At 36.7% G+C, this 144,179-nt stretch overlaps 4 protein-coding genes across 4 annotated transcripts in view; all 4 read right to left on the bottom strand.

Annotated features, from left to right (window-relative positions):
• The window catches only part of EPYC (epiphycan), a gene marked incomplete at both ends in the record, with an annotated part of 22,597 nt that extends 10,843 nt beyond the window's left edge, over positions 1-11,754 (bottom strand). The window contains one exon of the mRNA XM_080613743.1: positions 11,587-11,754. Within this exon, the coding sequence (XP_080469869.1) occupies positions 11,587-11,754 (168 nt within the window). The remainder of the gene's footprint in view (positions 1-11,586) is intronic.
• A 24,037-nt stretch (positions 11,755-35,791) lies between these two features.
• On the bottom strand, positions 35,792-41,581 carry KERA (keratocan; the record flags this gene model as incomplete). Its single annotated transcript, XM_080626422.1, has 2 exons — positions 35,792-35,964; positions 40,696-41,581. The coding sequence occupies 2 exons, from the start codon at positions 41,579-41,581 to the stop codon at positions 35,792-35,794; spliced, it is 1,059 nt and encodes a 352-aa protein (XP_080482548.1).
• Positions 41,582-56,145: 14,564 nt separating this feature from the next.
• LUM (lumican) lies at positions 56,146-62,414 on the bottom strand (the record flags this gene model as incomplete). Its single annotated transcript, XM_080632642.1, has 2 exons — positions 56,146-56,300; positions 61,538-62,414. The coding sequence occupies 2 exons, from the start codon at positions 62,412-62,414 to the stop codon at positions 56,146-56,148; spliced, it is 1,032 nt and encodes a 343-aa protein (XP_080488768.1).
• Positions 62,415-84,850: 22,436 nt separating this feature from the next.
• On the bottom strand, positions 84,851-120,913 carry DCN (decorin; the record flags this gene model as incomplete). Its single annotated transcript, XM_080628810.1, has 7 exons — positions 84,851-85,423; positions 86,513-86,651; positions 90,531-90,624; positions 91,817-91,930; positions 92,119-92,332; positions 103,739-103,851; positions 120,709-120,913. 7 exons carry the CDS (start codon positions 120,911-120,913, stop codon positions 85,229-85,231), a joined length of 1,074 nt encoding a protein of 357 aa, XP_080484936.1. The 3' UTR covers positions 84,851-85,228.
• Positions 120,914-144,179: the final 23,266 nt, after the last annotated feature.

The following is a 144,179-nucleotide window of genomic DNA, read 5'->3' as shown; positions in this document are numbered from 1 at the left end:
ATCTGCAGCACTGAAAGTGGGACAGCTTAACCAGGAATGGACTTGGGGACAAATAAAAAAAATACTTTGGGAACAAAGGAAATGGGACAGATGTTCTCCAAATGGAGGAAACCTAGAGGGGGAGATGCATTCCAAACTTCTGTTGACCCAGGGCAGTACTGCACTAAAGTGTTTGCACATTCTGTCTACTTCTTCACCAGTTCTGTGAAATCAACTAAGATTCCCTGTCCCAAATTTTGGGACAAAATGCAGAGATTTTGAGACATATTACCAGCTTTGTATGCATCTTTTCGTGGCAGTTCTAATGAAAATAATATTCTGGAGAAAAGCATTTTCAAGACACAATTTTTGTAAACAGGCGTCAGACCTAAGATAAAGTTCCTTCCCTGTCATGGGAGTTGGGTCATCTACACTGACTGCCAATTATTTGAATATTTGAGGGCATACTTCATGGAACTTAACTACCTTGGGATTTGTGATTTGCTTTATGTTATCTTGGATGTTTTTAGTTGATTAATCACTGTAGCTGCTGGGTACCAAAGAAGTAGCATTGACTTCTAGTAATTCTGTTTCTAGACTGTTATCTCTTTCTTATTGCAGGATGTTATCTCATTTTGGAGATGCACAACTGAAAGTCTCCCCATAGTTTCCTTGTCAAGGTGCTAAATCTGGGTTCTAGAGAAACTGTTCCAGTTAGCATTATCAATGCCAACTCTTGCACCAGTTATGACTGTCATAAAAGATACAAATTATTACAGTGAATTTATGATGTTGCCATTTTTACCCTGGTAATGGAGTAGGAGTTCAGATACATGTGTACTACATACCAGACCCAGAGAATGAGCAGTATTTTTTTCCTCTACATAGGTACATATGGAACCAGTAACCTAAAAGTAAAAGTCTGTTTTCCATTATTGGTGATCTGATCCATGCGGCTTTCTATCTTTTGTGTATTTGATAAATCATGCAAGATTGTAACAAAACAAAGATGTTGGACTGTACTGTACAAACATCTTCCAGATGTTTGTTAATTTTTGTTAATTTTTGGCAACTTGGACTTTACTGAGAAATAGAAATAAAAATGATTCTATATCACTTAATGGTAATATTCTTCATAGGGTTTTGGAGGTTTTGGGGCTGGGGTTGTATTTCTTTTGCTACTCTAAGTAATATTCTTTATGAAAAATCAAAACCCAGGAAGAATATTGTAGAGAAATACAATAAAGCTTGGGGGTTTTGCCAACAGTTGCAAGTCTTCAAATTTCAACTACCCTGCTGAGCCAAATTTAATGCATGGCATATGAAAACATTGATAGGGGATCACATCACCTACCTTTAAGAATCTAACTCTGTGGTTTATAGTTACCCTCCTCTGTCTCTGAAATAAATCAAAAGATTTAGAGGATACCAGTGCTGAATATTAGCCACAGAGTATGTCAAAAGAGATTGATATCTTTCTTAAGATTGCATGAAGCATCTCTTTCTTTCACTTCCTGATATTTATCCCATGTGACTACATTTACAAATGAAAATGCTTAATGTGGGTGGCAAATTTAGAGGCACTTTTAGATCAAGAAGCTGCAAAAGTCAACAGTACAGAAACCTGAACATATCAAATACCAATAAAATACAATTGGTAAAAGTCAACTTGTAACTTCATTCATCTGTAGGCTAGGCATTTAGTCTATGCTAGCATCCTTTCACAGTCAGCAGAGTATAAGACAAAACTTCTGAAAAGCAGCTCCAGCCACTGACCACAGATGCTTCTTTTAGGATGGGCTTTTCAGGTATCTATCTCTCACAATTGGCTAAAAAGAAGGTGACACAGACGAAAAGGTTTTTAAGATTGGAAATGGCTCAGGAGGCTGAACTGTGTGTATGGGGAAAAACAAGTAAGATGAAAGAATATCTGTTGACTAGGAGTCAGTAGGGGTGGAATAGAATAGAAATGTAGGCAAACGTAACCTATGTGAGGATTATTGACCCACATAATCTAGACAAAGTAGTAAAATACAGAAAATAAACAGATTTAAAGAGGAAAACAGCAAGGCTGGAAGTTGTCACTTGCTACATTTCTCTTTTAATGTGGTGTAATTCCAGGGATAAATGTTTTGCCTATTGTTTTATGTTTACATCTTTTAGGATCAATGTTGATGTATTACATGTAGTAAGTTTAAATCCACAGGAGAATCTGAACTGTGTCCTGTTTCATTTCTTCTTTTACTGCAAAAAATATACTTAAAAACACAAATGACACTTCAGAACTTAACAAGAGACTTGCTAAGTCTCTTGTTGCACACTTGAAGGGATGGTTGTACCACACTGACCCATCAAAAGGAACTAGTTTTTCCCACAACAGTTCTGAAGTTACCAAAGGCTTACAAGAAAATGTCTAATTATGGTAGAGGTTTTCGGTTTGTTTTCCTTTCCAAAAGTGGCTCATAGTTGTTTCTTCTTGAATTTGCATTTAAGGTCTTCTTTTGTCCTATTGCTCTATCTTAAAAATAAATAGATCTGTGAAACATTGCACGTTAATGCAAGAAACACTTAAACTGCAATGATGCAGCTCAGATAAATTGTCCTTTTCTTGTAGAGAGCTACATAAATAAGTTGTGTATTAAAAAATTAGTGTAATAAAGTCAGTCAGATATTGTGGAATGGGAAGATGTTATTTGTTTACAAAATCCCTAAATAAAGTAATTTTACCTACTCACACTCATTCTTTCAGATTTTAATCACTTGTACATTTACAGCCACATATTCCTACATACCTAAATGTGTATGCCTTACTGCTCTGGCCAGGATCACCTGTGTTCAACACAGAAGGCAAGGGATAGAAGCTGCTGATTCCTTTTAGTGCCTCTGGGATTATTCTTGACAGGCATTGAAAACTAACCTTTGGACAATTTTTTATCTCTTTTAAGATTTGCTAGCTGTCATGGGGTAGTTGTCTTCCTCAAACTCTTGGATACTCCAGTATCCGTTGATCTTAAGACAGGTTGCTGCCCATTGCCTCTTTTCCTCATTGGGAACGTGATTTCATGATGGCTCACATGGAAAGGAATGGCATATATTGTATTCTGCAACTGTATTTCCTGTCCGCTGGGGGTGAGATGAAGGGTTTTTACCAAGAAGTCATCTGTGTTGCAATGTTATCAGGGTGCAGGACCTTTGTTTTTTGGCATAAACAACACATTCTTCAGTTTTGCTGCAGGGAACAGTGTCCTGGAAGTGGTACAGTTGAATACAGTGTCCTTCGTATCAATGCAGATCACTATTTAACACTTTAAGCCTTCTAATTTATTTTGTTGTTTTTGCTGGGTTTAACACAAGCACACACATACACACATGCATTTCCATTCATACTTCAGTCAGACCAGCCTTAATATTTAACTTACAAAACTCCAGAGTTGTAACCCAGCTCTCTAGAAATTAATTTCTGTGGCTTCAGCCTTGGAAAATACAGGTAGACTCTCAGTTTCTTTTGATTAGTCTTAGACAGAGAAGCAGTCCTTTTAGCACCTTGAACACAGAGTATCCTAAAACTTCTTGTCTCAAAGGCAAGTGTATATATTTCATGTCTGATTTTACCTGAGTAAAAATTTAATGCTACACAACATTGCTAAAAAGATTTTACTGACTAATTCTGTTGTCTGAGAACGAAGAAATTTGATATAAACTGAGCTAATTTGTATTTTCTTGAGTACAAATGTAGTCAAAGTCTCCTTCCAGAACTGTATTTGAAATTACAGATTTTGTTTCTAACATTCTGCTTTGAGGGCAATGCTATATCTAAGCCTACAAACAGCAGGCACTTTTCTTTGAAACAGTGTTAAAGTTTTGCCAGACATAAAATTTCAAAGAGAGATATGTCCATTTTTGAAATTGCACTACTATAAAGCACAAAAGAACTGAAAATTACTCCTATATATTTAATGAAGATTTCCACAGGAGCTGCCACTAATCCAAGCCACATACACAGCCAAAGTTGAACATCACTCAGAGACCAAAGCATCTACCAGAAACACTGCCAACCCTCAGACTTGTGGTAAGGAGCTGTCTCAGATCAATTTGCAAAGCTCACTGTAAAGGAGGGTTCAGGGTCTCAAGCATATTTCCTCTTGCAGTCCAGGCAGACCAGGCACTGCTGGAGCTAACCATACTTTTGCTTAGCTCATCAGTCTGGCTTTTCCTAAATGCACTGTGATTGTTTTATTTTAAATTTAAATCCAAATTAAAACCAATCAGTATTAGAAACATGAACAAAAAAACCCAGATTCACTCCCCTTAACTTCATACATCGAATTTAAGCTTAGTCTCATTGCGTTCCTGGTGCAGACAGTGGAGGAAGAATCACCTCCTGAGGGAGGTTCAGCACACCTATGTTGTGAATTAACTCCCTAAGGTGCCCGTCCATCTTCTTTTGGCTGTAAAAGAGACAATAAAGCAACTATATTTTCTACCACACATCAAGGCCAAAGTGTGGTGTTAGATCTGCTCTTCCTTCAAATTTCTACAGCTTATAGTTCAAAGACGTTTTGACTGATTTGATCCAAACCAGTATGCACACATAGCCTGCAGTGATACAGACATAGTGCTCACAAGCCGCTGTATCTCCAGACCTAGAGAAGTTTCTCATAGTTTGTCTTCACAGTGTGGACTGTCATGCTATATAGAAACATCCTGTCAGTGTAAGATCGGTTAATAATTATATAGTGACAGGTCAAGAACATGAATATGGTACAAGGAAGAAAGAGCTGAGGACAGGGGCATAGGCGTGAAATATTTCCTGCCACTGGAAGGGACATTCTGCATCATAATAAGCATTGCTACACAACTCTGAATATCAAAGAAGGAATTATAATAACAGAGCGCTTTTTTCTGCATATTAATTTTCTGTACTGCATAGTTTTTCTTGAACTTGTGGTCTGAAATCTATATTCAGGATTGATAGCTGCAGTTATCACATCCAAAGCTAGTATTTCCCTTTCTATTAATAAGACTTAGGTCAGGAGTGGAAATTGAAAAGCAAAAATTGAAATTGGCTCAAGCTTAGGTCTCCCATAAAGAAAGTCAGAGCCAAAATCATTCTTGAGAAATAACATTTAAAGTAAATTTTCAAACCCCAGATTTCTGTGATGTCACAATAATGATTGTGCTGCTATGAAATACATACAATTACTACAGCGGTACTATTTCTATACTATATTTTCTTTAAACAAAACAAAAAAACCGGGTACAGTCATTAAATAAAACAGCTATGCTGATACTGGTGGACAGCCCACTAAGTCTTTAAGCATCTAACAAGATATTAGGTTGCATCAAGGACTTTAGGGAAAGAAATTCAGTGAAGTTTTACTCAGCTAACTCATGTGTCTGATACATATTTTGCAGCTAAGGGTTCAGGCAGAAATTTCATTAGAGCTTTACAGTTTTGCATGCTCTTAAGATGTCTCTTGATTTCACTGTCTCACACTTAAGACTATTTGTGTAGGGAATGAGGCACTTCTGCACTTCAGTAATTCAAAGAACCCATCTACTAAATTTGCACAAGTTTTTTACTCCAGCTCAGATGAAAACAAAGGTGCTGTCTCTCCATTCATCCAAGGAAGAGAGCTGAGACATAAGTTGCTAGCCTGAGTAGACTGGCATTCCAAATCCTCCTGTTCCAGAAGACATCCTAATCACCAAATGGGGGCCAGAGGACAGTTTGGATGAGCTGTTGAAACAATAACAATACAAAAAGGCAGAACTCATGGCAGGAAAAGGAGAACAAACCAAAGGAAGCATGATTATTGAGCCTAATATGAAAGACCTCAGAATTTTTCAAAGGATTATTAATTAGATAATCACTAAACATGAACAAAGATAGAGCAGACTTGGAGCAGAACCCCTTCTGAGCTGTGCATCAAACCACACTGGATTCTGTTTTGATTGGCTCTAAAATTATTCTTATCTTAAATGATTTCTAAATGGGATAGAAATGCACGTTATTTAACTTGGCAGTGTTCAGGGGAAAAAAAACCCATATAGCCATGGGTACCATTTAAGAAATGGGAGTAATTTTCTAAAATATCTGTGTCCTTATTTCAGGCCCCATGTCGATAGTGATGGTGCACATTACTTCCTTCCGGCAGAAGTCACAAAACTTGAATTTGGGGGAGCCCAGGAGAAGGGAATGTTAAGTGACCAGGGAAATCAAGGGAGCAAGCATCTACTGTAAACGTTCTATATAATCTCACTATGGAGTTTCAGTTGTCACCTCTCTCACAGGAATTTCATATATTGTGATATGACACATTTCGCAAAGCCATTGTATATCTACCTTAAAGTCTCTTATTTAATCAAATACCTGCCACAAAGATTAAAAAAGGAGTGTAAGCCTCTCAACACTGTAAAATGTCAAGAGGGTGTTCTTTCACAATAAGACCCATATTTATACGTGTTATAGCAATAGCAGAGATGCTTTGTGTATATGCGCACATACATATAAGTGGAGGTGTGTGTATGACTCAAGTTCTGAGCTTTGCGCAGGCACCTGAATATTTTATCAGTTTAATTCAAATTCAGCAAGATAATGCAGAGTCAATATTAGGTTTTCACAATGCTTGTTTCTGATCATTTTGTGTACCTACTTTCTAGCTCATTTCTGTGTGCACAGACCAAGATCAACCTGTATGCAAGTCCCTTTTTTTTGCTACTTATTCAGTGCTAGGATAGCTGCTTTGCTTCTCAACCTCACTGATACCCTATTTTATTGATGAAAATATTTTTCTGATGCCCTTATATTTTCACTTCTTTTTCTAACTTAGCTTTTCCTATCTAAAGAAAAATGGACTGGTTATGCTTAACATGTACATTAATCAAAAGTTTCAACATGATTTTATTAGACATTAGTAGCTGATACATAGAGGGTATCTTTTGACAATCTGTTTTTCTCACACAATATCAAAGAAAAATTTCAACTTCAAGGAGTGAAAAACTGAGATTTCTTTTTTACTAGCAAGAAACTTACACAAGAATGCTTTTGACAGTCTGCCTTCATTGTATCCATTTTAAAAAAGGAAATCTATTTTTGTGTATGTTTGCAGAAGAGCTGGGACAATGAAGACCCAGTCTTGACTGGGGCCTCTGATCTCTATCATGATATAAATATTCATTGAAAATAATAATGAAACTTACTATGAAGAAAAGGAGCAATACAGCCGCTCATGTTTATACTGTTGGAACTGCCAGTTTCAGAATATAAAACCAACACAAAGCTTGTGCACTATCTTACAGTGACATTCGTCTGAAGTGCCTTTCTCCTTTAGGACTTTGGAATTTTTTTCCTTGGTCATAAGCTTTTCTTTTTTACATTGACTTTTTTAACCATTATCTGGCAGAGCTGATACCGTTCTCTCTAAAGTCTCAATACACATTTTATTTCCAACTGATATATTATTTAAGGTTTTTTGAAGTAACGATTTCTTATGGGATGCAAAGCTTCAGCTACCTATTCCATGTATCACTAGCCTGGGAACTTGAAAACCACAGATTTTATAGCCCATGACCTATCTAATGCATGACAATGCAGAGCTTTGATTAAGGGTTCAATACCATTCTCCTAAGTAATTCATAGCTACAAGTATTTTCCCCATGCAAAATACTGGCATTAAAAATGTATGTATATTGAATACAGTGAAAAGAATGCAAGAAATGAAACAGATCTGTTGATATGACATGGTTTAATGGTGGACTTGACAGTGTCAAGTCAAGACACTTAATGTTTGGACTCGACAATCTTAAAGGTCTTTTCCAACTTAAATGATTCTGTGTTAGCTAGCTATGTATGCTAGATAACCTCTGATTCCTCTTCTTAAGTAGCTTTTCCAAACCTCAAAGTTATTCTAAAATCTGTGAGAAAATTATGCAAATTTCAAGTGGAAAATTATCAACAGCTGTTATCTAGATAAAATGTTCTTAGAAAAATGTTTGCAAGGCAATGAAGTGAGTATGTATATACACGCATACACTTCATTTTTTGCATACGTGCTTCACAAGGGAAAATACTTCCAGAGTATGAGAAGTAGAAAAGAAGTCATGAACTTGGCTTCAATCACTCTTAATTAACTTTATTAAGCTGAAATTTTAGTGCCAAGCCTGAGACAGGTGGCTAGGGTCCATCTAAAGTTATTTGAGAAAGCTAGGTGCATTGGGTCTGTCTGGGAACGAGTTAACTTTCCCCATAGTAGCCGTTTTAGTGCTGTACTTTGCAAGTGTGGCTAGAAGGGTGTTGATAACACACCAGTGTTTTGGTGATTACTAAGCAGATGTCACACAGCATCAAGTGTGTCTCTTCAACACCCCTACCCACCCTAAGACTTATAGGCTGGGTGTTGGCGAGAAGTTGGGAGGGTACATAGCTGGGACAACTGACCCAAACTGACCAAACGGATACTCTGTACCATGTAGCATCATAATCAGCAATAAAAAACAAGAGAAAGGAGATGGGGAGTGGGGGTGGTCTTTTTTATTAAGGCGTTTGTCTTCTGAAGAGACAGCTACATGCACTGGGGCCATACTTCCCAGAAAGTGTTTGGATATCACCTGTTGATGGGAAGTAGAGACAAAAATCTTTTTGCTTTGCTTTGCTTTGCTTCTGCAAGCAACCTTTGCCTTTCTTCATTAAACTACCTTTTTATGTCAACTTATGAGTTTTTAATCTTAACTTCTTCCCCTATCCCTCTGATAAGGCAACATGACAAGCTCTTTCAGCCAGCCAAGGTCAGTGCACCACAAAAATAGCCCAAGAGTATGATTCATACTTGTCTTTGGAGGATGATCTTGGGATGCAGCATCTCATTTTAGCCAGATAGAATGAATGGAAGGAATCCCTCAACAATTACCCCTCATTTTGGTGGTTACACATCGAATGAATGACTACAGTACACGACAGGTAACATTCTGGAAAGGATACACTGCAATAGGCACTTCTGAGGAATTTCTTAAGATGCACAGGTGCCTGCGTAACATCCATTGAAATCAACAGGAGCAGCACACAGAATGCATCTGACATCCTAGAACCATTCAGTCTCCTGGACCTGCTGAAGATCAGGTGGATGCAGAACCTTGGAAAGGTTTCATTTCTTAGATGAGTCTATAAATGTGTTAAACAGAATGATTTCTTTTGCACATAGTTGAATTTTAAAATCTTAAAATGAAGACAGCAACAACAGAAAATGTTATTTTGTTTTTTTTTTTCTCCACTGTTTCAGAAGATTAAAAACATGAGTCAGAGATTTCTAAAAGGAAATACAGGCCTTAAATCAGGGCCTAAAGAGTTACTGTAAACAGGCTAGATTGAATGAAGGCCTGATGTTTGGGTCTCTGTGGTATTGCTCATCATTTAAGCTATGCATAATAAAAACTAGCCTTCGACCTTGAATAAATAGTGGGTTTTACACATAGAGCCACTTGTGTAGTTCACATCTTTATGATAACAGGATTGTAGGGAGGAAAGTCATAACTACGATCCAGAAATCAAATGCATTCCATTTAAAACTTGAATGACATCAATAATATTCAGTGCCTAAAAGACAACATGCAAGACTGAAATGCATAGCTATAAAGCCTGCTTGATTTCTACAGCACTGACCACTCTGAGCTCTCCTGGGTTTAGGGGAATCATGAATGCTTAGGATTGTTTTGGGTGACACATGATAAGTAGAAAAGGATTTTGGCTTAGCATCTAGGAATGAAAAGGCTCACACAGGGAGGTCCATCCATATGCAAAGCAACATTCATTCCAAGTGCTGTGATGGATGACCTTCTTTTGAATTTTAAGAAGGCTTCCTGAAGAGCTAAGTAATGTGCCATAATCCTGCTCCAGAAAAGAAATTTACAAGACAAAATGAAAAGACTTTTTGGATTCTGCCGAGTCCATGCTTCCCTAAAGAAAGAAACCTGTGATAGGACCTGTTGTACTTTTTTGTTGTTGTTGGGTGCAATATTGGTCATCTTGAATTTCCTTTCAGATGGAAAAAAATCACAGGAGCCCTGCCTTGTCTCTGTTCTTCACTCAGACTTGGAAAGGGACCACCCTATGCTTTAGTGTCTTAGGACCTCAGAGAAAGAGGACAGCACAGGAGGGTCCCACCTACCGTTCAATGCATTCCTAAGAAATCTATTGTTAGAATAAGAAAATCTCTGTGTTGAGGCATATACAAAATAGCCTCACCCATTTCTGGGAAGGAAGCCATTTTTTGTAGGACTGAGTAAGGCTTCATTTTTAAGAGCAAAAGAGCAAAGAAAGACAGAAACTGTAACATATTAGTCAGTGTGAAATAGAAAGAATACAAGTATCCAAACACTAGAAGTGTGGTGATATTAGCTGGGAAGAAAGCTCTAGCTTATGGGTATGTAAAGAGCTTTGATTCTGCATGACACAGGGGATCAGGCTAAAGTCAAAGTAATTTCTTTAAAGCAAATTTCTTTCAAGCAAATTTATTTTCAGTCCTTAGATGAGAAAAATTGTTTTGTACACATTGTAAGGTTCTGATCTTAGTGAAAACTTTGAGATTACTTTTATAATAGAAAAAAAAAAAATTCTTAATTTGTCTTTGTCCTTTGATTTCAAGGCTGCTACCCAATTTTGATCTCATCTTGATGAAAGACTAGATCCTGTCCCTCCTGCTGCAGTCATGAATCACTCAAAGGAACATGTTAACATGAATAATGTACTGCTATGTGAAAAAGTACTAAAATATTATGTGTAATAGCAAACCCCAAAATTATTATTTAAATGTTGTATTTTGCACTCAACTTCTATCCCACTCAATCTTGAATCATACAGTGTATATATCACATTCAGGAAAGTTGTGCCCATGCCTAGACAGCAGAGTGAGATTAAAATTAATGTAGCCTTTTAACAAATGTGAAGAAATACAGAAATACAGGGGGAGAAGGAAGCATGTAAGTCAACATACTCATAATATAACAGAATTTCAACAAGACTTTTTCAGTAACCTTTAAGTGCTTTCCCTTTCTTTTTTACTTCATTTTGCCCACTTCTCTAATAGAAATATAAACCACTAATATTTATAGCCTTGAAGAAATACAAGAAATACTTGCATTGAACATTACTACAAGAAATTACCTATTACTAGAAGAAATAACCCCAGGAAACAGCATTTTACAACCTCATTTAGTGGGGAATCCTGGATGGCCTATCTCAGCTGTGTTTGTGTCTGATCCAGACAGATAACTCTCAAGGACAATCTCCAACATATTTTGTGGCAACGCAAGGAAACCTGAAGGAAGCATGGTACATTTCACCTGCTCTCAATGATTACCACCAAAAAAAAACCAAACAAAAAAAACCAAAGAAGAAACAATCAGAAAATCTTTTGGCCACATTTGTAGATTAGGGAAAATGTGAATGAACTATGGTGTTTTATTAGCACAGAAAATTGTTGATCAACCTAAGGCAATAGCAACCACATACGTAGATATGTCTGACAACTGTTTTCATAGCCAAGAAAAAAACATCAGTAACCACTGCATTTGTGCATTTTGGAAAGGTAGAATAAGTGAAATTCTGGTTACCTCCAATTGGTCAGACTGCTCATTTTCATCATAGACAAATGGATGAGGCAGCTCTCCAAGCGGTATGTCATAAAACTCGGAGTCATAAATTATGTTATCAGTTATAGGTGCAGCTACAACAGACTCAAAGATAAAAAATCCCAGAAAAATATTTAGAAAGATCTGCATTCTGCTTTCTTTTCTGAAAAAGAAGAAAATGGACAACTTGTGGGTAATCTGGTATTTGCAAAGAATCTATGAACATTTAATCTCACAAATACATTACTTCTATGTGTGAAACTATTACTGATATATAACTCATTTATTCATGATGACTCAATGGTTTATTCTGTTCCTGGACCTAAGAATTTCTACAGGCTGCTTTGGCCATACTAACAAGAAAGATCTATTGAGTTTTATTGGTATAAACTGGCCTCAACGAGAAAGTATCTGAAAACGTGAAAGGAAGATACATGCTAATCTTTTTTCCTTTTCATCTAACTTCACTTATTTCCACTACATCATTGAAAAGAGCTTTTGCGAAACTAGCCAAAAGCTAAATTATTACATTATTTGTCTATCACAAAAAATAATCTTTTGAAATGTACAAAGATGTAATTTCACCTTCTGCTCCACCACAAAACCCAAAAACATTGGAAAACATTAGGACCTCTGGGGTTTTTGCTGCCTCTGGATAGGCATAATCAGAGTACATTTCACCTAGCAGATTTTTTGCCAAAATATAATTTTAATTGGTTGAATGGTGTGGCATATGTGGACCATGACTTCTACAAATGTCTATGGAGCAAAATACAAATGAATCTGTGTCCTCCATAGCCCAGTAAGTGGCAGTACTCTGCACTCCTTCATTACTCAATCAACACCATTTTTAAAGTAGTGAGAAATGGTAGCATAGCAGAGTCACCTGTTCTCCTTCGAGAATAGAATTATAAAATCGAATTTTCACCCATCTAGATGTTCTGTTTTAGCAAAATAGTAGAAAAGTCATGCTAAGCTTGAATATAAGTTTTTATGTGTTCCCTATTTTTTGTAAGTGATTCACTATTATCCTACAAGATGTCTGACACAAGGTTTTATTCAGCATTCTTTGCTTACACCTTGATTCAGATAAAGCACTCACTAAATTCACCAATAACACAGGCAGTAATGAGCAGTGTATAAGTCCAATAAATTGTACTTCTGATGTGATGCCATATTACACATACTCAAATATTTGGTTTTTAAACTGTATTTATTTAAAATAGGTTTAGTATAAGAAATGTATGTGATATTTTTTAATGTGTATGCTAAGGAACAAGCTGAATTTTAGCTTCATGAAAGAAGGTCTTCATGAAGCTGGTTTAGGCATGAGGATATGAAACTCCTCTGCAGATGGTCAGCAACACAAGGCGTTCATTTTTCCCCCATTTGCTTTATTTAGAAAAACTTCAGCTGCTGCTGAGAGAAGTTAGAGTCACTTGGGCTTGTGTTTGAGAAGACTTAGTTGAATTGCACCTTTCAGTATTATTTTCTAATATGACTAAAGACATTCTACTTTGCTACCAAAAAATGAAATAAAATAAAGTAACATAAAAATGAAAAAAAAAAAAAACCAACACCCAAAAAACCCAAAACAAGTGTTATATTTTCTCCTGCCTATTTTTGACAGGACTGTTTCTGGTCTTGCTTTTCTTTTGCGTCTTATTTATCCCAAATGATTCGTCTTTAGAAGATGTTACCTATTAACCCAAAATGTAATACTAACATGTCTGGTGTAATTTTTCCTCTGAATAAACAACTCCTAAATAATAAGAAAAAAAAAATTTATGATTCAAAATTGGTCTTGTTACACCTTGTCTAGAAACAAAAGGTTTTTAAAGGATATAAAGCTTAATAAGTATTCAATTTTGTATATATAGAGAGAAAACCAGCAAATATAATGATAATCTTGGTTAAAAAAAAATAAAATTACCTATGACTATAGTGTCTGCACCAACTTGCAGAGTCTGCACGTCTCTATTTCCCTTATGTGTAATACATTGGAACACACTGTAATGATATTGGCATCTGCAGTACTTGTAAGATCAAATATTTTGATAAAGATTATTTACTCCTCTCACAGGAAGGAACTAAGACATATCCAGGGAAAAATAAACATTATCCTCAGTCTGCAGCCAGTGAATCAGTATTATGCATGATAAAATGAAACAACTAGTATAAAAATATTTCCAGAGTTAAAAATCAAATTAACTGTTCTAAGAGAAAGTACCAAAACTTACCTTTAGCTTCCAATCTCTCAGATAGGATAGAGTTACTCAGAATGCAGAGCCAGTGGTATTAGACCCTGACCAATGGCAGTAGCATTCTGGGACTGTGGGAGGTGGTACAGCTTCTACCCTCAATTGGAGACCTCAGCCCAGGGAGTTTCTCGTTCTTGAAACACCTTTATATTTGATTTTGCTGAATTGAATTTTAACAAGGTCAAACAAAGGTTGGTTGTAAGCAAATGGCATTTATTTCATGTCACAGCTTCCTACCTCTTCCCCTAAAATTTCTCACTGCTCTTACAGATAGCAATAACATTCTCAGTTACATTCTGTAAAAAATCTTTTGGGTGTCTTGATAATTTACAAATTCATATTTTCCAGCTCCCAAAATCAAGTCTTAAGGAAATTAGATTTCAAATGAATATTTTTTCCTGTATGTAATATTTCTATTTTGGGGCTCATCGTATGTGCTAATGCTTAATGAGTTTCCATCTGCTGTGGGTATTATCTGGTGTGTACTTTTTTTTTCTTTACTTTTCTGCTTGTACTTATGAGGCAATACTATAGGATATACTCTTTCCAGTATGTTTTCCTTCTGAAGAGGAAGCACCACTTCTTTAGTAGATATGAGCTGCTTTAATATTCTGCAAATGATATACATGCACTGTAATATCATGTGCTTTATTACATCAGAAACAGGTTTTACAATGCTAACAGAAGTCAAGCTTTTTTCTTTATTAATGGTATTTTCTTTACTATCAGTTCCTACTTCATTCAGTGCTTACTTCTATGTTACCAATGTTTTATACAAAATATAACCATTGTTCTAAACTTTTTCATCATTCCTCCAACTCTTCAAAAGAAACATACCTCCTAATACTGTCAATGTCCTATATTAACTGTTAGGAAAAAGCAGAACCCATTCCTTATCTATGGAGAAATATAAAATTCATGTAGAAGAGTCCAATGTGCCTAGCAAAACTGATTCCCTTTGATTTATATAATTTCCTCATCAAAATTTTTCCAGTAAGAAGACCATTGTAGAAGGCAAAATTTGTATTAAGTACTGAAAGCATGTTAAGAATTTTAAGCCATCTCTCAATAATTTGAATGTCCAACATCAAACTTCAAGTGCTAGCTTATGGAATCCACTACATTTGAATGTGTTTGGCAGAAAGTTATGTCAAACAGTAGAAGCGCAACAGTTCTGTTAGCAGATAGGTAGAGTCTGATATTCCTGGACATATCAAATGAAACTAGGTGTCATGCTATTTTGACATTGAGCCAAATCTGCAGTGCCTTACAGTGCTGTGACTGCTCCTGGACTACAGACTTCTTTCTAAGAAAGGTTCAGCATGATTTGCTTCTATTAAAGTGGAGGTCTTGCATCATTATATCAGATATTTCTAATTTCCTTATTCACAGTTCCTTCCCATCATAAAAACAGCTTCTTCTATGAAGAATCAAGGCAAAAAGTACAATGGGAATACCACAGTACTGTGTCTTGTTGCTATTCTTTCACTTCAGGTCAGCGGCTTTGGTCTGAGTTTACTGCTTAAGTTAGTGACCTATTTGCTTTCAATGTGCTTCCCGGCAACAAAAAAAATAGCTGCATCTTCTGAAGCAAAATGCATCATTTCACCTTATTACTGTTACTGGTAAATTTTATGCTGCTCCACCTGTTGAAGTAATTAGCATTATTTGAAATTTAATTATTTTATTTGCTGCTATGCTTGGTTATTTAAGATTTATTATACTGAATCCTCAGTCCCAATATGTCTCTCTATATTCTCTCTAAGACATATTCTCTCTAGATAGATCCAGTATTCATTTATTTCACATGTACGAAAGAACTCAAAATTGTATTCTTTATTGAAGGAAAATTTTTGATCTACAAAAAATTCTTTGTATCTACACTGATGTTTTTTCTTCACTATTACACAACTAAGTTGATGTAGGCATACTGTGACCTAGGACCTGAAACTATTCTATCTTTTGGTCTGTGGGTTTGCTTTTCTTGTTTTATTAAGATCAGTGAAGTTCAAAGCACTTTGGATCTGTGTCTTAATCTTGATTTTAGTAGCTTACTGTATTTTTGTCAGAGTTTCATATGTTTCACTAGTCTTTTTTTCCAGAAACACTAAGCAAGTAAAATTAATTGAAGGCAAATATTAGTTTGTAAACATTAAAATCATCCTATTTTTTTATTAGAGCTGTGGAAACTTATCTGAAAAAAGATATATTTTATACAAAGCATTCTACAAGTTTAGGAGCATGACGTTTCATATGGTACATAGGTTTTGCCAAGAAGGGTTAAACAAAGAAAATGGTTTTGTTTGTCTCAATTTATGCTTTAAAAAGTCAAAACTTGGAGATTGAGTGGTATATCCGTAGGGGTCATGCCCTAGTTGATGTTGAAATTAATTTTTGGCATTTTGATTGAGCTTGGATAAAGTCCTGATGCTAGCAATTTAGCATGCTAGCTAGAAATCCAAGAGACTCAACATTTAAGCAGTTTGAGAATATTATGTCATTAAAAGCAAAAGAAAAGAAAGACTAGATATAGCCTTGTGGTGTTGTTGAGAAAAAAGACAAGCATTTAAAAAAGCTCACAGAAAATCTGCACTTGAGCTAGGGGACTGATTCAGATCACTGCCTTGTGCTTTCTGAATCCTGTTATCACAGAAGATAACGAAATTCCCGAGTCTGATTAAAAGACTGCTAGGGAGTGAGGTTTTCATGTCCTCTAATTAGTCCCGTCACTGACACTTGTTTTTTTTCCAGATCCTCTGGCCGTGCAGTTACTGCCTCGAAAACTTCCTCAGTTGTCTCTAAATCTTGCTGTCTGACTTACTAAACTAGAGCTTGATTAAAAGCTCACTAAAGTTAATGGAGAGTTCCATCACATTCAGTGGTTTTTGGAACATGACTTCAGCTGGAAGCATATCCAGCTGTGGTCATTGCCTAACACATTCCTAGCTAAAATGCGTTCCCATTGTATAATTGCTGGCAATGCCAAACAAATTAATTATTCCCTTGTTCTTGAGAAGCCTTTGTTTCCATTTCAGTTCTCCCGGTTCTTGGAGGTGCAATGACTCCTAACTGTGTTCTTGAACTCAGTGCCAAAACTTCAGGGTTGTCCTATTCTTGTTTTTCCAAACCTTGATTATAAAGCACTGAGCCTTTGATTCAGACTGTCAGCATCCTTTTGATATAAATATAATTTCTCTTTTCTTTGTTTTCTTTTGGGCCTCACAGATTTACCCCCAGGAACTTGTGATAAGAAAGAACGTGAGGCAAAAATACTAGTTTTGCCATTAAATGAAAAATCCTGTCTGTCCCTCAGAAAGAGTTTGTGTATGGTGTAAAGTTTCCTAATTGGCACCTTCTTGGACTGCCAGCCTGAACAGAATTACAGGTCTTTAGTCATCTGCATCAGCTCTGGAAAGACCTAGTGCTTTTTAACAAGAAGGGCTAGATAATATCCAGCTTTGGAAGGAGTGACAGGGGAGTCCCAAAATGAGTCATTCATTTGGTTGCTTTTACGTGGCACCTGGCTAAAAGATGCTCCTGGCCTGAAACTATAAAGTGAGAGCAATAAATGAAGATGCTGATGTATTTTTATATAAAACATTAGTAGCAGAATGAAAGATCACCTTCTCCTGGGCAGAGAACCAGCCTACATAAGTGAGAGGAAATGCATAGCAGTTGCAATACTGGTGACAGTAAATGCAGCTGCTTGGGCTACGTAGTCTCTTAAAAAGATACATTAGGTTTCCTACAACTCGTTTTTAGATTCTGCGACCAGAAGTGCATCCACCAGATGAACAAAATGTGGTCACTCACATTATGTGACAGGGGACCATTGCTGAAGATCTTTAAGTATTAATTTCTCAAGATATGTTGTGTCTCACGACCAAAATGCAGGTAACAGTAACAATCTAATGCTAATGTTATCATTAGATTTTTAACATTACTGTTAGTATGAGAAAGTGAATGTGAAGTGCTTAAAAAAGAAGGCAGGAAAAAATAGGTTGAATTGGTATATTGTATGTAAACTAAAGACTATAGGAGAGGTTCAGCAAACAGGGGCAAAAGCCATCTATTCTGAATAAAGTTGTTATGAGAATGTCATCTCAGAGACCACAAAGTAGACATAACCCATTCTACAGACATTCTGAACTATTTGGAAAAACACCTATTATTGTGAATTTATACAATTTTATTTTACAACTTAAAACTATGATTTTTCAAGCAATATACTTTAACCTGCATATATACCCAGCCTAACCCAACTGGATGAGTTTTAGTTTTCTAAATGAAAGTAGCATTTAGCACTCCAACCTATGTCCACTGAATGTTCATGAAGAACTTTACCTAGGTTCGTAGCAAAGAGCTTTCCCTTTTTGCACCTGGATCCATCTTCTTGGACATGCTACTTCCCTCAGACCTTTAATAATGGAACATTCCAACATTTTCAGAAGTGTTGTATACCGTACCAGAGTTGCTTTATGTCCAAAAAAATATTTACCTCAGCTTGTTCTTGTGATGTTACTATTTACAGAATCATTACTTATTATTTATTTTCCAATTTTAAATATGCAGTCAGAATTACATTGAACAAAGAGAGACCATAATGTAAAATCCTGGAATAATTGTGTTAGCTACAATCAATTTCAGAGCTAAAATACAGGCCAGTATTTAATTTTTTCTTCTGAGATTCTGAACACCCTAACTCTGTTTGTTTGTTTGTTTGTTCTAAAGGCACAGCAAGATGATGGAGAGGTAGGAAGCTGCTTTGATACAGCCTTTGGCTGTCTCAGTATCATTTTCATTTCATGAATTGCTGGATTGTGGAACCTATTTCACCCTAGGATCCTGGGAAAAGGAGCTCATCATATGAACCTCACTGGGACTAAGGAACAAAGGCCAGAGAACAGAAAAACAAATATCTTAGAGAAAAGGAAAAAGGAAGGAAATCATGTGTCCACAAAACGGATTAGCATTTCCATTTTGCTCATCAAAGTTAAACAAAACACAAAAGAAGGATTTAGAGTGTTCCAACTGTTCAAGTCACTATAAACAGGAGGAAAAAGAGAGTGAAACAGAAAATGTGAGATAGCTACAATTGTTTTTACTAATAAAGTCTTGTTTAGGCTTAGTTATTTCTGCATAAACAATGAATGCAAGGAAGAGAAAAAGCTTTTTTGGTGAGTCACAGAAATAACTAAAAAAATCAATCACATATGAATCAGTTCGAGAGCCTTATTTCACACTTCAGTTTGCCTGATTTTCAGTTCTGCATGATGAATTCTTTCAATTCACATACCTTTAAAAACTGTTATTCTTTTGCTTTTAAAGTTACTTTTATTGTCACCTCTTACTCCTATGGTTGATTAGGCAGATTAAAATGTCAAATCTTGTAGTATAAGACTTTTTTCCTGTTATTCAAATATCAATTTTTGTACTGCCTGTCCAGCTGTCTTTTTTTTTTTTTGGTTTGGTTTGGTTGGTTTGTTTAATCGTCCAGAAAAAAATAACTTGTGTATGTAAAATTTGTCAGACGTATGCTGAATCTGGTTAATATTGATTGCTAACAGTTAAATCTCAGAATATTTTCATGCTGTCTGGTCCACCAAACTATGATACTTTTCTAAATGTGCACCCAGGATATTGTTTTCTTGCATACGTAAACCCCATATCTATTTAGACTCTTAGTCACCATTGCATTCCAAACACTTTGAATTTCTCAGTTGTTAAGAATAAAGTATTAACAGGGACAATGTACATTTACAATAAAATCAAACAACAAATCCATAGATACAGCAACATGAATAGATGGCTCCAACTTTTGTTTTGGAAAGGATGATTTAGAACCTGTAATGTCTACTTTGCTTCTGAAATTATTAAACTTTATTACAAACTATGAGCATGATCCAAAAGCTATTACTTTTAATCATCTTTAGCCAGGTTTGTTGGCATGACTGTCCTGTGAAATTCAAAGATTCTCCTTAAATACCCTTTGAATTTTACATCCGTAACATTTGTTTGTATAATCAGCCTACAAGTAAAATCCATCACAGCCTGCTCCTCACTCTTTCTGTATGTTATAAATTTTCAAGCAGGTGAAAAGCTTGTGAGTTTATTACTATATATTATATACAAATAAATAAGTTAGTAAAGCACTTAGAAAAATAGAGAGCTCTGACTATCCAAACTCTGATAAAACAGGTCTGAAACAGCCTTTATAATAAATTATATTACTTTCACTTCTTTTTATTTGATTCAAAAGTTTTAAGAGAATATGTTTTTCTCAGGATATTTAGTAATTTTGGCTTGGACACAACTGGCAGATAATACTGAAATATAATCTACATAGAGGTAGGTCCTTAAGATAATATTTTTTCTTGTTCCATGTAAATGGGTATAAGAGAGATGGAGAGATGTATTTTCTGAAGATTTTTCTGGAGAATAATGGGTCAGTTTTTTTCTACTTTGTTTCTAATCCTTTCATACTTTTGAAATTAATTGAATGACAACAAATGTGCATTTTGTGTTTCATTGGTCTATCAGCTAAGTTCGCACACACATATATATGCAGGTTATGCTGCTTGTTAATGAAGGCAGTATCAGGAATTCCCACTGAAGCCAAAAACAGGACTGAGAGCCTCAGACTCCCGTACTTGAGTTATATTCTACTCACAATAGACAGACTGCCATTTTTCTAAAACCAAATTTACAGTTTGCTGTTTAAGAGGTATAATTTGCATCAGTTTTGGGGAGTTGGGAAAGAAATTTCTGTTCTTTCTTTAATCACAGTTGACCATAAGATAGCACTGCTGAGTATGCAAGCATGTGGCATTGCGGAATGTTTTTTATTAACATCCAGAGCTATTGTCTGCTGTCCCAGTCCAGGCTGCGGACTGGTGGTGCTAGACCCTTTCAGGAAAATACAGTTCCTGGACCCAGAGATAGAAAAATTCAGCTTGTATTTTGCTTAATTAAACAAATACAGGTCAGAGCTGGGTTATCATATTCGTTGCTAAAAGATGTATGATTTGTTTGGGATGGAAAAATAAACCAGAAACAAGGTTCAATAAGACAAGGATTTGGAATTCACAAAACCACAGGCTTTGTATTGTATATTGTATGTTGACATACTCGTATTTTCAAAAGAAATTGTGAAGACCATTACACCATACTTATTTCATTAATAGAGACTGTAAAAGATTTTATGTAGCATAATGAGTTTATAATTATATTAATTAGTACCTATGCTTCCAAAATATTCAAAAAATGCTTGTAAAGAGGATAACATAATTGTTTACATTTGAATGCCATCATGTAATCCTATAGTTGCAACATAAAAATTACCTCTGCCTTCACTGAATTTGTTGTAAAATGATTCAATATTAATTGCTTGTAATCTTAAATTTTACAACATCAGTTCAACTCATTAGCAAGTAATTCTCACCTACAGTGATCCACATAAATTATAATTACTGAAACCTGTAGAACATAATCTGGGAACTATTAGTGCAGTGTATAAACCACTGATTATTATACTTCGCTCAGACACCAGTGTGTCAGATATACAGTTGGCATTCATGTTATCATATGGTCAGTTGCATCCTTCAATGTCAGTTATGCACTGTCTCCTTTTGATTGTCACTTTCTAACAGTACCCATGTTGATGTCTGTGATGGCACTGATCTCAAGGAAAGCTCTACTGACATTAACCTACATTGCTCTGGTCTGGTATTTAGGAAATATATTCATTCTCTTAATCTATTGTGGAATCAAGGATTGAATATAAAAGTGTCTTCTTCCTCTGGAAGAATGAAAAAAGCTGGAAACATGCTCATTATGAAGCTGGTATGCGAACAACAAAATAACTTTCGTTTTTCTTCAACTATTTTTATAGATGTTTTCAAACAAAGCCAACAAAAAAAATTGTCTTTCATCTTAAAAGTTATTTTAAATTCTAATAAAAATCATTTTTATCCCATTGTAAAAGCCAGGAACAAAGTGTGTATATTATTGAAATGTATTTATAAAATATGAAAATTGTAAATCTAAGTTTAAGGTTCTTAGAATGCAGGTCTGCAAAGCAGATTATTTTTCTAATTAATTTAAGTATGTACACTGTAAGTTGTAGCTGCATATGATAGTTGAAAGTGATTGCAGCAAAACAGATCTGTCACTAAATCCAGGGTTGAGCCGAACTTCAACAGGATTGCTATTGCCAGTCCAGCTGACTGTCTACACTTTGTTCTCTAACCATTACTTTAATAACATGGAAATGATCTTTTGAAATTGCATATGTTTTCATAGAGTTTTTTTTTCCCCTCCCCCTCATTACAGTCTCCAAGTTTTATTTTCTGTTAACCACCAGTTTTTAATTTTGAAATATTTTATATTATAAAAAAAAAGGAAAAAGAAAAGGCCATCATTCAGGCTTGCTCCACAGTTGCAGGAATAGTACCAGCAGTTTTAGACAAACTGTAGAGAAGAGGAGCAGCTTCACCACCACGTCCCACAGAATGACTTGTGGCATCGGAGATGGAGCAAGGGGGAAGGGAAAAGATGTATCATCTTTAGTAACCCTCCTTACTACTCCTCCTAGCAAAAGACAGAATCCACAGATTAGTTCATGTGATAGAAATACTATTGTCTGCTGCACAGGTACATGCAGGTAGCCTGAGTGATACAATGGCTGTGTGCACATCAGCACTAGGTCATCTGATGGGTGAATGACCAGGCTAAAACCAAAGATGTATTTCTCAGTATAGCTTCTGTAAAAGTATGAGTCCTGTTAAATGATCCAACCCAGACTATAATACAGCTTTTCAGGCTCTCTCATCTTTTGGACTCATGCTTCCAGTTTGTCAGCAGTCACCAGGCTTCCACTGGCATAGCTGAGAGGCACAGGAGGAACTGTGGCACTCAGTAGTGAATGTGGGAGGTGGACTATGTGGTTGGGGAGCATGGGGCAGAGCTCTGAGCCAGTCACACATAGTGAGACAGACATAGCTGGTCTGTGCAATGGCTAACCACAGCCTGACTCCAGGACCTCTGGCACTGTAAATGAGAGAAACAACACCCTTCAGCCAATATTTCTGTTTATTTGATTTTAATTTCTGCTTTAAACTGTTTCTTTTCTGAGTAGACTTGGGAACATGTCTTTTGAGACACTATTGCACAAAGAATGTGAGGCTCTAGATTTTTCTCATAGGCTTTAAGAAAGAATATTAATTTTCTTTAGCTGTTAGAATTACCATAGTGTTTTATCTATGATCTATAAAATGCTGTGGCTGTAAAGAAGAATGAAATACAACATTAGCCAGAACTCAATTTCTACAATTTAAATATTTGGAAAACATCTTTTAAAAAATATGAACATATACGAAATATCAACCCAGTTCAGCAAAAGTGCAGATTACTATTAGCATGACAGTAAAGGGGTTGAATGACTCTCCATAGGTTGAAGAGCAACACGTAAATTTCTCTACCATTTTACAAGTCAGACATTGGTTAGATTTATAAAGGCAAGTACCCAAGAAAAATACATAAATTGATACTTCGTGATTATTTGTGGTTGAACTGAAATACTAAGACATTGTTCTTCAGTTTCTGTTTGAAATATATGTGGTATTTCCCAAAAGTGTTTTTTCTAATTTATGCACACACGCATACACAAGACACACAGACAGATCCTGATAGATCACAGGATCTCAAGGCATTGCAATCAAATGGCCTTAAAAAGTCTGATTTGCAGGACTGTCTTTTGGGGGGGTTTGCTTGGTTTTTTTTCATTGCCTTCACAATGTGTTATTGATTCTCACTGATTAAAATTAAACTACAATCAGCATTAGCTCAGCTCACCATCTGCAACAAGTTACCATGTGGTCTCTGCTCTGTGAGCTCTGTCATCTCTGTATTGCCTTTAACAGAAACAGGATCAGAGTTAGCTGATGAAAGGCCTTTTATCTAGCACAGCAAATAGAGCTAAAATACAGCTAAAATTCTTTGTCGAGTGAAATTTCACTGGTGTATATTGTCCAAAGGAGACAAACCAAACCTTAAGCATTGGCTCTAAGCAGCTGTTGGGAAAATACTCAAGGACTGGATATGACATAAAAGGGAAAAGGAAAGTGTTAAGGGTCAAAGTAACTGCACATGTAGTCTGTCTCAGTGCTCTTTCAAGATTCCTAATGTCTTGTTTTCACACAAATTTGTGCCAATGAACATTTTCAGCTTATACAAGTCTCTTGAAATCAGGAAAGTCAGAATAATGCAGATTCATACAGCTTTAGACTGAGGGAATTACTCCAGCTCTGGTACAGAGGAAAATTCTCCATCCAATCATAAGGGAAACAGTGTTAAGTTTCATCGTACTAATGGTGCTTTCTGTTTCTGTCCTTTGATGAGCAATGTGGTAATTATAGTGCTGTTTGCCAGGATGCCCACAGTTATTTTGCTGATTCCTTCTGATAGTTGGTCCACTGCAAGTAACTAGAAAAAAAGAAAATCTGCTGCCACCATGGCAAAAGGGCCTGCATCAGCCACATATAAATTGAGGTGGGAACTCAAAAGTTTTCTAACTGTAAGAGAAATAGATTCTGGAGCAACTGACAAAAGCCATGCATAGGAATGATATTTCAGGCATAGGAAACAGTATAGTATGTAGTGACAAAATTCAGACAACAGCAGGAAAAAGGAGGGTTCAAAAGAAGAGGTGAGGAGAAATTAATAACAGCAAGACACATAATTAACACTGTGGAGAAATACAGAAGAAAAGGAGCCGGCTCCATGTTTTTTCCATTCTAAATTCTAGCTTCTATAACATAGCCTACAGCAGGAGATTGGGGAATCCTCTTCACAGAGGTTAAAGATCAAGTAGTGTGAATAAATTGACCAGTCTAAGGAAAATGAGCAATAGGAGATCAGCAAGGCATGGAAGAGAATAAGGTTAGAGCTAAGATCTACTGAAGAATGACCTGAGGACACCTAGGAATGGATGTTGCTTCGAAAACCATAAATAAAGCGCTGAACCACCAGTTGCTCACATGACCATTTTCTGGAAAGAGAACAGAAATTTCAGCTTCTCTCTTTTATGCAGACATGGAAGCGTGCATCTCATTTGTAATCTAGTATTTTGATGATTATGTCTTCTACTCAGTAAGGTCTGAGGGACACAGCCTCATCTGGTGACAATGACCAGATTTTCGTGTTTATGAAAGTTGAGCCCTGAACATTTTATGGTGGTTTAATGATGGGTAATACACAAACAAAGCTAAATATAAATTAACAATAGTGCAGTGTGACTTGTAAAACTCCATTACTGAACTAAAGCCATATCTGAGATAAATCATTTGGAGCCCATGGTGAGCTTAGTCTGCCGGAGAAAGTTTTTGCTTTCATTTACACCTCTGAAGCACCATTAACAAAGACTGATTCTTGCCCACATGCTACTTTAAACAGAATTCGAGGGCAGTAAAAAGGCCAGACATTTCTATCATTAAAAAGAATCCTACTGAGGCGACTGGTCTGTTTTGGTTGCTACTGTATAGTGCCAGTGACTGTCACCATATCAGCTGCTAGAGAGAAAAGTTAGTTCCTGTAGGATTTTCTGTGATAGAGTTTGAAATAGTTTCATTTAAATAACTCTGGGTACTATGTCTGCAACTTTAGACTGTTGAATAAAGATAATAAAAGGGAGCAGAGGAGAACTCCATAATATATTGTCTGAGAAGAAGAATAACCAAAAGCAACAAAAACCTTCCCTTTGGCAGTTATTTTTTTCCCTTTTACTCCATGAAACATGAGAACTTTTATTATATTAAACTGCTTTCTTGCGATTTTTTCCTTTAGGCTTGCCAATGAGAGACGATGATTTAATTCTTTCCAGATAGTCTGTTGATTTAATATAATTTCTTTCATGTGGAACAGAACTGGATAAATGGGCACAGGTCCTAGAATATCTATTCTCTTTCACGAATCCTTAAGGGTACACTTCATGGAATCACGATATATTTTTGTCATTCAATTCTTGCTGTAATTACATAGTGTTTGATTATAAGGCTGCGTCCTGCATGCTTGTCCTGGCTTTTTTCTTTGTTTTAATGGACTTAGACATATGCTTGAAAATACTATTTAAAACAAACATATTTGAATAACAACCCCCCTTGCCCAGGTTCTCTAGACACAGCTGTTACTATTGCAAACATAGAAGCTTTCATGTCTTATTCTCATTTAATTTCTCTTGGATTATTTCCCGAATAGCTTGAAGCATTGATTATGGTTAAAAGTTCATTTTTCTCTAGCTGAAACCAGTTATCATGAAAGTCTTAATTTCATAATATCTTTTATTCATTCTAGTGCCCCTTCCTCTATCCAGTGTCTTATGCGTACACAATGTGTTTCTTTTGTGTGCTACACATGCATTGAATTGGAAAACAACACACTGAAACAAGAGTACACGTCACTCCATCATGTGCTACTGACATAAAGAACAACCCAACCACTGTGGGATTCTGACAAGATGGTGTGTAGATATGGAGAGGGAATGCATGATCCATAACAACTTTTCTTTTCTTAACTAGATTATGTATTGAAATAAAAATATCATGTCAAGGTTGAGCCAAAAAAGCAATACAGTGGGTAAAGGGATTTGATGCAAGAGCTATCAAGTCCTTTCTCAGCTTTCTCTCCTACTTTTCACTGAAATTCGTCTCTCAAACTCTTTTTGTGCTGTTCTAGATACTGTTAAGGTAGAAAGGGACTTAGGGAAATTCACACAGTTTTCCTTTTACCCCTTTCTTTTCCCTTCATTTTTTAATAGGAACACATAAGGTCTCCCTCAGTATCTGGGTATGACTCCTTTGCTGACTTCATAGTCCAGAGTGAAGGAACAGCTAAATTTTGTTGCTAATGCAGCCATGGCCATATCAAAACAGTGCTGTTGTTTTCACTGTAGCTTTGTTAACAGGAATCTATCTGGGGCCAAAGTAACCTAATCTATCTATGTAGTAAGTGATTCATTCTTAGATTACTTTCATAAAGAAAAAAAGTACAAATAAAAAAAAATACCTGAGAAAAGTTTATCTGGAAAGTTGACCTGTTCTCTAGTGAAAACATTCCTGTGAGTTGGCTTTCTGATGTTCTGCAATCTGAATTTAAATTTGAATTTGGTCTATAATGTCAAGATTAAGTATTCAGTTCTGCATGTGTCATGAATAAGCTGAATTTACAAAGCCATTTATGAGACTGAAGATGTCGAAGATTTCATAGTTAACTAGTATTGTGATTGTACTTAAAACTTCTTTAAATGTTTCTATAACCATCCAATGTTGACTTTTCTTCTTCTGCATGGGCACCCTTTTATCTGGAATTCATATTAAATGAGGGCTTTTTCGTTGCATGATGTTGAGTGGAGGCTGGTAAGAAGCAAAACTTTGCTTTTGAGCTTGTAGTACTTCTGAGCCATGATTCAGCGCCTGAAAGTATTAAAACACCCATAGCACTTCTGAAAACACAACAAGTTAGCATGCCACTGAAAATTAATGGACCATGAATCTTCTATCAGCCAGTACGAAACATCAGCAGGTAAAACTAAACACAGGGAGAAGCACGTGCTTTACAGGATAAAGGTTAAGCCTGAGAACACTGCAGAGTTGATTTGCCAGCTGACATTGCATCTTCATGTGGTTTCCAACAAATCTTTAAATAAATCCATGGTTGTGGCATATTACCATATTCCTTCTGGAATTCCTTCTAAAAGGCAACTCCACATCAGCATGAAACAGTGCACAGAATATAGCAATGCATGATCTGAAGAAAGCTCATGGGTGTTATTTTAACATCGGCACAGTTTCTTTGTGCTTGGACAGGACTCAAATGTTGGATTATATATTAATCACAGCACTTTAGACAGCATCACAAATATTAAACACTATTAGTTGTTGCCAGTTCCCAAAAGAAGTAACACTAGACTAGACTGAGGCATTGTAAGTCTCAGGTTTTAGGGAAAAAGCACAGCTCTGCTATAAGAGGAATTGTCAACCAGTAGTTTCCAAGCTTCTAGGCTCTCAGTTTTTCTCCCAAAAAACATCTGAACTCTTTATGTCTCCTTTCCTCTCCTTTTACTCTCACGTAAAGGGGTGCTGAAAAAGACATCACCCTATATCCCAAATATCTTATTTTCCCTCCCTAGTCTTCTTTTTCACTTCTCATATCTTCTCTCTTGAAGTACTTGATTTCCTTTGTCTCCTTCCTTGTCAAATTGTGGTTATATTGGTGACATAGTAAATGACAAATACATTTGTTTAACTACTTGGCCAGATGTTTGCAGCAACAAAAGCCTTTTCATGTATCTGGAAGTCCTGCCTAAAACTGATACCAACAATGGCTGGAGGTCTAGCAAGGATTTTTGAGAACTCTAAGAATTCTCCCTAAACAGGCAGGTTTTTGCCACAACTACAATACTGTAAAGAGGCGCTTTTTTTTTTTTTTTTTTTTTTTTAAGTCAGAAAGACCATCAGTGTGGCAAAAACTAATATACCTTTCTAAGTAAAGAATACCATTCACACTTTGGCTGTAATGTAATAACTGATTTCCCATTTGTTCATATGGCCTGACTTTATCACATCACTTCCCTTTCCACAATGTTTGTATTTGCTCACAGATAACAAGTGATAACATAACTCCATGATCTTCTGATGCAGGTGGGGAAACAGCACCTAATCCTCGTCAAGGGCTGTGTAAGTTAGCTAACTTGCAGTGCTTTCAGCTTTTTTTTCAGCTGTAGAAAGCACAGAGCTTCAGCATGTTCCACTCATCTTTAGACAGCTAAGAGGCTTTGGTCTGAGTGCTTACTCTCATGAAAGAACAGAAGTTTTTTTCCCAGCAAGCAAGTAGATTGCAGTCACCAGCTCAGGCAGTTTCCAGTTTTTTAGGCATTTTTCTGAATTTGAAAACAGTATTAAAATTAAAATATGTGTCTGTACATACACACAGAGAAAGGACAAATTAGAAATTTAAAGTGTTTTCATTTCAATGGGATGTAAATATTCATCTGAAATGTGTTTTTAGCCAGTCAGTGTGAAAAGGTTTATCTAAAACATTTCAATTTGTTTGCTAATGATAAGATGCTTTTCAAAGTTTATTTTTGTTTAAATAAGAGGCAGGAATCCATTTGGGACTGTTATGGAAATGGTTTCTGAAAAGATGAAAAGTTAATGAAAATTCTAGGGGTATTTGACATACTCTCCCTGAAAACAATGACATAATAGCTTTCAAAGGTGATGTGGGGTTTTGAGGTTTTTGGTTTGGTTGGTTGGTTGGTTTGTTCTTTTTAAACAAAGGATAAGTTTACATAAGCATCACTTATAGCTTCTGGGCTGTTCCTGCACAGTTATATTTAAACAGTTTCTGGAGTCTTGGGAGAGCTGGCTGATGACAGTTTAGACCTGATCACAATGGCCAGTATGGAAAAAAAATTACTGTCACAAACCCATTCGTGCTACCAATAAACTCTTTACCCCAAGAAGGTAAACGAGAAGGGACAAATAGTTGTGCATTATCAGAAAGCTCTGCAAATCTCAAGTAAGTCAATGAAAACAAAAGATCCAGTTTTGGGGAAGGGGAAAATCCATTTCTACATTCACAGGTTTTCACTGTTTCTTCTTTCTGAAGAAACAGTCTTCCTGGTTTTACGCCTTAGCAGTGAACTGTCCAAGCTTCATGCATAGGTTTCCAAAGATCTCTCTCCCATCTGCACCCATGAGTTAAGCTAGCATGATTCAAGGCAGCTGCAACAGATCATTACATGCACTCAGTGACAAATGGCGCTGAACCAGGTGAAGGTGGTGTAGTGACGACAAAATTCTGTTCCTCAGCTCAAGTCACTGATTATAGAGAATTTCAGCTTTGGGTTTTTTTTAAAAAAAGTAAAATTTTTAGTCCTTAAAATCCAAAAGTAAATTAAGAATCCTTTATTTTTAGGTTGCCTTCCCCTTTTATTTAGATGCCCGAATCTAAAAGGCTTGGCGCATGCCTCCAACACAATGGCTGACATAAAAATTTCCTCAGCCAACTCAAGATCCTTCATTCCTTTGCCCCTCATTCATCCTCCAGACTTCCTTGTGGGAATAGAAGTTCAGGAAGTGCGAGGTGTCTTTTTTCCAGGTAGCTCACGGACATTCAGATCAGTCTGTGTGGGTGGCTGTTGTAAAAAAAAAGAACAGAGGAAAAAAGGAAAGCATAGAAATCTTGGCTCAAGAACAGAAAACTGGCTTTTCTCTTTGTTTATTTGATCATCAGGACAATACAAAAATATTTATGTCTATTTGACTAAGAATTAAATATTTTCATCTTATTGAAATGGAAAAGAAACCTCACACCGTGTTTATATATTGTATTTTAAATTGAATGTTGAAGAACTCCTATCAAACCAAAACAAACATATAAATGACTAGCTTTTTAAAATACCCATAACATCTTGACCTTCTGAGAAAATCCTCATCAACAGCTTTCATTTTCCCATTTGTCCAGTAATTCAGAGACAGGAAATCTGGGGGCTCTGTGCCTGCTCATTCTGCTGCTAAGCAGTGTTGGGAAGGCTTGCTATCAGTCTTCTAATTTGAAACAGTTCCTGTTGTTAAAAGAAACAAATATTAGGATTCAAAAACAGAGTGGACCTTCAGTCTGGTACTCAAAACAGCCTCCTCAGAGGAAAAAAAATCTACTCTTCAATTCACTGCTTCTGATTCAGACAAGGATTTGAGCCTAGATCCTACAATACCATGAAGGCTATTCTCACTGCCAGGATAGAGAATCAGTGATTATTTGAAGTCCTGAAACAAAGCAGGGAATCATAAGGAGATTACCTTCCTTGAAATACTCTTCGTAGGAGTAGTAATATGATTTCAGACAAATTCAGGGATTTCATTTCCTGGAGAAAGATATATCATGCTACATGGATGTCTTAGCAACAGGCTTCTTAAATAATGACATGAGCAATGATTTGTTGTTTGGTTTTGAGGGTTTTTGTGTGTTTTTTTTTTTTAATTTCCCATGTCTGAAAGTGTTTGCACATTTTTTTTCTGAATTCACTGATCATAAAAACTGTGGTAGAGCATTTTAATGAATAAATGATTTCTTGAAGAAGCCTAACTTCACTGAGAGCTGCTAATTCCACATGTAACTTTCATTACTCCAGCCCTTAATTAGGAACAGCTTTTGTTTGTGGAAGATGTGGTTCCAGTTTCTTCACTAATTTTCCTACAGAAAATACTGGGGACAGGAGAGGAAACCTGGGAAAAGAAGTTTCCAGGGATAGCTCATCTACACAGCAGCATTAGCTTGGGTCCGCATACGTGTACAGGAGGAGGTGTGAATGCTATGAGCAAAGGGGTGTGCTGTTCAGCTACGGTAGTTAGGATGGAGCTTGTCCTGGAAAAAAACAGATGCAAGTGAACTGCATTTGAAATTGAGGACATCAGAACAGCCATTAGTGCAGCTTGCATAAACATGCTGAAGCTGAAAAACACTGAAGAAACAAAACTAATTCAAGCTGAGAGGCAGATAAGTTGGTCAAATGCGTATACTGCAGAAACCAAGACAAAAATATTAAGAAGCTGGCAACTGTGCAAGGAGTGTAAGAAATAATTGTATTGGGAAAGGTTTCAAATTCATTACAGTATAGGGTGGTTTGAACCAGCACTGAGAGAGCAAGCACAGGACTCAGAAGCAATATTGCCTATACTAATGGGGAAAAAAGTAAATTAGCTAAGGCAGAACATGATACAGATGCTGCATATTGCTTCATATACTTGACCTGAAGTGGTTAGTACTGTTCGTATCATTCCACACAATTTGATGCATTGTGGAGCTACCTTTTCTATTTAAATGGGTAAGCAATTCTGGAGGAAAAAGATGCAATTAGGAGACTTGCAGGCAGCAGGAGAATGTTTATGTGCTGACTTCAACAATGCCAGAGATTCTCTGCCACAAACAGCAGAAGTGGGATATTAGCTGTTCAGCAACCAAGACAGCAGTTTAAGTGTTACAGTAGTGTGATTACAGATAGCTAATGAAACTAGCTGCCATATTATATCAGCAAAGAGTTTTTCTAGGCAAGAAAAGTGATAGCAAGCATTCGTGGCAAACACTGGGAACCATTTGGGTGCAACAAGGCACAAGATATGTGTTGGAGTTAGCAATTACAATCATGCAAATTTGCTTTCTAGTTATCTTATAAATTTTTACCTCTTTGTGTTTCTCCCTTCAAGTGTCAAACAAGCTGCTGATGTAGATGTCCCTGGCATCTACAGATGGTTGTTGTGGTGGTGTTTTTCATTAAAAATGTTGAAGAAGAAGGTGGTAGCAAACTGTTTGCAATATTAAGAAACAGAAAATGCCAGAGTATGGAACAGGGAGATCCAGGAATATGGCTGAATTTTTAATTCTGCTGGCAGCATCTCTAAAGGACTTTTCTTTCTGTAGATCCAGCTGCATTATAAAACCACACAGTCTTTTGATAGATAAACATCAAGCAATCAAACTGGCAGACATGTCAGATATGTCTGGGTCTTTCTCAGTTCTTGAGCCTCTCACTTTAATGCTTTTCTTTACAGAGCAACTGTCTATACCCTCGGCTGAGGTGATAGTACGTCTGTGTTAACGACCATGATTTCAATATTAACTCACACATAATACACATTTCTGGCAAGCACTAGGTGTTCATGGTTTGGTTAGCGATTGACCACAACTGCAGTGTGCTTAAGGTGACCCGCTTTGTTCTCAGCTGCTCATACTTGTAAATGTCTTTGTTTCTGTACATTTAAAACTGTTTGTGATGTGCTGTGACAATTAAATGAAACAAATGTCTGCTTTATGAAAGCAGCTGTGGGTTCTGACGTGACAGATGAGAAGCCTGTTACTTCCTCCTTGCAATAGAAGAGATTGCAATTTTTTCTGAACTAGGAAATTTTTGGTGGAGAGTGTTAGACCAACCTTGCATTGCGAAGAGTTAACATCAGACTTTCATGCACAGTGATGCTTTTTACATTGTTTTAGGGGCCTTCTTCACAGGGAAAAGACATTGTGTTTTACATTTTCTTCAATAGTTCTCTGGCTTAATGAATGGATTGAATGAGGTGTGGCTGAAAGCCTACACTGTTTAGTTCCACACGGTAATGCAATTTAGACCTGCTATTGTACACTAATGAGAAATTTCACCAACTTTCCCAGAAATTTTAAAAATATTAAGACTGTTGCAAATAGACACATGCATGCAGTAAAGCAGCTTAAACCCCAACCAGGGTTCATTTATCTTGTGAAGGCTATTGCAGTAACTTATCTCTTTTTCATTCTACCTTATGCTGATTCTGGGAGAGGCAATCAAGATGGAGCAAAGTGCCTAAATGAGGATACTTAGGATTTTCTCTTTGTTAAACAGTTACTAGATGTGTAGTCACAGCAGGTTGCGTTCCAAGTATAGAAAACAGGGCACCTGGCAACAGTAAATAACTTCAAAAACTTCAGCCCAATAGAAGTTTGTCCAAGGATGTATCATGAATTTTTGTCTTCACAGATTAACTGGGATTTGACAGGGACAAGTCTTAAGCATCGACCTGCATGTGTCCAAAGATTGTTCCACAAGATAGTAGTGACCTTTGAAGAACTAATTTATGAGACTTTCCACCCTACAGTGGATTGGAAAAATCCATTACTATAAGGTCAGCTGGTGGAAAATAACTGTTAAAAGTGATTTCATCAGATTATATGCCCCTAATTTCATCATATAATGCCCCTACCCAGAAAATTGAGTACATTGATGCTCCAATGTTCATATAATTTTCATATCATCGCTTTTCATCTCTTGGGGGAAGGGTTTTCTGTTTTCATATGTATATAATGTCTAAAAGGGTCATAATTTTTGGCTGGAATGTCAAGACACTTTGCTGTACAGTTAGAACGGCAATTAATGTTAATAATATGCATATATGCCTGTAAATATTCACTTTGTAGTATGTATGTTCATTCTTTTTTAAAAGTAGAAATTGATTTCCAAATACAAGCACGATTATTGTTATAATTTAATTAGTAACATTGTCAGGTTTTTGGAGGTTTTTTTGTCAAAAAAAAATTAATTACTGTGGTATTATTGAGTGAAGAATATAGGTAAACACACATACATATTGTAGAGACTTTTAAAATCTATATTTTTTCATATAGGGTGAACACAGAGGTACAGAAAATACTTTGCTAGAAAGGCAGGAGTTTCGCAGCAATCACATAAAAAGAACTGCAAAAATAAATGTTTTTGTGACAGGACTTCTGAGTGGGTTATTTCTATGCTGGATTTCTATATTGGATTATTTCTACAAGTGCGCTGGAACAGAATAAGGCCTGATTTTTCAGGTAAAAGAGATTGAATATTACAAATTAAAGTTCTCAACACTTTTAAAAATCTATGTTTAAGAAAATGTTTCATCTTCAAAGAAAAATTTTACCACATGCATAGTCTATAAATGCTTTCTACTGAGGCCAGTCTTATAATGTCAGAAATAGATACAAGCTATCAAAGAGCAACTAATTGCTTCTATCTATAACTAAGAGAAGACTAAAATAATATGACTGATGGATAGTACTGGTTATCAGAAATAAAAATGTCATACTTTCCCAGTGAATAGTTGACTCTAATATTCAAGTTCTACTCTGAAATACCAATATTATTTTATAAAAATAGGAAAAAAAAAAAACAAACCAAAAAAAAGTAAAAACAAACCCCCCCCAAAAAAAGAGTTTTCATAAAAAGATGCCTGCTGATATTGCCCTTGTTAGTGAATTGTGAATGTGTTGTATTCTAAATACCTGGAGTTTTCTAAAATGCAGTGTTATTACTTGCATTTGTATGAGTCAACAGATAGCTAAATACTGCCCTGAGTTCTTTGAATTTGGTTAAACTGATACAATTCCTTTGCAGATATTTGACTAGTTCGGTAAATAATCGGGAGGAGATGCACCTCTTATTTTTTTTATTTTCTCTTTATGACCATTATATTAAGTAGCCATTCCAATTTTTGTAAAGTACTTAGTCTGCAAAATATGTAATCATTACTGTTCTTGGTTTTTTACCTATGGAAACTAAAATAAACCAGATATTCAATGACTTTCACAAAGCTATAGGAAGAAATTATGCCAAAACTAGAAATTAAATACTGAAGAATGAAACAGCAGAAAATTGCCACTTTGATAAACCAAGATTTTATCTCATGTTCCCTTGTCCCTGGATTTGAGTTTTGATAAGTGTATTCTAATTCTGAAATCATACACTGAATGAATCCATACAACAATATATATATTCAGTATATTGCCATGGACTCAGCCTCATATACTTATGCCTTAAAAGTATCAGTCTTCATAAGATGACAACAATTTATGAGTTATTTACATATTAAGGGGTTGTTCTCCATTAGTCACTATCTTAAAAAAGACGGTGGCAATTCTGATAAGTAGTAGTCATGCAACTCATGATTTTCTAGCATATGTATTTAGCCAAGTACACTCAAATTCATTGTGTTAGTTACTATGTAAGAAAATGAGGAAATAGAATTTGTCTGTAGCAATGATATAAACAGGATAGTGTAACATTTGACAAAAAAGATGGAGTAGACCAGAATTTGCTTTGGAAAATCTGGGGTCTTACACAGATGACTTTCAATATATTTGCATTAGGAATTCTTAGGTAAAGCGTTAAGCACATGTTTCATGTACATCCAAAATCTCTTCTGAAAGAAGAACTATCTTTCCAGTTGTAGAAAAAGTGGGAGCAAGGAAAAAAGTTAAAGTCAAAATAAAGCTGTTATTTCTTGATGAGTTAGAACAAGTTTAATTCCAGCAAAACTTGTATCTTAGCACTCTTACAGTACAAGAGTGACACTGTGATATCTTTATATGACAACAGCTTGAAGTAGTCGGAAGCATATCATGACATCCAGTGGGATTGGAGGTTGAATTTCATTACCATCCAGGCGAAGGTATCGGAGGCGAGGGATGTTGCCATAAAAACCATGGTCTTCTGCTATGGCAATTGAGACTGGGCATATTTGAGTACCATTGACACCTGAAAATGTAGATCAACATGTTAGGTAATTTTCATGGGAAAGGCTCATGATGATAAAGTTCGTTAAGAAAACAAATAAAACAGGCTTCCAATGATATTTGTAAGGGAGACAATTTCTCCTATCAGAGTTGGAATATACTGAATCAACAACAAATTGCTTTTTTGATCAAGCAAGAGAGCATCTTATCATAATGCAATCTAGATCATTGAATCACAATATTTAACATACTGCGATTGCGAATGAAGGCCACTGGATGTATAGTTTTTCCTTGGAGAGAAAAGAGACTAATTTAGACAACTACTGGGCAACTATTCATTGAGAAATAGCTCTCTGCTCTCAGAAAGAGCAAAACAAGATTAATGCTGAGGGATTTTGAACATCTTACTGCAATTACAATACATTAATTTTAGCAGATAATATTCTCCACTGAATATCTTGCATTCAAAATAATAGCAATATTGAATCAGAGGAGCTTTTCATATACTGTCTGAAACTTTTAACATCTGTACTTTCTTGTTCTCTCAAATTCTTCAGTACAGTTGATTTTAATTGTGAGAATATAATTAGTGCAGTGAGATATTTTTTCTTCCTAATCTGAAAGCCAACAAGTCCTTAAAATACTTTATAAATAACACATAGCTTGCTACAATTCAGATAAAATTTGAAACTATGGCTTAAATTGTTGCCCATTTTATAAGAGTTGAATAGATTGGGTTCTTTACATGGTGTCCTCTAAGTTACTTCTGCACTGTCAATTGCCTAAAATTCTTCTCATATTTTGTCTTAGTGAGACTGCCGCTACCCTATTTCAGCCTTAAAATGACCTTGTTCTAGAAAACACTAGAGTGGTGCTTTATTATAAAAGATGTCAGATTCCCTTGACAAAATTATGGCATTTAATGATTAGTCTGACTGCCTGAGGATCTTATTGGGCCCAGATCACCTGCAAAAAGTGGTTGCATGAAGAATGTGTGTGTAACAGATTTTTTTGAGCACAGTTTTGGTGGGGGTTTTTTTCAGCCTATAAATAAGAAAAGAAAATCTTTTTACAAAAACTTTTCTCCCCATATATTTAGAAATGATAATATGCATACAGTTTTTGATTACAATACCACAAATTGGTTAACTGTTAATAAAAAATAAATAAATAAAAAATGCCATGGTTTTAGGTTTTGTTTGATTGGTTTCATTTGGGTTTGATTGAGTTGTTTTGGTTTTTTTTCAAAATTAAAAAAACATCATATTTGGAAAAACTGACAAGATGCTTGAAACATCTTGGAAATGGACTTTATCTTTGCAATGGAAACTAGATAAATACATCCAGTTGGCCAAAGCCTAAAACATTTATCATATCCGTGATATCAAAATGTCTTTGTCTATGTTGTGAAACTTGTTTAGTGTTTGTAAAGCATTTGATATTCTTGGAAGAAACAAACTATAACTTATTTTTATGTGTGAAGCAGGAAGCTGGAGAGTGAGGTTTTGTTATTAAAGCAGTTATTAAAATATTATAAGTGACTCAATATCTGCCTTTTCAGGTCAGTATTACTGTCCTTAGGGGACAAGATGTGTTCTAAAGCTCTGTGTTCTCTGACCAAAAAGCTATCCCACTGCACTAGTTTTCACTGGGTTAATTACTCCAATCTTAAAGTGAGGAAGCAGTTGTCTAACCATAGGCCACCTATGAAGAAGTTACTTCCTGATGATGTGTGGTATGAAGCACTTTGGGTTTTTATTCTCTTTCCATGAACAGTGAATCCTACCCAAACTACCAGATGAGTGAAAGCTTCCCGCTCTGCTCTTCCCTTGCTATCCTGTTCATAAGTATCCTGCTGAATTTTGCTTAAGCAGGAGGTGCAGGGCAACCTATCTACATGTTTACAATTCACCTTACCTAGACTGATCAATGTAGAGGATAAATGTCAGCATAAGTAAACCATTTAGACTCTTTTTATAAACTCTGGAGAGAGATGAACACTTCCAAATGGTGATTCACACCTCCTTAAGATGGGTTGATTTTCCCTCTAGAATTATGTATGCCTTTCCATTAATTGAGTAGATAGTCTGTATCACTAACCCAAACTAGATGCAAAAATCTAGGATCATTAATTCAAATAAGATTAATTCCACCTGTTGTCAACACTATTGTTAAATGGTGTAATAGTTAAAACTCAGACTTGAGTTGCTGTAGGGGAAAACTGCAGAAGAGGTTCTCATTAATGGCTAACAGCATGTCTGCTGCAGAACCACAGAAGATATTGTTTCTTTTCCAGTAAAAGTCATAATTTAGAAACATTCAGAAAGTAAGTTCGTCACGAAGGTAGATGCATTCTGACATATGAGCGTGAGGGTATTTCTGTTCTATTCTTGCAACATCTAGTTGAACTTACTGTAGACCAGCTCAAATAGTTGGACTCCTCTTCTCCTTGTCACACAATATTTGAGTGCAGCAGCCACAGATCAGTCAAGAAAACTTTACATTTCTAGGCTCTTCTAGCAAAGAAGCTAGTACCGTCCAATAGCGCAGAGGTCTGACAGTAAGTCAGGATCTGTAACTTCAGCCATTTCTTTTCAATATCCTATAATGGATTCTGACACACTGGCACTGCTACTCAGCCCAAGGACTTTTCCCTTTCTCTAGAATAGTATAGTATTAGCTCAGAGGGCATACCCCAAACTCTGGTGTTCCTCTAGGGGAAGTTATTGTTCACTTCCTTTTACCACTCCTTTGATAGCACTGTAATACCACTGCTTACCTTTGCTCACTCTCCACATTGTTTCATGCCTTCTCCTCTTTTTGTTTCCTCTAACACTCCCTTTTTCATCATTTGACATCTCCCTATAGCCTCACCTATGCATCTCATAAATAAACAGGTAGGGTGAATTGTAAACATGTAGATGGATTGCTCTCATCCTCCTGCTTAAGAAAATATGTTTTAAAAAAGAAAATTAAATGGTGAGTTGTAGCCATAAATAATTTCAATTTCGTGTTGATTTTGCTTCCAAATTTTAAGTTTGCTTTTTTTTTTTAACTCTGCACATTGAGACCCTTAGGGTAGAGACCACAGGAGAAATCCGGTTCCACTTAGACCAGTGATGAGGCTATCACTGGTTTCACTGGGCTTCAGGATATTACCTTATATTTTTATAAATTTTCTCTGGAGGAATAAGGCTTTGGACTTATGTGAAGAACTGATTTTAAAGCAGGTAAATACAGTTAACATAGAACTTTTCATGTCCTAGAGCTTGCAGTGCTAGCAGTGTAACTGTGAACTGCCAAGAGAAAATAAAGGAGTAATTGGCAGATGTGCAGGGGTATCTGACAATTAATATTATAAAAAGGACTGCACACATAAAAGTAAACTCTTATGAGGACTCCTTTGTAGAGAAACCCAACCCAGGATTTTACAGTTATTTTTCTCAAACTGTTTACTTTGGTTATCTTAAAGTATGACTGATCATCAGCTTCCGGGGTTTAAGAAGAGAAAACCAATCTGCATAATTAATGCCACATCTTATTACTCTTGCCTGATGGAATTACATTCCTTGTTTGCAATCTTGAAGGCCCTTTGAAATATTGTCTATTAGAGCAGTGTCTCATGGAGATGGTGTCATTATCACTTACCTCTTGAACAAATATGTTTTGTGGTAAAACATACCTTACATAATATCTACATTTCATTTAAGGTGTCAGGTTGCCTTTTTAAATGTTTCTGTATTACTTTATATATAGTTAATAACAATAAAAACTTTTTTTTTTTTAATTAAAAGCAGTGTTGTGCTTAAGTTACTGATTAATTTTGAAAAGTGTTAAAGTCATTAAGGGATATGAGGCTTGTGGAAAACTACCCTGATTTATGCTCGTGGATAACCATGTGTCATTGGAAGACAGCACCTGAGTTTGCATATACTTCAGAGGCTGATTTTCATGGTTTTAACCTTTTTTAAACTTATTTAGTAAAGGAAGACAATTTGGCAGCTCTTTAAATACTACCTAGACACAAAACACTTCTTAAACTGAACAGGCTACATTTTTCATGAAAAATAAATCCAGCATTCTATGCACAGTAAGCAAAATATGAGGAAGATATTCAAGCCTAAAATATTCAATAGCCACATTCGAATTATTCATATTTAAAATAGATTTTGTTGACTACTGACAATATTGTGTTCTCTCTAAGGCTGCATCACATTAAGCTCCCTACTACTTTAGGTGGACAGAGAGATACTCAAAACTGAGCATACAGCAGTTCTGTAAGTTTAATGGAGTCCCAAAGGTGCTCAGGAACTTTGAAAATCTAAGAGTCAATACAGATGTGGATTGAATATCCTCATTTGTTGCACCCACTTTTTAGTTGTTTTTTCTTGTTTATTTGTTCCTAGTTCTTCTGTGCATAATTAATTTGTTTCTACAAAATGGTTACTGGCATGTGTACAGTGAAATGTGAATGGACAAATTTTCCTTAATCCCCACGTTTCTGATCTGCTTGCAAAGTAGTTTATCTGTATGCATATGAATATTTTTTACATACGGTATTACTTCCATGCACGTATTTGTTGTCTTATTTTAGACCCAACTTGAAAACTGGCCTGTGTGAGGTCCTCTTTCTTTTCTTCCTATAATCTGCAGCACATTTTAACTTTTTATTTCAAAGAGCATTTTTTTTGGTTATATAAACATTTTAAAATAACTGTCTGGGTAGGATCCCACATTGACAATACACACTTACTTTTGATTCTGTTGTGATCAAGGTGAAGGTGCTCTAGATGAGCATTGATTGGTGGAATTTTAGTGAGCTGGTTGTGAGACAGCTGTAGATCTAGGATAGATGAAACATTAAACCCATTTGGGGGAATACCATCATCAGATAATTTATTGTAGTTCAGCCTGAGGAAAGTCACTTTGGGTATTGCACTGAAGTAGTTTTCTGGTATCATTTCAATGGAGTTGTTGTCCAAAAACAACTGCAGTGTGTTAGCTGGGATGCTTAAAGGCATTTTCTTGAGTGAGTTTTTTGCTATGTTGAGTTGCATGAGATTGTTGAGTCCTTGGAATGTGTTGCTTTGAAGAGCGCTGTCCAACAAACTGTTTTGGTGCAGATCTAACATAGTAAGGTTTTCCAAGTTGCTGAAGGCTCCTTCTGGGATTCTGGAGATTCTGTTTCTAGCCAGTCTTAGCTGTTCTAGGCCCACTGGTAATGGGGCAGGCACCTCTTCCAATTCGTTATCTTCAAGGAATAAGTAAAGTAGCCTTTTCAGCTTGCTCAGTACACCACTCTCAATTCCACTGTTGGTGATCTTATTCTTGTTCAGATTTATCCATCTCAGATAAGTGGCATTCACAAAAGACTTCTCTGAAATTGTTTCAATTAGATTGTTTTGAAGATAGAGGTACCAAATTCTTGCTGGGATTGGAGGTATTTCTTTAAGTCCTTTGTTATCACAATACAATGCATTGGGGAAACTAGGAGGACAAAAGCACTCTCGTGGACATTCAGAAGTGTAGTGAGACCAGTGCTCAGGGTCCAGCTCATCATAAACTTGTCTCACAGTTCGAGTCCACACAGAATTGAATAAGAATAAGATCAAAAGGCTTGTACAGACTTTTAGAGTCATTATTTGCCTTGGAAGGGAAAAAAACACAATTAGCCAACTCTCAACAGAACTCTCCAACAGCACACTAGATTAGATTAACAAACCAGTATTAAATAGAAAAGAGGACTTTGTAAATGGCCAAATTCTGTCCTCTGGGATATTACTTATGGTATCCTAACGAAAAAACCTGATCAGGAATATAAGAGAAATACAAATTTCAGTGAAACATGCTGAAGAACTTTTTCCTGATTCAACTTAGACTCCACATTGGCTACCAGTTTAACTGATGTTCATACGAATGTCATTTCAAAGAACATGAAAGCAAGGATCATTTTGCTGACATTAAATCAGCGTTTCTTATAAATTTGTTTTTCCTGTATACAGCTATACATTACTTTAAATAATGTACCATCTTCAGTAAAGTTATCAATACCATGATGATATAAATACTGTTATACTCAGTGTTTCTACTTTTAAAATTAATCATACACTCTTTTCTGTTTTTCCTTTCAAATACTAATATCATCTGGATCAGATTTTCCAGGGTCGTTTCTCATCACAGAGAAGTGAAAGATCAAAGAATGTTTTAACAGCTGTTTGTTGGACATGTTCTTAAAAAGCTTAGAGGGAACATGTTTGAGTAATCCGTTCTCCTCCTGCATTCACTCTCATATCCAAAGTTACGAATTTCTTTCTCTAAAGCAAACAGCCAAAACAAATGCCTGATCTAAATGACAAAAAAAGTAAGTCCTAACTAAATTATATCATATGCACTCATGCATCTTGTATCTCTTTTACTTACTTACTTTTTTGCTTTGCTTAGCTTGTCCCATGCTTAAAAGGTGAACAGAATAATCAATGACAATTTACTCCAGAAAGAAATATTTGTGCAGCGCAACACCAGTGCTTCACAAACTGTGCTAACTTGCTTGCTTCCTAATGAAGATTAGCAAGCATTTTGCAATGCAGAGGCAAGAGACTGATAGCTGAAATTTCTGGTCAAAATTAGGAGTTTAGTTTGGGGGAAAAAAAAATAAAAAATTAAAAGGGTTAATGAACCAGTAAGGTTAAAAGCTCATTTAAGTTGATGCATATATGTACTAATTTTATAGTTTTCAACATTGTTATTAGCAGTAACAAGTGCAATATCCTACAGATTTCTAGCCTCAGAAATTGCTATCTGGAAACATTCCAAAAAAGTACAAATAAAATATTTCTAAAGAATAACATCTCCAATTTACACAGTGAAATGGCACCTTCTCTCTATGTAAATATTCATAACTTTAATAGCATTTTAAAAAAGGAATATAAAGTAATTTACCTTGTTAGTCAAGTTCCTGGAGCTATCTGAAGCCAGTTAGAAATCATTGTAAATTCGCAGCTTTTTGGCTGCTAACCACTATGTTAGCTTCCTGTCCTCCTAAGTATTAATAGCATATAAAACTTGACGCACATGCTAGTATTCCCAGATGTATTACCATATACACCTTATTAGCTATTGTTTCTAATTTGACATTGCCTCAGAGTCTGGGCTTACCTCAGCTTTCTTAGATCTTCTTTTCTTTCTATTGGTCACTGTTGTTAGACTGTAATAGCTTGAGTCAGGCTACAAGCCGTGTTCTATGAATACAGCCTAATATATATGCATCGGTGGCTACAGCTTTTAACCCCTAAAATAACTAAGGCACCTCAGCACCTAGGCAGGAAAAGACAGGAAATCCTGACTTAAATAATAAGCAGCAACAGAGCTGAAGACATCTGTTTTTTACAGTTTAGCTGATGGGATGAACTAGTCTAGATGAAACAGGTAACACAAAATGTACCTTTATTCAAAACTTTTGTCAGAAGATACTTTACATGCAAAGCTCACTTACATCATAATTCATTCTCATAATATCTGAACTGGCCACAGAGAATTAAAAACAGTGCCATCTGTTTCTACAGAAATATTTTATTTGATTTTTATCAAATGCAGATGCTGCCATGCCTTTTAAAGACAATTCTTGATTAGGAGTAGGAGATAGCAAAAGCATTTGCTAAGAATTTTTTAATAACCTATTTTCATTAAAAAATTAAACCATATGTTTTCCTTTTTCTTGAGAGAGATTTACATAAATTTCTACAAAGTTCTCATACTCTCCAGTGCCTCCTGCAGTAAGGTTTGGTTTTAATCACCAAGGCACAAATTAATGAAATTGGCTTATCATTGATCTAAAGTAAACCCTTTCCAGCCAACTTGCTATTCAAGGAAAAGACACATATTTCTCATGTTAAGTACTTTGGAGGATTTTTGTTTTCTTTTTTAGTCCAAACTTAAAGCTACAACTTAATATCAGGAAAACTAGCCATGTTCAAAGCCAGAACAATGGCATAAGTGTTTTAAGGAAAAAAACTAATGAAGATATTGAAAACATAAAATATATCTTGGCACTTTTTATGAGTTTATATTAGTTTTAAAACTAAATTATATAATTATTTTAATTCAGTTTCTTCTAACTTATTTTAGGAATAAAAATCTCTATCCACATATTTTGTAATGCTTAATACTTTGTTTCCTAAACTAAACATATCTCAGAAGAATTTTACAAATAAATAAAAGGATAAGTAATCAAAAGAAGGAAAGCAACCTTAAGTACACAGGCAGCTTTCACTGACTTCAGCAAGTCTAATGTTAAAGAAGTCATAATTTTTTTTTTCATAAATGTATGTTTGTAATACTTTGGTTTTTGTTTAGGAAATATATAGTACCAGTAATTTTTAAGTGTGTGCTTAAAAACCCCAGTGCTTAAGTGTTTCATTCTGCTAGAACTACAGACTCTTCAACATCTCTTAGAGATTATTAGAGCTGTTGTATAAGCCAGGTTTAAAACTCTTTCCTTCATGAATACTAAACTGAATACTCAAAAAAGTTTAAATTAGATGAAATTAATTTATATCTAAAAATAAAGGCACTAGGTTTAAACAGAAATACTAATTATAAGCATAAAAATTAGATGTGATGTATCAACCTTTTCATTGTGAGTGTGACTTTAAACACCTAGGGCTTAAAACCTTTTCTTTGACCTCCCACAGAAGACGTTGTACCACACATCAATGATGAGGAGGCTTTTCAGCTGGAGTCTACAGAAGAGAGGTGGGAAGAGACAGAGGCACCCCTGTATGAAGGTTAAAATACTTGTGTTGTAAGCAATTTAAGGAGGCTTCACCATGAAAAGTACATCTATGACTCTTGTAAAAGCCAGGCAGTGCAACGTAAAACTGTTTTGCATCTATGCTAAATTTTCAACATGTGTAGAAAGAATATGGAAGCACTCAGGACTGTTTACCATTAAAGAATGAGCCGAGACATTCACAGATGTTACACTGAAGGATTTAAAATGGCGAGTCCCGGTGGTAGATATGTTGTGACACACTTAAATGCAAGTTGCCAGATGTTGCACATTTAACAAAAAAAAGAAAGATTGATTTATCTTATGCTTCATGGAGGTCTGAATTTACCCTTTAACCTTTTAATCATGTTCAGATGTTCATTATATTAACACAGAAGTCACCTTGTGTTAGGCAGTGGGACATTTGTATGTATTACTCTTCAGCAAGAGAGGCACACCACAGTCTATCCTTTGTGGATTTAGAGGACAGGTATCCATATCAAGCACATAACCTGCCATCCCATTCAAAGAAGCAGTTCTTAACTAGGAAAAGAAAACAACAAAAACATTTGCTAAGACTTTCTCAATAATGTGAGTTTTGATTTCTTCTGATGCAAACAAAGACCAGAAAAAAATGACAAGAAATGTCTTCAAAATCAGGAAAAAACAATGCAATTACTCTAATATGTATTCTTATGTGCACTCAAAAATTTTGCAAAGATATCTGCAAGAACAAGTGGTTGCTTGGGTGCCCAAGTAGACTTTACAGAAAGGTTTGTTTTCCATGAAACCTTCAATATTACACACATATAGTCAGTCATGCATTTGTTTTGTTCAGTCCTCCATGATCTGGCATACTATTTATTATTTAAAGAGTGCAATATATGGTGATAAAGTTTTACAGGCTAATAAAAGACCACAGCCAGGATTTAAAAAAAATTACTAATGGTTTGGGAGGTTTTTGTTTTGAGTATCCAACCTGAGACACTTGCCAGGGCTTTATTTCTTTTAATTATTTCAGTAAGAGAGGACTAGGAATTTTGTAGTAATGAGGTAATTTTAAGCTTGTGAAGCTGAGCAGTCAAAGGCAAATATCATTGAAACATAAACTGCTCCTGAGACCACGAGCAATCTCCCAAAAAGTAACAGTATGTCAAGTATTTGCATAACAATAAAAGGAAGTAGAAAAATTATTGCAGTAAAAATACTGTGAAAGCCCCCTGTCTGAATTTGGGAGACCTTTTAAAAGATATTGTTGGGAGTAGTCTAGTTTGAGGAAGATATCTCAAGCTGTTACAGGACTTTTGCTCCATATGTCTGCTGGCAATCCACATTGTTAATGAGTGTAATAAAAGAATCTGTATTAGAAAAAAAATATCAAAAAGTGAGGAGCACCAAGAACCACAGAGGGTCATAACATCTCCTTGAGCAGACTGATGTTCATGCTTGAAATTAGAACAGCCCATAAGCTTAAGAAAGACTAGAAAGGCTAAAGAGATAGACTTAGAAAGACTCATTGGGAGAAGATGTGGACAACTGGAAGTGCTATAGCAGCTCTTGTTCTCTTTCAGCATTGAAGTTGCTGACGCTGGAAAAATGCACTGTTTTCTTTCAGTAATGGCTGCCATATGTCTCAGATTTAACACAAGGCAAGGTCTGTTAACCATCAAGCACGTGTATAGTTCATCACCAGCAAACCCAGGAGTATACTACAAGCAGAACTAATTCACTGGCCCTGTGGATTGCTCCATTTAACAAAGGCTGCAGCCCAGTGTGCCCAATTACTGTGCTACTTTAGTGAAATGCTAGGTGTCTTGATCCAAAGGACAATCAGTTTATCTAAAACATGCACTTAAATCCCTTTCATGGTGACTGGAGAAAAGGTAACATTTTGATGCTTCAAAACCTGAAGAAGAGAGTAAGTCCAGTTTATGTACCTAAGCCTAATCATATACTCTACTGGTACCTCCAGACAGCCATGCAGACCATTTAAGGCAGGTGTTAATATTTACTCAGGGTTCAGTGTGCCCCTTTCAATTCTGACTGTCATGCAGGAGTGATATCTCTCTCTGTTTTGCATTGCTGCATGAAATAGAGAGGGAAAATGTTCTGAGTTTTACTCAGAATCAGAAAAACAAGCCTTCTATTTACAAACAGGTCTCTGGTCACCAAACAGCGATATATCCAAATGACTAATATCTGCTACTGCTTTTTAAAAAGATACCACAAAAGTTGAGCAAGTCCAAAGAGTCTAAAATAAAACAGATGAGCTTTAGATCCCTTCAGGCAAGCTTAAAGGACAATACAGACAGATCAAAAGGGCCAACACAGATGTTCCAGATTCTTCCCTTATGGATGGATCTTAGTCTACATCATTCCTGGTGAAAAACAAAACAGACTTAGGAGCAGGAACTCTGAACTTCTCCTAAAAGCCTAGAATTGCCTGCCTAGACCACTCAGCAGGAGAAATTGCATCTCTTACTTAAATAGCTGCACACGCAGGTGGCTAAAGTGTAATGAATTTACCTGGGGAGCTTTCAGGTAAGACCAGGAGATATTGTTTAAAGAAACCCTGGAAAATAGTTGGGCTGGTTTAATTTGTGAAATGTAAATGTCATCTGAGCTCATTTTTCTATAGGATTTAGGATGATGAGACTCTATTCTAAAAGTCCAGAAACAAGATCCTGTCAGTTTGCTTTCTGCACACCGTCACTCCCTTGTAAAAATCACAGTGAGAACAGAATAGCTCATCTTGAAGAGATCCTTGCAGACCAAAACATTTCAGAACAGAATAACTATGGAAAAGGGCTCAGAATTTATGGGGGATATACTGATCTCCTGAATATGCTTCATTAAGGAATCTTTTGGCTGTCTTTTTCATTTCTCTCTCTATTTTGAGCTCATTACCAGTGTGACACCATAAAGGTTCCACAGCACAGTTCCAAGATCTTGTATTTATCTTGGCTAGCTAGGTTTAGTATACCCATTATTTAAATGTGTCTGACTATCTCTTCCCTGAATTTGTTTTCATGCTTTCAACAATTTCAGCACTGAAAAAAATTTGTACTACACAGGGACCTCAATTTTAAAATGCTACATGCATAACCAAACATATTTTAAATTAAATAGCTGACACTCATTTATTAATTACACACATACATTGTATTTATCAAACAAACACATACATTAGGTTCTTGCTCCTGATATTTAGATGACTAATATTTTTCAGGCAACTAATTGTAAGTTAGAATATGAATTAATCATCTGATGCCCATTCTGTAAACACATAGCTTTGAAAAGTAAAAAGTCGTGGTTTAAATATTCTAAGATAGCATACAGATACTGAAAACAGGCTGTGAAGTGTTAGTGTTACTTTTGTTCCCTTATTTTAGTTCTGTTGTTAAAGTCCAAAAATATTTTAATTCTGCTGTATTTTAGATTCCCACAATAGGATGATAAATTCAGAGAAGCTTAGACCTGTAGAAAGATCTGTCCTCTAAATACAAAACAAGGGTTTCATAAAAAAGTATTCCCACAACCTAATTAAAAAGAATATTTTAGTCTCCCTATAATAAGCTCTGCTATAGTGATTCTGCCAAATTAGAAATTCAAGGTTCAGGTGATTTTTTACTATTTAAAAAGAAAAGCCAAATAGCATATATAAACCCAGCGCATATTTTATTTTCCATTAATTGTAGCGGGTTTAGTCTAATTTTTAATGCAGATACTCCTGGAATATACTGAAATTAAACATTAGAATATGTGATTTTGTTTTCTTAAATTGTCATGTTGGTCATAATTTTTGAGAGTTCTCATTTCTCAAAGCACTCAAGTTTTCTTCCAGAGTCCTGACTTGAAGCTAGAATCTCACTGACCATGAATACTCCAGTCACTAATTATCCTTTCAGATGGAACATATTGAAACTATACTACAGATGAAAGTCCTCAATACCCAGCACTTTGGTGCTAACTGACACCACCTTTTTCTTCGAGGAAGCTCTGGAACCCAGCTCCAGGGAGAATTCATGCATCTATCCCTTTCCAGTTACCGTGCAGCCCTCCAGAAGCCCTAAGCAGATAAGGCTGTGCTTCAGTGTTGCCTAAGCTTAACTTAAAGGATTCCCTGCTTATCGTGGTGGCTGTTGTGAATCCCAGAGATGAATGTCCCGCTCCTTTCTACATTCTGTTTATAATATGCACCTCATTTCGGGGCTGTGGTTTTCATTAGCAACAACATACCTGTCATTCTTTTGAATCTAGGGTGGGAATAAAAACACTTCAGGGAATTACTTTTCTTACCCAAACTTCTAATTTTTACACATGGTATCACAAGTTCTTCTTGAAAACTATGTGATCTTGCACATAATTTTGACACCTTATTAATTTCACGGGGGTTTTTTTGGTTGTTGGTTTTTTGGTTTGTTTTTTTTTGGTTGGTTTTTTTTTTTTTTTTTTGGCAGCAGAATGGTTGTAATAGTGAATTCCAAACGTGAAATTCAGGAAACATTTGTTTATCTGGCTTGGAAACCAGACTACAGAGTGAGATGGATGAACACAATGAGATACTGGAGAGTTGATAGAGCTGATTGAGTAGGAAAGATAACAGGAGCCACAACTTCTGTACCAGCATGGAACTCCTGACATGGAAGCTCTCCAGGCCGATGATATACTAATATCTTTCTCTGCTGAGTGCTGGTACATCAACCCTAGCAAGGAGTCCATCTAACTATTAAGAAAATGCATATTACCTGCCTTGCAGGCAGCTCAGCTATGCCCAGAGGTGGACCCAGCAAGCAGCTCCTCAACAGATATGAGATGTGTGAGGTTTTGTGTTATAGATGAAGGAGAGAAGAATAGAAGACTTAACCCTGTAAATTCTGGAATATTAAGCAGCTAGTTATGTCTTCTGGAGAAGAAATGTGCTACAATTCACATTAGTATCCCAGACTTAGTTTGCTTTCTGTCACCAACATTCACACCTCTCCCTTAGGGAATAAAAAAACCTCCACACTTGCAGGCCATGATTCTGAGAAAATATTTGGATAATTTTTCCCACCTGAGACGCTATAGTAAGGATCTCTCTGCAACTATAAAAGCATGGGCTATATGCTAATCAGAATAACCTTATAGTGGTTTCACTGTTACAGCCAGATCTGACAGAAGGTATAGGCAGCACTCATTAACCATTTTAAACAATGTGGGATTCCTTTCATGAATATTTAAAATATTTTTAAGGATCTTAAACAATGGATTTAGACACTATTGTTCAAAATGTCACTAAAGATTGCTTTCCTGGAGGAATTAAAAACTCCTCTGTGATCCTTTATATCTTTTGAGGTGGGTTTGATTTTCTCTCTTTTACCAGAAGAGTAGCACTTTTTCCAAAATTCCTTTGGTTCAGAATTTGGGTGCATTTGACCAAATCCTTCTGCTTCCACACTATCATCTGAACTATAAATAAAATTTCTTCCTTAATGTATTTACCTCATTTCTTCACAGGCTTTTAATTAAGACTTTATTTTCTGTTTTTCTTTAACAATTTCAGAATTAAAAGGTATGCTGTACCACAGAGGTACTCCGTAAGGGGGATTATAGTTAAATAATAATTATTCAGGTCATCAAGGCTTGTTATAAATGCTGTGTTTTCTGATCTGCAGATTAAGATTTCAAATTCTGAAAAGAAAGGTAACATCCACAAAGAATCATAGTTTATAATACCAAAGAGCATACATAGCTTCTCAGATATGCTGCTGCCAACTGAAATCCCAAGCTCCTGATTATAAGTCTATACTTTCATACACATTGTTGGAGGGATATAGGGCTGACAAAAAATAAAACAAAACAAAACAAACACAACATCTAGAATCTTAAGGGTCCACAAGAACTATCAAACTGATGACAACTCAAACTATCCAAACTGAAATCTTTAGGGCAAAGCGTTTATGTGATTCAGTGAGCACAGCCTTGAGCAATTCAACCTTACCTCTGTACTCATTTGAGACCTTCAGGCAGGTTACCTTTCAGAGAGGTTTGGTGGGATCCTTCTGATTTCAGCATGTGAAGATAGGTATCACAGTATCACAGTATGTTAGAGATTGGAAGGGACCTCAAAAGATCATCTAGTCCAATCCCCCTGCCAATTATTTCCTATCCAGCCCACAAGCACAATTTTACCTCAGATGCTGCATAGTACAGAGATTTAAACTGCTTCAGCCTCTTCTTTTAAAGCTGTTTTGCTTTGCGTAAAGAAGCAATCATTTGCCTAGAAGCTTGAACCTGACATTCCTACATTCAAGGTGAATGTGTCGGGAAGCACAGAATCAATACTACTTTTCTTTCTCTGTGCTAGCTGATGTTGAACTCTTCACACTAAATAGAAAAGATTTAAGAGCTATTATCCATGAAAGCTATGTAGCCTACTGATTAAGGTTTTTTTTTACAAATTGAATCTTTTATCCACATCTGAATCTGCAAAAGCTTCAGGACCAAAATGTCCTCCATGAGCACTCTGCCTACTGCGATAGACTGTTTCCCCTATTTTGTGCAAACATATTACCATATTTGTCTTGTGCTGTCCCACATGGGGCAGTTAGATGGGATGGATCTCCGATTTCACTCAGTAGCTCTCGCATTTCAAAATGGGAGCAGATTTGCACAAACCAGCTGCAGACATGTGGGCATTGAAGGAAAGTTTCCGCAGTTTTTACCTATGGAATCTATATCCAAATATTAGCTAAGTTATGATTTTGTGAGTATCATGGGAGTCTGAATTATAGACTGGAACCTGAAACAATAATTTTTACACATGAATTTACTTCAAAATTCTTTAGCTGTAGAACTGGTTATTAAAATTGATATTGTCCCCCACTGGTTACTAGTATTTTTAGAACCACAGGTTCACAGAAATCATAAATAAGTTTGAAGGAACACCTGGAGGTCATTTAGTTCAACCTTCTCCTAAGAATATGGTTAACTTCAAAGCCAGCTTAGTTCCTCAGGGCACTGGCATTGCAAGTTCTGAAAATTTCCAACGATGAAGTCCATAGGGTAATCTGCTTCAGTGCTTTACATGCTCATTGTGAAAAATTACTTTGTATGTCCAGCCTGAATTTCTCTTTTTACAACTTTTCCTTTGCCTTCTTGTCCTTTCATTGTGCACCCCTGAATCTAGCTCCTTTTTCTATAGTGTTCTTTTAGGCAGTAGAAGCCTGCAACAAATCATGGCACTGAGGCATATAGTATATTCAGAAAGGCTAAGACAAGTGATTTGGCATAGCCTGGAAAACAGAAGGCTGAGGAATGTTCTCGTTAGAACTCTTTCTAAAGCCAGGAAGGCCAATGGCATCCTGGGGTGTATTAGAAGGGGGGTGGTCAGTAGGTCGAGAGAGGTCCTCCTTCCTCTCTACTCTGCCCTGGTGAGACCGCATCTGGAATATTGTGTCCAGTTCTGGGCCCCTCAGTTCAAGAAGGACAGGGACCTGCTGGAGAGAGTCCAGCGCAGGGCGACTAAGATGATTAAGGGAGTGGAGCATCTCCCTTATGAGGAAAGGCTGCGGGAGCTGGGTCTCTATAGTTTGGAAAAGAGGAGACTGCGGGGTGACCTCATGAATGTTTATAAATATATAAAGGGTGAGTGTCATGAGGATGGAGCCAGGCTCTTCTCAATGGCTAACAATGATAAGACAAGGGGTAATGGGTATAAACTGGAACACAAGAGGTTCCACTTAAACTTGAGAAGAAACTTCTTCTCAGTGAGGGTGACGGAACACTGGAACAGGCTGCCCAGGGAGGTTGTGGAGTCTCCTTCTCTGGAGACATTCAAAACTCGCCTGGACGCCTTCCTGTGTAACCGCATCTAGGTGTTCCTGCTCCGGCAGGGGGATTGGACTAGATGATCTTTTGAGGTCCCTTCCAATTCCTAATGTCCTGTGATTCTGTGATTCTGTGAAAACTCCTTGCAGCCTTTCATCTTAGTGGCTCTCCACTGCACCTGATTTTGGTTTCTAACTTCACTTTCTCCACTGTCTTTGGTCTATGCACATTGCAGCTGTATGTATAACAATTCAGTCTGCCTTTCTTAATGATTTTTTATCTTCTTGTTCCAGGGTTTGGGTTTTTTTTTTTTTGCTGGTTTATGCTAAGCAACTACTATTTATCACCTTTCAGTAAAACTGAAGATTTGCAAGTAGCAATGGGACCCTGTCAGGTTCCTTGCAGTAGGAGGACAGCTGTGATCAACCACTGCTCACTCCTTTGTTGATGCATTGGACTATTCTGGACTTTATAAAGCAGTAGAGGACATACAGGATATTTACTTCCAGTGTATGTCCAGAAATTCACATGAGTTCCTGTTTGTTCCTTCTAGCGAAAGTCTGTAATTTAATCTAATAAGAATAATGTCCTTTAAAGCAGACAAAACTTGTTTATATGAAAGGTGACTCTTTGTGAATGGCTGTGGAACATGCTTGCAGACCAGTTCCTGAAATTTCATAGAAATTTTTTTGTCTGTTGAATCTGTACATTGTTGTAATACTGCTTTTCGTGACATTAGTAGCAAACTTTCCTTTTAATGTCTACTTTCAAACTCAAGTCTTTCCAAAAGATCTTGATTTTTGTCAACTCCTCCAGATGAGATTTCACATGAACGTGTCATGGCAAATTTACCCATTTTGACCTGAAAGGAGGACGGACATATATTGTAAAGAGGTTGCACAGCTGTACTGTAGACTGCACATTATGTAGCCCTAAACAGAGTTTCATTCAGGCTAATTTACCCTTTCAGCTCTCTCCATACTACTGCAGCTGTGTTATTATCTGTTCATATCTGCCTATGTTTAAGCAATGTGTTTGCACCCATACACGTAAGTATTTTATAATATGGTCAGATTAGGTGGGAGCAGGCATGTATCCATCATGTTTTTCAGTATCCAGAATATTGAGGGCTTTCCAACCAAGTTCAATCACCTTCCTTTCCATGAAGAGCAGAAATTGGAAGCTGCAGCGACTGAATTTCCAAGAGTCAAGCTCTGTTAAATATTCCCAAACACCTGCCTTTCTGCCTAGTGCCTAGAAAACAATTCACGTAGCTTTCATAAACTGAGAAAAAAGATGCATGCATATCGCTGCCTATTTGTTTTGTAAGATATGTAGAGACTGGGAACTTAGACTTTATAGGGGTTTACACCAATTCATTACTGCAGAAGTAGAAACCTGTGTTTCTGTGGCTCGCAATACGAAAGCACAGTTACAGTGTCCCAGTTTTTTAGCAGAAGGACCTCACACTTTTTTCACAGATAGTGTGAAGAGCAAGCTGTGCAACGTTGTCTCTCCCCAGCTAACAGGGAATTTCTGAACTACAGGAAAGAGGTGTTCAGGGTGAAAATTGCATTGCCAAACTTTCTTTTAGCTGTCCAAGTGCTCATCGTAAGGTGCAAGTTTCCCAGTTTCAGAGAGAGATTATTGGTACTTTTTGATATTCTGACAGAGGGCTTATTTCTACTGTGTCTCTTGAGCAGAACTTCAAAATGCCTTGTGAATATCTGTGGCTGTTTTATTTGCAACATACAGGTATGTAGAAAATGCCCTCATCAGCAAGTTTTAGTCTATCCTGAGGTGGACTGTTCTCATTTTCACTGTTCATGTTGTTTTATTTTGCATAAAGACAACTGGTTTGCTGAAACAAGCTGCAGAGAATACATCTGTGCCCTGTTTGCTAGATCACAGTTGTGTGGTGGCACAATTCAGTATCAGTTTGTTTCCCATATCTTTTTATGTTCTTTAGGTTGGTTTTTTGTTGTTTTTGTTGTGTTTTTGTTTTTTGTTTTTTTGTTTCTTTCTTTTTTTTTTTTTTTGCACATGCTTTTTTCTTCTTCTCCTATAATACAATGCCTAAAATATTACTCCATAATGATTCCCACCCTGATGTGTTCAGGAAGCCCCAGCTTTAGACTTTATTCTTCTATAAAAATTCTGGCTTACTTACAAAGGTTACTTTCAGTGGTTTCTGTATCTGGATAATAAAAGAAATAACACTTATGAATTCCAAAATAACAAAAAATAAGAGGGAAATATTTCTATTGTCTCTTACATCTCTCCTTTTCAGTCCCAGGTTTTTCTGTGAACTGTGTATTGATTCTAAACATCTGGAATCAGCAATGTGCCAACTAAATGTTTTGGTGTGGGGTTTTGCTTTTTTATTCAGAGGTGTTTCTGGTTTTGCAATAAGAACTAGCAGAGTTTCTGTTTGAGGGTTTAATAGTCTAGTACTTGAAAGGAAAATAGTACCTGTGGGATGATCTGTGTTTGCAAGCAAACCATGTATGTCTCTCAGTTACTAGCACATTTATTTTACTCTGTGTTCCCGGATGCTGACAATATTTGGATTATCCATTCCCAGATAGAATATACTACCATCTCTCTATCATGAGTAGCTAGGGTTGCATTTTACTCATTGCTTGTAGCTTCTGGAGACTTCATTGTCCTTTTGGCAATACTGAGAAATTAATTTGCACTATTTCATAGTGTTGTGACTTCCATACTGCAAACTCTATAAAGCATCGACTAAAAGGCTGACACAAGTGCAGTAGAGTATGTTACATTAAACAATTACAAATATTTTGAAACTTGAAAGTAGAGAAAACATTTTATTTAACCTTGCAATAAGTTTTAATAATAATAGAATAGCTTAGTTTATCTTGTCTTAACCTGAATTTGCTATGTTTTCTTTTCTACAGTCTGGTTAAAAGTAGCATGCAAATAATTGAATAAAAATAGTTGTATATATGAATTATTTCAACATAACAATTGTACCAGCAATGGACAAAAATCTTACCATGAAAGTTTAAATGAAAGTATGACAAAAAAGAAGACTAAAAAAATTTTTAGCCTGAAAAATGTTTCCCTGTTATCTTTCACATATTCCATTAAGTTAATATTCATGGCCTCTGAAAGCATATTTTCACAAATTGTTCTTAGATTGTTAACTAATTTTTTTTCCTTTGTGATTTATAGCAATATGAAAAAGTGTGAATAATTAAGAAAGTTGGAGAAGAATCTTGCATTTACACAGGCTAGCCCATACAGCTCAGCACTCTGATTAAACTCATCTTATTCCATGTAAGCCTGATACCAGCTGGCATATGTTGCATGCATGAACATCAATTTCTATGAAGCTGAATGCTTGCCATCAGCTTGCCTATCCAGATGGAGGCACATTTTGCACCACATTTCGTTATTCTTGTGCTTCCTAAATACAACCGTTTGTAAAAATATGCACACATTTCCAAGGTTGCCAAGTGCATGCTAAATATTAACAAACAGCATGGATAATATGCAGATTGACACTTTTTTTAAGGCATATCCTAATTTTAAAGAGATATCATGATGTAATTCCTGTAGCTACTCCCCCAATAAGGGATCTGGATGCTCCGAGCTATCTCACTCCAGTGATATCTCAGCAGCCACCCGAAGGCAGTTGTACATCTCTTGTGGCAGGTCAGCCCGACTGATATTGTTTCCATCCAAGCGCAAATGTGTGATCCTGGAATAGGTCGTTGGCCCAACAACCTTACAGAAGCTGCTTAATGGGAACTCTGAAACAAAAGGGACATGAATAAGAGAAAGCATTAATAATTAGGATAAATAGGGCAAACCCATTATTTTTCTACTTTTTTATATTATTTGGGAAATGTGACCTTAATTTATTAAAATATTTTTCAATATTTTGTATGTCCATTGGTGTAATTCTCCATGAGTTTACTGGAACTCGAGGGCCTTCTGTTAGGAGAGGTTCTTTCCATTAGTTGTGAGAGGTCAGAATTTCAAGAATGAGTTTTTCAAGTTCTGTGCTCCCAGTACCCATTTGATTTTTAAGACTTCAGAGTTTATATGGAAGTCTGACCTGACATTTAGAGAAAACAGAGACAACAATCTCCAGTAAAACTGGAGATGCAGAGGGAGGAATCTACTGTGGAAGGGTACATTAAAATGGAAGGGTAAAATATTGAGGAAAGAAAAAGGTTTCTGGAGAAATTGAAACCATGATATAGCCTTTTACTTAAGAACGGGTTGTTTAATGGGTGTTTTTGTTAAATATTATTTTGGATGTGTCATTTCAATTTACTACTTTTGAAATGAAATTTGAGGCTGGGGTTGGGGAAGAGTTTTCTATTTCAATTGTACAGTTGAAGCTTTCCAGAACATCAGGATTGGAAATTGAGTATAAATGTAAAAAATATTTATCAAAGTATTTATATTTATCATAATTTATATGTAGTGATATATGTAGCAACTATTCAGTTGAATTATTATTTTATTCACACAGCAACAAGCCAGTCTTGAATGTAAAACTGTCTTATATCTTATGAGCAGTATTAACTGTAAACTAGACACTACGTGAAGTAGAGAAGTTCTGTACTCAGTTTACATAAACACACATAATATACGTATTATACACCTATATCATGCAGAGATCTATCCTCAAGAGAGAAAGTATGTGAATAAACTTGATGTTCCCTACATACCACACTGTGTAATTCTGCAAAAATAATCCTTCATTGTCACCTGTGCTTCCCTTGAGTCAGAGAGGATTAGTCTATTGAAAAGCTCCATCACTGGTAAAAAAGCAGTGTGAGAGACTTGTTCTTCTTCAGGACATTGATATCCATTGAATTCACATCATCGAAAATATTTTACAGGGACTCCTTTAATGAACCCATTCACCAGTATGCAGCCAAATTTCATATCTTCAGTTGCTTTTATGTTGCAAATTACTAGTCTTCATAGATTGAGAAACCAAGGTGGTGTTCTCAAAATTGAATGCCATTTTAACTACCAATCATAGGTCATTCATGGAGTTTTGAAAGCACCACCTTGTATATCTTTTCTATGTAACTATTTAATGTGTCTAAGAAAATGTGATGACCTGCATCATATTGTAGTATTAAAGGAAGTGGAGGAAGTATCTTTATATTTCCACTTTAATTGGATACTTTCAGGCATTATGATAATCTGCTATCATTAATGAAATATGGCTTGTGAAAACAGTAAAAATTTATGCCCATCTGTACAGGCAGCTTTATAAAGTATGAGAGCTCAGGTAATTTTTTGGACAGTGAGATATGATATTGAAGAATGGGTAAAGATTGTATCTTTCACAAAGTAAGTTGTTTTGAGTAGGGATTAAGGAATATGTATTTCAAATGTTAGACCTTGATCACCAATTTGATTAAAGCAAATCAGAACAATTTCCTAGGGTTTGTATATTGCACAGCCTTCTTTTGGAAAGGTGAGAGATAAAATGCATACTTAATAGCACATTTATTGTGCAGTCCATATTACAATCATTTTAAGACTGCAGACCAATTCTGATACTCTTCAGATTCAGAATGTATCAGCTGAAGTGAACTGATGATTCCTGTGAGTTAGGATCACATAATCTGAGAAATGTTTACAGGGTTAGATCTGTGTGGAATTTTGTTAAGTGAAAACATAAGTTTCTGAGACTTTGAACTCACTTGTTTGGCTTACTGGCTATACCATTAACTATTTAGATCGAGTTTTCTGCAGATAGTTGGGTGTAATTTATAGAGATTAAAATAAACACAAATTCTAATATAGATTTTTTCTTCCCATTTTTCTTGTAATTCAACAGCTACCTTGTAAGTAAATTTTCATTAAAATTAGGCATTTAAAAACTTTTTTTTTTTTACCATATTGGTACTTCTCAGCAAAAATGCTAGCATTAGGTTGCAAAGCAAGTTATGCTTATAGAAGTTGGGTAGATGTTTAACTACTCAAAGGATGTAAACTTTGTGCATGTAAACCACAGAATTTTTCTGTGTTCCCAAAATACTAATCTGTGCTGATTACTTTTTGAAACTGAAACCACTTTGGAAGTGAATACGGATCTAGTCCTCACAGAAGTCAAAAGAACTCTATCATAGACTTCAGAGGGATTTGGCCCCAGTATTTCATGCGTGCTGTTTTCATTTGGGTATTAAATTTTTACATAGCTCACATAATTTTCAGTTGTTAGAAGCGTATTAAAAATTTTTGTTTTCTAATTTCAGTTTCTACTTGCAGAAAATAAGTGGATCTGGTAAATGTACTTAATGTACTGTTACTTACATGGTCTGTGTGGAAGCTGCAGTCTGTGAGACTACAGCACGGTTGCATAAAATATGTCAGTAGTTTACTTCCTCCTTTATTACACTTACTAATGTTGCAGGCGTTAAAATCTCTTCCTGATTTTCTAATATTCAAGTTCAGAGGCAGTGTAACTGGAATTTTCCCACTAGTGTAGCATTCATATTTTCCCAGCACAGAATTCCTGCATGAACTAGACACTGAGGATAATAAGGATTGAATGAAAACTGGATTTTTCATCTGAACAATTACTTTCTCACTGAAAGTGTCTGTTGCCATAAGAAATTCAAATATTCTAATAAGCTACCTGAATATTTGAAATATCTGGTGTGTGTGTGGGTGGAAACAGGAAAAGACATCTCTCCTCTCCTCTCCTCTCCTCTCCTCTCCTCTCCTCTCCTCTCCTCTCCTCTCCTCTCCTCTCCTCTCTTCCATGACTATAGAGCAAAATGGGAGCATAGAAACACATATCTCAGACAGAATTAAATTTTTACTATATGCTTATGTGAGAGTCTACCCCTTTTACACCAGCAGTGTAAGTAGCCTTTAGCTGAGAGGAAGATTAATTGTGCAAAGTTTCCTAGTTCAGGTGTGCAATATAGTGGGCAATCCTAATGGGATCTGAAGTCCCATAGTCATCTTTGCTGTTTTGTGGTTCCACAGTAAACGTACATTAGTCATTTTTGCACAGGCCATTATAAAAATATCCTTTTTGGGCTGGTGGAATGAGCCAGATGAAAAACCACAAAGAACCTCCATAACTAACTCTGGTTTAGAATAAGTATGATTTATGGTATAGGTACTGATCCAGGCAATGGACTGGAGTAGAATACGTGGCCTCTTAACTGTTCTGCGGAACATTTTCACATTCCCCCTTGTTATCCTTCATTCACATGGTGTCTTCTTACTGGGGTTTCATGTGGAAGCAACAACTCTCTCCTTAATCCCCTACAATTACAAATGAAATATGGCGAAGTCTGCCTTTGATGCTCTTGTATCACTGATTCTCTTTGATTCCTGCACTTTTTTCCATCCTACAGAGTTTCTTTTTACCTTAAGGAGTCTGTAAAACAAGCCTCTGTGTGTGTGTATGCGTGTGTGTGCATGTGTCTGTGCATAATCCTAACGGCATCTTAAAACATGGTAGCAAACCACTGTTGTCATTAAACAAAAAATTCCACCCTTAAATTACTACTAATAAGAAACATTTAAAAAAGAAGATTCTGTTTGAAGTTACAGTTCAGGTTTAAGGTATGGAAAAATCAAAGGCTTTTATAAACCATTCATGGTCTTATGTTAGCTTGCATGAGTCCATAGGGTAGCACACGCTCTGCTGCTGACCACTACTCTGGAAGTACGGCTTTCATTGCAAAATTGTTGTCTCAGTCTTTGACTTGGAAGCCCTTGAAAATGTGAATGGAAAGCAAACTTCAGTATGTGTGTATCTTGCAGGTGGCTCAGAACAACTACTTTAAGTGTGTAAAATTGCCTTATATATCTCATGAGAAATTAAACATCATTGTTAGCTCTTTTAGGAGAGAAGGAGTATCTGATAGAGTTCTCCAGGTCACTGTATATGGTGCCTTAGGAGAGAAATACTAACATTTTTTTTTTTTTTTCCCTCAGCAAAACAAGGGATTGAGATTTGTCTTTTAAAGGCTACATCAGTATGGAGTTAGCTGTGCATGGAATAGCTAACACTGACATTCTAAAACCCTGATAGGTGCAACCAGGCAAGCAGAAGAGAGGGGTTTATGGTTTGCTTTATGACAGCTGGCAAGATAATGTAAGTCCTCCTGCAGAAACACCGCTATATCTGACATATCTGCCTCTTTATCAGAGACCATCACTGACAGAGGTGCAGCTGGAGAGCTTCTGACATGATGTTGAGGCCTCTGCAGCTCTCCAACACCTCTTTCCCACCTCAGGATAAGGACAACCTTGTAAAATCCATCTCACTAAAAACCTCCATGATCTCATGCAAGCTGTGATTTATTGATTTCCGGAGAAACATTTTTTCGAATCATGACTGGAGAAAAGCTTGCCACATGATGATACCATGTGTGAAATGGGAATGAAAAGTAAAAAAAGCAGAGGCAGGTGTTTGGATTTCAAGATGGGTTTGGAGCAATTCTGCATGAAAGATGAGAGGAAAGAGAGAAAAGCAGCTACTTTGTTGTATCTTTTCCACTGTGCCTTGTGCCTGATACCTTATGAATCTGTTGTCTTCTCCCTCTTTCCTCCCTCCAGCACTTTCTCTATCAGCCTCCTGAAGTGTTACACATGCCATAGTCAGATGCTTCACTGATGCTTCACTTCTCTTTTTGCTGACTTATTAATTCTGGACATCTTCCACACTGATCAATCCTTTCCCAATGTTTATTCCTCAGTTGTATAATAAAACTCCATTGTCTTCTATGGATTTACTCCAATTTACATGAGATTTTGCCCAATAATACACATAGTAGTATGAGGACAGAAATTTCTCTCTTTAAGGATAATTTAAACAGCTTAGTGTCTGTCTGATAACATTAATGTGGACAACAGAGAAATGTCAGTGTACTAAACAATCTAACCAGTAACATTTCTTCATACTGCTTGATCTACCTTTTTAGATACTTGCATTGACCATCAGTGTCTAGACTGTGGCAAATACTAATGAAAATACCCAAATTTAACTCACTGTTAATTTTGTTGACTTGGAGGTAGAAGTTTTCGAGATTCTCACTGACAGTTGGAATGCTCTTCAGCTGATTGAAAGAGAGATCCAACTCAACCAGTGATGTGATGTTGAAGACATTGCCTGGTATTCCAGAATCTGTTAATTTATTGTGGGATAACCGTAAATATTGCAGGGCTTTAAAACCTTGGAAGTATTCATCAGGAACATTTGAGATCTGGTTATTATCAAAATATAGCATGAGTAAGGAGTGAGGCAGTCCTGTTGGTAGCTTTGTAAGTCGGTTGAAGCTTAAGTCAAGGTACAAAAGTGAATTCAGGCCTTTAAAGGCCCCAGAAATAGAATCTGCTTTCAGCTGGTTGTTCTGGAGGTGAATGACAGTCAGATTCACTAGCCCCTCAAGTGCACCAGGATTGACTTTTGTGATCTTGTTGTGACTTAATTGCAGGTCATCCAGAGTTTTGGGGAGTGGTCCAACAGCTTCAGTCAAATTGTTGTAGTTAATGTGAAGTTTTTTCAGATTCTTTAGTTTAGAGAAGACTCTTCCCTTAATTTTTGAATTTTCCAAATGGTTGTGGTCTAGGATCAGCCACTGTAGGTCTGTTACATTATCAAATGTGTTCTCTTCAATGCCCTCAATCATATTGTTTCGAAGATAAAGGTATTTTATTCCACTTGGTACAATCGGAATGGTTTTCAGTTTAAGATTGTCACAATACATGGCTGTAGGGTAGCTTAGTGGACAATTACATTCTGGGGCACAGACTGCGGCAGATGGCCCAAAAGGATCATAACCATAATCATCTGCAGGACCATAGTCATATTGGCAAAAAATGCCACTAATCAATAACAGAAAGACGGGTAGGGAGTTTAAAGTCATCTTTGCAATGTGTCTTGTACCTGTATGGTAAAATGAAATAAAAAAGTTAAAACTTTATTTATTTTCCTCTTTCAGCAATATTTGATATTTCACCATCTAAGCATTACAAATAAAAATGAATTAAGGCTTCCTGTCTAAAACTATTAATTAAGGTAAAAATATATTAGTTTGTTAATATCACATTGTTACTACTATAAACTTGCAGTCCCTATCTTGTTATAATCTGCTTTTGTAATGGAAAACTACAGGCCATTCTGCTGTTGTAAGTAAACTGTACTTTACATCTTCCTGAATTCATTCATTAAGTCACAAGAAGGATGATAAAATCCAAGGTATTTAAACTTGGCACAGAAGAGTTTTGCTGAAGGTCATGGTCAGAGGCTGTTCTGCAATATAAATGGTATCAAGCATTCCTAATATGCTAAATTGCTTCATATAAAAATAACACATGGTGAAATTACCGAAGTTTTAAAAAGCCAGGGAAGTTAGAAACTGAGGGTAATGTTGTACTGTATAGTGTGTTGTTAAGATGCTTGTACCTTGAAATGTCTTCTCATGGATCACATCCAGTAAAGCATGATCCACTAATTTTCATATTCACCTAAAGAACAAACTAATAAAAATACATAGCATATTCTCCTGGACATGTCAAACAATCAGCACTGCCTGTGCTTGCATGAGTATACTCTATTTACCATAGATCTGAAATGACTGAATTTGAGATGGTGTAAGTGTTCCTGTAAACTCTATATATAACAATAAATGCACTGATCATATTGCAGAACCATTCTAATTCAATAGAGCCATAAAGCTCTCGCTTCATGTAGTTGGTCTCCCAGTTCACATAACAGTAAAAGAATGTTCAGTGTCCTTGGAGCTGTTTTGCTGTGATCCAGTATGAGTCATCTCACCTTACTTTTTAAGGGCATTTCTCATCAGATACTCCATAAGATGCTAATATGTGAAGATCAGTGCCTTGCTTTTACTTCTTACTACCTAGATAGCTGTTGTGTTGAAAACTACTGTTCTGAGAGTGAGATGATAAGGAAAATCCTTAGAAACTTCTTATTCTCAAGTAATTTCAGAAAGCACGCAAAGCCTGTAAACAGACCACCAGACACTAATCTCAGATCTGGGCAATCTTCCAGCAAAGTTTGTCTTGCTATTGTCATTGTTTAGTGTTATACAGAGTACATAGTGGTAAAACGCAGGACCATAGCTAGATAGTCTTCCTTAATTCTAAATTTCCGTGCTTTTATTGACTTGCTAAAAGCCACATCACATTATGGTTAGCTAATAATTTAGCTAGTAATTTCAACTGAAGTACCTGTGGGCAGGGCCTATTGATCTCATACAGTACAGCACAAAATTTCTGAAAAATGTTTTCGTGTTATCTCCAGTCAGTTACCCACAAAGTCTCTCTGCTACATATTGAGCTGCTGTTCCCTGAATAAGGGGGATATGACTTTACCATGGTGTTGCTCCCATTACATCACAAAACAGAGAATATAGTGATCATTGAAATATGAGTTATCAGTATAATTTCCTTTGTCTGTTCTTCACTGCTGCATGAGAACATGCAAACTCAACCTTCAGTCCCCTGCTGGTATAAATAAGTACAGCTCTGCTGAAAGCAAAGACACTACAGTGATCCAATTCAGCTCAAAATCTGGTCCTGTTTAGGTACTAAACATTAAAGATGAGGGACTACTGCTTCTGTATTCAAAGTATAATGTAATGAACATCTTAGACTACACTCTGGCCTCACAATGACATTTTTAGACATCTGTACCATTTTATAGTCTTTCTGATAAAGTAGCATAAACATACTATTTTAAATTTAAATTCTATTATTATTCTAGTTTCAAATTATATTTTTAATGCTAAATTTTATTATTGATATCATAGGTTGACAGTTCTTTTAAGCAATATACTATGTTTAACTGCTCTGCAGAACCTTGGAAGAAATTAAAAAAGTTAAATATCAAGTGTTTTGAATTATTTTATCAGCAACATTTTAAAATGTGGGTGACAATTCAGTAGTGCAAAGGCATATGAGTAACATAAAAGAGCACAGTAAAGTACATATGTAGTATGGTTAACTTGTTTTATTCATGGATTTCTCATTCATGTATCTAAATGTTTCTGTGTCAGAAGTGCAAAATGTAAATAGATTGGGCATACATACTTGTTTGTTACATTGAACTGTATGAATCCAAAAGGTAAAATCAAAATACATTCTTAGACATTTCTCTTGTAACATAAACATGCTTGAATTAATTGCCTGTGTTTGTTCTAACCAGTTATGCTGTAAAATACCTGTGAAAATATTTTTGAAGTTGCTCAGGCAACTTGCCAAAATATACTAAATGACAAATCCCTGATTGTGGAAAATTATTACTATAATATAGGCAAACTATTCAAACTATCTTGGAGCTACTCTATGCCACTTTAATGCTAAAGTTGTTGTGAAACAAAATAAAAATGAACATATCATTCAATCAGCCTTAAGCTAAATATACCTTAAAGTTTCAAGAGTGTACTTAAAATGTGCTTTAAATTTAACACAAAATTTCAAAATACCTATCACTTTCCTCTCATTGTTCACTTGAATAATTATTTAAATATCAGAATACCTTTTCTTGTATATGAAACAAAATGATTTAACAAATTATGAATGAATAAGTGAGCAATGAGTATTCTTAAAAATGTCTTTGGACTGTACATCAACTCTTCTTTTGAAACAGAACAAACAGACTGTAAAAAAAATGCAACAGTCCAATGCTGATGCGCAAAATATGTGAGGTTTTAAGGAAACAGAGAAAGTGAATCCACTAAGCAACTGTTGATTTGTGTTCAATTTACAAATTGGCAAACTTATCCTGACATGTTTTCACGTTCACATTACAGCCACTTTTAAATAGCTGAATATTACAGTTAAAACATGCAGCAGCACTTACCTTACTGCCTTGAAGCTGTTTTCCTCAATTCCCAGAGCAGATGCAATAAGGGACTGTATCGACCAATATATGCTGTAAACAGTGTCAGGAGGTACAAGTCTGCCAGATCCTCTGTGTTACAAGAGAAAAAAAAAGCCCTAGTCACGCTGTTCTCTGAAGCTGCTATGTCATCATGGTGATCTTGTGGTGTGGCATGTACAAAAATGCAGCTCTCTAATGAAGTGCAGGTGGATACCATATTTTGTACAAGGACAACCCATCTGTTATTCCTGTGGGATGAAAGAATGGTCAGTGTTTCACAAGACCTGAGAAAGTTTAGACCACTAGCCATAACCTTATACAAGATTTTTTTTGTATTTTAGAGGGAAAATACTTTAGATTGTAAAATGAATTACAAACAGACTTTTGTTTTCCAACTTATTTTATGCTGCTAGACATGAGCTAACAAATAGCACTCAGACCTCAATGCTGCTGGGCTTCTTCAGCCAAGTGACTCATTTATTTTTTCTGCCTTTTTCTTTAACTATCTTATGTCCACAGTAAAGCATCCTTAATAAAAGTTTTAGCTTAATAATCAGAATCAGAGATGCAGGATTATCTTTAAATTATAACCTTTTCCACAGCACTAAATACTGAGTTTAAAGTTTCTTCTGCAAAGCATTGGAATTTATTTGGTCTGGAGATTTTCTTTGATGACTGAATGTACATTTGCTTAATAAAAACACATCCCAGAAAGGGCTTTTCAGCAGTTACTGTAAACTCACTTTATACATTTGTTCATTTTTGCACTTACAGCTTTCTCCCACTTTTCAGAATCTGGAACTACTCAGCTTTACGTTGTCTGTTTCTTATTCCATGGAAGTAGTTCAAGAATGCATCTTAAGGCTTGGATAAGACATTATTTTCACCAGGCAATGCCAAAAAATAATGCATTAAGACAGTAACTGTTTAAAGTGGGTCTTAATATTTCCATGAAAACCTTCCCTTATCTCTAAATGGTGGATGTCTTCCCTTTTTATGGGAGGCAAGCTCTTTCTTATAAAGTTGGATGGGGACAAACATGAAATGTGCATATAGAAAGCATGTGCAAGCCATTTTAAAGTGTCCTGTCTGTTTAATTGTATTTAAGTTTAGTTGTTGTGGGTAGAGGTTAAGTTTCTTTGTTATCTGCTGGCTATCTTTATGAAAAATTGTGGTGCAGGATGTGGCTGGGCTGGAGAAGCTTAGCGGCTTCCTGAAGAAGAGGAGCTTGGATGTGTGCTTCCACCAAAATCTGCTACTGATGCATTTGGGCCTCCATGTCAGTGCAGGTTACTGGGAGCAGGGAAGGGCCTGGCATACTTCACTGTCCTTCACAGAGAACAGGAAAGGCACTAAACAGTTACAGATCTGTGCTTCTGCAATAACGTAATTAGCAAAGTTTCTCAAGACAAGAGTGCTAAATACCAGTGCAGCCCATAGGGAGTGAAAGCTACTCTTTCAATGTTCTGACATTATTCCTATCATGGGAGAACCATTTACACACTAGGAAACATGCTGATGACAGGTTATGACTACTGAATGATGCAAATAAGTGAATGTGAAACACTGGGATTATGATGGTGAATTAAACTAAGTAGGTGAAGTGTGCATGGTATCAGAACTAGACATGTAGAAGTGGACAAAGTTGTTGTTGTTCTGGCTGTGGACAACCAAAGACCAGATGGAGTTTCTCATGCACAATATGATTCTTATCTGAAAAATACGTCATTAGTTTCTGCAGACCAAGGAAAGGCTGAGCTGTAGTTTTGACAAATGGGACAACAAGCAGAAGCATTCAGCAAAAGATCAACTGGAATAAAGAAAATATTTTTAAATATTTTCCCGTTAAGGAAGTACTGAGGTTTGCTCTGTTGAAGAAGGTACAGCAAGCTGAGCAATGGGGCACAATATTTGTAAAGAGAATTTTAAAATTCACAGGAAAAAACATTTGTTGTGTTTTCTCTCAGTAAAGATTTGTTTTGAAGGACAAGCTTGATATTGTAATAAATTAATACATATTTTGATCTTTTAGTAATAGTTTCATATTTTCAAATGAAATAGTTTTATATTTACAGTAGAACTGCACATTGACTACAAATACAGGATAGAGCAGGCTTAATATGTTTTTGGCACTGTTATATTTATGCACCAGTTGTTTATTACACTGATTTCTGTAGGTCCAGTATGCACTCTTTTTCTCATTCTATTAACAGAATTACAAAGCATGCATATATTTATAAACTGTAGAAAAATATTATTAAACAGAGGTGTTTTTTGCAATTAACATATGGTAAATATTTGGGTCACATAAAATTCAGCTGAGACTTTTTCATTCATAATATTCCTGTGTTGCTGAGTGTTTTAAATTAGCTAGAAGAATTGCATAGTTGAGATGAAGAATCATGTGCCTTCCAAGGATAAAATATTAAACAATAGATTTTTTCACTTTTTTTAATAAGATTTTTTTTAATCTTTCCACTCTGTTATTTAATACTGTCCCTTCAGCATAATTTTATATGCTTTTCTGGTCTTATTGTTCTGAATCATGAAGCACTCACCTCCCTCTGATACAGATCTCCCTCTGTATGGGAGATCAGGTGGACACTGAAGCCCAACAAATGGAGGTATGGCTTCTTCGGCAGCAAAGGGTAGGAAAGCAAGTGCAAGGTCCTACACCTGAGTTGGAGCAATCCCAGGCACAGCTATAGGTTGGGCAGAGAAGAGATTCAGAGCAGCCCTGCAGAGAAGGACTTGGGGGTGGTGATCGATGCGAAAATGAACATGAGCTAGCTGTGTGCACTCGCAGCCCAGAAAGCCAAACCTATCCTGGGCTGCATCAAAAGGATCGTGACCAGCAGGTCGAAGGAGGTGATCCTGCCCCTCTACTCTGCTCTCCTGAGACCTCACTTGGAGTATTGTGTGCAGTTCTGGTGTCCTCAACATAAAAAGGACATGGAACTGTTGGAACAAGTCCAGAGGAGGGCCAAGAGGATGATCAGGGGACTGGAGCACCTCCCGTATGGAGACAGGCTGAGAAAGTTGGGGCTGTTGAGCCTGGAGAAGAGAAGGCTGCATGGAGACCTCATAGCAGCCTTCCAGTATCTGAAGGGGGCTATAAGGATGCTTGGGAGGGACACTTCATTAAGGACTGTAGTGATAGGACAAGAGGCAACGGATTAAAACTTAAACAGGGGAAGTTTAGACTGGATATAAGGAAGAAGTTCTTTACTGTTAGGGCGGTGAGGCACTAGAATGGGTTGCCCAGGGAAGTTGTGAATGCTTCATCCCTTGCGGTGTTCAAGGCCAGGTTGCATGAGGCCTTGGGTGGTATGGTTTAGTGTGAGGTCCCTGCCCATGGCAGGGGGATTGAAACTAGATGATCTTAAGGTCCTTTCCAACCCTAACTATTCTATGATTCTATGAAAGCAGGTGGGTGATTTTGTCTTTCTGGCCTTATTTCATGTTTTTTGGTGATGGTTTGGTTTTTTTTTTTTGTAGCTCTCAAAAGTCATTGAACAGCATGTAAACATAGTCTAGCTAATTTCCAAGGAATACACAAAATACTATGTAAATTCACTTATGCCATCTAAGTTGAAAACTGGTTATGAATATGCTTCACACCTGGTAACTGATATTTTACCTTTATGGCAACTGTGCTCCTAATTAAGCCATCTCAGTAGGTTTTATCTAAAATTAATTTTCTTCTTTGTACTTATTTATTCATTTTTCTTTGATGCAAAATATGATCAAAACCTATTCTCATCTAGTTTTCTTCAGCTTGTGAGACATGAACATAAATATTCCTTTTATTTGTTTCAAAGCTCCTTTCTTGCTGATTCATATTTTCATGGCTGGAGATGGCCAAGAAGTCTGATAGGTTACAGTGAAAAAATCTGAAAGCAGAGATCACTGCACCTGTGTATCACTTTGTAGTCGCTAGTTCTAGCATTCAGATATTGTCAAGTTACAGCATTAGTTTTCTCTCTTCACTCAGAACTGACACCCTTTCTGCTTTTTCTCTCCTGTAAAAAACACCTTCTTTATGACTTATGCACTGAAGGAATGGAAACTTTTCCCAATCCTTTTTGCTTTTAATCCTCTTTTTCCCAAAAGATTTAAGTTACTAAAACCTAACAGATATTATCTACATCAACTGCTTTTTTCTAGTCTTAAGTCATCTTACCAGGTGTGTACACTAAAAACCAAGCCATTTGGGTGCCAAAAATTAGGAGTAGGAGATCTGGATCTTAGGAGCATATAGCTCCAGAAAAAGTGCTTGTGGAAATTTTCACATTGCCACACAAAATGAGTAATGAGGTTTTGCACCAATCACTCATAATTTAAATTAAATACAACTCTCAAGATTAAATGAAGGTTAATACAGTTTAATTGGCTACCTGCAACAGGAGGTAAAGAAATCTCCATTAAGGAAAAAGGACATTCCATGGGCACCATGCAGCAAGCCACATAATTATAAAGTAGTAGTATAGTGTTTACGCATTATGATTTCCATATCTCTAAATAGTGAATATATAGGCTGATAGCCTATATATACTGAATAAACAAAAATATGATATCAACTCAATCTCTAGTAATAATTAGTTCAATGTTTTTGTGAAGTCCTGCAGCATATTGAAAATATCACTTAAGGCTGACTCCTATCAAATGAGTTCCACTAAAAACAATTCAGTTCCAGATTCTGAAGGCTGTAGGTGCTTATTATTTTTTCATCTGAAAAATTCCATCCCTCCAAATTGATATTTTATTTATTCAGCCTCTACACTGCACTTCCATGCTAAATGGAAAGTGTTAGAACACATACTATAAGCATTACAAAATTTGTGGTAATCCAAATCCTTTTTTCCCTCTCTCCTAAAAAGGAAATAACAGCTTTGAAAATTTACAAAAATGGTAATAGTGGTACAACCTATTAGCAGACCGCAACACATATTTTAGTTGTGCATGAATCCTTGTTTTTGTCATTCTAAAAAAATTGTTCACTGTTTTGCCTCAAACTTGACAGTGTCCATATTCTAATACTGTTTAGCCTCCTCTCCACTGTTTTTCAGACTGTTTTTGCACAATACTGCTGTTAATTTTACTTGAATTGTCAATGGCAAAATTCCTTTCAGTTGATTCAAAACTCTTTGATCAAACCTCTTTTATGATAACAGCTGCACAGATGAAGGCAAAATACTGTTTTTAAAACAGATTCCTATGTATATACTGCATATTGAATTAAAGTATTTAAAACATGCTGATCCATGTATAAAAGAAAGGCAGGTGGCCCTGGAACATGAACCAATTTAAATGATTGCTAATGTAAAGACTGTAAGATTTCAAGGAGTTGTTGAGTTTGTAGGAAAGTTGTGGTTACAGGTAAAAATTATAGTAGCAGCTCTTTTTTTAAACAGTATAGTTAATCTATAGGAAAAGAAAGAGGTGAATTTGGCAGACTTGGCTAGCTTACTGCCTATTGTTTGCATATACTAATGTTGTATCAACATATACCTCCTTTGAAAATCATTGGGTGCTAAACACTTTCCCCTAATCTAAGCATTAGCAATGTCTGCCTGCTTTCAGATTACTATTTTTTAAGGTCAAACGGGATGTTGCATCGTGTAGCCCAACATGCTGTATAACACAAACCACTGAACTTCATCCTGTTACAACTATACTGAGTTCAACAAAACACCTTTGCCTACTTTTTGCCAGAAAACATATAACCATGGTCAAGACATGGAAAGCTTGGGAGGTCTCTAGTTTAGTGCAAGAATCTATTAATTTTTGCCCAGGCTGGTTTGAGGATATGGCCAGTTTTGATGGGTACTCATAACTTTCCTATCTGTGGGACGAAAGTTGCGTCTTGGTATGGCAACTGGCATAATTTAGACTGCCAGTTGAGTGAGTCTTATTTATTAGTTTTCATCCTTGTTATTCTTCCAGGCAGTACCCAGAAGAAGAGGACTTGTTCCCAGGTGTCGTGGCTTAAGCACTGCTGGTAACTCAGCACCACACAGCCTCTTGGTCACTCTGCCCCTTTCCCCCACCACCCATCCCGCTCCCAGAGGGATGGGGAGAAGAATTGAAAGAATGTAACTCCCATGGTTTGAGATAAGAACAGTCCAGTAACTAAGGCATAACACAAACCCACTGCTGCTACCAGCAATAATAATAATGGTAAGGGAAATAACAAGGGAAGAGAATATAAAACTAAAAGGGGAAGGTAACAAAAACCTACAATAAACACAAGTGATGCACAATGCAACTGCTCATCACTCACTGATCGACACCCAGCCCAACCCAAGCAGCGATCTGGGCCTTCCGGCTAACTCCCCCAGTTTGTATACTGGGCATGACATGCTGTGGTATGCAATACCCCTTTGGCTAGTTTGGGTCAGGTGTCTTGTCTCTGCTCTCTCCCAACTTCTTGTGCCCCTCCTCACTGGCAGAGCATGAGACTGAAAAGTCCTTGATTAAGGTAAGCATTACTTAGCAACAACTAAAACCATTGGTGTGTTATCAGCATTGTTCCCAGGCTGAAAGTCAAAAACACAGCACTGCACTAGATACTAGGAAGAAGAAAAATAACTGTTACAGCTGAACGCAGGACAGTATCCACCCCTTATTCCATACATTCCATACATAATCCTCAAATCCTACATTTTTCAATGTACCATTTTTGTCTGTCTCTCTATATATAGAGAGACATACCACGGTGTTCCAAGAGGTGCTGGTGTCCCACTAAGTGCTGGGGGCCCCATGGGTGACAGCGTCACCATAACTGATGTTGTCCCAAGGGGTGACGGTGTCTCCATAGGTGACAGTGTCCTTATATATATATATATATATATAAAAAGAGACAAATATATCTATCTATATATCTTTGTATATATATAAAGGGACAGAAATGATTTTTTTTTTATTTTTTACATATATAAATATATATATTAATTTGTCTATATATACACAAAGATATATAGATATATATAAAATATGTATAAAGATATATGAAACAAAAATGATTTTTTTATTTTTTACATATATAAATATATATTATATATATTTGTCTCTTTATATATATCTCTATATATTAAAGAAAAGAAAAAAAATGGTATGAAAGAGTCATTTTTTTTATATATATATAAAGAGACAAAAATTAGGGTTTTTTTGCATAATAATAATAATTTCTACCCATTGTCTTCTGTTTATTTGTAGCTCTATAAAGTTACCAGAATTCATTTCCCTCATCATAAGCTTCAGCTTCTTTCAACTGTCTTCAGCCATGTTATCTGTGGATCTGTCACTGATACCTTCAGTGCAACTTAGTTTTATTTTTGCCTTATACAGAGACACCATTGTATATACTTTATATTTCTCTGTTCTTCATGTCTCACGCTTTTTCTTTTAATTTTAACTTCTAATTGAATTTCACTTTTCTACTGAAACAAGAAAGCTTATGGCTAAAATTGGTCTTTTTCTTTTTTTTGTAAACTCAGGGGGGTTAAGATATTTGAGGACAATCTCTTAAATTCTTTTTATTATAAGTATTCCTATTTTTCTTCTAATATTTTTCTCCCAGAAAAATTTTCTCATCCTTTTCCTGTTTTGGGACATTTAGCTTCTCTGAAATACTGGCTGGAAATATGCTTTTAACCATATTAAATGGTCAGCTTTGGCAACCACAGATTCCAATCCAGTGATTAACTTGTCTTTATTCATCATAATGACGTCCAGGATGGATTTACCTCATGTTGTATCCAATACCTTTTGTCTTAGGAATTATGCAGTGTTGAGAAACTCTACTAATGTTTTATTATGGGCTGCATAGCACTGCTAGCAACATCTCACGAAATAAAAATTCCCATTAAAAAATATATTTATTCCGTATATCGCACCATCTTATATGAAGATTATCTCCATTTCTCTGTGTGATACAGACCACCTCTTTTATAGATGGTTTCAGACACTTTGGTCCTGAGAGACAGCAGACATAGGTGTCTACATGTGCGTCAGTAGGCCAAGCATTCTTCAAGGTCAATGAGGCTCTAGTATATAGAGTTATAGAGCCTAGGAAGTGGTTCAACTCCTTAACTGTCATGTGTATAAGTTATGAGAAATGACATGAAGACCTGTCGCTTTTCAGGTGGCAGCTGATGACAAAGCACAGTACCCCACAGTGCCTAATAACAAGGCATCTGCATTTTGGCAATTGCCTGTTTTCAAGGGGCTTCAGTGAGCTGGTGATGCAAAGATATCTACCACTGTCTGATGTGCCATGGACACTACAGCACATCCAAGTGGGGCTAGCTGCTATGGCACAGGATCTTGAAGAAACCTGTTCTGTCCTGAAGTAGTGGCTGGAGGCCAGGCACATCTAAGCAACCTAGAATGACATTAGACATGTTTTGATGCCCTTGGAACACCAGTCAGGGAGATAGTCAGTCTCCTAAATGAAGTAATATCCTTACTTTACGTAAACTGTCTGAAGATTATTTTGTCCAACAGTTTTCTCTGTAGACTTCTCTTAACTGATCATTCAGCACAATGTCTGCAAAAGAAATGTCACAGAAATAGAGCCAAGCAAAATGAGATGTGCAAGACTGGAAACAGTCATGTTCTATTCCACCAAAGGTATTTTCCATTTTCTTACCACCTTTAAAAAACATAATAATAAAAAAAAATAAAATAGGAATTTTTTGAAAGTCAAATCAAACTTTAGAAGACAGTCCTCTGCTTCCATTAGATCATCACCTGAGTCACACTGACTCTTTGTTTTAGTCAAGCAAAACTTTTCAATAGATTTCATATATAATTGCATAAGTTATACACATTAAAAAGGACAGAAGCAATTCAAGAGATTTTTGTGTCACAATCTTCATAGGCTTATTTTGAATTGACACATGAGTGCTTCAAAGTCTAATTTTCTCTCCATTCAACCCAAGAAGGGACAAGATGGAGCAATATTTCCCTAATCCTGTTCTGATTAAGGAGAATACACCACTTTCCAAGTATTCTTTTTCCCTCCCATAGATTTTAGATCTCTGCCTGCTTAGCCTGACTCTTTTTTCTTTACCTATTTGTGGTTTTTGAACCTCATTAACCACTTAGCAATTGTATTTGGATAATTATGTATCTGCACATTTATACGTATGCATGTCTGTTTGTTAAATGGCAACCTGATTTGGACCAAAACCTGAAATCAACGACTATCCCTTTAGCTTCCCAGTAGTCTTTTTCATATTTTCTTAATATTTAAAATTATTTTTGTTTATATAGGTACATCATAATACAAAACAGAATAGTATTTTCAAAGATGCTCCTCCTCTTGAAATACTGATGCAAAGCAAAGCTAGAAGAAAATTCTTTCCTTCTCTCTTCAAATGCTGGATTATAATTTCTTTTTTTCTCCTCAAAACTCAGTCAGATAAAAACTCCATGTTATAAGCTGTTCAAAGATATAAAAACACAGAGTTAAACTTTGTCATAAAGGGCCGAAGAAAGTATTGCAACTGACTGAGAAGAAAAAGATAAGAAAGCATTCAGATAGCAAGCCAGGTAATTGTCAATATTTGGATAGATCAATGCAAAATGTTAATGTCACTTCACTTAAAACTATGGTATATAAACAAATGGATGACTTATCTCCCCTTAAGGCTCTACCTCCACCAGTAAATCACATAGTGCCCCTGGCACTGACAAGACATTCCTTATAGTATTAATTTGTTAGAATGGGATTTTTCATGATTCTAGCCTGAACTGAACAATTACTAGCCATAGCTTAGTACTTAACACTCTCAATAGAGAGTTTAAATGAAGTCACTCTGTTTCGTGGGGTAAGATAGTCACATAGTAGAGATGGGGTTAAGTCATAATAGTTGGTCCAGACCTTGAAAATGGCATGATTTTTCTTAATAATACAGATGCAGCTTAGTCTCTTTATTATAACCTGAGCCATCAATACAAAAATAGACATTCAGGTCCTAAGGTCTGCTGACATTAGCTGACCCACAATTTGAATTTTATCAAATTATACTATCATTGTTTTCACCATTTTCTCAAAAATTATGTGTGCTTGCATGTGTGCCTGCATGTCACTCTTGCTATACACTGAAGTTTCGATGAAGATACATGGATTATTTTTAATTTTCAGAAGAGAAAAAAACTTGGTCTGGAAATAAGATCTGATTACAAGCTTTAGCAGAGTAATAATTTTTAAGTGGAAAAGATGGTTTTGCATAGAACTGCTGACACAAACTTAGCTACAGCACTACCAGTGAGCAACACTATAATTTAGGTCATGTTCCTGTCCCATAGATAACTTTGATAATATGGTTAGTCAGTTGCAGTATAGCAAAATCCATTGTTCCTATTCCTATCTCGTGAAAGAGGGACAAGACCTTCTTGTTTCCAGAGCTGAGCATCACACATTTGTAATAACTTTGGTCATGAATGGAAAGGTTTTACAGTTTTATGCTGTGTTTTAGCTGTTAAATCTTCACATTTATTATGGAAGTTTTAACACAACACAATCATTGGATAACCCTGAGAGTACCTGGTGTAAGAAAACAGTATAAACAGGATGATCATGTTAGAAAGACCCACATCTTCTGTAAAAGAGTTTTGTTGAGGCTTTCCTGCTTTTGTCCATTCACCTTTTGGCTCTTCACTCTTTCTAGGATTTAGTAGAAGGTTTTTTAAGGCATGTGAATGTTGATGAATGTGCAAGGCTATTTCTGAGCACATATGTGACCCTGCATCCTCATGTCCCCTACATCCAGACCCACCAGAGGTTTGTTCTGCTTCAGATTGCTGATTTTTCTAAGGAACCCATGAGGGTCATTCTTTCACATAGGTAGGGAATAGATGTACAGGTGATAGCCCATGACATTTTGATTTAAAGTCAGGTGAAGAGAAGAAGTTGTTTGCTTTATCAGTGACCATGATATCCTTCTCCTGACAGCCACTGTCAATGACTTGTCACATATTCACATGTCAAAACATTATCAGAAATGTGCCTTTCAAGGTCTTGGAAAATAACTTTTGGGCTTCTAATTCACTCAAGTGATGGTGAATATTTTACTCCATGCCTATGTACCTAGTAAAAGGCATCTTGTTTATGCCTGAACTGCCTGTTCAGCCTGGAGCCAAGAGTGTCCTCAGGGAAGAAACTCATTTATTACCCCCATACAAGCCTGCAAACAAGGCTGTTGGAGTGACTGGGAACTTCTGCAATCTCTATATGTGGCAACACACCAGATTCTCGGCCTTGAGCACACCAGCAGGCTCTGATTGCCCTGACCAGGCTCATCCATGTTCTCCAGCCATGCTGCCTTCACTCATTGACCCAACAGCTGTATTTAAGCTGAAGCCCCAGTCCTAGCTGTGTTGTGGGTATGCTGTGCCTAGTTTTGTACCTGGAGTTATCTTATTGACTTCATAGATGAGCTTGACTTTGGACCTGCCTCCTCAGGGGACATCTGTCACTGGATGGTTGGGCAGCCCTTATTGCAGTCACCAAAACAGCTCTGGTCTTCTTTGTTAGATGCTGTGAGATTGTGCACCTTGCTCATGAGGTTGCTGTGGGACTATATACTTTGCTCATGAGGTGTAACTAATTGCTGGTTCCCAGCTTGCCTTCCTTTGCACAGCTAGCCTTACCTTGCTGAGCTCCAATAATAAGTGCAAAAAAAGAACAAGGACTTGAACTTAAGTGTAGCTCCTGGGACAATGAGTGGTGGATGTCCAGGTAGGAAGAGGCTCTGGCAAAATATGGTCATGGTAGCCACAGCCTCCCAATATACTCAGGGCTTTGGCACTACATATAGAATCACAGAATGCTTGGGGTTGGAAGGAACCTTTAAAGTTTATCTAGTCCAAGTCCCCTGCCATGAGCATCTTTCACGTGTTCAGTTTGCTCAAAACCCCATCCAACTTGGCCTTGGACACTTCCAGTGATGAGATATCCACAGCTTCTCTGGGCAACCTGTTCCAAAGTCTCAACATCCTCATTACAAAGAATGTCTCCTTATATCCTTGTATCTATGCTCTTTCAGTTTAAAACTATTACCCCTTGGCAAAACCTGTCTCTCCACCTTTCTTGTAAGCCTCCTTTATATATTGAAATGCTGCAATGAGGTCTACCTAGAGCCTTCTCCTCTCTGGGCTAAACAGCCCATTTCTCTCTGCCTTTCTTCCTAGGAGAGGTATCCCAGCCCTCTGATAGTTCTTGTAGCCCTCCTCTGGATTTAGTGTAATAGGCCCACGTCTCCCTTGTGCTGGAGACCTCAGAGCTGAATGCAGCACTCCAGATGGGGTTCTCATCAGAGCTGAGTAGGGGGTAAGAATCACTGGACTGGCTGGCCATACTGCTTGCTATGCAGCCCAATATGTGATTGGCTTTCTTCATTGCAAGAACACATTGCCAACTCATATCCAATTTTTCATCCACCAGTATACCAAAGTCCTCTGCAAGGATGATCTCAATCCATCACCCAGTCTGTACTGATACTGAGATTGCTTCAACCTTCATGACATTCACATATGTTCATGTACTACTGCACATGCTCTCCTACCAGCCCAAAAGCTGTCCGTGATGTAGTCAAGTAGCTAGAAAGATCTTTTATTTCCCCTCTCTCACTTGAACTGTGAAGAAAGGTGGAGTGGGTGGGAGGCATCCCCTTAGCTTCCTTTGTAAGGCAGAGCTTTGGTAAATGGGAAATCTTCTCCAATTCCTGTTCCTGCTGCCTCTTTCTGTTTTCAGCTCTGCACAAGAATCTAAAATCATTGTGCGGTTGTTTTTTTCCATAGTGTGAGCACATTTCCACTGCATAAGATGCAGGGAACACAACAATCCTGTCAGAAGTTTGACAAGGAAGTTCAAAGGAAATGCTAACATTTCACAGTAATTTAGTCCTTTGACAGCAGTAAAGAGTCCAAATACTTAACTTCTTCCAGAACAATCCAATTATCTGCATCTGTTGAAAAGAAATTCACACAATCTTCTGTATATCCCTGTAGCCTACACATGCAGTAACTCCTACTATATATCAAAAATGATTGGCAAGTCTCTAAAGAACTTGGTGCTAGAAATGAGCAGTAAGGGACAGAAAAGAGAAAACCACCCAAAAGGTTAATATTTTTGTTTAATTTTGGTAATGACATGATTAAATATTAAATCACCTGAGGCTTAGAACCTCTAAATTGCTCTCCATTAGCCAGCACTTCAAAGACAGTGCTTCGTTTCAGGACTTCATTGCAACATATCCACTTTCTCCTTCCACATTAGAATGATGTGGATGGACAAAACTCTGAAGGATTATTCTCAGAAGCAAATAAGCCTTCTGAAGCATTTCACTTGTCTGGAGTTTCTAACATAGCCAAGCAATATTTAGAATTATTCTGTCTTTCATGTCAAGATTATTTTATGCATTTTGAAATTCCTTTTATTTTCTTTTTCCTGCATTCTGGATTTTAGTTTATTTTTTATAATCTTTTGATTCCAGTGAAGATTCAATACCTTGAAATTAAAAGATTAAAGGATTCATCAGCAGAATACTGCATGATTAACTTAGCTGATTATGAGATTTCCTGTTGAAAGGGCTTTCTAATGTGCATTTAGTAGTAGACACATGATCCCTATTTTCTATGTCTTTATATTGGAATTTGAACACATTCATAAAGTTACAGTGTGGAGAAGCACTAGCTTAATTCATCTCAATTATATCTTCATCTGGAAGCAATAATGTAACTTGTCCGAACCTGAAGTTTGCAAAAATAGCAGCAAAATCCTTAAGGCTTTTTCATTCAAATATAATGCGTAGTTTAATGCAATAGTTGAAAAATTAATAAAAGATGTAAGTATGATTTATCAAAAACTATATACCTCAATGCTGTTGAGTCAATAACATAAAGAGCTGGGAAAAAATATGGAATTTTGATTGATTTCGTGTCAGCTATGGAAATAAAAATTATAGTAAATTGTAACCATTTGCGTATAATAAACCAGTACATATTCTATTGTCCATTCTGCCAAATACTAGGAAGAACAAAATTTAACAATTAATATTTGTGCATATAAATAAAATATCATGCCATTTATCACCAGAAATCATAATTACCAAGTATTTGTCTTCTCTGTCTTTGTCTGGGTTTTAACCAAAGACAGTACCTTTTGGGTCAGTTTTTCTGGGTGAAACAGAAGGTGGGTTCAGCAGTTTTTTGTTTGTTTGAAAAGTGCCTGTTATATTTAGACAGTGGGTGGCATTATTTTAAGTTCCCTTCAAAATTGAGTACCCATCTGCAGCTTTCAGTTCCTTTGACTGAAAACATTGTAACTATTCATGTTGATAAATATTTGTAGATGCAAGAAATACAATATTTGTCAATTTCCAAAACGTTCTTCATTGTACTGCCTGCTGCAGCTGTATGTGTGGATTCAGAAACATGACCATCGCTGCAGATTCCCTGATTTTATTAGTCCCCTTTATTATATTTTTTAGTCTAAAAAGGTGTGTGTGTATATATATATATAATTAAACCAATATATTTTGTCATAGTTTTGCCATTTTTTCTGACACAGATTTAAGTCCTGGTTAATCAGGCAGTAACACAGCATTAACATTCTTCTGGTCTGCTGACTTAAGACACCCACATAGAGGTAATCTCCAAAGCTTTCAGGCAGCATAACGTACACACTGAGTAAGAGAGCAGCCTGACAAAGCAGTTTGGAAGAAACCACATCTTTGTACCTCAGAAAGGGAAGTGTGGAATTCAACAGGCAGGGAAAGCAGCCCTCTGTAGTGTCTGCATCCAGACCGATCCTCAGGCACGCACGGTACACTAACAGCCCTGAACTTCCAGAGCAGGAAAAGGGGCAGGAGGCCAAAGGATGGTTTATGTCACTTTAAATGTATCCATTGATGAGCCTAGCTGTTTGTTTGTGTTGAATCTAATTCAAACAATAAAACAGCCTTTGTGCCTTTTCAGGAGATGCACAGATACTTTGTTCTATTGCAGCTGGAGCTGCTGGAGCACTGTTAGAATAATATTTTATGCTAAAATTTATCAACTATTTTTAGTTCCACTATTTTAGCTTGAAGATGATGCACTTAATACTGAACATCTGACAGCCCATGTTTCCTCTTCAGTGCTGTGCAGACTGCTCACTAACATGTTCCTTACTTTACTGATTTATTTTTTACTGAACAAACTGCTCCCAACTAAATTAGCGCTGACTAAACCCCTTTGCTAGTTTAAAATTTGAAATAGAAAAAACCACCTAGCAATAGCTTGGTAATGACCATGGAAAATAAGGCAAACTCGTTTGAAAAGAAAACAAATAGGCCAGTCCCTGTAGAAAAACTGACTTCAGAGCAATGTGTACTTTCAGACAGGATGAGTGAAACCACATCCATCTGCAAAGCCAGAAAATTTGACTGTGGATGTACAAAAAGGCTAAAGTAAGTATGTGAATTTGTGTAGCTTCTTTTCATAAAACTTCATGAGCGTCTTTCCTACTGGTTTTCACAATTAGTGACCAGTAACTTTGTACTGTCCCTCAGTGACACTAGATGGCACTTCAGAGTAGTGGTGGGATCAGTCTTCTGCAATCTTTTCTAGTTACTTTGCTTATGATATTAAAGATATATGAAATTAATGATTACATCAAACAAAAGCAATTTCTCAGCTTTTTGTTAATTTGCATGTATGACTGTGAGCTGGATGACACTATCTGTTTCAAAAAATAACAAGCATAAGCAGAAAGAGATTACAACAGAGTGGTTCACTAACAGGTCAAAACCCCAGGTTATGGGCCAAAATGCTGTTGCCAGACATTGTGTTTAGAGGATTTGAGAAGCAGTTTGAGGAGGGAACTGAAAAAAGATCTGTAGAGCTGGAAAGCAGAACAACACACTGATGCAAGGGATTTAAGAGTTGATCCTTTCCTGGAAATTAAATTACATTTAATGTCATCAGTATTTGATACATCAGCATAGTATCCGACAACTATCCATAACCTGATGCACTTTAGGAGAAACCAGCCAGCTCCTTTCTGGCCTTAAAAGGCCAGGGCAGTATGAAAGAACTAACTGATTTGTAGTCAAGTTTTGAAAAATAATGTTCTTTAGCAACATATGCTTTTGCTAACAAAAAATGTGAATGTACTTTTAGAAAACCTAAACTTGAGGGATATTATTAATTGAAAAAAGAAAATAATGTGGGAAGGATACAAAGAAAGCAAAAGAATAAGTTTACAGGGTTGACATCAAACTGCAGTAAAAACTTAAAGAAGCATCACGTCTGCAACACATCATTTTCATTTCCAACTTATTTAGTCAATTCAGTTAAAAACCTCTTATAGGAATTTTAATTAACACTTTAATAATATTCACAACTAGGGGAAGAATGATACATTTAGATAGCAAAAAGTAGTAGAAAATACTGTCCATAATTGTGAAAAGCACTTTAAATAAGAAAAAGGGAAGTTCAAATGTTTAATTAAGCGTGTTCCTGAGTAGTGTGATGAATCACAGGCATTATGAATTTAAGATGGCAGAAAATACATTACTGTCTATAATTTTATTTTTCTGTCTTTAACACAATCTTTTAGCTGAGGATCTGTCAAACAACTATTTATTCTTATATCTCTTGTTTACACTGACTTGACTTTTCTGATTATTAGGATATGTTTTGTTTCAGGCTTCCTCTGAGGGTCTATTCTCACACCCAAGAGATAGTCACACCCTTGCTTGCTGTATAGGATGAGATGCAGGATGAGATGCAGGATGGCTGTACTTGAAAGCAACAAGTTAGTTCCTTATGTGTTTGAGATTGTGACTGTTTACCATCTTTGTACTTTATGGAAGGATCAGAGATGCAATCTTCGGCCTAAAGGCTTTCTACTTTAGCTCTCTTATTTCTTTCTTCCCAATTGTTTATAGTTTGTTTGGGTTTGTTCTTTTTTTCTTTCATTTTTTCTTTTCTTTTTTTTTCTTTTTTTTTTCTTTGGTTTTTGTGTTTTGTTTTGTTTTTTTTTTTTAAGTAGAAGAGCCATCTGTTCTGTATTTATATGAAAAACAGTTTTAAAAGTATAGGGTTTCCCACTGCTTTGAAGTCTTTGCAGATGCTGTATATGGAGAGGGTTCTGTTGGTCAGACATTGTAGGTATGGCTGCACAATTTATGGGAAGCTAACAATGTGTTTACCTTTTGAATTTGTCGTGATCTTGCTGAAGTCTCATATTATAGGATTTGTTTATTCAGTTTTATTGCACAGGATTGGGAATTAGGAACATCCTGTAAACTTTGCAGCCCCTGGTTATTAGCACAGAATGTATTTTAAACTAAAGAGGGGAGATTCAGGCTGGACATGAAGAAAAAGTTCTTTACAATGAGAATAGTAAAATACTGGCACAGGCTGCCAGAGCAGTGGTGGATGCACCACCGCTGGAGGCAGTCAAGGCCAGGCCGGATGTGGTTCTGGGTGACCTGATCTCATTCAAAGATGTAACCTGCTCATTGCAGGGGGTATGGACTAGATGACCTTTGAAGGTCCCTTCCAACACAAACTATTTTATGGTTTGATAATTCTATTTTATGAGGAATAACTTGTACATTAGCACAAAGGGCAGCAAGCCTGGTGTGAGGCATACATGTGGGACATGTATTACAGAGGAGGATCAGGCTCAGGTATTTTTTTCTGGACTTAAAGTTGCTTCTGGTTTGAAAGAAAAGCCTTAGTATGTAGAGACTTGAAAGCCATGGAGGGAGAAATGGAAAGTTTATATATATGTTATGTGAAGTTTTATGTAATATGAAGTTTTACGTAACAAGTGATTGTTATCATTTATTGAATAAACCTCTTCCTGTAAGTTTTTAGCTGTATCTAATTTGAACATACAAACCCTGTGGAGTTGTTCAGGCTAAGACAATGCCTTTGTTCTCTTTTGAAATGCCAGTGCTTGTCTTTCTGTATCAAATCTGTCTTTAAATGATAGCAAATATCCAACCAAGAACCAAAAGGAAAAGATCCAACTGCTTTCTGGAGGGTTTTCCCTCCAGTGACAGAAGGATATCACATACTGCTAGTTTTGTTTAAAAAAAAACACTCAGAAAATGTGAAACCCAGAAGAAAACACAGATGCAAATGGGGAAAATCAGTGACTACTACAAGAAGAAGACAGCTAACAAGAATGTAAGCATGTTTTTTAATGTGTAATGGCTTTAGTGATTCACAATTGCTTCCGATTATTTACTACCTGTAGAAATGACAGCTATAAAGAAAATATATGAATTTTATAGAAAAAAAACCTATGAGTGTTAGGCATGAAAAATTGTCTTGAGGGAAGTGAATTTCACACAATTTGCTCCTATTTTAGCTATCACCATTACAAAGATGTTCGGTTTACATGACTTAGTAATGATTAACGTTGTGACACACTGTATTCAGTTATTCTATCAAAATAGAAAATAAAGACAAACACTTTGGAGTTTGCCTGTATTACATTATTCTTTAATATAAATGACATATAAGTTTTACAAATTAGAGAGATTGACCTAGGAGTATTAAAAGGCTGCAGAAGATTCTTTTAAGGTGACATTTTTATTGAGTATATATTTAGCTTTGTAGATTGATAGTAGAAATGTGCAGCCTACCTTTGATGTGCTTGCTACCCACTGATATGGACTGAAGAATCCCAGAGGGCTTCAAATTGTTGAAGCAGAGGGCTTCAAATTGTTCTAAGAAGACACTTCTACAAATGATGTCCCAGTAATGTCCAGCTAGGTCTTGCAGTTATTTCACTTCATATTTTGCTACACTTTATTTCTTACAACCTAAATTCCACAAATTCATCACATGGGAAGCTTGCATATCTCTACTTGGCAATTAAAAACATTGTTTAAAAAACAAAAACAGTAAAGGATGCTGACAAATGTACAATGCAGTACAAGTGAACAGTGAACTGCTATTGGTTTTGGTTTAGATATATACATGGATTGATACCAATGACTAAACCCTAATACCTTACTGTGCAAGGCAGTCTCACTGAAGTCATTATAACTGCTCTTGTGACTAAGGTGAGAGGGATTTGCCCTAGAGAAATTTAGTCATTGAGCTCCAGATAGAGGTTACAGGTTTTGTACTGCAGACTACTCATTATTTTGTTCAGTAGGATTATGTTAAGCTAATCCTTAATAGCATTGCTCTAGAAGAATGGCAAACTTTAGAGAACTATGTGTACAATATGAATTTATTGTCTTTTTTTCCAAAATAATAACATTAGCAACAACTTTATTTGCTCTGCTAAACAGATACATTCAGAATTGGCTTAGTGCTATAGTGGATATTTTTAAACCTCAAGGGCTTGAAATAAATTTAAAGGAGGTAACTCTCACTTTCTCAGGTCTCAAGATGATTTGAGAGTCCTTATTTCCTCTACTATTTTTGTGTGTGTGGCTATAAAAATATCCTTAATCACTATCTTCTTTTTTTTTTTTTTAATATCATAGCTTGACAAATATTTACTCCGAATCTCATATACAGTGGAATCTGAAAACCTGTAGCATTCAGCAAACTGAAAAATACCACAGAAAGCATGCTGTAAAAGAAGGCTGAAATAAATCAGTTTAAAGCACAGTCGGCAATTCCTTTTGATGTTATGCTTGATCTTGTACATCTGTAATGATTCGTTTATTGTACATCAATGGATCATCTCCACTTTAAAGTGAACTTTCTGGTATTTGGCATTAATTGTTAGCAACCATTTTTTTGAACAGGCCTATAACAACAGGTACTTTAGCTGAAACACAACCAAACCCCATCTTTAGACATCTATTTGTAATTTCCAATCTGTACGGCAGAGCGTTCATGGATACATCGGAAAGCAGAGGGCTGGATTTCCCAGTACTGCACAGGGTTGCTGAAGAGACTCACACCAGAATAGCTAGCCTTTTTGGTGTTGTAGCCAAGAGGGCAAAAGTCGTTGATTCCAACTGAAGCAATTTTGTTGTTATGAAGATAGACCACCTGAAAAGCATGCAAGTACAGAAGTGAGAAATAGAGCTACTGTGACAAATAAGATAAATGATTTGGTGTCAAATACTTGATAGGTATTGTGCAATGCTATATGGAGTAACAATATATCCTTTTTTCCAAATGAATGCTTGATTCTTCTTACTTTTTGAAATACCTACCAATTAGAAATTATTTCTACAGAAAGAGCAGAAAATGTGCAAGGCAATCTAATAACATTTCTATTAATTGAGCATACTGCAGCCAAACAGGAGTCAAAGATGTGGAATTATTAATACAGTGCTGTGGTTCAGAAGCATGTGCTTCTGAATAAAGAATGCATTTGGTGCTAATTGATTTCTCTCTAGTTCTGATGCTTTCATTCTCATGAGTAGAACTGTACAGGACTCAGAGCCAAAGTAATCACTAATGATAATTTAAGATAGCTCATGAATATTACTCTGCTTGGGAGTCACCATTTCTGATTAGTATTCCCAAGCTACATGCAAGAGATGATTTACATATGAGAGTCTTCATTCTTTGGGGGTTTTGTTCGTAAAATGTTAGTCCACATGAAGACAGATTTTAATTGGTTCCAAGAGGCCATATTTCTAGCTACCCAGCCACACAGACAAAAAATACTGCAGATGTGAAATGCATATTTGTGTCTCTTTGTTATCCTGAAGGCACAGCTTTGTGAGACAACAAAGGGAAGGTTCTTGGTAAAAGTTGCAAATGTGATTGGGTAGAATTAAAAAAAAAAAAAGAAATCAACAGAAGAAATGTTCTTTGAAAGCATTTTTTGAGTTAAAAAAGAAATTGAAGTACACATAATTCCATCTTTGTTGTGTCCCCTCAGACACACAGAGACAATGAATGCACATCTCCACATCTATACACCTCCATAGCCACATCCACACAAAAATCAGAATAAGAGTCGTCTTGTCATATGCAACTCTTCCACGCCTATTCAATAGTTTATGAAACATTCATCAAGTTACTTTTTCACAAATACTCTATATATTTCTGTTCAAGACTGAATAACCACACAAATACCATTAGGAATCTTTCAACTATTGCTCTCACAAGCCATATTATAAGTACCTGGATATATTTGTGTTCACCCAGCCCACCAGGTACTCTGACAAGTTCATTGTTGTTCAAATGGAGCTCTCTTAGGTGAGGTACATTGTTAAGAGAACCATTTTCAACTGAAGAAATGCTGTTGAAGCTGAGACCCAATCTGAAACAAACAAACAAACAAATAGGTTAAATTGCTCACATAACCATCTTTCTTGGGTTAGTTATTTCTTTATATCACTGTTGTAGACTAGACCAGCTAATTTTCAGTATTACACGAGGTACAGAGTCACCACTTAGAACTAGTTTAGATAAATTTGTTTAAATGTTTGACATCCAATGTGAACTATCATAATTATTGTTATATTCATTCAACATGTGCTCATGGTACTGCATGCTTCCATGAGCTACATGACGAATCCTGCTGTAAGCACATACTGTGTACGTACATTGGCACCAGTCTTTCTGTAAAAGCTGAATAAGAGTTTCTTGTATGACTTTAGAAACACTGGATGTAAATTCCTTTGTCAAACTACATAAACCAGGGTGATCAGAACTGTTAAGTTTAAATCTCTGGCCCATCCTTATCAGATACTTATATAGTTAGAGACATGTTACAGGCTGGAAACAGGAGCCAAGTCATAAGTAATGATCTATTCAGCAGGAGATAGAAGTGGGATATCTCCTAGGTTCCAGTCTGTATTAATACTATTTTGGTTTGCAACTACTTAACTACAGAATTTTTACAAGAAACTCCTAAGTTACAGTGCCCTGTGTTGCCGTGAGGAATTCAGTAGTAATTCTGCAGATGTTGCCATCATCAGGAGTATAATTTTGAGAAAATTATTTCTATAAAGGCTAAACTTACTTCATCTAGTTTGCTTTATCTTTTCTTTAAGCAATCTTTTTTAATTTTGAGGGAAAAAAATACTCTGAGATTTATTAATAACTGAATCAATTCAAGAATTTAAAATAGGTAATCAGAATCATAGAATATCAGGTCCAATCTTTCTAGGCAAAGCATGACCAAGACTAGATGTCCAGTCGAATCTTAAAAGTGTCCAGTTTTGGGGAATACACCACTTCCCTGGGGAGACTATTCCAATGGCTGGTTGTTCTCATTGTGAAAACTTTTCCACTTGTGTCCAGTTGGAATCTCCCCAAGAGTAATTTGTGCCCTTGCCCACATCTTTTCCATGGGACCTCTTATAAAATGGTAATCTTCATCTTCTTTGTAGCCACCCTTTAAACAGAGGAGGCTTTATGATAAAATAATTTGCTATGGATGAGTACTTTTAAAGAAAGTCTTATGAACAGTAATCTACTACCTGCAATTCTATGTGGCTTGTGCCAGATTCGAAAGTCAGAATCTCGACCTTGTATAGAATCACAGAACTAAAAATTCTTGCTTGATCTTTATGGCAGAGATGTTTCCAGAAATAACGCTATCCAAGAATGGAAGTATATTTTATACTTTTCCTTTTAAAAATAAACAAAGAAATCTCTTGTTAACCAGTATTATATATAATACAAATAGCCATATCATGCTCATTCAAACATTGTAATGTTGTCAAAATATTTAATGTCAAAGGAGAGCTTAGTGAGATCTCCCACTGACATTAACAGGGATTTATTTCAGTCAAAAATCGGTTCCCAGTATCCCATATATTTTCTAGAGTTTGGAAGAATTTTCATAATAATTTTAAAATAAATTTAATATAATTTTTATTAATTTATATGACTTTATATTAATATATAATTTATATTTAAAAATTATTATAGCATTTTACTTTTGAGTTGAGTACATGTAGGATTTGATCCTACAGAGTAATTTGGCTTGAAGATCTACAGAACGTCTATAAAGGACTTCAGTGATGGGTTCTCATAGTGAATGTCTTTAATAAGATTCAGAAAAACCCCCAAAAAACAACACTTTGGCAGAAGGCTATAAATTCTTGGTTGACACATATCTAAATATATATACTTGCTTTATATGCAGGCCTACAAGCAGATGTGTCACACATGGGGAGATCAGCATGAAAAAAGCAGGTCTGACTTCATACTGGTCTATTGAAGCAAAAGTACATATACTATAGCGATGGACAAGATCCAACTTTGCATTAGCTCATGCAGGAAAAGTCTTTAAGGGAAAGAGTGAAATTGGAGGAGTCTGTAGAAAAGTGAGTCTAACTCCCATAAGCAGTAAAATTATATGTAATTACATTTCATCTAAATGTGTTATAAACAAACTCTCCGTCACTTGGGGCTATGTTTACAAATGAAATAAATCAAGATTAGGGTGTAAAATACAGGGTGATTAAGACTGTTTGGAAAGAATATAATCTCTCTTTTTTTTCCCAAGGGAAAAAAGAAGGGAAGAATTTGAAAAATCAGTCTTGTTTAATATATTGGCATATTGCTTCCTTTTATATTAGTCAATAGGTAACATTTCTCCAGCGTTTTAGCTGATTTAGTCACGGTGTTCTAAACCATTGAAGGGCATCATCAAAAACATGTCTAAAAATTGAAGAAATCCTCAAATATTTTACACTTTCTTTTGTCTCCAGCAACCCTGCTGGCCCATTTTCACTTCTTAAAAACAAACTTCACACTGCCCAACATCGTTGGGCTTGATGCAATTCCCACTGTATGGAGATACATCTTTTCAGTAAACTTTAATAGGTTATAAACATTAGAAACTTCAGTTGAGGCTCATTTCTGCATGTAACCAGCAAAGTCTTTGTACGTTTTACATTAATGAGATTTATTAGAAGCACTATATGAAGACTTTTGAAAGACTTTAGAGTAATTTTACAAAGAAAACAACTAAACAAAAAGGATGTATGTTGCTGGCCTTCTATAACTGAAGAACTCAAAAGAGAATGAGCATTAGATCTACACCAAGCTCTTGTGTGGAACATTTTAAAGTTCAAAACACACCTTAACACACAATAATGACTTGTTTCTCTAGGTCTGTACTTTAGGGCAGCTATTAGACTGTTGAGCATGAGTTGACATGATCCAGGAGGAGAGTGTTCTGACCCTGTACTGATGTTCCTGAAGATTTACATCTGTCTGCTCTGTTATGTCCAATGTGTTCCTTTTTTTCACCAGTCTGTATTCTGACTTACTTTTCAACTTTGCAAACCAGGATTTCTGACTATGCTTAGGTTGCCTGCCTAAGAACAATCCAGAGAAACAGAACAGCTTAAAACCTACTTTGAGAAGCTTTGCATTTCCACACCACTCTTCATAGTCTCCTAACTCATAATTATGGTATTTTTACTTTTTCATTAAAATCCAGGGGCAGCTTCTTTTTAATTGGGGATGAATCAAATCTGAACATCAAACGTGAGTTGAAATGTCTTACTTTACAACCTCTAGAAAGATTTATCACTTGGAGTTGCCAGATTCTAGATAAGTGTTAAGTTACTATGTACTTCATTGCACTACATTGATGTCCAGTGTGTTTTGCCAAGTGGTAAACTTAACTCCTGTTTTTCAGTAATCTTTCTTTGATTTCTTTGACTATGACAAGCAGAATGATTAAGATGAAGATCAAGGAATTAGATTCAATAATCTGATTAATGGTCAATTACACTACTATTTTCGTAAAAAAAGTTTCAAAGTATCATAGTATTAAAATAACTTTTAATAAAGTCCCATTTCACTATTTTGTCATGTTATCTATCGTGAACTAATTCACAAATAACTCTGTATATTTATGACTGATCTTTGGGAATTCTCCTTACATTTCATACAGTTAGGAAAACACTCAAGAACATATTCACAGATTAGCAAGGTGCAATCACCCTAAAAAAATTACACTTTTTAATTTATGGTGCATGAGGTTTTTTTTAATAAATAAATAAATAATTTTTTTTCTTAAGTACACAAATCCTTACAAGCTTTTGCTGCTAAATTTTGTACTGCTTCAATGAGAATAACACTCATGAAGCCCAGAATGATGTTTTCTAATTGTGTGTGTAGTGGTTGCAACTTCAACCAATATTTTATTTGAAAAGAAGAAAATAATTCTTACTTTGCCAAGTTGGTGAGTCCAGACAGACTTTCAGCATCAATTTTGCTGATTTTGTTGCCATCAAGGTGAAGTTCAGTAAGGGATGGGGGGAGGCCTGAAAGAGAGCACACCAATTTAATTTTGATAAAACTGGATTATTATTTTTTTAAAAAGACTTGTGTTATACTGAGGAACTTCTACAGTAACAAAAATGTATTTACTAGACAGTGCCAAGAACAAGTCACTGAATGAAGCAAGGAACTTACACAATCATGGAAACTAGCAACATATTTGTCATGAAATAAGACTAAGCTCCTGAAGTCAATTATTGAACAGTTAATTCTTTAAAAATAGCTAAATGAATTTCTTCTCAGATATGAATTCTAGCCTTCACGATTATATAAATGGTACACATATAATTGTGTAAAAGTGCCTTCATTTAACCAGACTATCCTCATAAAAAGTCTACACACATTTTACACCTAGCTATTAAACAAATAGCAGCAGCAGAAAATGAGAATATAAAGATGAGGTAAAATAATTTTAATGTTATTTCGGGTAAGGCACATAATAATCTGCAAATTCTATTTATCAGGGAAAAAAATAGAAAAAAAATATTTTACCTATTGGAGGTCCCTCAAAGGAACATCCAAAACCAGGAAATGTGGCAAGAAAGAAATAACAACTAGTATTAACCTTCAAAAATTTTCATCTATTTCAAAACAATCTGCTGACTAAAGTATGAATAAACAATATAATTTCCTCTGGATTGGAACCATTCTGGCTTGTATTTTTGTTTGTTTTTTAATAGGTTAGATTGAAACTGCTCTTCTTTAGCAGCAATTTGCAATAAAGTAATTTCAAGAATAGCATATGTTTCTGGGGTTTATAGGAATAGTATTTTTGGCTTCAAACCCAGAGACTTGTGGATGGCTGATTTTATGTTTGTAGAACTTCAGTTAATACTACATGAGTATACATCTGTGTAATGTTGATCAGTTTCACCAGCCAGGGTTGGAAGGTGAAAACATTCTTCCACTTTATATTTCAGCTATGAGACAAGTAAAGCAAAATAACATAAAATGGCTTGCTTTTGACAGTGCACCTATTGTGGAGCTTCTCATAATTGAAAATAATTTTTTTCAAACCAGTAAAAGCCAACTAACCAAAAAAGGAGAAATACTCAAGGAATGGCTACTCTCAGGACTGACTCAAAAGGCTTCCATAACCATTTTTTTTTTCCAGCTGACTAGAAGTTGCAATATAATACCTCTGCAAATCTCTGAAATATTAATTGAATTTCTTACCTTTCGGGATGCTAGTAATGTTGGTGTCTGCGATACGGACATAGGAGAGCCTCTTCATCCCCTGAAAAGCTCCATTTTCAATGCCTGAACTCTTGATTGGATTGGTGCCTAGTTCTGCCAACAAAACATGGTCATGAGCTGTACTGCAGTGCAGGTACTTATATCCTTCAGGTCAAAGCTAATTTGGAGGACAGTTTATTGGAACATTTCTTTGTTTTCTACCAAAAATCACTGATTGAGCTAAAAAACAACATCTTGAAAGAACACTGAGTTGTTTTTGTTATAATTTTTTATGCTCATACCTAAGACAATCACTTGATTCAGTCCATTAAAGACAGCTTTCCTCAACTTGGATATCTCATTCTCATGAGCCCGTATCTCCTGAAGAGACTTTGGCATGTTTTCTGGGAGTTCCTTCAGGTTGTTCTTGGACAGGTAAAGTCTCTCCAGTTTCTTCAGAGGAGTAAAAGCTTGCGGGCTTATTTTGCTGATTTTGTTGTTAACAAGGATCAATGCCTGTGAAGTAATAATGAAGATCTCAGATGATCACTAGGGAAATGGTTTTAGGAATGAAACATTTAAAAATTATTATTATTTTTTAATGTCTCTTGATGTCTTTTGATGGCCAATCTAGAAAATGAAATGCAGTACTAGACCAAACAGATGAAGAACTTCTGAAACAGTTAAACAAGGCCTACATAATAAATACAAGTATTATTTTATTGCAGAGGTATATGCAGCGTCTGTGAACATTCATAATTCACACCCAAGAACAAGTACAACCCTTCTATTTGAAAGCTGTGAAAAACAAGACGTTCACATAAAACTAACATTATTAGCTTCATTTGATTATGGTTTTGCCTTTTTTTTTTCCCCTGATTTTGTTTTTCTCAAGCTACTTTTATACTTCAACCATCATCACACAACCATTAAACATTTTTTCCTGAACAGAGAATTCTGTAACTCAATAAGCTGAACACACAGATACGCTTAAGAAAAGTACTCATATCAACACCTACTTTGTCTTATAGTATGCACTTATTATATATCTATCCAAAAATTACCACATTTCTTCAGTGATATAAGCTATTTTTTTGGTAAGTGGAACTTGGTATGGAAGGGTAGCAATTTGAAGTGTCATACTCTTACGTCCAGCAGTTAGGGATCATGAGCCATATCAATTCTTCCTGCTATATAGGTGCTGTCTCATAACTTTAATATCTAGACTCAGGGTAGAATCATAGAATTATAGAATAGTTAGGGTTGGAAAGGACCTTGAGATCATTTAGTTCCAACCCCCCTGCCAAGGGCAGGGACGCCTCACACTAAACCATGCCACCCAAGGTTCTGTCACCAACCCGGCCTTGAATGCTGACAGGGATGGAGCATTCACAACTTCCTTGGGCAACCCATTCCAGTGCCTCACCACCCTCGCAGTAAAGAACTTCCTTATATCAAATCTAAACTTCCCCTGTTTCAGTTTTAACCCATTACCCCTTGTCCTATCACCACAGTCCCTGATGAAGAGTCCCTCCCCAGCATCCTTGTAGGCCCCCTTCAGATACTGGAAAGCTGTAGGCTGCTATGAGGACTCCACATAATATTCTCTTCTTCAGGCTGAACAGCCCCAACTTTCTCAGCCTATCTTCGTGCGGGAGGTGCTCCAGTCCCCTGATCATCCTCGTGGCCCTCCTCTGGACTTGTTCCAAAAGTTCCATGTCCTTTTTATGTTGAGGACACCAGAACTGCACACAATACTCCAAATGAGGTCTCACAAGAGCAGAGTAGAGGGGCAGGATCATCTCCTTCGACCTGCTGGTCACGCTCCTCTTGATGTAGCCCAGGATAGGGTTGGCTTTCTGGGCTGCAAGTACATACTGCTGACTCATGTTAAGTGTCTCATCAACCAACATCTCAAAGTCCTTCTCTGCAGGGCCGCTCTGAATCTCTTCTCTGCCCAACCTATAGCTGTGCCTGGGATTGCTCTGACCCCACTGTAGGACCTTGCACTTGTCATGGTTAAACTTCATAAGGTTGGCATCAGCCCACCTCACAAGCGTGTCAGGGTCCCTCTGGATGGCATCCCTTCCCTCCAGCATATCAACTGAACCACACAGCTTGGTGTCAGCGGCAAACTTGCTGAGGGCGCACTCAATCCCACTGTCCATGTCACCGACAAAGATGTTGAACAAGACTGGTCCCAACACCCATCCCTGAGGGACACCGCTCGTTACTGGTCTCCAGCTGGACATTGAGCCATTGACCACAACTCTTTGTGTGTGGCCATCCAGCCAGTTCTTCATCCACTAAGTGGTCCATCTATCAAATTGTTGTCTCTCCAATTTAGAGACAAGTATGTCATGCAGGACAGCGTCAAACGCTTTGCACAAGTCCAGGTAGATGACGTCAACTGCTCTACCCCTGTCCATCAGTTCCATATCCCCATCATAGAAGGCCATCAAATTAGTCACGCAAGATTTCCCCTTAGTGAAGCCATGCTGGCTGTCACCACGCACCTTGTTGGTTTTTATGTGCCTTAGCATGCCTTCCAGAAGAATCTGCTCCAAGATTTCCCAGGCACAGAGGTGAGACTGACTGGTCTGTAGTTCCCGGGTCATCCATTTTCCCCTTCTTGAAAATGGGGGTTTTATTTCCCTTTCTCCAGTCATCGGGAACTTCATCTGACTGCCATGATTTTTCAAATATGATGGCCAGTGGCTTAGCAACTTCATTCGCCAGCTCCTTCAGGACCCGCAGATGGATTTCATCAGTCCGCATTGACTTGTGCATGTTCAGGGTAACTCTAAGAAAATTAGCTCTCTGTACAGCCAGGAGGGAAAGGCCTCTGTGAAAGTTCTGTTACGTGTAATAGGTGGTCTCCATATGCCTCTGAGGACATTACTGTTAACTCTCTTATTTCTTAAACAAACATGACATAAAAAGGGAGAAGAAAATCTCATTACTTTCAGAAATGCAATACAGCTAATAGGAAGGATTTCCGGTATGATACATATCAGAATGAACCTTATAATTCCATCTATTTGCTAATTCTCAGATTTACAGTGCTGCATGTTTGTGCAGTGAATTAGGTAGAACGGGCTATATAAATACAGATAGAATACCTACTTATATTTTTTACTAAGGAGCTATAGAGCATCTTCGTCCACTAATTCCATTATGCTGTTTTCAGAAAAAGAAGACAACAGTTGCTGCTAATCCAGAGTTTTTTATGTTGCATATACTATCGTTGACATTAAGCACATTTTAATATTTTCAGAATTACACTTAGGTCTGTTTCTTGGAAGCAAACTGAACATTCAACTCTTTCCACAGTCAGTTATGTAATCAAACAGTGCAAAGAAGTCTATCAGCATCTGTGGCATCACCGCTCCATTATGGAATCTGGACAAGATGTGAAAAGATAGTTTAAAATGCTATTATTTGATGTGGTTTTTTTCCCTGATGGACTCCTCTTGCACATCACCTTGAGGAAACCAAGCAGCGTGTGTTGTACACGGTTTCACTGGGTATATGTAAAGCTGAGCATATCTGGTTTTAATTTTGTATGCTAGCTAGCAATAACACATTTTCAAGAGGAGGTAGAAAAGGTCACTCACGGTTCAACAGGGTATTTCCCTAACAATAAGCCTCTCTGAAAATAAATATATTGGCCAGTGGAAGACATGGCCCCAACTCTCTTTTATTTGAGCTCTAGTTATAAGAACTGCTATGAGAACACATGGGATACACACAGGGTGTGGTTTCCTGTGTCATCTTAGCCTGTAGTATAATACAGCTACCTGCACAATATTAGGATATGGGAATCAATCCCGTTATTATGAGGGGTACAGCTTGAATTATGTAGATTAGTCTCTTTCATTGTTTTTTTGCATAATAATTGAATAACTGAATTTGCTACTGCCAATTACATATTTTTTTTCTCTTAGCTTTACTGTGGGTTTCTTTTCCATACATCTCTAAGCCAACATTCAATGACTCAGCTTATTGGTACTTGAATTTTTTATCCTGCATCCTGCTTTGTACTGCTCGGTCATTTATTTCAGCTAAAAGTCTGTCTTATATTTTTTTTCTTTGTTTCATTTATTTTTTTTATATATGGTTGCCTTTTAGATAAATTTTTTTCAGCTACAATTATCACAGCTGATGATCTGATGTGAAATATTTCTTGCTAGAAATAGATAGAAATACATTCAGCTAGGCAGTGCAATGTAAATATTCTCTAAGTAGTTGATGTTAAGAGAATTGCTACAGCTCTTCAGAGTGGAACTTATAGTCCTAACCAAAACCAGAAGTTATCTACGTATATAGGATTAACCTGTTCCGCTTTGCCAATATTTTCTCCAGAATACAATCATGTTACCTTGGGGAAACACACAGAGCTGTTTTTTTATTCAAACATTCAGGAAGTCTCTCAATTAGAAAGGATGGCATCTATCAACTGTGTGTTTAAAAATACTGATTTCACAGTGGGAATGTCTGTACGATGATATAAGGTGGGAGGGTATGACAAGGCCATAGTTCTGGTGCAAAAATTTTGTACCAGTATATCATTTCCCATTTACATCCTGCTCTGCAATTCCCTGCTTCCAGTATTTTAAACCTGCATTACTTTTCCACACTGTTGTGCAGCTGTAAAGAAGAAAAAATAAACCCACACATTAGAATTTGCAAGAGAAGTTTTACTGTCTCCCACAGCAACAGCAAATAATGAGGATAACACACCAACATAGCACCTGGCAAGCCATACCCCTGGGCTCCTTTTCCACTTCACAATAACTCTATTATATGCAAGACTTAAAGAACTAAGTTAATAGCCTTAGAGCAATGCTGTTTACTTTCCTCAGAATGTGCCCCGTATGGTTTGGATGTAACAAAAGTTAAAGCAAACCAAAATAAAATAAAATGAAAAACTCGGGGGAATTTAGAGGTCAATGAAAACAGGAACTAGATGAGAAAAACCTAGGGAAAACATCTGCAGGCAATGATATTAAAGGAAGCGATGTTAGGCAAAAACATGCCACATGGACTAGGTACCCTGAGTAAAGCCCAGATGGCATGATGGGGCACTATATTAATTTTTTTTAAAGGACATACAAACATTTAGTATAGGGCAAGAAGTACTTTGATGGAAAATTAAGGGTCAACCTAAAAGTGCTGAACGTGCTGGAGCGTTTGGCCACAGATAGTACTGGCAATGCTGCTAATATGAGATGATTTGGCAGAAATCTGACAGCCCGGAACAGAGCCACAGGAACAGATACTTTTATTCAAAAATATATCTTCTTCCATGCTTCAATTTTTTTGTGGAAGGAAAAAGATATTTCTTTTAAAATAAATGTAATTTCTCCCCCACTCCATAAAAAACAAAAGGCTGAGCACATGAAGTATGAATTTACAGCTTTCAGCATGACCTGATATGGGTGCGAAGATATCTAGCCATAGGTGAAAAAAGAAGTAAGAAAGACACAGTGAATAAAGAGGCACAAATACACCAAGTATTAAATACATCACTTAGGCCTAGAGAGTTCATAGCTGTTTCCTATGGATAAGAGAAAAATTAGCTTCCATCCGCATTTTCCTGAGATAAAGCCTTTTTCCTTTGTTATATATAGTATGTAAACATTGCATAATAAATAATTGAACCATAAAATCATAGAATCAAATAGGTTGGAAAAGATCATCAAGTCCAACCACTAACCCAGGACTATCAAGACCACCACTAAACCATGTCACTGAGGGCCTCATCTACGTGGTGCTGTACCCACTCCAGCACCTCAATGCTTTTCTTGTAGTGAGGAGCCCAGAACTGAACACAGTATTCAAGGTGCAGCCTCACCAGTGCCGAGTACGCATTCACTTTGTTGTAATATTGCACTGTGGTAATACCTAACAACCACCTTATCATGACCAGCAGTTTAAGTGGTGATCAAAGAGTTAAAAAAAATCCAAGCTTTGCTCCAAAGATGGCTTAGTTTTTACTGAAACACCTCTGGTATTAGTGTAGTCAAGAAAAAAAGAAAAAATCACTGTATGACAGAAATAGATGCTGGCTCCATTGAAGTCAGTGGGAGTTTGGCCATTTAGCTCCCTCTGGCCTGGTTTCTACCTCAAATATTTATTCCCAAAACAAAAAGGAGGATTCACAATTCAGGAAAATTTTGGAACACTTGTTGGCAGGCTTTGGCAAAATACACCCTTACAAACTGCAGAAGGAGCATACGGCAATCATGTGGGAACTAGCACATGGTTGCTCTTCTTGGGGTTACCGAAACCTACAATTTTGACTTGTCAGGGAATGGGAAGCAGGGGATTGTATTTGTTGATGTAATTTCATTATGTGATAATCTCAGGGGATTGTTCTGGAGGAATTTCATCCCTACTTTTGTTCTTCTTTGTTTAAAATATTTTGAAGAGAAAACTTTGCCAAAATCAAAAGTGAACTGTAAAATAATAAGCAAATTGTTATCAGCCATAATAAATAGTAATCTGTTTTGCCAGATGGGGATGGTACTCTTACCTAAGACCAAATCTTTAATGATGCATGCGTCCTTCAGGGTTTAAACTGAAAAGTCAATCTGCCGACCCATTGGAATTTCTTTAATTTCCTGGGTTATGTATTACCTGGGGTTTATTGCAGTTCTGCTAGGAACAGGAATGCCTTAATAACTGTAAACTCAAGAGTCAGGCATTCAAGTAAAAATAATAATAAATTTCATCCTTTTTGTTTGCCTTATGTTTTCAGTTGTTAGGTCATAATCAGAACCTGGACATATAGTCAAGCTCTTTTGCCAAATAATTAGGAGTGGACTTACACTTAGGAAAACAAAAACCCAACAAAATGACCCCACAAATTACACAAAAAATATAAAATTGAACTTGACTTTCTTCTCTAATTGTATTATAAAAGAAGTCAGAGTTCTACGAAATAACTACTCATTTTAAAACTAAATTAAAAAAAAAAATCATAAACTTGAAGGAAAAAGAGCCCCTGAATCTATAAAGGTCTCTGAACAGAATTCCACATCTTGTGTCTCCTGAAGGTCCCATGATCTACAGTTTCGGCAGGAAAAGGATAAAGGTATAAAAAAAACCATGATGGTGTAATTATTCGTTGTTACATAAATTCGTTGGTGGGTTTGGTAGTAACCCTACCAAGCCTAGAATCAAATGGATATAGCTAAGAAAGGCAACGAAAAAGGGATGATATAGAAACAATAGGAAAGAGATGAATGAATTGTGAGGGAAGGAGATGGCAGGGCATTGAACAACAGCCTGTCAGTATAAACGAGAGAGGACTGTGGAAGCAGTTTGATCACATCCACAGCACCTTGTTGAATAAACTCACAAAGCCAGGGAGCCTGCTTCAGATTAGTCTGCATGATGTTTGAGCTCTCACTGATAAACCTTGTATAACATGACTTTCACAGATGATGAGGGAGCAGCTGTTCTTACGTAAAAAGATCTTTACCTTCTGCACATTAAAAACATTTTGCATGCATGTGGTATGTAGGACACTCGTTTCAGTGGAAAGTCTCGTGTGTTAAGCACAGCTCAAAGAAGAGTCTGAGGAAATGGCAACTCTCTGAGGGAGTGCTGCATTTCAGATTTTGTTTTTTCTCAGAATATTTGTTAGAAACCTACAGCTGTGTCAAGTGGAAAAACAAAAATAAAAATAAAAAATATATCAATCAGTCCTGTTGAGATTATATGCCATTGAAGATGGTAGGAATCAAGTTCAGAGGTAGAAACTAGACAGAGATATATGTCTTTGTTTTTTTTACAATATGCTGGTGGTTACTGATTCTTCTTTCTGTGATTTGCAGAGCACTCTGTTAACTTAACTTCTCTTTTAATCATGCCTGGGAAAAGGGAACTGAAGCTGTAATGAGTCATAAGAAAGAAGACTGTGTTCTTTCATTAATAATTTTTGATCTGTTAGGCGCTTTTCTGTATCCCTGGAAGATATCCTTAGACTTTTCTTCAGTTAATCTGGGCTTTTGTCCCTCCATAGGGAGCCTTTGTTTGATTAAAAAAAAAAAGGAGTGCATGAAAGTTTACTAATGCAACACATTGTTTTTCCACTTGATGTTACTACAAAGAGTGTATCAATTTATTTGCCCTTGCATTTAGTGTTAGTAATCACTTAGAGTGGATATGGTCATAACCACAAGCCCCAATTTTAAATCTTTGATCTCTTTCATGTAGGGTTTTTTTTGTCAGAATAAATACAACTAGTATTAGCACTGTTGTATGCACAACCATGGCTTTGCATAGTTCTGCCATCCTAAATTAAGCAATGTTCCATTTGATTTCAGGCCAACAATAATTTCATCTTCTTTTGCTGTACTTTTTGCTGTACACTGTGCCATTGAAAAAATTCCTGTTAGAAAAGCATGCAGTCATCATTCTGCTGTTTGTGCTGTTCTTACGGTGATCTAATACACAGTAGTTTCTTTTACCTCTTTTTCCGAGTGCCAGGTGTTATGCTGGCTTGATTTGGCTCTGCCACACAGCATGCAATTCCATGGGCTGTTTTTGTAGACTCCTCCTTCACTCTGCATGAGGGCTTACTCATGTAGTATTTTGGATTCGTTATTGTGTCCATGGGGTCAGCGTACTGTACTCTATCCAGAAGTGTAGTCTGTCTGGAAAATTCTGACAGTTTCATAGAAGATTTTTTTCCTGGCTTCTGCAATAGCACCCCTCTGATTGTTTTGCCATAGGTCTAAATTTTAAGCAATTTTTTTTTCACATATGACAGTTTTCTGAAACTGCAAAACTCAGTCCTTGACTCTAAAAGAAAGACTGTCTTCAATATTTTCCCTATTCTCCCAAGTCCCTGGTAAAAAATATATCTTATCTTTCATTTTTAAATACTGTGAAGTCTCACTGAGTCTAACATTAATAGTTTAGCCACTTTTTCCTGTATAAATTTAGACTATAAAAATATCAGGTGCACCAGAACTGTTGACTCTGGTGTTTTCTGGCAGGCAGCTATTATTTGCAGATAAATATTCCCTTAGTTGAATCCTTTTCTAATTGCTTGCCATATTTCCACAGCTGCAAATTTTAACTTCTCTTTACCTACTCAGGAGAACTTTCTGATAGAAAGAGTATTTGTGTAGGTACCAGTTTCTTTTTCATTTCTATTTCTATGTATTGTGCAGTCAGTGCATAAGCAGTTACATTTGTGCTGAAAGAGAAGACATGGGCAAGTTATATGTAGATCCTGTCTTTTGTCCTTACTTTGTCCTTTTTTTTTAGTACAAGCTGAACTTTAGGTTCAAACCAATTTCTCCACTATAATGTCTTCTAAAACTATTACATTTATGGTTGATGATGGCTATAGGAATTAAGAAGGAATTTGAAAGGAATATTCAAACAGAATGAACTTAATTTTTTCAATATCTATGAAAACTGGGATTTAAAAAGTGTTCCTTTAAGTGACCACTTCATGCAAGAGGTTAAGTGGAGTTGCTGATAATTTTAGGTTTTGGACCAATAATACTGATAATTTATGTAAATCTTCCTTGTTTAGTAAAGTATAAGAAGGTTTCCTAAAGTCTAAGAAGTCTAGAAACTTTTGAACATCACACTGTCAAGTATAGCATTAACACAAGCTATGTTTATCAGGGAATATTATTCATTATATAGATATCTATACATACATATATATCACACATATATATATCATTAAAACAAAAGTGAAAATGGAGCTCTGTCAACAACAAACCTTTCAGTTATGTTTATCTAAAAACAATATTCCCCTTTCACTGTGACTCTAAAGAATTTTTAATTGCAAGGTAGGGAATGGGACCCATTCCAGATATTACACAAGAAGAAGAATGGTGCCTGCTGAGAGTAAAGATGGTGGTTAGTTACATAAATGTACTGCATGAATAAACTGCTAGTTTGGGAGGAAATTAGAGGATTGTTTTTTGTGCTTCAGCAAATCCAGGAAAACTGCATTGTTTCGAAGGTTATTTGTTAAAAACTTATGCTACTGTTGTTCCTCTCCTATATGATTTCCACTAGTCCTTAAGCATGTACTGGTCACTTTTGGGAGTAAAGACAAACAAATAATCTCTTCCCTGAAGAGTTAAATATTTAATTCACTATTAAATTATATCTGCAGTAATAAAAGGAAGGGGAAAAAAACAAAACAACAAAAAAACAGAACACTTCCATGAGATGACATAGCTCACAACAGCTTAACCAACAGCAGGATGCATAACAGAGACGCAAGCTGAGTGCCCACTATGTAGAAGTCCCTGGGAGCGGTGCTTTTCATCTTCAATACCATGACCTAACTCATTTTATGCAGTGTCATGAAGAAGGATTGTGAAAAATTAACGTAACTGACAACACTTTTTTTTAGCTCCTTGCAGATGATGGTCACTCAAAACACAAGACTTTTCTCCAAGTGGAAGAAAACCAAAACAAGTGGGCAGGAATTAGGATGTTGAATCTGTTCAGTAGGCAAGAAAAGGAATTGGAAAACAAAAATCCTGTGGCATCATCTTATTCTAAAAGCAAGTCAGATGAAATGTGATGTAGAAGCACCTATTTCTCTTTCTTGACTGAAGAGTTTATCTATGTAACTAGCACAAGTATAGACCTAAAATTAGATGACATGAGCCCAGAACCTTCTCTCCTTAGAAATTTTTTAAAATGTTTCTTTTTGATGTTCCATTAAAAGAAACATTTAAGAGTCAATTTGGAAGCAATTAAGGAGATAAGTGTTTATAGGATGACTCTTTTTTCACTAAGTGTGAATGGCTGAATGCGGATTCTTATTTGAAACAGTGCTTATTTGGGTGATGGCATTGGCATCATGAAAGGACAAAAAGTGGGAGCTGGCTTTTTGGTTGTGAATGAAAACAGTAGAATAGAAAGAGGTTCTGAGAAGCCAGGAAAGAAAAGCAAAGCAAAGCAGTTTATATTGGTTATAAGGAAAAAAAAAAAAAAGATTAAATGGAATAATACACAGAATAAATTCAATTGGTGAAATGCTAGAAAAATAATATTTTCAGAAATATTCCTGAGTTGGAGTATTACGTTCAAAGGCAAAGAAGTAGTAGACTTTTTCAGAGATGGAAAGAAAGAGATATTTAAACAAAATTGAGGCAAGACTATGAGGTATGAATTTTAAAATGTTTATAAAAAGTATAGAAACAAGAGAGGAGGGCCTCAGACAGAGAAACAAAAATTTGGAAACAGAGGAAGGTGGCTGTCTGATGGAAACTTGGAAAAGAAGAGGTGAACCAGAAAAAATCTCAGAAACCAGGGAAGGAAAATATTTCAGCAAAGAGAAACAGCAGCACTGGAAGAGGCTGGCAGGTAAAGGAAGATGAGGATGGAGTTTTTCTAGGAGAAGGTTATTGCAAAAACACAATTTCAGGGGGCAGAACACTGAATTGAAAAGATACTTGAACTAAAAGTAGCACAAAAACCTTGCTGGCAAACATACACAAATCTCTGTGAGCTCAGAGGTGAGAGAGTGAGTGGGGTGGCAGGGTTGAGATGGATCTGCTTTTTAATAGAAATAACCAAGTCACTGTGCCAAAGGGAGTGAAAACCTCAATAAAGAGGTGAGAGAAATTATGATGGAGATCGGGAGACTGGCCCAACAGGAGGCAGGTATGAAGCAGCTGAAAAGAGGTAAGAAGCTTCTGTGGTATGAGAAGAGAGTTTGCAGGAGATGGATGGAAGAAGAAATAATAGGCTGGGCTGGTAAAGGAAGATCACAAAGTATTTGAACAATTTTCCTTAAGAATCTGGGTAGCAGGACAAACCCACATTCTCCATTTTATTCCCACCCTTTTGGGTTTTTTTTGGTTGGGTTTTTTTTTGTTGTTTTTTTTTTTTTTTTTTGCAAATGGTAGTCATTTATACACTTACATGAAGATTCTTCAAGTTCTTGAAATCTCCTTCTTTAATTTCAGTGATTTTGTTGTTCTGTAAGTCCAGCAGTGTTGTGTCTGAAGGAAGGTCTTTTGGCACTCTTTCCAGACCTAGGGATAGTGAAAAGAATAAGCAATTGACTTTGAAAGAAATTTTAAATAGGGGTCAGTACTTTTCTTAGCAGCATTTACCTTCCAGTAAACACCATTTCTAGAACTCATTTCCTGCAGAAGCTTATGAAGATTTATCTGAAAGTATTTCTGTCTCCAAACAGTCAAAGAGAGTTTCATTTTGCTATGTAAATCAAAATTTATTTGCAAAGGATTGATTTCTAACATGTTTAATTCCACTGAATTGTGTGAATAAAAATTGCTTTCAGAAAGAGGTATGGTAGTTATTAATTTCACCGTGTGTTACTGTATGTGGACAGGGAATATTTCCTGCTATTTAAAAAGTAGTAGGTTGGTTTTTTTTTCAAAGAAGGATGATAGTTAATTGCAATAATTTCCATGAAAAATACTGTTTGCTTGACAGTAACTGAATAACTTGAGGAAAGTCCACCTTAAAAATGACCAACACAACAATCTATCTCTCCCTTTTTCTTTCATCTAAAACATGTCCAAGTTTTCTGGAGAACAAATCTCTTGGTTTCACTACAACTGCCAAAAGAACATCAGACAGTTTAAATTAAAGACTCTCTTTGGGACTATTTTCTGAATAGCTGATATGTAAGTCCAATGAAGTCATGGAAATGAAATTATTTAGTGTTAAATAACACTTGCTTTACCCAGCTTTCCTTTCATACTGTGACTTGGAATATAGCAAATCCTTTATAGTCATTCTGATTTATCACAATATTAAAATTTTCTTTCGTAACTAGCCTTTTTTTTTTTTTTTTTTTTTTTTTTTAACAGAATGTGAAATACTTAATGAATGGTTGGTAAGAAGATTTATAGACATTAATAAAGTCTCTATGTGGGCATCTAACAGAAGTGGACTTCTCTGGATAGAACAATCTTTTTACCAGTAAATTTTTTTAACAAATATTTCGGAATATTTGAGCTCTCCTGGGAAAGATCTCTCTACAAGTATCACCAGTGTCTCCCCAGTATGATGGTGGACTGCATGATATCGCTCTCAGATGGAAGACATATAGCCATATATATATATATTAACTTTTTAAACCTATATATTTTAATCTCAAGCATGGCATTGCAAACACAGTGAGATATGCTTATTCAGAGATAAGACATGCTTTGCCCACAGAGGGTGGGGAGTATATAACTTGGAGATATTCAAAAGTTGACTGAACACAGCCTTAAGCAACCTGATCTAGCTGACCTTGCTTTAGCAGGGGCATGATTAGACAACCTCAGTAGGTGACCTCCGAACTCAACAATTCTGATTCTGTGGTGTTTAACGTTCATCACAAATTAAGTATTTTCACACCTGGAATCTAGGTTTCTTCATCAAAATTCAGTGTTAAGTGAAGCCCCCTCTCTTTCAATCCTTTTTAGAATATATATATATATGTAGAGTACAAAAAATGGTTGGCTTTTATTTGGAAGGATTATAGCAAACCATGAAAAGAAGCATATGCTTGGTACTATATTTAACCCTTTTAACCTACATAAAGAGCACTATTCTATAGTTACTGCTATAAAACCTCACCATAAACTCTATAGAGGCCACAGTGATGTGTTCTGGAGCTTTTTACTACAATTAGTGATACACTAAGAATTCATTATAGATGTAGCTATATTCTTAAAAATATCAGCATGCAGATGAGGCTTCCAAGGTTTAAACACACCAGCATTCAAAAGTTTTTAGAAGCACAATCATCCAACCTGGGATGAATTAGTAAGCTTCTACCATATGTAAAATGCCAAGAGTTAAAGCTCATATCTCATCCTGTTTACCTTACTGATATTCAGTATATGGATATATGATATAGATTAAGATTCTTCATATTACTAAAATAACCTTTCCTTATTCAGGTGTGGACTTCATTTTTACTGAAGGCAATTGCAAAACCCTCATTACTTTAAAAAGTGTGGGACTAGAGTTCCAAATATATAAAAATGTGATACCATATAATTTGTATGTTGGTTGTCTTTGGACAGTTTCTGTCTTGACTGGACAGAAATGATGTCAGCATCTAAAAATTCTTTCCCAAAAAGCACTACTTTTACAGGACCATAACTTTGTCATAAGAAGTTCTTACAGCCTAGCAACTTTTACAGCATTTTTCCCATGTAAATATAAGAAAAAAGTTTAATTACTCGAATTCAGAGTAATATTACTATGTTCTGGTTGTCAGTACATTTATATTACCACTCTGGTATCTGTAAGTGCATGCTTATGGCAGAAACAAGAGTATATAAGAGCTATACAGCTGTCCTTTATGTGATGCTATTGGAATTTTCAAGAACAATTGGATTGTTACTGAAGGGATAATTTGCCAAAAACTACACTTTAAACTAAATTTCCAACTGTACATTTCAAGCATCACATATCAACTTCTAAAAGCTCAAATGTTATCTTTGAATAAGGCAGAACTGATAATTCCTCAGACCAATGAAGTTAAACATTAAATGTTTCTCATTATAATGACAAAGGCAAATTTAATAATTAGATATCCATTTGTGAAAAGTGATTTATAAAAGCTTCCTATCTTGTACTAGAAACTAGAAGGGTGTGCAAAACCACAACTAGCTTTGCATGCAATAACTGCCATCTCTGAAAGTGTTAAACTTGTTTTAATTACCTATCTCATGTATATACTGTTATGCATTTCCTGAAGCGGGTTTCAAAAATGTTTCAGAAACAGCTATATAAATTATATTTGAGGGTTTTTTTCTTGACTTGTCTGAGATTTGAAGCAAAGCATGGAGCACAGGATGCACCCTGGGTGCTGGAGAGACATTAAGCAGTTTAGTACATTCTCCAGCTGAAGGCGACATCAACTGGAGTCTTCCAGTAGAGGAAAAGTTTATAAATGGACGGATCTGGACACTGCCTCATAAAATCAGCAGCTAAATAATTCAGGACTAAACTGTGTTTGAGGTGTGGACTGGATCCAAGTATTTCACCACTTGTCACATCTACGTTGGCTTCAAGAACTGTTCTTCCTTTCAGCTTGCAGGTCCAGGTCTCTATACAGCTACATGCATCTCCTGATAGATATGTATGGAAGTATTGGTGTAGTACAAACCAGTGTGTGCTGGAGATTCCATACCTGGAGAGAGAACCTTCAAACCTTTCTGGTCAGGACAGGTCAATAGACAGCCAGCTCAGATGAATGGGGAGCCTGAACTAACATGACAGCATGACAGAATTCAAACTGAATCAAGAAAATTGTAATCCCACTAGAAGCTGAAATGGCTTTTGGCTCCTGGTATGGAATTACTATTTTCCAGGAGGATTTTTTGATTCCTCTGCCTGGGAGAGACTGAGAATTTTAGACAAGAACTGTGGGCTGTCCTTACTACTAATTTCTGAGAAACTTGAGTGAAGGCCATACACTCCTGAAGCCACGTTGTACAGTATGACTGCAAATCCACCTACAAATGCCTTCCAATGAAATTTATGTAATACCAACTGAAAGGGGAACTCATGTTGTAAAATGTCAGCTGAATTACCTCTCAATCATTTTAAGAACAGTTTACACAAGTATTCCAGATCTTGGTTGTGATTTTTTTTATACATAAAAGCTTGCTTCTTAAAAAGCCATATGAAAACCTCTCATAGCTGTCTTTTTATGTGAATAATCAGTGCTACACAATTTGATATTCAGTTCCCTGGAAATATTTATGGCTTCTGGTTCCTGAGATTAATTTATAACTGTCTAAAGTTTTAGATTCTTCTGCCTTTCCCACTGCATGTTAAATTGAAAATACATATGTTTTACTTTGGTTGAATAAAACTAAGTTATGTTGGTAAATACATTTTAAAAATTCTACTTATACACAAATAAACAGACAAGGTACAGCTCCATCCTTCAAAAATCCTCATTTATATTGAAATTAAGAGCCTAAAGATTCTGAAAATATAAGGGATTTAATAAACTAGTTCATGTATCCTTAGTCATGAAGACCATTCCAATTTTCACGAAAATATTTTTCTGGGAGAAAACATGACTTCCTTATAGAAGCCATCAGTTCCTACAGCACAGGTCAGATATGTATTATTCTCTGCAGATTTCCAGAAGCAGAAATTTTCTTCTGTTCTACATTATCAACCTGTAGCACTCAAGTATTCCTACCAGTGTACATACACGTGTGTAAAAACACATGCATATGAAAATGCATAAAGAACAGAACATGCCATAGAACTACAAAATGGAAAAAAAGTGTGTAAGTAAACTTGAAATATTTCCTTTTGTTAGTCAGTATCAGCTGAACTTCTATTATCTCTGGCAGAAATTTTCCTAACTTGTTCTTACACTAGTCACTATACCACAGATTTTGGGAATAACAAACACTACCAAAATGTTTTCATCAAAATCCAACAGAGCTGGATCATCAACTGATTTATTTCATGCAGAAAACAAGGACCCACACTCACTTTTGGAAGCACTGAAAGGCTCATCTACAGTCACATATAAGATGCTTGGTTGGGAGACGTTAACAGGACCAGGAATCTCTCTTTAGTGGGAGGATGGAGAAGAAGATACCTTTGCAGAAATCGGGCTTGTCTCTGTGGGATCCTATCTATGTGGGGTGTAATTTTTTCTCATAATGTCTTAAGCAAATTACAGTGTCTGGCTGTTTAGTTGTGATTGCCTCACCTCCTGGAGAGGTCAGAAGGCTGATGGGTCTGGAGATTTTATGAGACCAGAAATTAGGCAGAGAAGAGCCAAGGCTGACATAATTCAGCCCTTATCCAGTCCCTGAGAGAGCAGCAGTCAGTGGCTAGCCATCTCCTGCCCAGCACTACACCAGCCCAACTAGCATATGCTGCCATTTAGCCAGCCAAACAGGTGTAGAAGATGTAACAAGGATTCAGGAATATAGTGTGGGAACTAAGGGAGGCTAGGTGGTTTGGTATACAAGACAGGTTTTATTACTTTTGCAGCTGGGGGACATACCTGCTCAGCTACAGAGTCTGTGATCAAGCAGTCGTGGAATTGTTTAACCCACAAAAAGAGAAGGGTGGCTTTGAGTTGTCCAAGCAATGGAGGGGTTTCAGTACACTGCTCCAGTTTCTCAGAAATCAGAGCCACAAGTTAGTCTGCGCCTTGGCATGGAGCCACCTTTCTGCTGAAGACATACAACTATGCAGAAAAGGAATGCAAGATTGATGGGGCCAGTGAGGGAGACTGAGCAAATGGGAGCCTGAGTCTGTAGCCCAGAGATGAGGACACTTCCCCGAGAATTGCATCCTTGAACACTGAGACCACATAGTCAAAATAACAAATATGTGAACAGTGCCAATTATAAACAGCTTTAAAAACACAAAAGAGCTTGTGGTTTGATTTTTTTGTTTGTTTGGGATGTTTTCTTTTTTTCTCCACCTATCCATTTCACAGCAAGCAGGGATGGAACTTACTCTTCTGAATAAACCTTTCCTTACCCAGCTGGAAAGAAGGGGCCAAAAGGCAAAGAGACATCTGAGAGCTATAGCTCAGATACATGTGTTATTATATTGCAACACTCGCGATTATTATCACAGGGGCTATAAAATGGGGCTCTTTTCAAGACTCTTTCAGTTTCCACAAACAGCTGCTGCCAGCTGAGGAATCTGGGCTGTGCTACATGTAATTCCCAACCGTGATCATCAGTGGCTACTCTCCCAGCAGAGGCATTCTCTCCAGCAGCTGCCTGTGCACGTTGCTTTGTGCTCTCCCATGAACTAAGCCCAGCTCTGCTGCATCTTATTGACAGACAGCAACCCTCCAAGGGGTGAATGCCCTTAGTAATGGCCTGAGTGGACTCTGGGGCAAACGAGGTGAACAGCAAATTTACGGTGTCAGGATACTGAGTCAAGGAAAACAGCAGGACTCAAGGGCTGCTCTCTGGAAAGATGTCAAGGAGCTTAAAACAGCTTTGAATGCTTTGACTTAGAAAAGTTCACTGATGCTTTCCTAAGCTATGTTCCTCAGTATTTACTGGAAATTTGTTCTCTATTGTGTGGGATTTGCAAATAAGACTTTTTTTCATTATTTGCATCCTACCAACTATAAATGAGAAACAATTATATTTCTCTTCAGAGAAGTATCCACAGATGTTTCCTCTCTCCCACTTTCAAAGTAAAAGTTAGTTCTCCACCTTCCCCTCACTTGCTATGAAATCAGCAGTAATACTTTTTTTCCAAGGAGATATGAAAAGCAGTGACCATTGAAATGCATGAGACTTGAAATACATCTTCTTAAAGGTCATTCACAACCATTTTTCAGATCTTTTTTCATCTCTTCAGCCTTTAAGACTCACCTTCCATTAAGATCCATTTTGGACTTTTTTTATCACAGATTATTGTTTTTGTATACCTCTGACCCTTCCCATAGGAAAAAATAAGAAAATGAACTCCATCCACTGTTGAACTCCATCCACTCTTACAAAGGTAGACCTACTGATATGTTGCTACGCTGTTTGTTTTTCCAAACATCTACAACATTGCTTCCCAGAACAGTGAAGAACATGGAAAACAGAAATAAATTCACACGTCATGATCAAATGTATAATTCTCCGTTATGATAGTTCTACTCATTATAAAGACCCTAGCAAAGGTTTAGAAATGAATTCATTCCTTTAACTGCTTTTTTCCATTTCCACCCACTCTGTGTAGTGAACACATATTTCAAAGAATAACGGATATTGCAAGATACAGATGTTATGAATTATTTTTCAGTGCTAGCCACATTTTTGTTACAGATAGATCCAGCCTGCTGGCTCCAAAAGCTAATACCTAAGAGTAATGATATATTTTTGAAACTAAAAATCAAGCAACTTCAATTTCTGTGTTTTTTTGTAACTGACTTTTAATTTCATAAGCCTGGAAGTTTTATACTTTCTCTAGGAGCATGAAAGTATTTTAGAAAGGCAGAAAAAATATTATTAAATAATCATGAGACTTCAGTGATTAAGACATTAAGTTAAAAAAAAATTAAATATAATGGGTTTTCTCAGCTGCTAGAATTGCCAGCTTTATATTTTCCACTGTCATGGTTACAGACATAAAGCATCCCCTCAGAGAACAGCAACTATCCTGTGTGATTCATGCAATCTGCCAGCAGCATGCGCATTATGGCTTTAGTCAAAGTGAATGCAATGCAGATGTACTATCTATGAGTACTCATGCATTAAGGTGAAACATTTATTTTTTTATGAGTGTTTTACAGAAGTCAGAAGAGAGCATTTCGGAGACTCAGAAAAGTGAGCATTATCTAACAAATTACAGTTTGAATCATCCTCTGGAGTAATATAATTTGATGTTTTCCTGGCTTGTAGTTTAACCAGTGGGCAACTGGTGACAATTTAAGGATAGCTCCCCCAATCTTTATTTTGGGATTTGCCAGAATTAGCAATAACATAATGTAGTAGCCACAAGGAGTCACTGGAGAAGAGGGGGGAGGGGAGAATCTTGTCTGGTTTCAAGTAAATTTACCCCTTCCTGTTCTGACCACATGGTCATTGCACAGCCCTAGTTTTATTATGACCTGAGGGCAGAGATATTTTCCTGGCTATTTCAGGTGCTTCTAAACGTAGCATGGTCATTTTTCAGAAAAAAAAAAATCGTAAAAGTTGTAAGACTGTTTTCAAGCTACTTTCATGCAAGCGAACAATGGAAGGATGGAAGGAGCGGCTGTGACCATGGACATAGGGAATAACATATAAATAAATGTTGGCAGAGAACTTCCTCGCTGAATCAGGGAGTCTGCAGACCTGCTAGTTTTCCCCTCTCTTCTAGATGATGTTGTATATATCCTTGTAGCTCTTAGATGGTTTTGCTTCGTTACATGTTTATTTTGTTAGTCATTTAGTGACAGACCCTCCCCAGGTCAGCTATCACTGTAGCAGCCATCTCCAGCTCAGAGGATGTAAGCTCTCCATCACAGGGTGAAAGAATAAAGAAGAGAAAATAAATTTGGTCAATTATCTTAAATTCCTCCTTCGTTTTCCTTTTTCTGAATCAGAAGCTTCCTATGCATCTCCTTTTTTAATAATTTCTAATTTCCTTTGAAAAAGCAAGATTTCCCCTTTCTTGTTCATACTACTCCTTCTTTTTTCTTTTCTGGGCTGCTGCTACTATATCAATTTATCAATTTTATTAGCACTGTTTGCCTTTCCTTTCCTTTCTTACTTTCTAGTGGTAAAAGATCACTACAATCTCCCCAGTTTGAAGGTGTGGAAATCAAAGCTGAAGACCTAACTCAACTTAGGGAAATTAATTACATCAGAGCTGTAAGATAGTTTTTTAGCCATCTTTAGATAACTCACTTATGCCTTTGCTCTTAGGTAGAGATATTCAGCAGAGTTGGTTAATATACTACTGAAAGCACTCTTCTTCCATGTCACCCCAAAATATGAACTCACTGAGAGCCTGTTCAGTTTCTGAGGCCCAAGCTGAAGCAGTAGAAGGGAAGACATGCACTCTAGCACAGAAATTGACGTTATCCCAGGCTTCCACATTTTAGGTGGTGCAGAAGGTGCAGGCAGAAACTGTTCTGAGATGATCTATTGCACATTTCTATTGTGCATACTGTAGCCCCATTTACACTTGCACGTTTTAAATGCTGTAGCATTTCTAAATCTGTCAATTTGCTGTTTTGCCATTAAATCCCTAAAGTTGCCATGAAATTTGGTGAGCAGAAAAGGTTTCTTGTTTTCTTCTTTAAATATGAATATTTATTGCATTCCTTTTCTTATTGAAAATAAAATTGCAAGCATCCTCTCCTTAATAGATTTTTGTAGCAACTGAAATAATCCAAATAGATTTCAGGAAAAAAAACAAAACTTGTATGAGATCCTCTCCTGGGTGCCCCTTCACTTAAAATCATGCATGCAGAGAGCACACAAATTCTCTAAATACTACTTTTCACCTTTCTCATTGACTGCCTAAGCAGTTTGTGGTAGAGTTGCCTGTATCACGAATGTTGCCTATAGAGCAAATGTGACCCTGCTAACAACAGGTCATTTGTACAGAGCTGTTCATGACCCATACCTGGTCTCTTAAGTTGAAAACTACAACTCAAGCTCCCACCTGTCTGAAAAGCCCTGTGCAGGCATGGTCCTTGGTCTTAAGGCCCCTTTGTGTGTGTTCACTGTTTACACCTCTTTCCCTGTAGAGGAGGCATGAGTAAGTTCTGTTCCATTTATCTACTTTACTTTCATAGTGTAAAGGAAAATAATGCTTTGTGTGAATGATCCCTTAAATGTAATACAACTAAAGAGATCTCAAATTCCAGTATTTGTCCACATTGCTTGCCAAGGCAGGCATTTAAAGCAGGTGAAATATGTTAAAAAAAAAAAAAAAAAAAAAAATTAAGGTTATATAATTAGATTTGAACTTTAGGAAAAAATAAAAGTATATGAAGAAAAGTGCTCATTTTTATTTTGGCCTACTTCCTTTTAATCACATAGCAGGTTCAGGACATGAGTAAACAAAATATAGACCAGTGAGTCCAAAGTTGATAAGCAGAGGACACTCTCAAATCTGTGTCTGAGGTGTTTTGAAATTCTATTTGAAATGAGAATGTTTAACAAATACCCTAGTAACTGGACCTTGTGAGCAGAGCTTTCCTCAGTAGTTTGAGGCCAGTGTTAGCAGTTCTTTGCTGTTATCATTGGTGGCTTCAAAATTCCCAGGTCTCTTCCTGTTGGCACTGTGTTCTCAGTGAACATTGGGAAGGAGCCTTTGTATTCTTTAGCTCTTTCTAAGACTTGGCTGGGAACCTTTTGTAGTTGAATAGCACAGGCTTTATGTTGTGAAAAGACCAATAGTTTTTATACAGTTATGTCTTACCAAGTAATACACCCTATAAAGATGTAAAGAACATAATACAAATACTATAGTTGCCCATGATACTAGTAGGTGTCAACAGTGATTATGCAGTATGTTTTAAGTACTGTAAATACCTGCTATAACTTATAATAATTAACTCACATTTTACTAGCTATCTACTAGCTATTCATTTGTGCATTGGGAAAATCTCGAAATGAACCCTTGTCACAGAGCAAACCAGAAAACAGCCATTTATTGTATCACTTGGACTTGGCAGTCAGGCTTTCCATTCCTGCCACTAGACTTTCTTACACAACATTTCCTAGTCTGAAGCAAGCAAACAAATCTTAAAAAAAAAAGTAAATAAAATAAAATACAAAAATAGAGTTGGTAACCATTACCTTGGAGTAAGCAGCTAATAAGGAAGGTATGTATTTAAAGTGGATTAATTTTCACTTAGAATCATGTTTATCAACTGGAACTGGTACATCAGCAATTCAAGTTGCAATACAACAAGACCTGTGTTTTACTGTTACACTGGCAAAAGCTAACGACTTTTTGTTACTATTTCAGCACTCTACATCCAGGCCAATATGCTTTCTTTTTCTTGACACCTTTTCAAGAGTGTTATTTAATTATTGGGTTCTTGACTTAATAATTTTTCAGGATGTACTGAGTACAGGCCTTTAATTCATGCTTTTTTTAAAATCCAAGGCACCCAAAAAAATGTATCTAAGCAGAATATATTTAAAAAATGTTACTAATCCATGGCAAATTTATTACAAACAATTTTAGTAACCCAAAGTATTTTTCACTTGCTATGTTTATCAGAAATAACTTCATTAATCTAAAAGTTGTATAGCCTCAAGTGGCCATTGAGGCCCTGTGATGGCAGTTTAATTCTCCAAGAGTGATGCATCCTTTCTGTCACTAACATGAACCTTAAACAGAATGAACTGCCCCGTGGAACAGCTGCCTAACTCTCTCTATGGCTGTACAAGGAGCTCAGGTGACTGTTAAATAGCTAACATCACCTGAGATTACCCCTATATTAGAGATAATACCTGTAATACTTCATATAGATCCTTCAGTCTGATCTCTATCACGTTAAGAGTACTATAATTTGTTCAATTAGCATGTGGAAAGCCCAGTGACTTGTGTTTGGTGACATCATAAGCAATGTTTGCCTAAAGTAAGCATTTGTCCATGAAAGCATTTAGTTCTCAGTTTTAAGGCCATGGTATTGTGATGCAGAGGCTGCTATCAGTATGTGACAATATGCTTTTTGTGGTCCCATTTTTACTGATAATATTTTTGTTAAATGATCCAGTTCAATGAAATCTAGGTATTTCATGAGAATCTCCTCTTCTATTAAACACAGAAGGAATAAGCCTCTAATCCTTATTATTAGAAGGAAAATATGTGTAAAGCATAGAATAACTTGTCCTAAAAACTCAGCAATTATAATGTAAATTAACAAAAACTTTTTTATTTAAAAATTACATTTGTTAATTTGTGGTCATTTAAACATCCATGCTTTCTCTTATTACATATGTAGAAACCCGTAAGATTTTGAGCTAAACCTTTAGCTTTAAAAAATATGGTTTTGCAAGATTGGTAAACGTTTAAATAATGGCGGTGATTCTAAAGCTAAGTATGCTAATAGTAAGTGAGCCTATCTGTTTTCTTGAACTGATAAAATGCCTGAAACTGATAATCAGTGAGGTACGTACTACTTTTCTTTAAAAAGATTTTATGCTGAAAACAGAAGTTCAAATCAAGGTATAACCCAAAGGAGATAATTTCCTATATAATGAGAGATGAGGTTCCCAAATGGAGTCATGATCGCATCTAGTTGATGACCAGTCATTAGTGGTGTCCCTCAGGGCTTGGTGTTAGGGCTAGTGTTGTTTAATGTCTTCACTGATGATCTGGATGAGGGGATTGAGTGCACCCTCAGTAAATTTGTGGTCAACTCCAAGTTGGGTGGGAGTGTTGATCTGCTGAAGTGTAGGAAGGGTAGGTAGGCTCTGCAGAGGGATATGTGCAGGCTGGATCGGTGGGCTGTGGCCAGTGGTATAAGGTTCAACAAGACAAAGTGCCGGGTCCTGCATTTGAGTCACAACAGCCCCATGCAACATTACAGGCCTGCAGAAGAGTGGCTGGAAACCTGCCTGACAGAAAAGGCCCTGGGGGTGTTGATTAACAGGTGGCTGAACAGGAGCCAGCTTGTGCCCAGGTGGCCAAGAAGGCCAGCGGCATCCTGGCCTGTATCAGCACTCTAGCAAGGCCAGGGCAGGGATTGTCCCCCTGTACTGGGCACTGGTGAGCACTGGTGAGGCTGCACCTTGAACACTGGGTTCAGTTTTGGGCTCCTCACTACAAGAGAGACATTGAGGTGCTGGAGCAGGTCCAGAGAAGGGCAGCAAAGCTGGTGAAGGGCCTGGAGAACAAGTTTGATGAGGAAGAGCTGAGCAAACTGGGGGTCTATTCTGGAGAAGAGAATGCTCAAGGTGGACCTTATTGCTCTCTACAACTTCCTGAGAAGAGACTGTAGTGAGGTGGAAGTCAATCTCTTCTCCCAAGTAACAAGTGATAGGACAAGAGGTAACGGCCTCAAGCTGCCCCAGGAGAGGTTTAGATTGGATATGAGGAACAACTTCTTCACCAAGATGGTGATCAGGCATTGGAACAGGGTGCTCAGGGCAGTGGTGGAATCACCATCCCTGAAAGTGTTCAAAAACTGTGTAGATGAGGCCCTCAGCAATACGTTTTAGTGGTGGTCGTGGCAGTGATGGGGTAATGGTTGGACTTGGTGATCTTAAAGGTCTTTTCCAACCTAGTTGATTCTATGATTAGAAAATGGATGTTCAGATGTTTCTGGAAGATTTTATACAATGAAATAAATCATCTTTTGTCAACAAATAAATTAGATGTTATCACATTATCATGATTCAGAAAGAGCCATCAGTTAATAGAGTTTAAACACTGTATATGTTGAGATAAACTGCTTCATGCTACTGGATCCCCAGAATAATGCTTTACATATCTGTGAGCTTTTCAGCCACTAATCTCAAAGAGTTTTTCAAACACACACTCCAAAACCCATGCTGTGCTTTAATATACCCTTCTTTACAGCTGGAGAAACCCTGCATTTCTGAGCTATGAGTAAGGTTCCAGTTTAAGATGCAATACTGCTTGAACTTTGATTACTGACATCCATCGCTTGCACATCTTTTGGAGACCACAAAACCTCCATGGATGCTCACAGGATGTAGGGACTCCCCTAGGGATCCCCAAGGAAGGTGATCTCATTGTATCCTGCAGAACACTGACACTGCTCAATTTGCAAGGGGCTGCCAGACTTGTATGAAGGCAAAATAAAGCTCTGACCACCACCTCTGAACTCGCTTGTGGAGCATTCTGTATCCGCTGCAGGACTGAGTAATCACATATGCATCCTCCTGCCTACCAGGGCACTGTGGGAGGAACCTTTTCTTGAGACTCCCTTTGGGAGGATGAGACTTCAAACGGAACAGTTAATCCTTGTTAGGGCTTTTACAAGGCATGTTTGCCTGGCCAACTAAGTGTACATCTTCCCTGTATTTATGATTTAAAACATGAAAAGCTCCCTCTGACCACCCGTGTCAGCTAGTCCCCACCTGTAGTGAGTGTTAATAAGGGAGATGTTTGTGATTTCTATGGAAAGTCTGGCTATAGCATAGTAATGCCTTATTCTTAGGTGTGATTGAAAAGTGAACCTGTGGCCCCCTTTAAGTAACAGGAGGTGACTTCAGAAATGGCAGTGTTTTTACAGATACCGCAGTGGCCTTCCTGGAGATCCTTCAGCCTCTTGCGCAAAGGTAATACATCTCCTACAAGGCAGGTACATGGGGCTCCACTCTTGATCTGTCAGTAACTGCAGCTTAGAGAGAATTCTTCTTTAAGGTGTGAGAAGACAGCATTCTCTTTCCTGCTAACTCAGCTCTTGGCTTGGAGGCAAAATGAATTAATTTGGTGGTATATGCCTAGGAAGATGTGACTGAAGCTTAAAAACACAGGAATGCAAAAATTCAGCTGACAAAAGTGCAATAGGAACACTGGGCTTTTTTTTTTTAATGTTTTCATTGAATTTGGATATTATTATTTTTTATTATTTCTATCCAAACCTCACGAGACAAGTGGAAAACCTGATCACTAAACCTTGGATGTGGTAGTTCTCCTGTGGTTTATTCATATAATGGTCAGATAGTTGCCTTTTTCCTTACAAATCCAGAGTTTACAAATAGCAAATGTCCCTTTGAACACAGAAAGAATCATGCTGAGGAAAAGGAGACTTCTCCCTTAAGTAGCCCATGTTAGGGTCCCCTAGCTGCCTTGCTGACATGCCCTCTGCACCCAGGAGCTCATGGCTATAAAGAATCCTCCTTCTATAACAGAAAGTGAGTGGGAGAAAGGATCCTAATCAGGGTTTCAACTTTACTTTGTGGGACTTGTTTTAGTAAGCTCTTAATTTATCCCTGGGAGAAGTCTTGCTGTTGCCTGCAGTTTTTCTTCAATTAGTGCTCCTGGGACTAGATGACCAAATTTGATAATTCTGGAGGAGAGAGGTAGCTAATTTGGTTGGGTGAGAAACAGCTAGAGCTGAAAGGAAAGACAGTCCAGGAGCAGTGGTTAGCAGGGACATGGGACTGTCATTGCTAGTTTCATGGCTCCTATGAAAATGCCTTCCTGGTCACTGTTTTCCAAGCACCATTCATTTCTCAGACCAGGAGCATGCTAGGTCATCCTGGCAGGATGTCCATAGTTTGCAACAGATGTTTGAGCTCTTGGGGTTAGCTCTCAGCTTTCCTCAAGTCAGTAGGTAAATCTGACTTGGTCTGAGTCAAACAGAAATAGGTTTAAAGCTGGAGGATTAAAGAGCAGAGTGCAGATTTGCCTGTGAGCAGCAAACACAGCTGTCCTGTCCTTGCTCACAAGGGCAGCCATTGGACCTGCACCCTGGTGAGCATCCCATTTAGTCCACAACCCATCAGGAGCTGTCATAGTCATTTGTGACAAGGATGGGTGAAACTTAATGTGAAGGCTGGGGAACTGTGAATGATTATGAATTCCTTGAGCTCTGCTAGGGAAATATTATGTATGTTTCATGGCTGCATATTTTAAGCCCAGGGAGATCTCTTCTCCTTCGTGCCCAGAGGCTGGATGTTATCAGCCCAGCTACTTCAAAAGCACTATCTTTTTATTGCAGTATCTGCACCATGTGGGTTTAAACCATGTTCAAAATATCTCTCTTTCTTATCACCCTTCTCAAAATTATCTGGGAAACACAGACCTGAGGCTTTAATTGCTGTCTTTCTGAGTCTCCTCGTCAGTATGGGACCCTTAACCCAGAAGCAGCTGTAGGCAGTGGACTGTAGCACAACCCTCTTGAACCCACGTGTGTGAGAAAGAGAACTGAATGAACATGGGAGCAAGTACAAGCAACAAAGGGTTCCTGTGTGAATATCTACTTTTTATTTTATCAAGTGAAAGCTCCTTACATTCTGCAGAATTGAAGCAGACGGGGGACAAGTTCCCAAAATAACTTAAATTCCATCAGCATTAGCCAGTGCAACAACAATAAAACCTAAGATCTTTATGACATGTGGGGCCACGTCCTCCCTAGTCCTCAGCCCATGTTTGCTACTATCTGGCACCTAAATGGTAAAAAAGGAAAGTATCTCTCAACAGGGACAGTACTGTGAAAGTTTTATGAATGCATGGCTAGGTTAGTCCGTCCTCATTTGTACAACTTGGCTTACATTGTTCACTGGGTCTTTGCCAGACCTCTCTGTTGCGTAATTTTGTGGCTTGCTTTAATAAATTCACAGAAGTTTCTAGGGATGTAACTAATATTTCCCCCTTCTTTCTGTAATTATACAACACCCACTACAGTGAGACCAGGTCCTAAGTGGTGGATTTGTGCCATGATTTATATTAATTATCAAAGCCGGTGCTATAACATAGGGAAATAGAAACACCCATTTATACACTTACACAGCTGAGAGAAGACTTTAAAAAAATAGTCTCTATAAAGTCATAAGAGTAGTTATTTACCTGTCCACTGAATAAATTGCCTAATTTCCTTCTGAGCAAAACCAACTTTAATTGATTTTCTGCACTGCACACACTGACTTAGACTGAATAATACTGGCTTAAACCAAGAGCAGTCTCACTGAAGTCAACCTCATTACTTGAGATTTCTGCATAGGAAAGTCAAATATAGTGATGGCAGGCATGGCATCACATCCTGCTGGTCTGACTGCAGACAAGCCCTTGTACATGGGGGAGAAAGGAGAGTTTTTGAGAAAGGTTCTCACGGTTTCAACTTGAGCAATGTCTAAGAAAGATATTTAATAAGGAGCTCCAAAATGTGTTCATTGTTTTGGAGTGTTTCCAAGCTCTTTCCTCCAAAAAGATGTTTCCAGCATATATGATTCAGAGTTAGTTATTCCATGCTCATGTATTCCAATTGAAATGGGATGATTTTTGTGTTGAGGTACTAGACAGTATGATTAAGGGTGTGGAACTTGGACCATGCAATTTAGAACCTTTTAAAACATTTCCATTCCAACATCTGACCTCACTGAATTTGCTTAATATGCATTTGAAGGAATAACTTTGAAAAGTTATTTTCTCCACAACAGAAATCTGTAGTCTTTCAAAGAAGAAATTAAACGTACATTAAAATATTGAAATGTACATTTTATGTACATGTATGTACAAAGTACAAAATGTACATTGTAAATACACAAAATGTACATTAAAATATCAAACATTTTTCGTGGTCACAACAAATATCCATCTCATTAGGGCTTTATGACTTATTTCATATAGTATGTTCCAGTTAACAGTGGCTATAGCATATTTCTGTGATAAAAACCCAGTAACAGAGCAGCAGTGCATAGCAGCCTCACTGACTCAGCTGCAAATCCATGGCTAGAACATAAGTATACACCCCATGAAGATACTCTTGGGCTTACCTAGGTCAGAGCACTGCACCACGCGAAGATGGCACTGGCAACGGAAGGGGCACACTGGTCCAAACCCAGATATGACAGGATCATCTGTCGGAGGCATATCAGCAGACCCTTCATCCTCCAGCATAAAGTCAAAGAGGCCCTGCTGGTGGAACGGCTTGGCCAAGCATGTTGGCAGCAGTAGGACGAAGAGAAGAGCCAGCTTCATGGCTTAGTTCATCGACTCTGGGAAGAACCTAGGGATCAAAGCAGGAGATTTACAACAAAAGTAGCAGTTTCCCATAGCTGCTCAGTTCCTGCTGAAGGAGGTTCGGCATATCCACCAATTGCATAACTGTTCCTTTCAATAAATGAAAACTGAATCATGAAAATAGGACAGTTATATGATAGGAGACTGGTAACTGCTTGTCAATAAATTTTTACAGAACAGTTTAAAGGCAACTGTAAACACATCTGTTTGCATATTTAGAGTAATATTTATTAGGAACAGGCAGCACTGTCAACTTTGTTATGCAAAACAATCAAAATAATAAGCCACATTTTCCATGTGTCTGTTTTCTGCCAACTTAACAGTCTACTTGATTTCATTAGCATTTGTTTCATAGCAATGACTTTGTCCCCTAGAGACAAACCTGAGGTTCCCAAACTCACTGTAATGCAGTATTTCGTGTCTTAAGTGATATTTTTTTTAAGTGCCAGCTTGCTGTGTGTTTGAAATTATAGCCTAGTAAAACTGACTGAGAAAGTGTACGGTCTAGCGATGGGGTGAAGAGAGAGGGGGGAAGATCTTTAGTTGTTTAAATGAGCTGTACTTCTTTCCCAGTTTAAACAGCACAATAAAATGCAATACAATGTTGTGTTATATTGGATACCCTTGGCTTTCTTTCCAAATTTTTCACTAGGGCATTTTATGATATAAACAATGTACCTTTAAAATCCTCTGCTTTGCATTGTATAAGCACTTAAATTGATACTTTTAGTATTTTCAGCATACTTTCTAACAGCACTTCAGTGCCTCATTCTGCAGACCTTCATGCTAAGGAGCAATTTTACACAAGCACGTATTGCATTAATAGACATTAACAAGGAAAACTGCTTAAATACATGTTCTCAGAACCTAGCCTTAAATGCATTTCAACCCACGGTACATTGTGCTACTTTTGTTGTTGTGGGCTAAGGACACAACAAAAATACAAATCAGCTCTTTGCAGGCTTTGCATCAGGGCAGTATAGATCAGCTAATGTTCTGAAAATTATTTCATTTTTCTATTTATTTTATATAAGAAAGCTAATCTTTTGCAAACCTTCATGGGCCTAAAAACAACTCCCACAAAAAAAAAAGAAAGAAACCTGCCTTCAAGTTTCTAAGTGACAGAAAGGCAAACTAGCCATGTGATTAGGAACCTTTTATTTTAAATAGATGGCATCGTTTTGAATACAGGTGTTGCTTTTTGCAATTAAAGCAAAAACATTCACTTGCTTCTTTAGGTCAATAACTTCCAAAATGCTCATGTGGGTGCCAGCTGTGATTAACTTTTTTCTAGCAGAAATCATCTAGCAGTTAGGGGCATGGTATAGAATTTCTCAGCTCCATATTGACTAATGGAAAGATAAAAAAACTGGGGGAGAGGCAGAGGAGGAGGTCTGTTTCCTTCTCTACACTGATATATGGAACCCACCAAGTAGATGACTTACATGGGCAGCTGATATTAGGTAAGAGTGGTATATTGAGGCCTCCCTTTATAGAATACCACGTCCAGCTATTCTAACAGGAGTGTTTAGTAGAAAAAAGGTAAATAAATAAAAAACACAGTCCTGGAATTAGATACCATCTATATTGTGCATGGGTTGAGTTTCCTTTATGAATTTCTACCTACACATGCCAACAATGCAGTCCTGCAGACTAGGGTTCTAGACTAGGGTTCTGAACTAGGGTTCAGTCTTGAAAGGATGATAAGGTTACTTTGTAAAATATGCTAGTGTTTTAAAATCATAGCTTATATTCTTGCTATCTACCTAACAGGAAGATGGTTTTCTAGCATCTTCATATGTCCCAAAGACTTCAATGTGAATTCCCAAGGAGGAAAGCACCACTTCTGTTGTCTCTTTAAGAGACACAGTTGGTTTCTTAGTTGGAGACCAGAAAGCATTTTCCATTCCGGGGGTGGACATATTACCTACTGCATGCACAGAGGGGTTTCACAGACCCCAATGTCACCTAGAGGGTCAGAGCATTTTAACATGTCCTCTCAGCCCAACTCAGTGCTGTGCAAATTCATGCATGTAGGCTGTGTCCTTGTGTGGGCCATCTCCCTGTGCTTCTTCCTGCCCTGGCCTCCCACCAATGTTGGGGCTGTGTCCCTTCTCCAGCAACACCCCCATGATGCACACAGGGTACATGCAGACAAGTAAGGATGTCACAGCAAACTGGTGTTAATACGTGGTGGTGAGATCTTACTAAGGTTTAATCTAAAACAAGACTTTTGAAATAATGATTGTTATGTACAAATTGTTGTAAAATAACAACACAATATATCAATACTCTGAAATGGGTGGACAACTTGCTAAATCATCACCATTCATCATAATTATCTGCTTTATGAAAATGATCAATAAAACATCACCCCAGTACAACTCATTTTTCAGAATGTACATTAACATGTTCAGTAAACACTGGGAATGCTGCACATTAGCACTGGCAATCCGGACTTTTTAAAGAGCTTCCCCAGCTCTCTTTTATATTTTTTTATACATTTAAAAAATATTTTTAAATACTTAAAACTGCCTGTATTCCCCTCCTCTCCTCCCCTAGGGTCACTGCTGAAGCACCATCCATCCTAAGAATGCACAATCAGGATCTTATCCTGGAGTTAAATTACAACCCCTCAAAAAAAAAAAAAACCAACAAAAAACACCAAAACAATGTAAATGTACTTTGCAAGTGTCATTACACTTTACTTCTTGTTCACATTAATATTGATGACTTTACTTATCTCAGTTAAACCCTGTCTTAGGCCTTTTCCTTTGGTCTGTGTTTTGTCAAAACCAGAATAATATCAGCAAGAGCTGTGTGTAAAGGACAACAAAGGATATCAACTATCTAATCTAAGGATACAGCAGAGAAAATAGCAGACGCAAACTATTAATCAGGAAATAGGAATAGATATGTGTCTGCATATCTTTAGTCATATTGATATTTGTACAGCAGGCACATGTATCTGTTCCTATTTGCACGTGTAAATGAACATAAAGAGAGAAAAAAACATATACAAAACTATACTAGTAAGAAATGTTTACATTTTGCTCACAAAAAGAAAGGGGGTAGGGGGGTAGGGGAGTGGAATCTGAATCCTTAAAGGTCTGTGACACAATATTTATGTCTGCAGGACATAACTGTTTAAATTTGCTTTAATTATGTGTTTACAATGAGGAAGACTTTTCCACAAACAGAGGAAACTATACCATAGACTTGGCCACATTTCAGCTTAAAATACCACTGGAAATATGCTTCATCAGTTCACGTCACCACTGTATTGGTGGTCTTCTTGTCAGTTTACCTTTGTATTAAGTTTTAAATATTAGTTCATCTACTGTCACAAATCTCTTAAAATGCCACAAAAGGCAAATCAAACGATACATGCAGTTTCAAAAAAACCCCAAACCAACAAAACCCTACACTGCATGTTTTACCCATTTTGTGTAATAAAGTCTAAATGTGCAAACAGAGGAGCTGCAAGTTTTAAAGAGATTAAAACCCTGTTAACAGGAGTTTCAGCTCCAGGAATTTTCTTTTCTACTATTTCACTTGTAGGAACTTTCTTTAAATGTAAGTCTCTTGTTTGTACACTGTAACATAGCACTTTCTAACATTACAAAGGCATACACTGAGCCCGTTTAACTAACTACTACATATTATTTTCTCTGAAACCGAAATTATATTCATTAATGTTTGGAATACAAATGAAGAAATACAAACGAAAAAGAAATCACGTAGTGCAATTTAAAACAGAAATGTAAGTACACACACATTTTTTACACTCACTACATCACCGATTCTAAACACTGGATTGCAAACAAAGAATATACTGCTGCAAAAGTTTACAGTAAAGAAAAAGAAAGGACTATAGCAGTGCTTATACAAATCAAAACAAGAAACAGAAAAGTCAAATAAACAGTAGGAAATCTGCACAGTCCTTGAGAATGTATTCTCACAGTCCCAAGAAACAAAAGTGCTGGATACAAAACTTAACATTGCTAAACATTTAGTAGGATTTCTTCCTCGCTTCTCTTAAAATTCAACTAGTTCTTGCCGTAGACTTGCCTGAAGTTTTATTAGTGCAGCATAGTTCAGGAGAATTACTGAAAACCATACCTTTTAATCCAGGGATTTGCAACAGGAGCTCTCAAAGCTGAGATGCAATTAAACTAAATATTCAACCCAGGCAAAAAGCTTTGCAGGTGTGGAAAGGAGGAGGGGGTAAGTTCAGCTCAGTGACTGTCACTTGGTGGAAAAACCCTCCTGCTTCTATTCCATAGCACAGTTAAAAAATAAGGTTTCTCTCAATGAACACAATCCAGGCTGACACCCACATTAGATCATATGGTAATGATATGTCTCCTGTATTGTAGCCAGAAACTTTATCAGAACTTTATCAGCTCTTTTGCTTTCTTTTCCTCCTTTTTCTTTTTCATTTGCTTGTTTTCTTTTTTGTCTGTTTAGAATCCTAAACTACTTGTACACTATAAGAGAGATTCTTAGCTGTAATTCATCTTATTTTATTTATGTCCTTACAACATGCATTCAGGAAATTTTTTTGGTTTTAACTTTGGGGGTTTTTCTGACTCATTACTGGGAAAAATGTTTGGCTGTTCCTCTTGTTTATAGTATTTGTAATTCAAGGAAACGATATAAAATTAAATTTGGAGTTAGTCAAAGTAGAGATTAATATCAGAAAAAAGGGGTAGCATTAGGTAAAGCTATTTAAACAGATATCAACCTGCCTTTGCTTATGCTATATTATTGTCAAACCAAGTAGTACATAGTAATATACTATTATCTTGGCTAATAATAGAGCTTTGATGCATTTCTTCAAACTACTGCATTTTTTATGCATATATGAAAATCATGTTTTCATTAGTAGAACGATTCTAGCATTTGTGGTTAGAACTGTTTTATATAAACTTTGCTTTTTTTTTTTCACTTCTTTCTTACCAGGACAGCAAAGCAGAAGGGAAATTAGCTTTAACTGGGTTTTGGGGCTGGGTGTTTTTTCTTGGTTTTCTGGGTTTTTTTAAGAAACAGTGAAGATTTTTTTGAAGCATGAAAGGAAAAATGTATCCTACTTCTTGTTCAGATTTACATTTTAATTTAGTAATTTCTGGTTTGATGCAAATATCAATGGAACCTAAAATGTGATTTCTCTGTTCCTGCAAAATTTTAAAATCCTAGCAAACTGAGAGCAAATACAATAATTACTATTTATTTAGCAATTAAAACCACATTGTGAACATGTGTAGCTTCCCTTTGCTGTTGGTTGTCCTATCTAAATACTGGAGGCTTGTGTCTCTGTGTTTTGACTTGTATCCTTTTATTTCTGCCCCTAGGCTAAGACCAGGTGCAAATCTGAAATTAAAGCTTGTAAAATGTGAAATGATGTTTAAAAGAAGTCTGAGTTCTTAGAAACACAATAAACTCTTGAAATTTTATCTATTCTCTTCATTTAGTTTCAAGAAGAGACATTAAAACAACTCATAATTGTCCTCTTTTGGTGGAAGAAAACATGGTAGAATAGTTGATAGGTTTGGTCAGTGTAGCACAAAGGTATAATCAGATATCTTACATTACAGCTTCTTTATAGACTTCACTTTAAAAGTTAAGGATCATTTATTCACTTCTAGTCCTTGAGCTAACTTCTTCCCTCTGCCTTTTCACTGGATTCAAGACTGCTAACGATTTTTGTTGTGACATTTTTCTACATATGATTAGTGGTGTTCCAAGCTTTCATGCTTACAACAAAGCCTTATCTTTGTCCAGAAGTGTCGCCATGAGGCTTGCTGAAATCTTGGCTGCATCTTAGTAATGTCAGTTATTTGAACCTTGGTCACCAGCTGCATCTGGTGTTTAAAAACATTTCAAAGCAAGATTTTGATGAGGAACAGGTCAGGGTAAACTTGTTGTCACTTTGTTTCACAAAACCCATTCATATCCTTTCCCAGTAAAATTATAATGCATTTGTTCTGGTGTTTGTTATGGGGTCGAAAGGTGATATAATTTAATAGCTAAGTCATCTCTTTGGAGGCACAGGAAAGGGTGGACAGCCACCTCCTCTTCTTTTTTGTCTTGGGCATTAGGAAGAGTTAAACAAATGCATGAAGATCGAGGTGGGAACAGGTGGAGCACAGAGTGCCTGCTGCATGGACTGGGGACTCAGTTTGCCTGTGGAGGAACTGCTGCTCATGGAGGGAGAATTTCCCTACTTTCTCTTTAATGAAGTCCATCCCAAGGAGCTCAGAGGGGGAAAATGTTACCACCTTCAGGAATTTTGAGAACATTCATGCTGCCTGTACCAGAGGTTAAGAAGTTAATAGCCATAGGTAAAAGGGGTACATGTTAGGCATTCATGCCCTCCTGAAACGCAAAGCGGAGTATGTGGAGGACTGAGCAACTGAATGGGAGAGGACTTACAACACTGAATATTGGTGCAGAGCACTATTAATTGTTACGAGTCATTTCCGTGCTTTTACAGGAATGTGGAATCCTTTCTGATGCCCTTAACCCCACTCTTTGCCCCCTGCTATGTTACTCGGGAGATAAACAACTATTAAAAAAACCCAACCCAACAATGATATGAAATCATTATATAATTTTAAGGCCCATGACTATAGTCAGGAACTAGCATTGATAAGCTCCTCTTCCCAATCTGACCTACTTTGACTACAGCTTAGTCAATACAAAAATAATCATTATTAGAACAATATTGGTTTCTATATAATTTTATTACTCCAATTTAACAAACTTACAGGGCTACATGCTGCTCCTAATACTGATTCCCAGAAAGTTGCAGGCAACTGCATGTTAATGTTACTTATATAACAGTCTTTTTATTAAATTTTGATGGATAGCATCTGCTTCATTTACTCACAGCTTATTTTGTGGACCTTTCAAAGGTCAGTGGTAGGAGAGAAGACAGGAAGCCTGCCTGCCTGCTGCTGACTGCTCTGCCTGGGTACAGTGGAAGTCTCTGCAGGAAGGAGATGAATGGATGCCATCTAGGGAGCAAACATACTCTGGGGGAATTGCTCCTGCAGAGTGGGGCTGTGCTGGGAGAGAGGCACCAGGAAGGCATTCAGTGCTGCCAGCACAGGTTGCAAACTCCTCAGAAGAACAGGGAGCTGACATAATCTGCCCCCGGGCATGGAGAGAAAAGCTTATTTTTTAGGGAGCCTGGGAAAAAAAAAAAAAAGGTAGCCTTATTGCAATCCAGAATATATCTGGAAGAAAACCAAAGCAGGAGGACAGGATCTGTCCTGAAGGAACATGGTAGCCCAGAGGCTCAGGTTCTTCCCCATTCTAAGTTTCCACTACAGAAAAAGGCATTTTTTCTTGGGCTGCCTTCTAATAGATCCTAGCTTTGATGATCAAAGACTGATTAGTGTTGTTGTGGTAAAGAAGAGGGGCAGGCAAACCTGCCTCAAAGTCCTCATGAACAAGCCAGGTAAGTGCCAATCTCCATCAGGAAGGATTGAATCAGATTCCTTGTTTGGCTGTCTCTCAGGGACCTTCGACACCTCCCCTGTATCTCATGTCTAGGCTTTACTAGCATGGCATCCTCCATGTTCTCTAATGTAGTACTGCCTGTCTCTTCTCTCCTTTCTACACTAGGCAGAGTAATTTCTTCCAATCACCTGTAGTAAAGTGTTCTTACCATAGCAGTGGAGTTCCTCTACTAAAAATGCAAGTAAATACTGACCCAAGTTTAGCAAACATTGATCCAGGTAAATATTGACCTAGGCACAGGCTGACAAAGTAGCTAAAGAGGCCGAAATATAATTTCTGGATATTCTAAGTACCAAAGTTTCCTTCAGTGTTCTGTAACCTCACAAATGATAGTTCTGAACTTTTTGACTTCTCTACAGATCAAAAAGATTGATTTTACAGATTTTGTATGTGTGCTACGAGTAGCATTATTTTTCTGTGAAAGCACTTCTTGTATAACTGTTTGAACTAAATGCAACAAAACTTCAAAAGAGAGAGCCCTCTGTTTGAAGGAATAGTCTCTCCCCTCACTGTCTGTCTTCCCTCCTCTCCCTTTCCCACTCTGCCAGATAATGTACTGTGTACCCCTCATGGTCATCTCCCTGCTTCTTCTGAAGGGAATCTGTGGGATCTACAAGGTCACTGTAGGAAACAAATTCAAATTATCTTCAGCTGAAGTATCCAGTGTGTGATTACATCCTTTACTTTGGTCTCTTTTCTCTGGAAAGTCCAATCTGTTAATGGACTCGACACTGGCTTTCCTTTCTGCTTTTCCTTTCTATATTCTCCTGAATCAAATTTTCTTGTGCAGGTGTATCCAGCAGCTGCAGAAGATAGCCACATATCAATGCAGTCTTACTACTCATGATGATTTCAAATGCTCTGAATTTAACTTCCACCCTTGAGCAGGAAGCCTGTCCTAATTATTCCTCATGCTTTTGCAGAATAAACATACATTTAGAGATCACCGTTGCCTCTCTCCCTCAAAAAAGCAGCAAATGGGTAAAACTAGACTTTGCCTGAATCTTCCCAGCTCCAGACACCCTAGATGGGTGAGAGAAAAGTGATTATGGACCAAAGACACCAGAACCTCACTTTGACTTTACCTCTTCACCTTTAATTTACCATAAAGAAAACATACATAAAAACATTTGCTGTTGCACACACTGATATATCTCTCAGGTATAGTCAGGTGCTCTACTTGCTGCATTTCAGTGATAGACAGCATTACATTTTGTTTCTGCTTGGCTTCTGTGCAAGTGTCACCAGTCTCCTGCCCTCCAGAAAATCTCATACATGAAGGAAAGAGTCTGCTGACAGATGCCCCTCAGCAAAGGTACCAGGAGGCTAAAACTCCCTTGTAGAAGCCACTTTCCCAAGAAAGTGTGTCACTGGGAGTGTGGGCCATGACAAAAGGCAGTGATGACTGGAGAGAAGAGAGGATTAGTTTACGTAAGAGGAGGTGAAATTTCAAGTGAGCAGCTGTTTCATCCGATTTTGGCCTTTCTTCATATTTTGCAGTATCTTGAGTCCAACCATTTTCAAGGTTCAAATGAAAAATCCAAACCTTGATTTTCATTTCAATGGCCCTTAGATCATGCTCTGTACAAACCTTGTCATCCCAGCTGGATTACACAATGCCCTAGAAAAGGATGACAGTAATTCATGCAGATGTTGGAACTGTACTCCTTGCATGTCATTTGTTAGTCAGGGGTTATGAACCAGCATTCAAAATGAGACACATCCTGTGCAGCTCTGAACAGCCTATTCCCAGATTATGAAAAACATGTGAATGGACAGGTCATCCTTAATTTTCAGTGTAGTCATCACAGACGTAAACTTCTTCAGGGGGAGCTAATAACTGCATTACTAAGGAAAGTCCTGAAAAAAAGGAGTGGAATAGAAAACAAGGACCTTTACAGCAGCATTTGTCTCTGTGTGTGCATTAAAATGCTCGCTTTTATACATTGGCAATTTGCTGAGGAAATACATAATTTCTAACTTCAGCTAAACATATGAAATGGTGACTTTGAAGATACAATGACATCACAGAACTTACCGGTTTTATTTGGATTGTGTGACCTCACTATAGAGAAGAACTACTGAGAATCTTAAGGTGTATGGTGATGAGTTACATGAGAACCAGCCCTGTCTAAACAGGGTGTGTCCTGTGGGGTTCAAATGAAAAAGATGTGCATTTGAGTAAACTTAAAAACATAATAAAAATAATTATGTAGGAGCAGAATCCAATTAGCACAGATGATATCTAGTATTTAGGATGGAGAAGTGATCACAAGAACACATTACACTGTACTCAAATTTTACCTGATTTGAAGACATGGAAAAGTAGAACATAAATCTTTTCAAGAAATCATAGCTCCTAATAAAAAATAAAAAAAAAATCTTGAATATTTAAAACATCCTTTTCTATCAATATAGAATCAGATTTCTTTCAAGATCACTTGGAATTGGGGTCATCAGCCATCACATACTTCCAGGTTACAGTATTGTTCAGGGAGCAGTCTACAAACTATCCATTGCATTTCATTAAGTGTTTGAAGAGACATTCACTTTAACTTGGCATTAACCAGGTATGTGCCTTCTTTTGACTACTATTTAAAGCACGTTCTACTTTTATTCTTCTGTTGACCAAGTAATTGCACTGATGCTCTCCAACACTAATTTTCTATAGTTAACCTGGATAAAACATAGTGAGGCTTTCTAAATAAAACAAAGTTTAATTCTACATGTAAAAACTTTTAATGTAACAGCAGTTCCTTCAGCCATCAAAGTACAGTAGAATGTTTACTGTATAGGTAATCAGAAAAAAAATGAAGGTTATCCTTTTTCTACATTATTGTTTTATTTCCTTCTTTGTAATGTGTTTTTCAGTTACTTCTTTGTTCGATACTATGTTCTTGGAGAAACTTTCTGTTCCAAAAAGACCAGCTACATTTTCATTTAGAGGATAACATACATGTCCATTGTGTTTCAATTGAATAAAAGTTAAATTATGATTATGAATATTCTTTGTTTGCATATATTTGTCTCATTTTAGGGTTTTTTAGTTGTTTTTTGTTTGGGGGTTTTTTTTTAGATCTGTGCACGTAATAGATGAATTTATGAGCATGCTGGCCCAGCTCCCCAGACACATAAATCATAAAATCTTATTGAAATTGAAACATCCTGTGTTTTATGCCATTTCAAAATTTGGGCACTGAATTTCTTGACTCATCATCTATAATAATATACCAGGAACTCAAACCCTTTGACATCTAAGTCAAGGTTTCAGAAAGTGGCTGACAGATTTTTCAAAGTATCTCTAGTAGAACTGACTTTCAAAGAGCAGTGTTTGAAAATCGGGTATTGCATAACACACTGGAGGATGGACATAGAAAACAGCCAGGCACCCACACCAACCAATATCTTCTGAAAATCTCAGTATATTGAACTAGTTTGAATCTATCAACTAAATGTAAGGATGGAGTTGTTTTGCCTTGCACGTAAAAATTAAATAAGATGTTTCAAAATGAAACTATCAGCTTTTTTTAACAAGATGGAAAGATTGTCTCTGAAAAAACCACAAATACGTTTGCAAGCAAAGATCTATTCAAAGGTTGTTCTCCATTTATAAAACCAAACCACTGTGAATTGGATCTTGAGACTTGGACAGGTTGGAACAGGCATTTGTCATGTTGTTAAAGGTCTTCAATAGCATTCCCGTACCCTGTGTCTCCTCTAAACTGTTTGAATCAGTTATGCAAGAAGAATTACCTATCTTTCAGTCAAAATTAGAAAATTCAGCTCTCCAAGGAGGAGTTCACACTGTATGCAACCCATTCACAGCCTGCAATGCCATTTTTATGTCAACTTAAAATGAGAAACATTTGGCAAAAGAAGCAATAGAACTAAGTCATAAAAATAACAAATTCTTTTTCCAAATTGGAAAAGAGAAAAGAGAAAAATAGGTTTAAAAAATAAAAAAAAAATTTTTTTTTTAAAAAAATAGTTTTAAAAATGCATCCAAGAAAATTCTAATAATTTAGAGGACTTTCGACATTATTTCTGGCCTCACAAAAGCTTTTTTTTTTTTTTTTTTTTTTTTTTTTCCACCTATCAAACTTCTGCGTTAATTTAGGGTATATTTTAGCCTAAAGGACACCTACTATTTAGTTTGAAGTACCTATCTAATAATCATAATCTATTTGTCAAGTGCACATCCAGGACAGAAATCTATATGGTTTAGAGTCCATTTTGCAACTTCACTTCTCCTTCTGTGTCCCGAAGATGCTGAATTCCCTCTGCTCCAACAGAATAAACTTCTGGATTATGGATTACAGCAGGTTTGCAGGGGCAAGCTAAGGTTACTTAACATTCAGAAAACCTTAATACATTTTTATTCTCTTTCCATGGCTTGAAGTACTGAACTTGAAGTCACCTGAAGTCACTGGGATCTCCTATACTTTTCATTATAAGCAGTACCTTGCCATGCATGAGATGGCATTGCCAGGCTAAGAGGCTCAACAGCCTGATCAGTCTGATGAGCTCAAGTATTCAGCTATAATGACAAGAAGATGTGTTGCTCTGGGGTTAGATCTCTATTTCATCCATTGCCACCACTTTACATCATTGCCTCATTTCTCAGTATGTTTTGACTCCTCTCCACTAATGTTATAGGACAGCCATTTAATATGAATTTGGTACACAGTTATGCAGCTTCCACCATCTACTGAAATTCCCCTTCCTTCCTGCAAGTCTTCCCAAGACCTCTCAGATTTTGTGTTCATTGAGATAATTTGGTGTTATTTTCCAAAGTGAGCAGCCTCCTCACATAATTTGTTATTCAAATAGTGAATTAATAATTTATTACAGTACGTTGCAGATTAAAAGAGAACAAAATTGGTGGCACTAAAAAAATACAAAATGTATGAAATGTAACCCCAAATATGCTGGAGACAGCAAAATGGTTTTGTAGGTTTTAAAAGTATTCTTTGAATCTTGAAAGAAGGTTCAGCCTGCCTGACAATGTTATTTTTTTATGGCTTCTTTTATAAGATTATACCTCAGGATTTTTTATTTTTTAAAAATGAAAGCATAGTATGAACTTCTGTTTATAATAAAAGATCGGTGGCCGTAGAAGATGAAAATTCACATTCTTATATTTCAAGTCTGAAGCTTTAAAAAATAATATCAGATATCTTTCATCAAGGAAACACAGAGTCAAATTACTGCTTTATAAGGAAAGTTTGTGCAGTATTTACTGTGGCTTGATCTTAGCTTCCTTAACGGTCTGAAAGCTGCTCTGCCTGTTCTGAAAATAAAATGTGAATTTTGCCATTTTTCACCAAAACAAATGTTCAAGTGTATATTTTCATCTTGTCCAGTTGAAAAGAGATTTGCCATTTTGAACTCTAAAGGAAAAGGAATTGCTGTTTGAAACTGAGTAGAGATAAGCCTTGTGCTGGGTGCTAAGTGGGACTATAAAATTATTGTGCTGAGTCTATAATTACTATGACTATAAATTCTTGAGTCAGGGCAGCTGGCAATTATATAGCAAATTAGTACAAAATATAACTTAAATATGATGTTTCTAGACTTTGTCATCTTTTTTCCTAGTTTCATTTTGTTTGTATAAAGCTTCTGCACAGAAGTGATTAATCTGCCATAGGCAACACTTTTACCAGTCTCTGACCCACAGTGTACCTTTGCCCAGACTTCCCCAGTTTATCTTAGTGTAAAAGCTTCATTTCAGTTTGGATCTCCTGCTTATTGAATTATGGATTTCTATGTTACCTTTTCTGAAGTCCAAGAGATAATCCAAGACCTATCAAGTCATAATTACATAAAGGCACAGAAAACTGTGCATCAGTTTCTTAATTCTTCCAGTCTCTTTGATTTTTGGAAAACAGTAGACTCAAGAGAGGCAGTAACTGGACCCAAGGATATTCTCTATGACCATGAGAAATGACATTATATCCACATGCATTTTTATTTAGAAGCTTAAGCATCAAATTATTTTATCAGAATATCTTTTTGCTTGTCTTTCTAATCATCCAGCTCTTTGAAGAGAAGAAGACACAAAATTATCAGATAGGAAAATTGAGTGTGTGAATTGTGTGCATGAAAAAGTCCAAAAGTATTTAGCAAAACCAAAATTGAATTTGTATAGTGTTTTTTAAACAGCCAAAACAATCAAATGGAAAATTAATGGAAAATTATGTTCTTACTATAGAGTTCTGCTCTACATCCTGTTCCATGTAAAAATTCTGCTGAAAGAATCTCATTCATTATTTGGTTCTCGTGGGTTTTGAGTAATTTCTATGAAAGCACATGTATTTTATTCTTATTTAACTCAATAAGATTTTTCAATAAGAGTAACTATAAGCTGGATTCCCACATCTCTTTTATTTAAATGTACATTAGTCATTAACCAGATATATATTACATAGCAAATATGACATAGTGTTTACAGCATTGCCAAGCATAATAGAGTGATTTCATTCAGTGTTCCATTAATTTCCAGAGAAAAAGTATATTCTACCTTAAGACACACAAGTATCATTGGTTGCAGGTCTGTAAAAACTGTAGACACAAGTGTGACACTCTTTTGATACGATATCTTTTTGAGCTGATAACCTAGCAGCACCTTATAGTATATGAACTATATGCTATGTCCATGACACAGAAGCTCCAGCACACATTTTCTCCATAGTGGTATTCCACTGCAAGCTTGTCACAAAGTGCACGAAAATCACACTAATAATAGCAATGTAGGAGCAACAACAAAGATGACTATTTAGTCCATCTTCCTGCTGTGTGGTGGCACCAAGTAAAATACTTTTCAAAGATGCTGCTTTTCCCCCTGTGCCTGTTTCTGTTCCCAGTGCCCAGGCAGATCCAGGAGAGCCCCACTTCCCAGCACTGGATCCTATTACTCAGCTCTACTAACAGTTATAAAAGCTTTCTCAATATATAACATGAGTTTCTGCTGTAAATTAAGCCAATTGCTCTTTGTTCTACTTCTTGTGGGACAACTCATCAGTCTTCTTCATAGCAAGCTTTTCCATACTTGAAGTGTCATCATTTTCTTCCTAAGACTTCTCTAAGCAACAGTTGATCCTCTAACCATTCCTCTTGCTTCATTTTTTTCCCAATCCTCTGATGATTCATATATCCTCTCTCAGATTCTCTTGATTTAATCTTAAAATGGGCTACCTAACACTTTATATGAGTTTCACCAGAGCCTAGAAGAGTGGAGCAATCATCCTCTTATGTCTTGTCTGCTACACTAGAAATTTTTGTGCTTTTATCTCTATGGAGATATTTATTGACAGTAAAGAATGTTCAAAATTATCTACTCCTGGTCTGATCACCTTTTCCTTGAAATTAATTAAAGCTGTTCTTATTTTCAGCCTTAACAAATGGAAAGGAAATCCTGGTTTTGATTTTTAAAAAGGAAACAGCCCTTTTTTTGAAAGAACCTTTGTCATTGTGTTATGTTCTCTTACATGTCTCCAAAATATATGAAAAAGAGAAAACATCCACCTTTATATTCAATTCAAAGGCACCATTCCCCCTACCCCATGAAAATTGCAGATTATCTGAGATGACTTTATCATATCTTGTAGCTTTTTGTTTGTTTGTTTTCCCTTTTTATGGAAAAATTATGACATTGACTGTCCATGAAGAGTATCCTGGAGCTCGCTAAGGATTTCTACATCTTTGTGGCATTATAATCACATTTGAATAAATTGTGCGGTGAATTATTTGAATGCCTGGCCTTCCCTCACAGTCTTACCTGGCTTACAGTAACAAAACAAGATGTACATCCAGTGGATAATTCTCCTGCATCAAAATCCAACATAACAGTTCACAAATCAAAAACAACAGCTTCTCTAAAAGCAAAGATGATACTTGGAAAAAAGAAGGAAGAGCTGACATATCTTCTGGTTGAAACAGTATAAAAAGTGACCATCTTGAGTACCTGGCTCTTTTGTAGACTTCAGAATAGTCTGAATCAACAAACATGATTTCAGTCATTAAAAGGCTAATTTCTAAATACCTCCTCAGGGAATATCAGTGCCAAAGCTCTGAAAACTATCCTAAAACTATGGATAGTAATATTTTACTTCCAATATTTTTGTCTATCTTGGTGTACTGATTGTGTGGGTTCATCAATTAATGCAAGCAGAACCCAGCAAAAGTAGCCAAACTCCACTGTGTCTTGGAGGCAGAGTAAGAGATCAGCAACAAAAATACACATATAACCTGCATGCCATTTCTGAGCACTGTTCTACATTTAACAGCAAACGAATGAAACTGTAAATCTACTTCAAATTTCTGGAGGAAGAGATCTTCTGAGACTGTGCAAAAAAAGTCTTGCACAAAAAGTTATTGTCTTCCTTGAGGGATTGCAGATTTGGATTTATTCAGTTTGTCTGGTGTAAATATTGCAGATTAAAATGTAATATAAGGCTATGTTCAATCTGCTATATCAAGGTTTATGACAGCCATTTACAATCTACTGATTGAGGGGTTTTTTTACCCTTGCAGAGATCATTGGCAAATATTTCATAGGAAGTATGAATCATTTCAGAGAAACTTGGCAGTTTGTTTCATTTGATAGAAAACAAAAGACTCATATCTTTTAAAGTATCTGAAGTAAGAAGTTATGGAGATGTGCAATGCCATTTAGCCTGGGTTTTCCTCTTCTGTGGTACATTAAAAAATGTAGATGCAAATTTTATAGCAACCCCTTTCACATGAACTGAAGTGGGCTACATGAACTCAGAAATCATAGAATCATAGAATAGTTAGGGTTGGAAAGGACCTTAAGATCATCTAGTTCCAACCCCCCTGCCATGTGCAGGGACACCTCACACTAAATCATGTCACCCAAGGCTCTGTCCCCAACCCAGCCTTGAATGCCGCCAAGGATGGAGCATTCACAACTTCCTCCCTGGGCAACCCATTCCAGTGCCTTATCACCCTCACAGTAAAGAACTTCTTCCTTATATCCAATCTAAACTTCCCCTGTTTAAGTTCGAACCTGTTATCCCTTGTCCTATTCCTATAGTCCCTAATGAAGAGTCCTTCCCAAACATCCTTGTAAAGCCCCTTCAGATACTGGAAGGCTGCTATGAGGTCTCCACGCAGCCTTCTCTTCTCCAGGCTCAACAGCCCAAACTTTCTCAGCCTATTTTCATGTGGGAGGTGCTGCAGCCCACTGATCATCCTCTTGGCCCTCCTCTGGACTTGTTCCAACAGTTCCATGTCCTTCTTATGTTGAGGACACCAGAACTGCACACAATACTCCAAGTGAGGTCTCACAAGAGCAGAGTAGAGGGTCAGGATCACCTCCTTCAACCTGCTGGTCACGTTCCTCTTGATGCAGCCCAGGATACGGTTGGCTTTCTGGGCTGTGAGCGCACACTGAAGCTGGCTCATGTTCATTTTCTCATCAACCAACACCCTCAGGTCCTTCTCTGCAGGGCTGCTCTGAATTTCTTCTCTGCCCAACCTGTAGCTGTGCCTGGGATTGCTCTGACTCAGGTGTAGGACCTTGCACTTGGCATGGTTAAACTTCATAAGGTTGCCATCAGCCCACCTCACAAGCGTGTCGAGGTCCCTCTGGATGGCATCCCTTCCCTCCAGCATATCAACTGAACCACACAGCTTGGTGTCATCGGCAAACTTGCTGAGGGCGCACTCAATCCCACTGTCCATGTCACCGACAAAGATGTTGAACAAGACCGGTCCCAACACCCATCCCTGAGGGACACCGCTCGTTACTGGTCTCCAGCTGGACATTGAGCCATTGACCACAACTCTTTGTGTGTGGCCATCCAGCCAGTTCTTTATCCACCGAGTGGCCCATCTATCAAATTGATGTCTCTCCAATTTAGAGACGAGGATGTCGTGCAGGACAGTGTCAAACACTTAAATAAGCATTAAAAAAGTTACTGAGGAAACTTATTAACACTGGGATATACAATGATGTGATTTGTACACGAGAAAGAATAGCCAGGCAACTTTAAAACTGCAGCTTAGCAGAACTGTAGAGTTGTGCAGACAGAGCAGAGTTTCTTCTAGAGCTGAAGAGATTGTTTGCAATCCAGATATTTTCTTGTGAAAGCCATTTTTGGAGGATGGCAAAGTAGTTATATTCATTTAATTTTGTATTAAATGACACTAAATGTAAGACACTTCTGTGTGCAAGAATGTGTATCCCTTGAATATCTGAAAATTTTATACTCTAGCACATAGTGTTATAAATAATGATGGTATCTGGGAATGAGCATCTCGTGAAAAAATATATGATCATATATTTTTTATCACTCACATATGATAGAACATGAATAATAAAAGTATTAAATGAATTAAAGGGGAAAAATAAAAAACAACATAGCACAGAAAAAGGGGGAAGGAGAATGCTAGGTGGAGAATGCTTAAAATTCAAGATATGCCTACTGGTCATCAGACTGAATCACTTAAAGTTTTCTTCCCATAGCACATATATTTTTCTGACATCTTTTCCCATTATTCACCAAAGAGAATGAAGAAACAGGTGTGCTTGAACACTGCCACTTCTTTCTACTTTCTCTCACACTGAGAAATTTCTTCAGTCACATCTAGAAAAAAGAACCTCCATTGTTACAAAGCAAAATCTATGTTCAAAGTTTCTTAATTTAAAAAGTGGGCTTTTTAAAAAAATACACATTACAGATAGAGTGGATTGAACACTGGAATTGCGTCATTAAGAACTAGACTTCTTTCAAGCTTGTAAGTCACACAGAGGACACAGAAAGCAATCTGGCTGCTCATTGACTGCTGCCAGACAGGGCTTTACCTGAATATTTCAGCTGGGCTGCTCCGGTGTAGTTCTAGGGTTATGCAGAGTATGATAAGAGCAGAAGAGTAAAGACTGTCACAGACATATCCAAAGGCTTATGTAGCTTATTTAGGATAGACATAGAGGGAAGCACAAGGCTCATGGGCATTCATAAATTAGCAGGCAGATCTGCTTACTAGATATATACTGCATGGTTTTCATAAGGTTTGTTGTTCAAATAGTTATTTTTTTTTAAAAAAAGTTTTATTTGCTTTGTTTAACAAATAATTCTGCTCTTTGGAGCAAGTTATTCAATAAGTGAGGTTTTTTTCCTCCAAATTCATTCAGCTTTGGACATAATTTAGAAGAAAACTTAGTTCTTTCACAAGAAACAGGAAGTTCTAAATGCTTCTTTAAAACAGGGCAATGAACGCTTCCCAGTACGATGTAAAAGTAAAATAAATAACATTCTCAGTCACATATTGTTCAGACAGACACAGTATAAATAGATTTTCTGAGAGGCCGTGAGAAAACTGCCTGCATTAATAGGCTGAGATATGAAAATAGTTTGAACGCTATTATAGTGCAATTACTCAAGGGTATTTTCATCACTCCCAAGTTATACCTAGTTTCTCTTATGCACTGAAAAATATTTTTCTTTTCCTCAGAAATAGTTTCGAAGGAAAATTTTTTGTGATATTCTTAACAAGAAATATTAGAATTTATAGGAGGGGTTTGTGACTGTTCTTTACCAACAACCATTATGGTAAAAAAGACTTAGAATCACGATTTCCAAAATAAGTATCAGTTATCAGAATCAAACATTTTCCTGTACAACTTTTTAACTAAATTCTGATTTTTGCATTTTAAGGATTCTTTTGACAAACTTTCATTTGAGTGGATGTCTAAAGTTAAATGACTTAGAAATTTACTTTTTCTTCCTGCACACAAGGGAATTATTTTTTCCCTAATTTCAGTGGATGCTGGATATAACCATAAATAAATAGGTCAATTTTGTGCATCATCTCAGTTGTGTTTGCTCAGTGGGAGATGTGAGGATTCAACACTTCTAAAATGAGATCATATATCTAGATACAAGGATGTATTTTAGAAATTGCATTAGAAAATTCAAGATACTGTGAAATCATGTATAAATAAAACATTTTGGGAAGAGTAACCAGATATTTCTCACAATGAAAACGAAACTTGTTGGCTTACATGCACTTTAATAAATCCTTGTATTTTACTTCTGCAGAACAAGTTTATAAGGACTAATTTCACTAATACGGACTTACTCCAGACTTCATTTTTCTCCACTAATGGTAAGAAACCATTCAGCATTTCCCAGCTCCAGTATCTAATACTTTCTCTTTCCCTGGCATTCTTCATATAGGGACATATATTGACATTCTTCATATAGGGAATATTTATCTGACATTCTTCATATTGGGAATATTTAGGAGACGTCATGTAATATACAACTGTGTGTTAGTTGCTGCTTAGCTTTATTACCACACATGCAGAGTATCAGAGTAGGCTGAGTACCAAGCACTGCAAATGAATTAGCCTTCAGTGTAGCCCTATAGAATGCACAGGCTTCTTGGCAGCATTTCTCTTTGCTAATAATCATAGAATCATAGAACAGTTAGGGTTGGAAAGGACTTTAAGATCATGTAGTTCCAATCCCTCTGCCAGGGACATCTCACACTACACCATGGCACCCTAGGCTTTGTTCAGCCTGGCCTTGAACATTGGCAGGAATGAAGCATTTGCCACTTCTTTGGGCAACTTATTCCAGTACCTCACCACCCTCACAGTAAATAGCTTTCTAATTTAGCAGGAGTACTTCTAAATATCAAGTCAAATAGGCTTACACTCCAGAAAATGTTTTTCTGAGATCTGAAAAGCTGAAACAATAGAAAGTTTGAGGTTGTAAAGCTTTTGATTCTTTGACTAGAAGTGTTTCTTATCTGCTATCATGCATGTTCATATTTCTCGATACATCTTGTAGATACATCCAAGAAGTCTAGATATAATATGGAATTTAAATTGTTAGCAGGGAATAAAAAAATTTCCTTCTAATATAAAAGACAGAGCTGAAATGTAAACCACAATCTAGTGTCTGAATTTTTAACTCAGTACTGGTTTGCTCATTAATAAATAAACCTGCTAGACCAGACTTGATGTTTGCTTCTTGAGCGCAACAGCCAACCGTAAATAGTGAGAAGTGGCCAAGAAGTTAGGGGTCCTGTAACAACCTTATAAAACCATTCTGTTCCAGGCATCAAAACATATCCCAGAACCTCCAATTATGAAAAGAAAAAAAAAAATTCAAAACAAAACAAAACCCGACTTCTTTATACTTGTGTCTTTGATGTTATTTCCTAAACAAACAAGCATAATCACTTACTAACCATGCATGTCATTTGTGCAGTGACTCCCAGCTTATGGATACGAAACCAGTGTCTTCTCTATGAAGAAAAAACCCTGCACCTGGAAAAGATGCAAAGACAACCATTACACCTGGAACTGGAAGACAGAGCAAGCTGTAGCTGTGTCCCTTCTGAAATGCCCTTGCCAAGCCCCAGCCACTTAGGAACATTAGCAACAGAGGTTCTACGGCTCTTCAGCCAGCTGCTTCCAGTAGCAGTGAGGTGACCTTCCCTGGCAGTTGGAAAGGATTTTTTCCCACAGTCTATCCTAAAGATTTCTTGGTCCAGCAAAGCCCTTCACTTCCTCTTCTACCACCACTGAAAAGGAGAAAAGATGATAGTCTATTTTGCAGTCTCAGTAGTCTATCGGCATTTTCCTGTTCAGCTCCTTCTTCTCCAGCCCCAGTTCAAATTTTTGACAAAATTTGGCCAGTCACGATTTTTTACCCCAGTTTCTTTCTAAGCCTTGGTAAAATGATAAAAGCTGAAAAGGTAAGAACCAAGGGTCTCTCAGACAAATGGATTTCTTGGCTGTGCAAAGAATGAATGAAGAAGTCTGGTTCAAGGCTCAGCTGGCGGCTGCTTGTGGAGCAGTGTCAATGCCCTGTGCCAGGGCACCCCCCAGCAGCACATGGCACGGGGTGCATTCACCTGCAGGGAATGCGTGTCTGCCTGGGATTGCCTGAACCACGGCTGCATTTGCAGAAGGTGGATGAAGTGAAGCTGCTGGACCCACAGCTCTGATAGCAGGCAGCTGCCTGCAGCACATGGCACAGCCAGGGGTCTGAGCCCACTCCGTGCTCCCCGAGGTCCCTCCACTCTAAAGTGCAAGCTAAGTACCCAAAGGATTAGAGTCTAATTCACACTTTCCGGGCAATTAGGAATGGGCAATTAGGCAGTTTTGGTACTAATTTTTATTAGGGGCCAACTGCTTTTTTACAGCTATTTCAAAATGATAGCTTACTTCCATAGGCCATCCAAAAATTTAAAATCCAAAGAAAGCAGAAAGCCAAAAGACAGGCTGCAAACCATTCATGTTTTAATGAAATATATTATACACCTTCATAAATTTTGCTGATAAATCTTAGACAGTAAAATGCCTGGCTTAACAAATTTAGCATTGCAACTATGCTATCTTTATAAACTTTCCTTGGAAAGGTTTTGCTGCTAATCCTACTGAACTTACATGAACATCATTTGTAAATAGACACAAAAAGAAACTGCTTGAGTTTACAAAAAACTATTTAGGCTTGCTAACTAAAATTATATTATCATTCTGTATCCTCCCTTATAACTAATTAGAGAACAGACAGCTGACAATCTAAAAGTAAAGCTAAAAAATGGGGAACTATTAACAGAAAGCAAATTAAAGGCAGTTGTAGTTCTCCCTACTCTCGAGTCATAAAATGTAACTTTTACTATGACAGTTGCTTACATATTTAGCAGAATAATGCAGTTTATGCATGACAGAGTATAAATATAAATATAATTGCGGACAGGAAGTCATACAACAAGAAAAAACCTGAATTTAAATTGAAACCAGAAGTATGGAGATGTTCCATTCTTCTCTTTTCCAGTGGGGGGTTATTCTGCATGTGTGGATATCAGCAGGGGAACTTAGCCTCTCCATGGGTGTAAGGGTCTGCCCCATTTTGTCATTTTTAGGCCTCATGCCATAGGAAGTGAGCTATTTCATCATTTATGCCAAACACTTTTGATACTGATTAGTGATTCAGAGTTCTCTTTCACTGAAAATAAAATTTTATCATTTCACCTTTTCCAATGTATACACAGACAGCTTTCCATTGTTTTGTGTTGCTATGGGAAATGGGATAATTTAATTTTTCAGCTATAGGAGGAGAGAAACAAGAAATTAAATATTGCAAAGCTATCAAAAATGGAATGGGACTGAAACTCATTTTGACTTCTTATGCAGGTTTCAAATGAATGTTGGCCTCTTTAAGGCCTCTTTAAGGCCAACATTTTTTCCTTATTTCTGTGGAGGAGGAGCACTAATAGTAGTTAATGTAATGAAACAGTTCCTGGTTTCGTGGCATGTTCCAAATGAGTATAATGACCAGAGGTTCAAATCCTTCCTTACCAAGAAAGGAGTCAAGATAATAGCACTGCTACCCAAACCCGAGAGACTGAGATTGCTGCTTAAAAGGAGACTGAACTTTCATTTCTGTGGGGGAAAAAGAATGTTTTAAATACCTTTGTCACAGAAATAGTGCTTCTTTCAGAGTAAGGCCAAGGGAATTTTTTGAGTCTGCAGGAAGAAGGGAATGCCAGCAGCAGTGACAACCACTGTATAAATCCCCTAATCCATCGTTCCAGAAGAGTCAAATTCAGTTTCCTTTCCCGCCATCTCAGGCTTTGTATCTAATTGTCCTTTCAGAAAAACAACATAGTATTTTGTTTAAAAAATATCTGAACTGAGGATAAATTGGAAGCA

This window comes from Psittacula echo (assembly GCF_963264785.1).
Source record: "Psittacula echo genome assembly, chromosome: 1".
Taxonomy (NCBI): Eukaryota; Metazoa; Chordata; class Aves; order Psittaciformes; family Psittacidae; genus Psittacula; species Psittacula echo.
This window is presented reverse-complemented; position numbering and strand designations above follow the sequence as displayed.